The sequence below is a fragment of the Ictalurus furcatus genome, chromosome 21 (genome assembly GCF_023375685.1).
Source record: "Ictalurus furcatus strain D&B chromosome 21, Billie_1.0, whole genome shotgun sequence".
Taxonomy (NCBI): Eukaryota; Metazoa; Chordata; class Actinopteri; order Siluriformes; family Ictaluridae; genus Ictalurus; species Ictalurus furcatus.
In genome coordinates this window covers 2,711,664-2,849,014 of record NC_071275.1, presented here as the reverse complement: position 1 = coordinate 2,849,014, position 137,351 = coordinate 2,711,664, and the positions used below count along the sequence as shown (strand labels likewise).

The following is a 137,351-nucleotide window of genomic DNA, read 5'->3' as shown; positions in this document are numbered from 1 at the left end:
GAGTGGACGTGCTGAAGCATGAACGTGTGACCGAGCTGCAGCAGTCCTGGGGAAATTAAAGCTCAACAGATGCATTGATGTGCTCATAGGTATATAGGAGTCTTTGACACACCTTTACGAGCCATTATGCCTTGCATGAAGTACAGCTGAAATGAATCCATTCAAATAATTCACTGAAGAGGAGGCAAAGCACCGATGAAACCCAATGCTGTATGCACAGTTAGAAACTACAAACCCATATATACTAGGCATGTTGGATGTACAGGAATATTTAAAACAATATTTTTTTGTAATACTGTTTTGGTGGTCTTGCCTGGTGGCATCCACACCCTAGAGTCCATGACATCAGGGTGAAAGAGCTTAGCAAGGGAAATGACCCCACACTCCACAACATTACCCTTATCATCTCAGTCAGGATTAGGCTGCCTATTTAGGGGTCACTTTGGGGCTATGCTCCCAAAAGCCCAAGTTAGGGATGTCACGATACCAAAAATGTAGTCGCCGATACCGACACCACCAAAAGTACACGATACTCGATACCAAAGTCGATACCACAGTGTGGTTTAAAAAAAATAATAATAATAATTTTAAAGATAAAATTAAAAACTCCTGGAGAACATCCTCCTCTGGCTGATACCGGCAAAAAAAAAAAAAAAAAAAAAAGAGCGCGAAAGATTTTAGTTATCAAACACTAGCTGCGTTTACATGGACAACAATAATCCACTCTTAATCCGATTAAGACCGTACTCTAATTAAGAAACTAGCATGTAAACAGCAATTTTTACTTACCTTAATCTAATTAAGGTCATAATCGAAGTAAGCAATAATCTAATTAAGACAGGTGGAGTACTCCTGTTTTAGTCGCATTATGGACGTGTAGTCGTGACATGTAAACACCTTAATCACATTATGAGCGTCGTGTGTGAGTTTTCACCGCATTTTGCGACAGGACACGATCACACACGGCAGTTTTACGGCGAACAAGAGAGTTCGGCCGCGTCCCAAATCGCATACTTTCCTACTATAGGCCTGTAGTGGGGAAAAATACATGCATCTCGGCTACTATATAGATGGTAACTATGCGATTTGGGACACACCCACCGCTTCAAGCTGTTTGCACGTACAGCATGACAAATAATTAACTGCACTTAAAGCGTTCGTAAAAAATTAAATAAAAACACCCAAAACTGTAAACGGTACCATAACGAAGACGAACTGTATGTTGATACGTGAAATTCTGGAGGGACGTCGGACGGCGTGGCGCGGTGACGTAATGACGCGGGCTGTTAATCTAACTATGTTCTATAACATGTACAACGGGAACATGACAGGAGTATTCTAAAAGCGACTCATGTAAACACCTTCATCACATTATTATCTTACTCAGAGTAAGGTCAATAATTAGATTACTGCTGTCCATGTAAACGTAGTCACTGTCTGACAATGACTAATAACAAGTGCTAAGGTGCACTCCTAAGCGCGCACGCACGCACGCAAACACAGCTTATACTCTGAAAGCAAGCATTAGTTTAAATTCACTGATGTGGTGGCAGGACAGAATGATTTATTAAAAGCATGAACATGTGAATAATTATTAGTGACATTAGGCTACATTTAGCTGACAGGACACGGGCTGAACGGCGATGCATGCTGGAACATTAGGCGGTAGTTTAACACATCACAATATGTTAGCAGCGCTAACAAATAACAGGCTATCGCTAACATTACATGGAGCATAACGTTAGCTGGTTTCACGGCAACAATGCCAGCTGTCTCAAACAAACATAACATAGGACCGTCTTTCAGGCGCTTCGCCAAATTCCAGGTGTCTCCTCGCTTTGTTTGAAATGAACGATAGCATCCGCTGCACACCGGAAACCAACGCTACCTTTCCTCTCTTTTCCTCTCAACGAGTCGGGGCGGAGCTAAACTTGTTAAGCTAAGCTAATCTTCTGTAGTTTTCCCCCGTGTGCTTGTAGGCGTTCTCCTTCACCACTTGTGGACCGACTAAAACACTTGCGCTTTACTTGCTGCCCCCTTCAGTTCCGGAAGGATTACAACCTCGGTACTTAAGCTACTGCAGAAAAACAAGTACCGTCTCGTTTTAAGAATGTTGGTACCCAAGTATCGGTTCTCATGACATCCCTACCCAAGATATCTTCTACGGTTATTAATTTGTTTAATCATGTGCACCTTCTGAGAGAAAACAGTCCTATAATTCTTTTTCCCAGTGGAGCGTGAACGTGAATAGTTGAAAAACATGCGGCAGAACTACCACTGCAGTTATAATTACAACACGAGTTCATTTTATTACAATACTGGGATATTAAACTGTGATAAAGGCTATGTAATCATCACCATGCAATGTTGCAGACCTAGAAAGTGTGTAACACATACATACAGACTGCAAAATGCTAATAATAATAATAAAGTCCTCACCCAATAACCTCCAGAGAAACTACAGAATAGCCCGATTGAACAGGTGGTGTTACAGGACAGGAAACACACTCCCTTGGGTCAGAACATGGATAGTCCTCGGGATGTGGTGAGCTATGTGGTGTAGAAGCACTTAAACATATACAGTGGGGGAAATAATTATTGAACGCGTCAACATTTTTTTTTTTCCCAGTAAATATATATTTCCAATGAAGCTATGCACACACAATTTTCACCAGACTTCAGTACTGAGGATGGTCTAACCATCCAAATATCACCTGGTCATGTGGTAGGGCTGGGTATTATGAAGTTAGGATATCAATACTGTGAAATAGCATCGAGATAACTTTCATAATTATCAGGGGTCAGTGCTTTCAATAACTCTTGGACTTTCACCGTGACCGACACAGTGAGACGCCACACCTACTTCACTGGGACTAAACAGGGTCATAGGCCACGCCTCCTTCACCAGGAAGGACGCAGACCACACCTTCATACCACGTGGAAGATGCGGCCGCGCCGCTTTCACCTTCTTTCTGAAGCGCTAGTGGTGTCTGGTGTCCCGTGGTGTCCGTCCGTCACTCAGCAACCATGAGCTGCGCTCTCCATGACGATGAGGAAGTTGGCACAGGATGGGTTTTACGGCACCGCAATTCCCGTGCAGTAGCTCTGATATTAGATTCATTTATGGAGGAGAGGGAAGGGGAAACGAACAAAAACAAAAAACCCGCTTGAGTGCACCCCATCCTTCAAGCACGCAGAAAATATAGAGAATTTCACCGACTAATTTCATCAAGTGTTCTGCCTGAAGAATAGGCGCTTTACAAATCGTACAGCTATGATCAGCTGTTCCTCCTCGGCTGAGCTTTCAACGTCGTTTACGGAAAGGCTGACGCCGATTTGCTGGTTCTTGTCACATGACCTGCAGTGCACTTGCGGTATTCTGAAAAACTGGGCTTTGTCGGTCTCGAAAAACGAGCGCATCGCACCGCACGAGTGTCGCGATGGCGTCTCTCCCTATACGAGCACGCTTGCCGCGCGTCTACATTTAAAATAACAAACTTGAGCGTGCAGATCACCCAGATCCACTTAGATAACAACGTCCGATACACACCGTTCTAAATCAACGCAGCTGGAATAAAACTAACAGGAAGAAAGGAGAAACTTCTCTTCGGACTCCGATATCTGGACTCAAGTAAGCAACAAACATAAGAAGGAGCAAGTAATTTGTTTTACAAGTTACATGCTATAACCTAATACACAGCATTTACTATGCAGAAACCTTTGGCTTAGTTAAGGTCGGAACTCTTTGTATAACGACATCTAAAGAGTTATATATATGACTACATGAATACACACATACACCCAACCCACTGGTGGAACCTGTCCAGCTACACTCATGCAATTACTTAAATCATGTGGCAGCAGCACAATGCACAAAATTCAGTTAATGTTCACATCAAACACCAGAATAAGGGGGGGAAAAAATCATCTCTGTGACTTTGACCGAATCGTGGTTGTTGGTGTCAGATGCATTTCAGAAACTGCTGATCTCCTGGGATTTCCTAGAGCGTCTAGGGTCTACACCGAGTGGTGCGAGAAACAAAAAACATGCAGTAAGCAGCAGGTCTGCAGTGAGAGAAGAGCCCTAGCTTCATTAGACCACACTGTTCAGCCAGGGGGATAATGTCTGTCTATCGGGAGACACGGATCACAGTTTATTGACGTAGGGCTTGGGAACGGGCATCACACGGTGTTGCATTGTGGGACTGATCGACCATACTGGGGGCTCTTGTTCACATTATCTGTTCATTGTGTAGCCCATGTTTAACTGTGACAGATAAACCCTGCACGGCATCCTGAAGGAGAACTCCAAACAAAAGACTTTTATATTTGAATAAGATGTTTTAGGATGCAAAAGCATGACATTTTAAGAAAATCAGACAAATTAAAAAGATGCTACAAGCTTTCAAACAATGAGGGGCTAATGATGGAGGCACTACTCTAATATTTTATTGAACATACTGCATGAATTTGTTCCTTAAAGGATTTTTAAAAACTGCAAATTCATGTGGAATTCACAAAATGTACAAGTCGCAGGGTGCAGTTACCCGCGGACGGAAGGGCTTTTCCAACAAAGTCGCGTTAGCTGTGTGATGTAGATTTAGCTTGCAAGCTATTTACATTTGCCTCGGTCCATCCGAGACGCCATTAGACTCCGTTTTAGAAAGCAGCAAAGCATTGGATGGGAGAGAACAGTCCTTCAGACCTCGAGACATAACTCAAAGAAAACACAGCATATGGTTTTAACTTCTCCGTTAGAGCTTTCAGTGTGCTCTCGGGTGTGGACGTATAAATAACTACACACTTACTTCAACAGCAAGAGAGTGATGAAGCAAGAGAGCGCTACGGACGGCAACAATTATGCTAATTTTAACGAGCTCACTAAAGTAATTCGTTCATTTAAAGTAACTGACAAATGTGTTCAGTAAAAATTGTCTCGAATAAAACACGAGTATGCAGTTTGGGCCGGACCTTGCTAGTGGTGGGTGATATACTGGCGTAAATGACAGTTTCCCCAAATGAAATAATTAATATGGATTGATTTACATGGAACTTTTAATTGGATATTAAGAACATCAGCTCATTTGGCACAGCTGTTCTTAGGCACGAATGCAAGTGTTATATTGCTTTCATACTATGGAACAAGAATTTAATGTTATATAAACAAGAAGTGAATATTAAAGCGACATTTCAGACACAATACGGCCAAACGATGGGTTTATTTTCGCTCCGCTAGTGGAAACAGATCCCGAAGAAGCCACACTCCGCTAGCTAGCATGTACTGATTTGCAGATTTTCGATAGTGATATTCATGATACTCTTTTCTGAGATATAATGATATATTTTTGTCATCTTTAAAATCATCATAAACTGACTAGACGGCTGATTTGATGTTAATTTGTTATTGAAACTATGAAAGAATTTGACTGAATTTGCTCTTCTTCCTTTTCAAAATGTTCAATATTTATTTTGTACATTAGGAAAAGTTAATGCAAGGGTCACGGGGAAACCTGGAGCCAATCCCAGGGAGCATGGGGCACAAGGCGGGGTACACCCTGGACACGGTGACAATCCATCGCAGGGCACAATCACATACACACTCACACACCCATTCATACACTACGGACACTTTAGACACGCCAATCAGCCTACCATGCATGTCTTTGGACTGGGGGAGGAAACCGGAGTACCCGGAGGAAACCCCCGCAGCACGGGGAGAACATGCAAACTCCACACACACAGGGCCACGGTGGGAATCGAACCCCCGACCCTGGAGGTGTGAGGCGAACGTGCTAACCACCGTGTGCCCCTTTTGTAGGAATGTCTTCAAATAAAATCAAAGAAATTGTGGGAAACACTCGAATGTGTCTGGTCCTGCCGTTATGTCGCTCCCGCTCATAATAGTGCAATAACTCATTAGCACCATGGAGTAAGTCACATATGTCAAAGACAAACTTTGAATGACGGCGGCAAATATATAGCAGCCAAGCCAAGCAGTCCAAGACGAGACCTGAAAAGTCAAAACCGCAAGAAAAGTGACGCGACGTGCATATGCAAAGTGGATATGGTCTTGCATAACACCATATTTATTTGAGCCATACACTTAAAAGAGAAGAACCTGCGCTACAGCTCGTCTTCGTCTCCTGTGCGAGAACTGAATCGGACTAACCGGTTGACGGTGGTCTCGAATTAAAGAATTGCATTTTTCTTAGAAGCTGCTTGAAATGTTTGTGAAATAGAAGTCTTTAAGTGATCACGTACCTTAAAGTTACTCCTGAATGAAAAGCTGCAAAGTTCATTTACACTTCGAATACTGGCCAATGAGGAAGACACAAAAGGTGAAGATCATAAAACGTCATGGGTATCATTTCCACTGAATTCAGCTTTTGTGAAGACCCAATATGAAGTCATTCGTTCAAAACCGGTTTGGTTTCCCGATTTAGCCTCAAGCTGCTTTTACACTGCGCTTGAGTTTCAACTTACTGACTGAAGACCAGATATTCTCCTTTAGGATTTTCTTGTAGAGAGCAGAATTCATGTTTCCCTCAATTATTACAAGTTGCCCAGGCCCTGAAGCAGCAAAGCATCCCCACACCATCACACTTCCTCCACCATGCTTGACCGTAGCTATGATGTTCTTTTTGTGAAATTCTGTATTTGGTTTATGCCAAATGTAACCAGACCCCTGTCTTCCAAACGGTTCCACATTCAACTCACAGAACATTCTCCAAAAACGTTTGAGAATCAGTAAGGTGTGTTCTGGCAAAACGAGCCTTAATGTTCTTCTGGGTTATCAGTGGTTTTCTCCTCGCCACTCTTCCATGGATGGCGTTTTTGCCCAGTGTCTTTCTGATAGTGGAGTCATGAACAGTGACCTTTACTGATGCAAGAGAGGCCTGTAGTTAGTTTGATGTTGTCCTTGGCTCTTTTGTGACTTCTTGGATGAGTCGTCGCTGTGCTCTTGGAGGAATTTTGGAAGGTCGGACACTTCTGGGAAGGTTCACTACTGTGCAGAGTTTTTCCAGTTGGAGATAGCGGCTCTCACTGTGGTTCTTTGGAGTCCCAGCGCCTTTGAAATATCTTTGTAACCCTTCCCAGACTGATTTATTACAATCACCTTCTTCCTCATCATTTCTGGAATTTCTTTCAGCACTGGCATAGTGTGTTACTGAGTAAGATCTTTTAACCAACTTCATGCTGTTGAAAAAGTTCTATTTAAGTGTTGATGTGATTGAACAGGGTTTGCAGTGATCAGACCTGGTTGTGTCTAGTCCAGCTGAACCCCATTATGAATGCAGTTTCATAGATTTGGGGAATTAGTAACTTTCACACAGGCCCAGTTGGTATTGGATAACTTTTTTTTTTGCTTCAATAAATACCATTATCATTTAAAAACTGCATTGTGTGTTTATTTAGGTTGCCTTTACTTGTATCTTCGATTTTGTTTTAATTTCTGAAACAATTTAGTACGAGATAGCCACAAAAACAGACGAAATCAGGAAAACATTAGCAAATACTTTTTCACAGCACTGTAGTCGTGGTTTTGCCATTGCCGGTACTGTATCTATAGCGGTCTCATGAATTTGGTGTAATCCTACACCATGTTCCAGTTGGTGGCTTTTAAGCAAACGTCACATCAGCGATCATGTTCAGATTTTAATAAAAAAATACCTCAGACTGCCAGCATTTATTCTTCTACACTCTTTGTTCGCAAGGGCAAATTTATGCTTGAAATATAACAATTTTTAGATGATGGCATTTCTTTTTCCAAGAGAAAAGGAAAAAAAAAAAAAAAAAGTGTCTTTCCAACACTTACGGTATCTCCCATGCTATCTCCACTGCATTCGGCCAACTCAGTGCATGATGGCGCGGTATTTCCAGCACTTAGCCTAGTGGTCACACTCATGCACTGACAACGGTATGACCCATTTTAGCGCTGGACAAACTTATACTGACGTTTTCTTTTCAGGCAGAGCAAGCAATGTGAACTATTTTTCACTATTAAAACTTAGCGCGTGAAATTCTCAAGACACCCTCGACATCTTGTTTTGATGTCCTTCAGGAGGGGGATCAAGCCTTAATTAGAGGGTCAACCCCCCCAACCCAATTTGCACCCTGGTTTTAAAGCCACCGATCTCGACTCACGACCGAACGACCATCTTAAGACGACAGCAAAACCGAAACATAAATCATACCGTGTAAAACGCTGTATTAGTTCTGCTCTGGGATTAGGATGCTAACGTCAAACTCACGTTCACCTCAAAGTTATTCAGGTTCTCAGACAGACCGCTGATACGGCTTCTGACACTGTAATACACACTTATGTACGCTATAACAATGGATAATTTTAAAAAAATGACACCACAGAGCTGTAAACTTAACCGGGCTGTCATTTTACACCTGAAAACCCTTATATTTAAAATTATATATATAGTCCTAAAACTGCTGTTTCAATAAAGTAACATATTACTTAGCGGATCAAATCTCACATTTGATTGGGGAGAGCGTGTGCGCAATTTCAGCAACACAACAGTGTAGAACGAAAGGAGGATCTGGACAGGAAATACGCACGGGCTGACCGAGCACGTCGGAGATAAGCGGAAAATGTGTGCAAATTTGATTTATACACAAGCGGGTCCTTCATATCAACGTTTAAAGGATCGTTACTAAGTAAACGATCTAAAACTAAAAATGTCCAAGAGGATGACGGCGACATCTGCTTTCGACTACAAGTCCTCGTTGACCTCTCCTTCTTTCTCAGGCTAGGGCCGGACTGTCTACGTTTCTCCTACGATCCTCCAGTGAGGACCATCTGCTCCAAGCCAACTGCTGGAAGCTGCATGTGTGTGTGTGTGTGTGTAAGAGGGGAATGGGGGGGAAGGGGGTGTAATTGGAGATGCAATGTGACTTGACCACAAAACCCTGAATGATCTCTGTAGCACCAAAACAGGGGTATCCTGACACACATTTGGATGAACATGAATGACCGAGACGCCCACATCACGATGATATTACAACCATGGGTGAAGACTTGATGCCACATGGTTTAAGACTGGCCTTACTTTCGGCAAAATTATTTACACATGTCGAATCCCGTGAATGTCACGATTCATCTCAAACACAGCCGAGAGTGTAGGGAGACTGGTTAGAGAGTGAATTCTCGTATTTTGGTGTTGCAAAGACAAATAATATGAAAAGAACCATTATTAAATAAATAAATAAATAAATAAATAAATAAATAAAAACAGTCTTGCTGGCAACAACAGATGGATGACGTCATGAAAACCACTTGTATGAAGTCATGAGCTGCACTTTGGAGTAAAGTGTGTGTGTGTGTGTGTGTGTGTGTGTGTGTGTGTGTGTGTGTGTGTAGGGCTGAAAACCAAAGCGGGGCACTATAGAAAATAGCCAAATGACATTCATATGAATGGATGTAAACATATCGAAGCTCAGAAATATGACTAATCTAGATACCGGTTATATTTACTGTATGATTAAATCACACAGCTGTAACGCCATAGCATAACAATTAAACACAATAGGTTTTCAAAACACATGAGTTTTCAAAGCAAATATCTGTAAACATTAATTAGTTTCAAATAATCTATTTAAACATGGTAAAGTCTTTAGTATGAGGCCCAGAATTCATTTCAGAGACTTTAACGGCTGCAGCGTAAACTTACCGACGTGGAGCTCCTGTAATCGATAAACCAGAGGAGGAAGAGCCCGAAATGGAGTGCTAAAAGTCTTAAAACACCATTAAAACAGCACAAGGAGAGACCGAAGCGCTTTAAAAAGCAACATAGTTAGTTTTTAGTTTCTTCTCCACGTCTGCTGTGGGAAAAGTTTGACAGACTCGCACTCGGCGTCTCCACTCCGGGTTTGAAAGGATGCAGCGCCTCAGCTAAGCTAATCACAAACAGGGTTGCCAGATTGGACTTAACACCTACGGCCGCAAGAAATGTTTTGAATTTGACCCCAGAAGTGAGAAACATTACCAAAAATATCATATATGAAATATCGTCGGAAAATGGATTTGGGTAAGGCATCGTTTAGTTCAGGATATTTAAGTCACACACTAAAAAATTAAATATTTAAAAAATAAAATAAAAAACTCTTTTCAGGGGAAGGTAGCTAGCGTGCTTAAAAAGTCGCTAGAAATCACCACATGACGTCACGGCCTGGTTATTTGCTTATCAAAACATGTTACACAAGGGTTAAAGTGAGTTGGGACCATACAGGATGGTGTTCCGGCACCTTCTTTGGCATACCTGTGCCATGATGGACAGCAGAAACCAAACTTCTGGTCAAGTGTCACAGAAATAGTAAGACCTACTCATGTTTCACAGGGGAAAAGAAGAGCCAATCATGTTTCATCAGCTAATTTGCATATTCATTGGACTCGTCATGATCATTTGCATATCAGAATGAGGTACACTTGGGTTCAAGTGTCTTGGAACAGTCCAGAACAGAGTTCCGGAATCCTTGGTAAATTGGAAAGGGTGAAATTGTGATTTTTCCGCTTGTACCTGGGGCATGATGGACAGCAGGAACCAAACTTGGGTTTCACTGTGTCACAGAAACTGTAAGGTCCAAACATATTTTGCCGGGGGACAAAAGGACGAGCCGATCATGTTTCATCTTCAGACACCATTCAGTTTATTGACCATGGTGTAATCTGATGTGAGGTGTGCTAACACTGGCGGTGCTTATTATGCCTTCTGAATCAATTCATTCTGATTGCACAGTCAGAATAAACTGTTTATATGCATTCAACCCAAAGGTATGCGCCTAGAGACAATGAGGTTCAGTGTCAGAGTTAATACAGCAATATGGAGTGTATGAGTCTAGTCAGCGCATTCAGCTTTTAATCACTTCTTCTCCAAGACGCAGAGTTTGTAACCATAATAGATTTCAGCGTTTCATACTTACCCAAGATTCAGGAACAAGGATTCTCCGGTTGTTGAAAATAAGATCAAGTACACACATTATCCATAATGCCTTCACGTGTCTTTCTAATTTAACCAATATGAAAATCATCGTGAAATAATTTTCATTAATTATGAAAACCATGAAATAATCATAGCTTATGTATTAATTTGTTTTCTTTTACTAAATGCTATTGTAACTGTGCGAACAACCGTGTCCTATAGTGACATCAGCACAGCGCATAAATTCTCATGGGAAGAACAAAAATGGAATACTAACCATAATCACTAAGCACATCACATTTATTTCAATATAAACATATTTAATGCAAATAGCTAAATAGTGACTAAGTAATGATAATGTTAGCTAAGTTGTATGGTGGGTTGGATGATGGACATCTGTTTTTGGGTGTGGTATGTTCAAATGAACACAAATGAGTGCAGCCATGGTGTTAAGCTAGCCAGGTAAGCTTTCATGAAGGGGAGGGCTTTTCATTTTAATAACCAAATCTATGTAAATACCAGAGAAACAGACATGAGCAGCGAGAAAAGAGAGAGAGAGAGAGAGAGAGAGAGAGAGAGAGAGAGAGAGAGAGAGAGATCGTATGGCAGCACATGGTGAGCAGACTCATCATGTGATCATGCTTCTGGAAAGCTTTAAGCTAGACACTAGTGATGGCAAAAATGAGGTTTTCTAAAACAATGAAGATTTCCTTCTAAATTTCTCTTAAAAAAGGAGACATGGTGACTCAGTGGTTAAAGGGATATTTCACCCAAAAATGAAAATTCTGTCATCAGTTACTCAACCTCGTGTCGTTCCAAACCCATAAGACTTTCGTTCATCTTTGGAACACAAATGAAGGTATTTTTAATGAAAGAGTGCAGCGCTTCCGGGTCCGGTTGTATTGCGAGAACGCAAGGGCGACAAAAGAACATCCACAACACAACGCACATGCGCCACGGTTCTCTCATGAAAGCATGTCGGACATCTATGTGGAAGTGAAGATATTCCTCGTTTGAGGTTTTTTTTGCACACACAAAGCATTCGTATCGCTTCATAAGATTGGGATTAAACCACTGGAGTCACATGGATTACTTTTGGAGCTTGAACCTTTTAGTTACATGGACTGAAAACGGAGGGACAGAAATCTCCCAGGTGACATCAAAAATGTCTGTATTTGTGTTCCGAAGATGAACGAAAGACTTATGGGTTTGGAATGACACAAGGTTGAGTAACTGATGTAAATTCAAATCCCTGGAACAAACTACCAGCTGCGTCCTTACACAAGACACTTAACCCTCAGTTGTATCTTGTTTTAGTAAGTCGTTTTGGATAAATGCGTCAGCCACAGGATCAAATGTAAAAAGGTTTATTATTCAAAGCTTTCCAGCAGAGTGCACGCTAGTACCATCTGGTGGCCAAAATGATGAAATGCAAATTTACTGCATTCTAATGGATTCTGTTGCAGTGATTTAAAAACGCTTTACAAAAATAATAAAGGTACACTCAATGTCCAAAAGTTTGTGGACACATGACTATAACATCCATATGTGCTTTTTGAACATCCCATTCCAGAGTTAGTCCTCCTTTGCTGTGATAATATCCTCCAAGCTTCTGAGAAGGGTTTCCACTAGATTTTTTAGCGCGGCCGTGGGGATTTGTGCTTATTCAGCCACAAGAGCATTAGTGAGGTTGGGCACTGATGTTGGGTGAGGAGGCGTAGTGCACAGTCAGCACTCCAGTTCATCTCAAAGGTGTTTAGTGGGGTTGAGGTCAGAGCTCTGTGTGGGCCACTTGAGTTCTTCCACTCCAGCCTTGGAAAACCATTTCTTCATAGATCTCACTTTGTGCACAGGCACCTTTAGTTGCAGTGAAGGACATTTTAAATGCTACAGCATACAAAGACTATACAATAAGGCACACATATAGGTGTCCACAAATCTTTGGCCATATAGTGTAACTAGGAACAAAAAAACAAACAAACAAACAAAAAAAAACCCCACCCACAGGCTACTTCCACATTAGGCTGCATCTGTTTATAGCAAATGCATTGACTAATAATCTTATTCATTCACATTTAATCCAGCCTTAGTCCTTCACTTATTACTTTATAAGCACTGCTCGTTGCTATCTGAACTATAACTTAAGTGCCAGGGCATTCCTAAACTTCCGAATGCCATTATTATTATTATTATTATTATTATTATTATTATTATTATTATTTTCTTTTTCTATATCTACAAAAAAAATGTAAGTAATATTCTAAAGTCTCGAATCACATAGCTGAATCATATTATGAAAACTGTTAAACGTATATGCTATAGCAACAAACTATTCTTCATCGAACTTCCAGTTGAAAACCCCAGTGAGCAGACGGAGGTCAGGACGCTTACCCAAAACTCATCAGTGCAAAGTAAATACAGCCCAATGAGGAGGATATTCGCTCAATCAGGCAACAGTGACTAAGCTCAAAGAGAATTCTCCTCCCTCTCGAATCCCATCAACTTTCTCAAACCCTGCCTCTCCCCAATGTCTCAAAGGTAAACGTGTCAGAATGATGTAACCCATACACACTACATACTGTAAAAACTTTCAGCTCCAAGATCAAGTATAACCAAGCCTGTTTATCTTATCCACTTCTGTGACTGGTTTTTTTAGGAGTCTACAGATTGTTGATTTTGGAAAATAAACCTGAAACACGACTTGAACCTTTAGAAAAGCCAGATCAATGTATTAATTTAAATTTTTAAATAGATAGAGGGATAGATAGATAGATAGAGATAGAGAGAGAGAGACTTAGTTGGCAAACAATACACTTTTTGTCGACCTGATTTTGGAAAAGCCTCTGACTGGAGAGACTGAGAGTTAAACAGGATGCCAGACCAGCAGATGAAACAGAACATACGGACACAGATACAAACTTTAATAACAGACACATGTGCTTTCCCTATTTGAAAAACCACCAGCTGCCACTACTTTCCACAGCAGGCATCACAAAATATGAATCGCAAGGAGGCTGAGAATTTTGAAACCGGTGTTTTGTAGGGGACAAAACGTACAGCACTTCTTATTTTAGAATATCATTTAAATAAAGTGATATAATATCCCTGTGTGTTCGGATGTTCTGGATGGCACTGTATGTACATTGTTTTCAAAGTGCAAGTTTAGAGTTAATGCAGCGACATGTTCACAGCGTTACTCCAGAAAGCCAGGCGACAAAAATGAAATACTTCATTTTGTGCTATTCTATTTGACAGAATCAGACCTTCAAAAAGAGATGTAGCTTAACGATTTAAAGCAAGTGTGAAAATCTGAGCATGTATTTACAAAAAAAACAAACAAAACAAAACAGTTTGGATCATTTGTTATTTACAGTAGCCTGACAACACATCGAGCACACTTGGTGTACAGAGTAGTACAAAAAAAAAGCAGCGTACAAGTGCCAAGTTACTCAGATCTAGATGCGTCATGATTGTGGTATGTCTTCGAAAAGCCTCGGCGTCCTCAGTTTTTTCCTGTGCACGTAGCAACAGCCTAAACAACGCAGTGAAAGTAACTCCCAGCACTTGGGGCTCCCTCACAGTGCCACTCAGACATGTGTTTCACTCTCTGGCACTTCACACACCCACTCGTGGATGCTCCACGGCACAACTGTGGGATGAAAGTCTGACCGGATGCGTGTTTTCTAAGAAGTGCTTAACTGGATCCAGATGTGGAGAAGGAGACTCGGCCCACCACAGCTGTGGAGTCAGCAGGAGACCTTCGCCTTTGATTAGAAATAGAGCTCCCTTTTTTCCCCTCTCTGCTATTCTGCATTTGCACAATGCTTTGCTGTAGTGTGAACTTGAGAACAGGCCAAGGGCAAATGCGTCTGCTCACTTTCATCATTTTAACAATATGATGTATATCTTTGACTTTGTTTAAAACGTGTTAACCTTCGGAAGTATGAGAGGCCATGCGTCCTTCGCTGGAACTGATAGGTACAATTTTGTGGACGCCCTGAACCGTCTTATTGCGGGGTATTTTAATTATGAATTAAAAATAATAAGAATATTTTGAACTAGTAAGTCAAAATAAGTTGAAATACCTAGTTATGAAGTTAACAGTGTACGACCCCAATTCCGAAAAAGTTTGGGACCGTATGGAAAATGCTAATAAAAGAGGAGTGATTTGTAAATGTATTCTGACTTGTGTTTAAACAGAAAAACGTATAAAGACGAGGTATTCGATGCTTTACCTCATCAACTACATAGTTTTTTGAAGATAAACGTTTATTTTAAAATTGATGCATGCAATACGTTCCAAAAAAGCTGGGACAGGGGCAGTTTAGGACTAAAAGCGATGTGAGAAGTTGAAATAAGAAGGTGATGTGAAACAGGTGAGGTAATCGTCTAATCATAGTATATAAGGAGCCTACAAAAAAGGCCTAGTCCTTCAGGAGCAAGGATGGATCGAGGCTCGCCGATCTGCCAACACTTTGAGAACAACTTTCCACAAAGACAAATCAGGAGGATTTTGAGCATTCCACCTTCTACAGCGCACAATATAATTAAAAGATTCAAGGAATCCGGTCAAATCTCGGTGCGTAAAGGGCGAGGCCGAAAACCACTTCTGAATGCGCGTGATCTTCGATCCCTCAGACGTCACTGTCTTAAAAACTGTCATGAGTGTGTAATGGAGATCCTGACATGGGCTCAGGAATACTTTGATAAACAATGACAGTCAACACCATTCGCCGCTGCATCCACAGATACTAGTTAAGGCTTTACTATGCAAAGCAGAATACAATTCAATTCAGTTTAATTTGTATAGCGCTTTTAACAATGGGTATCGTCCCAAAGCAGCTTTACAGAAATATATAAATTCAGGATATAGATTTTAAATGTATGAATTTATCCCTAATGAGCAGGCCAGAGGTGATGGTGGCAAGGAAAAGCTCCGTCAGATGCTATGAGGAAGAAACCTGAAAAGGAACCAGACTCAAAAGGGTACCCATCTTCATCTGGGTGACAGCGGATAGCGTGATTAAAAATAAATCCCTTCTCTAAACGTGCTAATACTACATAGTCAAATAGTGCAACCGTGCAACCAGGAAAATTCATTACAGTTTACATGAAGTCTGTTTTGTTGAACTTCTCCACTGTTCACTGATGGAGGCTTGAGTGCAAAACGGTGGGTGCTAGCATGACCTGCCTGCAGTCCTGACCTGTCTCTGATTTAGAATGTGTGGCACATTATGAAGCGCAAAATAAGGCAATGAAGGCAGTACAGTTGTGCAGCTGAAGAAATACATAATGGATAAATGGGGGAAAATTCCTCTTGCTAAACTTAAACTCTGTCATTTTGTTTGTTGTTAAATGTGTGTGCTGTGGTGGATAGTAGTATAACTTTTTTTTCTGCATTATTTCTGCTAACTTAGCGAACTGTAAAGCGGTCAAGACCTGACTGGACCTCAGAACATCTGTCAGCCAATCCGAATCGAGAATTCAGCAGCGCTGTGGTGTAATATTTACTTAAATCAAACTTTATTCAATAGGTACAGACCTTAGCATAATCTATCCCCCAGTGACTGAACACAATCTGAAAACAAGTACTAAAGATAAGATCTCCAACACTATAACCATTTTTATAGCCAACACCAAACCAGGGACAGGTATCTATTGCATCACTGAATCTATCACTCAGAGTGAGAATTATTGAGGATGTGCAATCAAGCCAAGGATGTAGAATAAGTGCTATTTGGATGACATTCATGTATTAAATTTTAACGCTTATGGAAGTCCAGATAGGACATATGCATGTGTTAAGGCTAGAACGTGGAGCTCAAATGTGGGCCACAAACATTTCAAAATTCTGAAATTAAGACACCATCAAGAATCCTAAATTATTACAGTATTCTATATTCTAGAAACAATTTTAAATGTACAAAACCTGCACTTCCAAACAGCTTGCAGATATTCTCAGCAAAGCAAAAAAATCCGTATATCTGGATGTTTCCTTCAGACAACGCCTTCCTTTCAAGGAGCAGTATCTAAATCAGGTTTGTGTGAAGATAACCAAGCTGTTTACATCTGCAGCATCAGGACCACGGCTTTGCTTTACTCCAGACCTAATACCTGACTGTAGCTCACAAACAAAAGTTGTTTATGTGAAACAAAAAGTTGTTCAAATATATTTAAAAGTGGACTGTAATAGGAAATGGTAGAGTCATTGTGTTTGTTGGAGTTGGGGTGTGTGTCGGGGGATGGAGGTTAGGGGAGTGGTTGGTCCAAATTCGCAGCTTCTAGTCATCATCCTCATCATCACTCAGCACCCTGTGGCGCCTTCGCTTGGCAGGAGCAGAGCGAGTTTCCTCGTCCGAGTGATTGCCTCCCTCGGTTTCAACGTTCGTTCTAGAAGGAGAGGCCTCACCTACAAAACAACAAAAGAATAGCAGTTATATGACCAGGGCAACTTTCACAATTCAGGATGATTTCTTGCTTTTATGGCCAAAAGTATGTGCCCTCCCCTCCTAATTACTGAGTAAAGGTGCTTCAGCCACACCCATTGCTAACAGGTGCATAAAATCAAGCAGAGCTGGACCGCTGAGTGCCGAAACACCTAGCGCATAAAAATAGATTTTCCTCTGTTGCATCACTCACTACAGAGTTACAAACTGACCCTGGAAGCAGCATTAACAAAAGAAATGTATGTTGAGAGCTTCAAGAAACGTGTTCCATGGACAAGCAGCTGCACACAAGCCTAAGATTACTATCTGCAATGCCAAGCCTCAGCTGGAGTGGTGTAAAGCCCGCCACCACTGCACTCTGTAGCAGTGGAAATGTTCTCTGGAGTGATGAATCATGCTTCACTAGCTGGGTTTGACAGATACCAGGAGAACTCTACCTAGCGGAATGCACAGTGCCAACAGTAAAGGTTTGTGGAGGAGGGATAACGCTCTGGGGCTGTTTTGCAGGGTTTGGTCTAGGCCCCTTAGTTCCAGTGAAGGGTAAGGTTAATACTACAGAATACACAGACATTTTAGACTGTATGCTTCCAACCTTGTAGCAACAGTTTGGGGAAGGCCCTTTCCTGTTCCAGCATGACAATACCCATGTATACAAATCGAGGACCATAAAGACATGGTTTGATGAGTCTGGTTTGGAGGAACTCCAGTGGCGTGCACAGAACCCTGACCTCAACCCCAGCGAACATGTTCGGGATGATTCGAAATTCTATTGCAAATTAGGCCTTCATGCCAACAACAGTGTCTCAATTTATTATTCATTTATTGATCTTTTAATGCCATGCCAGCATCACTGGATATTTTCATGGCAAGATCAAGTTAGGTAAAGCAGAGCATTTGAGTAATTCTTACAAGAGTGTCTCAACGTCACAGCAGACATCACAAATGCTCTTTTGTTTGAATAGGCACAAATTCCCACAGCCACACTCCAAAATCTTGTAAAAACCCTTACCAGAAGAGTGGAGGCTGTGATAGCCACAAAGGGGGGTTGGGGGCAACTCCATATCAATCCACATGGTTTTGGAATGGGATGTTCAACAAACTCATATACAGCCACGGGGAAAAGAACTGTCACCCTGCTTCACTTCTGCTTTTATTTAACATATTTATCATAAAAATTGTGTGGTCCTCACCAATAGTGTTAATTTTGTTAACGAAAACTCTTTCCCCCCATGACTAAGACAAGACTGACTGGATGGCACCAGAGTCATTAAACACTAACTGTGACTATATCAACAGGCAATATCATTGACGGAAAAAGACGAGACTAAAATGTCGTTTAAAAAATAAAAGGAGATAAAATGATAGGTTTATTTTCTTCTAAATTGCAACCCAAATGTCCTGTTCAATGGATGGCATGAGCGGCTGTTTCCTTTCCTGTGCTGCGCATGGCATATCAGGACTAAGCAACACATTGGGGAGTACATTTCCAACTCGAGTTTGTATTGGCTAGACTCATGGCCTCAATTTCAAGGGGGGGACAACGTTCCAGTTTGAACTGGTTACACTATGTTCGGAAAATGAGAGTTTCTATCTTTTATCCACGCGAAAGCCTCCGAAAGAGAGTTTCCGCACATAAGCGCAGAAGGGATATTCTGTGTGTGGCTGAACAATGTTGACTTTCCTGATTAACCAAAATACCTACATACTGCATCCAATGGGAACACTTCTCCATCAGCTGTCATTGATGCAGATTCTCAAGCCACGATGGGCTTTTACTGTACCACTTTCATTTTTTTATTGCACTGACACAGGCTGCCACTTATTTTTGTTGAAAGTCAAAAAAAGGCAAGAAAGAGAGAGAAGAGTTTGAAGTGGAGAGTTGAAAAAAAAAAAAAAACTATATTAAATAACTTTGGACCAGCTGATTAAAAAAAGCCAGGAGCGAGAGGGCAGAGGGTCGTGATATGGAAGATAAGGGCAAATGAAGAGTGTTTATTTTGTGCCACGCATAATTCATGTGTTTGTTCATTGACCTTTCATGTGTGTCTTGATAATCAAGAAAGCCTTGTTTGGAGGAGAAATGAAACAAGTATAATGTTATTATATAGTATAGAGGTATTTCTATTTGTGTGTTTACATTTATACATATTTAGTATTTTGGACCAAAGTGGAGGTGACTGCTCATCACAGCACCATGTTTGGTGAAAACCTCATACCAACTGTGAAGCAAGGTGATGGAGTGGGGGTGATTTGGGCTTGTTTTACAGCCTCAGGAGCTGGGAAACATGCAGTCTATGACTACGTTTACATGGACAACAATAATCTAATCATTGAACTTATTCTGAATAAGACAATACTGTGATTAAGGTGTTTACACGAGTTACGTTTAGAATACTCCTTTCATGTTCCTGTTTAACGTTATAGAACATAGATCGATTAACAGCACGTCATTACATCACTGCGCCACGCCGTCCGACGTTCCCTCCAGAATTTCACGTATCGACATACAGTTCATCTTCGTTATGGTACCGTTTCATTTTTTATTTTACGAAAGCTTCAGGTGCGGTTAATTATTTGTCATGCTGTACCTGCAAATAGACGACTGAGATTTTTTGGTACAGCCAACTGCACTATGCATGCTCATATCATCATTTAGTGTCAGGGGTGGCTACCTGCTAAAGAACTGCCAGAAAACAATGTCATATTAAATCAAAATAATGCAAGTGCAAAAGTAAGAATTTGTCATGGTTTGAAAGCTAATGGAAAGACAGTATGTTGGATTTTGAAATATTTTAAAGTACCTCTCTCATCATCATCATCGTCATCACTGTCCAACACACGACTCCTCTTCCCTGAGGTTTTACCTTCAACAGCAGCACTAGGACACAGAAAGGGCTTGTTATCCAGACTGGATGCAAAAAATGATGCAAAAAGCAAAGTTAATGAATATATCACCGATTGTGGTGGTGGTACGAAATGAATGTTCTCTCCAAAATGAAGAGGAAAGGTCATATATCGTTCTTCTCCCCCCCCCCCCCCAAAAAAAAACACACACACACAAAAAAAAAACCCCAAAGACAATCATGGTGACTAGTAGGAAGAATGGTCAGTTGGAGAGACTGTTTTGAACAGCAAGGGCACAGTAGAGCAAGCAGAAACAGACAGGAATCCTGGGAGTGAGACTGAGGAAAATACAGAGTTTTGTGCCAAGACCCTCTAGTGTCATAAAGCGTACATAGTTGAGCCTTACATTGAGCCTTTTTTTGAGCTCTTCAAACTGTGCAAAGTAGCTGTTTCAGTTAGTACCGCTTCTTGTGAGTGGAGTTTTTCTGCACTAAAACCTGGACTCTCTCAGGTCCACTACGGCAGAGGCTATGCGCAATTCGGGTTTACTAAATAGTGTGTCCAGAAGGGCAAAATCATTGAACCTAGATGAATTTGTTGGTCTGTTTGTAAGTAAGCATAAAAACTTTAGCATACAGTTGATTTAACAGAAGCTCAGTCTAAATCTGGAAGAAGAAAAAAAAACCCCTGAATAAATAACAAGAAGTCTTGAATGGTGATGATTTGTTGATCTGTTTGTATAAAACATGAGAAAATTGTAGAGTACAGAATATAATGGAAGATGTAACTGAAAAACAAAACTGCTCAAATCTGATATTTTGACATATCTAATTTCAGGCCAGATGTTCTGCAGTCAGCAACATGAAACTGGACTTTCAAGTTTGTGGCTTCAAATCAGATTTCTGAACATGTTTTTTTCTCCCCTCCATTTACTGCAAAACCCTCCCTGATGTTAAATGCAGAAAAAACTAAAACAACATGGACCAGCACGACAGCAGTTCATCGAAGGATCCGGGTCTGGAACAATGAAGGACATGACCCATCTCCTTTATTTGTTAAAAAACTATTTTCTTTTTGATATTCTTGCCTGGTGAATATATTCAGAGCCATTAACAGAAAACAATTCATGGGGGAATTTTTTTTTTTTTTTTTTTTTAAATCAGCATATTGCTAGGAAACCAGCTGATATTTGTCATCTCTGCATTGTACTTGCTGTACAGATGTCTGGGTTGTTGCAGTGACAATATACGTGGATATGCCATGTGAGTGTAGCGCAAAGCAAATCAGATTTGGTCAATTTGCACTGCAATGCAAGATTGGTCCTGGTATGTGCAAAATAGGTACCGTCCTTAATAATGAACTTGAGAGTACAAACCGAGCGCATTATATGTGAACAGCTCGTCCTTTTCTTGATGGCAAAATATACCGTGCAATTTACACTCCCCGTCCAATTTATTATGAACACCTGCACATTCACACAGTTATCTAATCAGCCAATCGTGTGGCAGCAGTGCAATGCAAAAATCATGCAAATACAGGTCAAGAGCTCTACATAAAACACCAGAATTAAGTAAAAGTGTGATCTCTGTGTCTTTGATTGTGGCATGGTATGTTGGTTTGATTTCATAAACTACTGATCTGGGATTTTCACACACAGCAGTCTCTGACGTTTACACGGAATGGTGCGAAAAAAAACAAACCCATTACGTGAGCGACACTTCTGTGGGTGGAAATGCCTTGTTGATAAAAGAGGTCAGAGGAAAATGGCCCAATTGGCTTGAGCTGCCAGGAAGGATAAAGGAAGTATAACTCATAAGCATGCTTTACAACCGTGGTGAGCAGATAATCCTCTCAGCACGCACAAAACATCTAACCTAGAGGTGGATGGGCTACAACACCAGAACAACACATCAGGTTCCACTCCTAGCAGTCAAGAACAGGAATCTGACGCCATCATGGGCGCAGGTTCATCAAAACCGAACAGTTGAAGATTAGAAAAGAAAAAAAATTGAATCACCTGATCTTTTTCCAGTCTTCATCTGTATAGTGTTTGTGAGTCTGTGCCCATGATAGCTTCAGATTCTTGTTCTCCAGGTTCTTGAAACTCTACAGATTGTTGCATGTGAATTTCCCAGGAGATCTGCAGTTTATGAAATACTCAAACCAACCCTTCTGGTACAAAAATCCATGCCATGATCAAAGCCACAGATCACAGTTTTCCCCCCATTCTGATGTTTGAGGTGAACATTAACAGAAGCTCTTGACCTGTATCTGGAGGATTTTTTTTTTTTTTTGCAGATACTGCCACATTGCTGCTGAAACATGACTGGCTGATTAGATGATTGTATGAATGTGCAGGTGTACAGGTGTTCCTAATAAAGTAGATGGTCAGTGTAATTTCCTATTTCACATAACTCTGATTTTAGTAAACCATTCTGATTGTATACATTGCTTATTATACTTAATTACTTGCTTAAAGTGAAAACAGGCTTTTATGGAATCCTTTATTAAAACTGTGTGGAAAATTGGCGGCATATTATTAAGGGATATAAGAGGATCTACCTTTGTGTTCCGCTTTCAGAAGTGGCATCCACATCAGAAGAATCTTCTGAAAAAGGAGAGAAATACACAGTTAAATTAAACACTATAGACAAGATTCTATTAATATCAACGTTAAAGCTCAAAGTTACCACGACTTGCATGACTACAAAAGAAATAAATAAGCAAATAAATCATCTAAAAAGCCTACAATCATGAATTACTTTCTGTGTCTTCAGAGCAGCGTTTCCTCTGGCGAGCCAGCAGCAGGGCTCGGAGTGCCTGAGCTCTGAACTCCTGGGAGTCATGGCCTTCATCATCATTCTGCACCAATTCAGGGTTCACAGTCATCCCTACTTCAGTTTCCTCTTGAACTTTGACCTCGCTTTCCTCTGCCTGGTCGAGAGACGCCGCAAATGACCGTAGCTGATAGATGCTCACAGTTGCAGGAATCCTCCAGAAAGACTCCTGGTCATTGAAGTACACAAAGAACACACACACCATAATATCTGGACCAGGGAATTTCAGCATAGTTAATAACTACAGCTATAACTGTGTAAATGATCCAGGATCAAGTCAGTCTGATATAATACCATAAATGGAAAAAAGTATTCAGAACTGATTCAGTTTCAGATGTTTTCTTAAAGTCACACCATAAGCTTTCCTTACTAGGTTAGTGGCTATATTATCTTCATAGCTCCAGTGCAAAACTAACAAAGCAGACACACACATGCAAATGGAGCATGTGTGTGTACAAGACATGTTTCACGATTCAATTACAGTCCCCTCCAAAAGTACTGGGATTTCAATGTCAGTTCCTGTGTTTTTGTTATACATTAAAGACATTTGGGTTTGAGATCAAAAGATGGATACGAGACGATATCAGAATTTCAGCTGTCATTTCCCGATATTTCACATCCACCCCTCCTTGTTGCTATCATCATGAGTCAGATCATCAATAAAGATTATTGAGCCTGTTCCAGGAGCTATGCAAGCCCAAGCCATGACACTACCGCCAGAGTGCTTGATCAATAAGCTCGTATGTTTTGGATCATGACCAGATCCTTTCTTTTTCCATTTGGTAGGGGTTAATTTTTGTTCCAGAACTTTTGTGGCTCATCTTTGTATTTCTTTTTGTGAGTCTCCAAGGCTTCTTCAAACGGTGGATTGTGATAACTTCACATCTGCTGCTGTTTTCCTTGGACAACCTGTTCGATGTCTGGTTGTTAATACATCAGTGGTTTCTTTCTTTTTCAGGAAATTCCAAATTGTTGTACTGATTATGCCCGAGGGATGGGTGATATCTTATCATTTGAGATACACCGGTAGAAACTCTTCCCACAATAAGAATTTTCTTCCCGTGATAATAACGATAAAGCCTAGTTGATGACGTATTTGTATGCGACGGTCTGCGACCCATTCGCAGCTCACGTGCAGAGAGAAAACAAGTATAGCGGAAGGCGGACATGAAGCTGAGAAGGAGTTTATCGCTAAAAGAGGAGCGACCTCTACAATCTGGAACTGGTTTGGTTACAGAAAATCAGTTTTACTTTTAGATCAATGTTTGTAATTCTGAGGCTCTCAAGATCACAGCAATCCCTTGTAGCTACAAACAGTGGTGACTGGTTTATATTTTATATCGTCACTGATATCGTTATTGCAATAAATCAATAAATACCAGAAAATATAGTGATATAGATTTAAGTCCATATCGCCCATCACTACTAAGCCCAATGCTGGTGCAATGGCTCTGATTGATTTCCCCTCTTTTTCTCAGCTTCAAAATGGCTTGCTTTTCTCATATAGGCAGCTCTTTGGTCTTCATGTTGTTTTATCACTTTTAACAAAAAATGCTTCACAGGCAAAACCCAGAAATTAAAGCTATAAGACGTTGATGGTAAACAACAAATTTCCTCAAGTGTTTTGCACCTCAAACTAACAGTCAAATCCTAATTAAAATCTTGTTTAACCTGTTCATCAGCTGGCGCACGTATGCCAACTTTGCGAAGAAGCCTTTGAAATTTTTTGTCCTCCATTGCATCTTCGTTCTCCTCTGTCAGAGGAACCAGTGCCACAGGGTGAGAAACACCTGAGGAAAATTACAAGATCCACAAGCAAAATATCACACGTCTAGACACAACACAGACAAAAATGAAATCGAACATAATTTAAAAACAAATACCCATTTGCTTGATTACTCTCTCATTTTTTTCCATTTGTGATAATGAATTTTGGCTCTATAATTTTCTGCTTCTTTTGTCATGTGTTTTTGTGTTCTTAGAGGAAAGTAACAAAACACACACTTAAAATTTACTGACTGATGAACTGATGTATTATTTATATCTTAATTTATAATTACCGTCTTCTTCCCGATCATCTGCTGCTCTGTTCAGGCAGTTCTGAAGCCATAAGACCGCCCCTGCCATACCTGTTACCAGTGAAAAACACCAGAGTGTAAATCAAACTGTCATGATGACTAAATTTACTTATTAGAAACAGTTCCTTTTTTCTCATTATTGGTATTCACCTTCCCTCCGCAAGCTCTGAGCCACAGATCCCACACTGATGTTTTTTTCCACAATACTCTCTCGCCTATTGACTTTCCTTTCTCGGACAGGTCTAATCTCTTCTTTTTCTCCATCATCATCATCATCATCATCATCATCATCTTCCTCCAATTCATCTTCTTCCTCATCCCTGTGAATCATATCATCTCTGGGTTCTCCACTCAGGTCGGCAAAAAAGTCCTCCTCAGTCTGTCATAATGATAAGAACACATTAAACTTATATAGAAGCTTGTTAAGGTCAAGGATACTGGTGGACAAGGAGAAACATGGATCAATATAAAAAATTATTTAGTTTGGATTCTACCGTTCCCCGACTTTTCCCAGCAGTACTGCGGCGTCGTTTCTTATACAGATCTTTGCGCTCAGAAACCAGGCCCATGCTGATGATTTTATCCACGACTCGTGCTCTGGAGCGTTTAGCAGTCAGGTGCTTCAGTATATTTCCCAGCACATCTACAGAAATCACAGAGTAATTCAGAGAAAGTCACTTGTAAGCTACCAAAATTGTATAGTTGTGTCAACGTTGAAACGCGCACCTTTATTCCAATGGTTCCCCAATGGTTCACTTTATTCCAAAGCCATGCTAGGTGTTGGACTTTTCTTTAGTTTTTCATTGGAACTAATTTAGCTAATAATGCAATGGCATGTGTAAATCTTAACACTAGTCACAAATAAAGTTAAGTCATTTCAAACAGGCTAACAAAAGAAATTGATTCCAGATTCAATATTTAACTCCTTTTGACATTCTTTTGTGAAAGAATATTTCCGTTTTACAGACAGCAGTGTGTCACAGTGTCAGAAACCAGATAATCAAGTCTGAGAGATTGAATAACTTCAAAAAGAGGCTTGAGGGTGATTTAGCCATGCGGTTACCACAACGCTAAACTGGTACCTGAAAGCTCTCCTTATCTGTGAGCAACATTATCCTCGGACCACCAGTGCAAAACTAAATTACAATTAGACTCGGACGCTAATCTACTGGCTAATATGGGTTAACTGATTTAGCTTAGTGGAAACACTAAGAGTTCATAACTTGCCATCGGAGTCTTTGTATTCCTCAAAGAGCATCTGCAGCTCCTGTTCCTGCTCCTCAGTCCAGAGCACAATATGAGTACCTTTTCTTTAGAAAAGACAAGAGAGAAAGAGGTTCATCAAGGCCACCCAGGCACAGAGTCATCATTTTAATGAATTGTCTTCAGTGAAAACACAGCGTTTATGCAATCAACTCTATTTTGAAGAAGACTGACCGATCTTTTCGTTGAGTGCAATTAAATTTATGTACTGCACTTCATAACATGACATTCATAGAAGCAGCAATGAACTGAGAAAAAGTAAGGATAAAGTAAGTTGTCTACACATTAGGGGCGGCTGTGACTCAGGTGGTAGAGCGGATTGTCCACTAATCGTTGGTTTGGCGGTTCGATTCCCGGCCCACATGATACCGAAGTGACCTTGGGCAAGACACTGAACCCCAAGTTGCTCCTGAGTAAGTGACCTTCTGTGTTTTGTCAAACACAAGCATGCTCAGTAAAAATAGTACTATCAAATCAACCTCACTGCAATGTTGGAACTGAACCTGGTAGTAGATGCAGCCATGTGTACGGTCACATAATAATGCATCAGGTTGTCTGCGGTAGTTTGTTCAAAATTACACAGAGATTTTATTTTATTCTGTCAGAGTAAGCTAGTCAACGCCCAAATACCTGACTTTCTTCAGGTCTTTTACGCTGTCCACCAAACCCATAGCCACCATCTGGATCATAACCTGTCGTCTGGTGCGTTCTGTGCTGAGCAATGGCAGAAGGGTCTCCACAATGTCAGGAACTGATGTATAAACACAGAAACAAAAAAGACCCAATAGTAAAACAGTCATTGATGCGGATTTTAATGATCTACAAATTCTGAAAATGAATAGTGTTAGAAACAGTGTTAGTGACAGTCTTACTATGAAACACTTGTAAAAACAAGTCTTTTTAATAACCCTATAACTCTACATTAGACCCAGTCAATATAAATATCCGTTATAGTACTAAACTCGCAAACAGAAGTAAATTTAAAACAGTCTTTTCTCACAAAATTACTTTCTACAAGGGAACAGCACCCCCTAGCAGCCTACTGTATGTTTGCTTATATAAAATAGCATCACATTTATACAGTTACAATCAAAATTATTCAGCCCCCATTGCAAATCAGGGTTATTGTCAAAATGTACAGACTTTCAGCTGTTTGCAATGAACAAATTAAACAAAAGCAATTGAAATAGTTCAACACAACGAATGCTTCAAGTGGTTTCCGCAAATTCAACTGAAAATACAACTTATAATGATTTCTCCAGTCTCAAAATTATTCAACCCCTTCATGGCAAGCATCTTTAGTATTTAGTAGAGCGTCCTTTTACTGTTATGACCTTCTGCAAACGAGATGCATAGCCAGACACCAGCTTCCTGAGGAATCTTACACCGTTCCTCATGAGCAATGGCCTCCAGTTCAGTAATATTCAAGGGTTCTTCAAACCGCCTTCTTCAAATCCCACCTGAGATTTTCTATGAGGTTTAAGTCAGGTGACTGTGATGGCCCTGTAGAATCTTCCAGAACTTTCTGCAACCAAGCCTTGGTGGAATTTGAGGTATACTTGGGATCATCGTCCTGTTGGAAGGTCCAATGACGCCCAAGCTTCAGCTTCCTCACAGACGTCATGATGTTTTCTCCTACGATTTCCTGATACTTCAATGAATCCATCTCACCTTCCACATGCTACAGGTTTCCAGTGCCAGAGGATGGAAAGCAGCCCCAGAGCATCACTGAGCCACCACCATGCTCGACTGTGGACAGAGTGTTCTTTCTTCATCCTTCTTCCTCCAGACATACCGCTGATCCATCGTGCCGAAAAGTTCCACAGAACAGAATCCCAAAACTTCTGTGGTTTATTTATATGATTTTGAGCCGACTTTTCTGGTTCTTTTGGGTCAGTAGTGGTGCACGTCTTGGTGTTCTGGCATGGAAACCTTCTGCGTTTAGTACACGCCTTACTGCGCTCACTGAAACCTCAGGGTCACTGAAACCACCAAGTCTTGCTGCAGGTCTTTTGTAGTCACTCGAGGGATTTTCACAACCTGCTTTCTCAGAAATCTGCTTGCAGCCGTTGATAGCTTCCTTTTTCTGCCCCTTCCAGGTATTTCACATATTTTCTACCCCTAGCCAGTTCAGTTATTTCATGTGTTCCAGCTCAAGCACACCCGGTGCAACTAATGAAGCCCTTGATTGAGACAACACCTGTTTTGCATATTTGTGCTGTTGTGAGGGATTCCATTGAGGGGTTTTAATAATTTGAGACTGGAGAAATCATTATAAGTTGTATTTTCAGTTGAATTTTGGGGAAACCACTTCTAGCATTCGTTGTGTTGAACTATTTCAATTGCTTTTGTTCGATTTGTTCATTGCAAACAGCTGAAAGTCTGTCAAATTTGACAATAACCCTGATTTGCAATGGGGGTTGAGTAATTTTGATTGCAACTATAAATGCCATTTTAGATAAGCATTATTGGCATACACAAGCAAAAGCAGTCTCACCTCCAGAATCCTTGTATTCTTCATATACCCGTTGAAGCTCCTCTTCCTCCTCTGATGTCCATTTGGCATTTTTCTTAGCACCATTGCTGATATAAGAAGAAAACAAAACAGCTATATTTCTCACATTCAAGGAGAACACGCAGAAGGAGATAATTTAATACAACATTGCTTGAATTCTTACTTTACGAAGTAGTAAGATATATAAAGGAATACAAATGCCAAAAAAAGAGTCTGAATAAAGTTCAGACTACTTTTTGATAATTAGCATAAGCATTCAACAAAATGTTTGTGTGTCATAAAATAGCATTTGCAAACATTGTAAAAAGAAACTAGCTTTTTCAGGTGGCAATAACAGCTTGAGAGATCATTCGCAAAGACTCTTGACTTGACAAATTATGCTAAGAAACAAAGTTTGACTATTACAGGCAAAAATGACAGATAGTTGGTTTGGTCTATCTTTAAGCCTCCACAGAGTAAAGATTTATGAAGGTACAGTTTGTATACTGATGAGGACACGCGCATAAAAACACACACTCACTCATCTTCACTGTAGCCCTCAGTCATCTGTCTCACAGTGCCAACGTTCTTCCAGAAAAGTAGTTCGATGAAGGCTTTGCTGTTCTGGGCAGCGAGAGAGAAGAACCGGTTCACAACATACTTGGCAAAAGTAACCAGCTCCTGTCAGAATGAAGAGAAAACAGAGAAGAGAGACATTAAAAGACATTTCTTCTTATTATTATTACCATTTCACAAAGTATAATTCTGGATTCAGCAGCTCCCCATCAGCTGGCCCCATGATTTAAAATAATATTCAGACCTTTAAAGTATTTTACCATAATTTTAAGGACTACACGACAATTATTTGCCCTCTAGCAGGTACTGTGACTTATATTATACAAAATGATGTATACAGTTTATGCATTAGGCTAATTCTAATATACTCTTTTGTTGCCTTGTTGATAGGCCAGTTAGAGTAGGGTTAGCTTTGCGTTCACAATAATCCCACAGTGAAAACTAGTGTCAGTGTTTAGACATAATCACAACACAAACCTTATTAAATGAATGATAAGCTTCTAGTGTTAAACACTATTTCCAAAAACATTACTGCAGTTTATACAAGAAATCTGTATATTGACTGATTTTTGCTAGGCAGACCGAACTTCAGTGGTTAAGTGGTTACTAGGCTACTAATCAGGTACAGGGCTAGAAAGTCATAACTTCAAATCCTGGCACGACCAAAGCTGCTACTGTTAGGCCCTTGAGCAAGACCCTTAACACTTTGGATCCTGTCTAAATTGCAAGTTGCTTTGGATAAAGCCGAATAAGGTAAATGTAAACAATGTTATTGTAACGGTGTAAAATATGATCATGACTAGGCGTTTCGAGAGTGGATTTTGGTAAACCACCTTATAGGCTGAGGCAGCAGGGTCAGTGAAGATTTTATTGAAGAGGTGGAAGACAGAAAGCTGGAAAAGCAAAGCATCCATCTTCAGGTCCACAGCAACACGGTAAAGCATGCGGGCAATGCAGTGGTTGGTATGTGGTGTGTTTGTTGAGTACGAGCGCAGCAACACCAAATACGGCCGAACAATGTTTGGGTTTGCAAACCTGGTGAGGAAAAAAAAACAAAAGGCCTTTCTCAATTCACACTATTATTATTATTATGACAGTTATAAACAAGTTATGAGCAAGTGTAGAACTGCAGTTCCATTATGTAAGTGTTATACTGAATAAACTGCCTGAAAGTGAAATAATAACTTGACTATTGCTCTTCTAAAAGCCAAACAGTAATTCGCTTTGTATGGAAATGAATGTCATGGAATCAATAAGCACACCAAAAATTCACATCTGGTGCTTAAAAGCAGAGAGGAGTTTCCCGTTATGCATGGTCCTTTAGGAAAAAAAAAAGTCCAAAAAAAAGAGGAAAACTGGTGACTGAGAACATTAATTCTGAGTGCCTCTGCACTTACCGCCTGATAAAATCCAAAAAGTTGAACTCCGTTTCAGACACACGCACAGTCTCCAGTTCTTCTTCCTCGTCTAGTTCTTCCCCTTCCTCATCCTCGTCTACTGCAGGTTCTACCTGCGCTGGTCCTGAATAACAAAGGAACACACACACACACACATACTCAGCAGGCTTAATACAGAATACATTATAATTCTGAATAAAATTTTTTTTTTTTTCAACTTAGTAAGGTTAGAGCCGGTTACTGTTTATGTCCCAGATCAAATACATAATTAATTTCACAATCTGCATACTTTTCTATTCACACTTTTCAGGAACTTTTACTAGACCATTCTGTCTATTCTCACTGCACTGACTGATATGAAATGACGAAACAGGCGATTTAGAGATTAACTTACTAGGAAGTTCAGCGAAGAGAATCTGCTTCAGAAGATCAAGCTCTTCTTCAGGTTCCACCTCAAGAGAACCAAACACGTCTCCCTCTGGCCACACCTCGCTAAAAAAAGAGGAGTAAGGGGGTGACGGAGGTATTCAGAGGGCAATACACAAATAGAGAACTTGAGTATGGGAGAAATGTGACAATCAAGGAGTAGGTTTAAATGGACAATAAATGCATAAATTAGTCCAGTTTTTCTTTAGCCCCGAATAATTCTCCACTTGGAGTGGCTTTGTCACTATGTAACTGAGCGTCAATAAAAGAAGACGGCGGTGTTGTAATTTTATATCTTCATTGAACAGAGGCGAGACCAGGCTTACAGGAATATACGTGGAAATACTCGCGTCTTATTGGCTGGCGGGTCTCTATTCTGCCAAACGCTAGCTCACACAGTCAGACAAGTATGAGGGAAAAGTAGATATACATCGATTTTTTTTTACATTTTCTTTTCCAGTAAATGGGTTGAAACTGAAACACTAACCTCCCCTCATGCTGAGCAGGAAAACAAGGTGAGTAAATGTCTGAGTTCCAGTTACATGAACATGATATGAGCAGAGCTTAAGGACAGATAATGTAATTTGCATGGCTGTGCAGCAGCTAAACCCACACACTGATAGATTAGTTGTGCCTCCCCTTGACTAGCCTAATCTCGTATGAGATAGCCAAAAAGTTTTAAATTTTTTCAGTCTGGTAGTCCTGCAAACAGTGATAACACGCCGAGGTAATTTTAATGATAAATCCAACTTTTTGTCCAATTTTCACATTTTTAAGTAATTAGCAGTCACACGCAAGGAAAAAAACTGCATGGAAAAAGTCTATTTAGAAGCACATTTTTACAAAAGCTTTTTGATGGAGAAGGATCTGGGCTCAGCCCCGCATGGTTAACAGTCCAGATAACACCCCTGCTTAAATTAACCGAATTTAATTTAATAAAATTAAATATATTCATAAAATTAATAAAAGCCATAGCCTGTAACAGAATGTTATCCACAAATATCAATTATTATCTCTACTACTGTAATTGAGGCATTAATTCAAGCAATGTATTAAGTAAGTATACTACAGAGAGCAGGATTCGAGTGAACTTTGCTTTAACGGTGAGTGTGAGCGGTACACAGGAGTGCTGCGTTTGCTTGGACCGTGAGCGACTGAGCGGAGCACACACGGATAGAGAGGAATAACTGAGCGGAGTGTCAAACCGTTCCGCTCACATGCTCTTTTAATGTACAAAACTCTACAGTCTCTTTATACTGTGCTGATAAACTGACTGAAGAGGAAAGATAATGTGATGCAGAATTACATCTGACTTCTGCATTTTGAATATGGAGTCACTTTCGGTGCATGTGTTGACTTCGGAAAATCCAAAATTCACCATTTGTGAATATCGGGTAAATGGAACATTTTCTGTAATGATTTAATGATGTCATTTATATAGTGGCATGCTTTACCGTGCAGCTCGCAATAACCCAAGTGCTTCCGGACCAGTGCGGGCGAGCAAAGCGTCTTGAATACGGATCATGGCTTCGGTCCGCTGCTCACTAACAGGAACCTCAGAAGTAGCATCAAAGGGCACAGCACCCTCTCGCAGAGTTTCTGATAACTGCAACGGGATTATAGGTTCATTTTTAAATTGAATCCGTTATATAATTTAATATTTAGGCATGCAGAATTTACTCAGAAATTCATCCTGTGCTGATAGAAAGAAAATCATTTGAATGTGTGTGTGTGTGTGTGTGTGTGTGTGTATATTTTTCAAATAAGTCCTAGGAGTCATTGTAGTTGCAGTCAATTGTGTTATTGTCTAGAAGACCAAGTTGGAAATCAAGTCTGATGTCGCATGGCACTGCTTGTCATGGTCACAAAATCATTTCATGACCTCAGTATTATAGTTCTATCTGGGTGGAGAAATGATTTGAGATACTGACATTTCAGCTAGCAGAGCTCTATAATCCTGAAATGTATATTTACAGATCTACAAGGTTCACACTTTAAGGTTACTTCAAATTTACAAAATCGAAAGTGTGAAACATTTAGAAAGTGGATTTTTGAACACTGGACAAATACCATTAAAACCCTCACTATTCTGTAAGATCAAATACAGTTTGGTTTTATAAGGTTCTGTCTGACTGTTTCGTATTCTTATCTCTTTACTTCTAATAAATGGTATAGCTGAATAGAGAAAGATTCATGTCCTATTAAGACCACATTATAATCATATAGGCTTTTCAATAAGTTTTATTTTTCTCATTGTATTCTCTAAAATCTATCCCTTTTTAAAAGCTGAAGTTGTTCCTACACAAAATATTTTATGTTGAAATTTCATTTAACAACATTACAAATACAGCAGAACATACAATTCATGTTTCAATGCAAACACACACACAAAAAAAGTCTTAAAAGTCTGCTAACTGACCTTCAATCTGCTACACCTCCTTTTATTAAGCACATCACATATGAGTAATATTTAATGCTGATGTTATCCACAGCATTAGCTTTTTTCCTGTACCTAAGACATGCCAGAACATGTGTACATGATTGAGCACAGTAGACCTGTACGGTACACATGTTGTACACTTGCTGTTTCGCTCTTATGGAAAATATATTATATAAGGTAAAAGTTACCTTCTCCTCCAGCATGCCATAAAGAGGCTTTAAGTCTGTTCCTTTTCTGTCAGAGTGTAAATAGAACGTGGATACTGAACGGACAAGGCCACCTATGTTGTATTTCTCACATGTTCATCCTGCATGATCATTGGCTGGATAGAAGATAAGAACTTTATAAAACCAAGTTTGCCTGCAAATTTGGAGAATTTTTAATGAAACGAAATAAATCAATATCCCCCAATATCCACTTTTTCTTTTTTTACCAAAATGCCAGAAACCTAGAATACTGATGCCACTATTTCTCTGAAAACAGGTCAAGGTGAGAAGCCTCAACAGTATTCCAAGACGGTGGGCCATCTTGTAATTGCAACACTTGAAATTTCTAGCACATAAATTCATACAGGTTAACAGCCCTGATATGCGCATGAAATAGAAGAAACACAGAGAGGAATCAGCAAATCATGGCCTTTTATGACATTCATTTAAATACAAACCTGTACACTCTACTTCAACACTTAAAAAAAGAAGCAAAGCTTAAAAGACATACCTGAAAGCCAGAGGCCCTGAGCTCCTGAGACACGATTTGCCATGTTTCCTCCAATGCTTCTGGAGTATTCTGTACCTGCGCATTTGAATTCTTTTTCTTCTTTCTCCTTTTTGTCTTCTTTTTCTGAGAGTGAGAGAGAACAAACAGAATATGAGTAACTGCAACAAGTACGTTTTTACTAGGGGTAGTGATACATTTTTCACTATGCAAATTTTTTTTTTTTTTAAAAATCGGGGAAATGTGCAATTGACAGTTGAAATCAGCATTCTATTAATTATGCATACAATGCAGTTGCACCGTTTGAACACCGGACGTCCCAATCTGCACACGGAGTTTAAATATTTACAGAGCACACTGGTCACATGATTGTATTCTTTCGCAGAAAGCCTGTGAGATCTGCACTTGTGAAATCCATTAGCCCAACAGTTCCGGATGAAAATGACCAACACGCATTGTATATGTTATACAGTTTCACGACCACACTATAACGGTTAATAAGAGCACTTCAAACCAGAGGACATGGAAATCTGCCATTTTAGATGACGTTGCAGCTCCATTTCTGCTGTGTCTTTCAAGATATAGAAAATACATGAGTCAGCTATAATAAAGGATGGCAGCTGATCAGCTTATTCAAAGAGGTAATTAAATGAATACATTCATCACAGGTATTTGACAGCACAGAAACACACAAACAGAAGCTATAACCCAGTATTCCCAGTATCAAAGGTGTTTTAATAGCAGTTTATAATACAAGAGAGTACATGATAAGAGAATTCCCATCAGCGCTCATTGTTTCAGTCAATCATTTTCCTCTGGCCAGAGACCTTGTTTATTCAATCAAAATCCAAATTAATTAATCAATTGATTTATTTATAAGATAGGGTGAACCTGTAGTACCTGTGAATCTTTTGTTTACAATACTAAAACTCGGTTCATAGCTATTTTTATTTAGCTAATCGTATACAGACAGAAATGCACATTGTTTTGCGCTGTTTTGATTCAGAAATGAAAACGGACATAATTTTTCCTTCATTCATATTTTGTTCAAAATGTTCGGAGAATCAGATCAAAATCACGAAGCCAGTATCGTGAGTACACCCATAGTGTTTGCAAATCCATTCATATGCATTGATAAATGCATCTGAGACAGCATAATGCATCTGGTAAAACCAATAAAAGATACACTGAAAGCGATCAACAAAATACAGCCATGATTCAGTACTGTGAAAATAGTTTTAAACTAAAAAATAAATAAATAAGAAAATCGCAAAGTGGACCCTTTTTTACTAGGACTGCCAAGAACATGGGCCACACCTCTTTCACAAAGACTGAGACACCGAAGCACAAAGGAACTCATCTGGGAACATTTTAAAAGTGTTGTATATACTAATACATATTAGTATTAAATTCCTCATGTTAACTAATTTCCAGGAGAGTAAGCTGAAATAAATATTCGTGTCTCAACCCAGCCCCTTTGAAATAAACCACAAAAGGCAGGTAAATATCCTCACTGTAAAATTTCCTGAATTGTCAATAGGACAGGGAGTTTTCCTACTGAGTTTTCCCCTGAATTTACCACCATCGTTGTGCTCACCTGCACAAGCAGATTGTTTCGGCCCTTGCAGAAACGCTCGAGCATTCGTAAAAACAGATGCGTCGATTCTACCAAATCACGAAGAAACGAGCACGGCTGCATTCTCTCATCAAACTTCCGCAAGAGGGTGAGGAAGATCTCCCTGAACTCCATCATGTAGAAGATATTACCTGTAAGCAGTGAAGGCAAGATTATTGGACACTCCAAAATAATATACTTCAATAAAATGGACTTATTTTTCCAGACTCCTCTACCACGCCTGCTGATACAACATTAAACCCAGCAATATGTTGCAAACAGAAATCAGCAGGACACACAGCTCTGGAGAAGAAATGCTGTGTATACTGATACTTTTGATATAAATTATTCATATTATACTTGTTTATGATAAAACTTATATCACCGGATGCAACATCCCTCTCCCCACAGGAAAGCAGAAATGCAGCTGAATCGGCTGATTTCCTTTAAGCGAGCCGTCATATGCGCCAGAGCAGCCAAGAGATGTAAAATATGCCCTCAAAGGGCTTTTAAAAGTCCTTAAAATATTTGAATATGTGAGGTTTCTTACTCTTGATAACATTAGCACTCTGGCGGATGTTCTCATCTTTAGAGCGATCCATTTCATTTACAGTTATCAAGAGTTCTTGGTAGGCCTTCAAAGCCAAATGCATCCTAAAAGATAAAAGAGATATATATTAATTATAAAGAAAATTCACCTCATTTATTTATATGATAAAAAGTGATGGAGCAGCAACAGAGTGCTCATTCTGACCTGCGAGACCATGATGTAGCCTCTTTGCGGTCAGTTAGCATCATCTCATAGTAGTTGGTGATGTTCTTCTCTATGAAGTGGAAGGTACGGATGGAGAGGGTCTCGGAGACGAGCTCGGGCCTGCAGCCATTTCCACGGTTAAAGGCCATGAAGAAGCTCAGAGCCCACAGGTAATACATCTCATCATGCTGCTGGCCCTGTTCACGAATTAATGACTCCTGGAAAAAAAATAAAATAAAAGAGGTACAAATGAAAAAGAAAGAGGAGACAAACCAGGAGAAAACAGTCAGAATCAAAAGGTGTCATCGAGAAATGTCCTTCTTAGGACAGGAGTCAAACAAACCAAAGGATAATCAACAGTCAGATTTAACACCCCCCACCCACACCCATAACAACCCTCAATTCTGCTGAATAAAAAATAAAATAATACACATACAGGTATAATAAAAAAAAATATGGCTATTAATGATTACCATTAGTCCCAACTTATGTGGGCTGAGTTTCCTAAAACCATTACAGCACAAAGATATTTACTAAATGGTACAGTGAGATTCACATTATACACTCCCTACCAGGTTAGATAATCTAAGCTTTATCATGCTTTTGGGAAACTGGGCTCTGAAGTGTTTAGTGACATTTTCTCCAGTCTATCATGCTTCATTAATCATTTTTCGTAGCAATGTTCTACTCCATTTGTTTCACTTCCGTACTTCCCGTCAAAACCAAAAAGAATGCAATTTTATTTGGATTGAAATGATGGCCACCTTGACAAGGTACATGAGTCTATTGTAGCAGTGCTCCAGGAAGTCTATGCAGAATTCACGCAGGAAGATCCGCACGTTCAGGACAGAGCGACGCTGGGTCTCAGTGTCTCGGGCCCTCTGTTTACGCTTGGGCACACGCCTCACGGCCTTCCCAGAGTCATGAGAATAGTTCTTGAACTGAGAGAGGAAAAAGGAAAACACTAGAGAAAATAATACCTGGTGATCCCCCCCGCTCACATCCTACACTCATTTTTGTTTCTCTTACAACCAAGTTTGTTAGTTAAAGACCGCAACTTTTAGAAATGACACACACAAAAAAAAACCTCAAACATTTTTATTTTAAATTGGGTTTCGTGTGTGCTGCTCCTTGTAAGTGTTCACATCAAAATGACAAAAAGTGAAGATAATTTCGCTGTACTCTATTTGTATATGTGGAAATAAAAGCTGCTAGTCTTCCCTTCTTTACTTATTTTAGTAAAGCAGAAATAATTTAAATTTAATAAAAGAAAATGAAATATATTCCAAGAACAAAATTCTTCATAGTTCAAAACTGCTCATACCCCAAGTCTCCTCCATTACACCCTTTATTATACAGAAGCCCTATTACTATGGGGAGAACATAACTACACTAAAAAGTAGTTGCAATGTACAACATGGAAGTAATACGGCTTTGAGTTTCACCTAAAATCCACAAATCATAACTGCAATAAGTAAATAAACCAATCCTACATACACTAAATAAATACAATAATAATGTACAATTAAAGCAAGTGTGTAATGAAGACATGTTTACACAATGATAAACTGGTAGTTATTAGCTATGTCTTACATGTCTTGGCTAGTAAACTACAGTTGGGAGCAAGAGCAATATTGTTTAAATTACTCCTTTATTTTTTATGTGATTTACTCACGTTGTGGAGTCCTTGGTGGAAAATGACATCATTCTCACCAATAGACTTTAATCCCTGGACCACATATGAGCCTCGAAAACGTGAGTGCCTGAGACGGAGAGAACATGACTCTTCATGAGCTTCATAAAAAAAAAAAAATTTATCATCAACATCAACAGACCGATGCTGTCTTCGATTTAGCTCACACGACTGCTTCCCAGAAGTTATGCGAGTTTGCGTAAATCCCACGTTGCTTACAATTTGAACATATAGGGCACTACATTGTCTGGAGAATCCATTATTTCAGTGCCTACGTGATGCAAAATATGATTTCATTCAAAACATCCTAATTTACCTAGTTCCTCTCTGTAGCGTGCGGCTCCGTTTCTCTGCCATCTCCTTCTGTCTGAGGGCTTCCAGCTCTTGTGTGTCTTTCTGTTTCTCCTGTGTGGATCGGCTCTGTCCTGCACTCACCAGCACCTCAGGAGTCTGCAGAGTGCAAAGGAGACACACAGAGGACAAACACTCAACAGCATTAAAATGTGGAATAGAACATGCAGTAAAAACTAAATATATTTAGAAAAGTTTCAAACTTCCTAAAGCATACATTCTTTGGTTCAGTAAAACAAAACAATCTTGGAACAGGACACAAAGATGGCACACTAAATCAGTGGTCGGGAACCTAGGCTCGCGAGCCATATATGGCTTGTTCAGTGATTGACTATGGCTCAACAGCAGGGGGGAAAAAAGAATTCAGGAAAGCTAATGTGTCAAACTCTACACATTACATCATTTTAAAATATTACATAATTCATAACAGCTGCCGGTTTGTGGTGTATACACCAACCTGCAGCACAACAAGCTCAAAAAGAATGGTGATTTCCTGGTCTAATTCATAAATCGGTTGAAAACTACATAAAGAAATAAAAGACGACCAGTATCGTTCTTTCCAGTCCGAACAGACGGACGAATTCGCATATTTGGAAGTTGCATTAAAGTGCACCTATTATGGTTTTCAAAACGTGCCTAGTTTTGTTTTAAAGGTCTCATACTATAGATTTACATGCATCTGAGATCAAAAAACACTTTAACGTGCTCATAATTTAAACTGCAGCATTACCTCTTCCCCCCCCAGTGTCACAAACGACTCGTTAAATGATCCATTCTAAACTCATCCTTTAAGAGAACATACTCTGCTCTGATTGGTCAGATGTCCCAGTCTGTTGTGATTGGTCAACTGCTGTCAGTGTGTGTCGAAAAGGAAACGCCCACTACTGTAACGAGTTCCAGCTCCGTCTCTTCGCGAGCAGCCGATGAAGACCAGAGGCGAGGTTTTTTGTTATAAACCTACGTAGGTTTGAACAGGAAGTAAGTCTGGAATCACTAACGCCTCGTTTCAGCTGTTCAGAATTGATTCCTTCTTTTAGGAGTCAATAACTCCCGTTTGTCGTGTCGTGTTTTTACATTCACATACAGTTCTATAATACATTACATGAAAGGTAACATCTGAAAAACCATAATAGGTGCACTTTAATGGTAAGTAGTGTTCAGTTTATTCTTTACTTACATACTGCATCTTGTGTTGATTTACCATTTGATTAAACTATCTTAACTGGTTAAATGACGTCCAAGTGCCACCTACAGGCTAATTAGGCGAAATGCAGGCAGTTAGGTCAGGAACCCGCAAACTGTCAAATGGCCTTTATTACATTACCACTTTTTATAATTATGCAACAATAGTAAAGATAACTATAATAATAGGAAGACATATGAAAACATAAAAAATATGTAACTTTTCTCTGGCTCTTTAAAGAAAAAAAATCATAACTTTTTTGGCTTTTATGGCTCTGGCAGCTGAAAAGGTTCCCGACTTCTGCCCTAAATCATTGGACATACCTGATCTCTAAACATGAGCGAGATGATCTCCAGCACATGCATGCTCCACTGCTGCTCACTCTGAGCGCTGGCCAGGAACTTCACCAAGTCATCCATACCGCTCATGTGGATCGCCCACAGCAGCTTATCATGTACACTGGCATCATCATCCACATTCTGTAGAGAATTAAGAAACAATCATTTAATGTGTTATAACTGGGATAATAAATGGGAACTGACTGTAATTTAGCAGAGATATAGGCAAACATTAAAGGTTTAATGTCAACGCATTGAAATAACAACGAAAGCTGGAATATACACTACAATGCCAAAAAGATGTGGACACCTGATCACTGAACATCTCTTTCCAAAACTACGAGCATTAATATGGACTTGGTCCCCCCTTTGGTTCTGAGAAGGCTTTCCACTAAATTTTGGAGTGTGGCTGTGGGTATTTGTGCTCAGTCATAAGAACACAAATGGTTGGGCAACTGATGTCTGTCAAGAAGTCTTGGCACAAAATTGGTGTTCTAATCCAGCTCAAAAGAGTTCAGTGGGGGTCACAGCCCTGTGCAGGCCACTTGAGTTCATCCACCCCAGCCTTGGTAAACTACATCTTCATGGAGCTCGCTTTGTGCACAGGGGGATTGTCACGCTGACAGTGAAGTAATGCTACAGCATACAGAGACATTCTGGACGATTGTGTGTTTCTAACAGTTTGAGGGAACGTCCATATATGGTTGTTGTAGTCAGGTATCTACAGAATTTTGGTCATATAGCATATATGCAGCCATATATAAACACACAACAGTTTCAAGAACAGGCCAAAACACATTAACTCTAACCTTTTCCTCATTGGGGTCAGCAGGGATGTGCAGCACATTCCTGACAAGCAGCAAAATCCTCTCAATCAGCAAGTTATCCTCCTCCTGCCTTTGTTCCCAATCCTGATAAAGCATGAAACAAGAGGAAAAAAGATATGAGATGGAGCAAGACATGGGTCACTATGGCTGTTTTCTCTTGTGCATTCAAAACCAGAAACTGGTCTACATTTTTCCACCAACAAACCAAACTCTTTTGCATTCATTCTGTATAAATTATATTTGGTTGATGGGAAATTTCTGATGCCTTCGACCTAGATGATTCCAGCACTGACTGGACATATTGGGTTCCATTCAGCAACACTCACCAGTTGCAGAAGGTTGTACAGCGTCTCACTCAGGACTGTAAACACTTTCTCATTGGCAAACGCCTAGAAGAAGAATAGATTAATAAATATTCATATCTACAAATATAAAATCACACTCTAATTCAGAGCTCTTGACTGAAATTGGTTTTACCTCCTTATATCCTTGTAGATAAGTCACCAGTTGGAGGAAATGGTGTCGGAAAGTGGCATCATTTGGGATTTTTCCAAAGCAGAGAAGTGCAGGCTGGGTCAAGTTCACCATGAGCCTGCAACCAAATGCAAGCAGGATTACATAAAAACTTTCTCAATAGGATAATCTGGTGCCAAGCTTGATACAATATTTTCAATTTAATTCAAAAGAATAAGAACAAGATACATAGAGTATTTCCCACACATACCCAAGTATATGCTTTCCCATTGAAAAACACATTTTATTTATTAATCATTTCCATGAAATTAATAATACATTGGGGTCAGGGGGATGGAGGGATAGAAAGTGCAGAGTGCGCACCAAGTGAGAGAGAGAGAGAGAGAGAGAAAGAGCACTCAAATGTTTACCAAGTGAAAGACAGAGTATGACTGTAAATGAAGTAATTTGAACTTTCGGTCATATAAATCAGCTGTAAAAATATATACTAATCCTACTAGGACACACTTTTGCCCTTCTCGTTCAGTTCCCCAATCCCCAAGTACATGCCAGATCTTTGCAACGTTGCACAGGACATTTCAGATTCTGATCATTTCACCATCCCCTAATGTCAGCTTTGGCAAATATACCTGATGCAGGCATCAAACAGAGGCTTGTCCTGTCCATGCTGCATTATGATGGGTAAAAGGTCATTCTGGAGGATCTGGCCGGCTCCCAGCTGCTGTCTGACGTCCCTCGTCTCATCCTCATGCCTCAGGTAGCGAATCAGGTCTTTTACACTCTCTGAGAGGTCACACAGTTGGGAGACAAATAAAGCAGTGAAATATCAATAGCAATCGAATACCATGAAACACTCGACTGGTATTTAATTAGATTTCCTATTTGTTTTGTGATCTGACTTTTCTGCGTATTTTAACCCGTGATGTAGACTGACATGTCACAGAAACAAAATTATCTTCCATTTTCGAAGATTTGATATCAGGATTGTGTTGAACATTGAAAATGGGATCAGTGCCAACTTTGTGATTAAGTTCATCAGTACGGAGTGTTCCAGGGAAAATACATGATAAACATAGCTTTTAAGGAAGTTGCTACAGATTGTGATGGAGGTCATTATGTGAATTAACGATCTAAAACAGTGGGTCTCAACAGGTGGGGTGCATGGAGAGATCGGAAGGGGGGAGCAAATTGTTTTCAATTTAAAAAAACAAACAAACAAAAAAAAAACCACAGACAGGGCATCATTTGTGTACTCCGTGTATTTTGTTGCTTTTCAAATAGAATGTGCATAAATGAAAAACCCCGCGTTCCCTCTCCCTCTGTATTTTATTTTTGCTGGGGAGAGGCGGGGTTTAGCTGCCTTTTATCTAGCTGTCAGTGCAGACCAGTGCTGGCAACTTAGCAACTTTTCAGACCCCTTTAGCGGCTTTTTTTGTGTTGCAAAAAAAAGCACCTAACGACAAATCCCGCACCTCTCTCTGCATCTGCTCTGTTCAGTGAGTGTCTTGAGAGCCGGAGCAGCACATCCCGGTGATCACACGGCAGCTGACATAGATTACATTTACATGGACAGCAGTAATCTAATTATTGACCTTACTCTGAGTAAGATAATAACGTGATTAAGGTGTTCACGAGTTGCTTTTAGAATACTCCTTTCATTACTCATTTTACATGTTATAGAACATAGATGGATTAACGGCACACGTCATTACGTCACCGCGCCACGCCGTCCGACGTTCCCTCCAGAATTCCACGTATCAACATACAGTTCGTCTTCGTTATGGTGCCATATATATAGTTTTGGGTGTTTTTATTTTTAATTTTTACGAACGCTTCAAGTACGGTTAATTATTTGTCGTGCTATACGTGCTAATAGACGACTGCTTGAAGCCACGGGCTGTGTCCCAAACCGCGTACTTACCTATGATATAGTAGCCGAGACGCATGTATTTCGCCTGCTATAGGCCTGTAGTAGGCAAGTACTCGGTTTGGGACGCAACCGTGCTCTCTTATTTCCCATAAAACGGTTGAGCACTGCCGTGTGTGATCGTGTCCTGTCGCAAAATGCGGTGAAAACTCTCACACGACGTTAATAGTGTGATTAAGGTGTTTACATGTCTGTAATACAGCTTGATAATGCGACTAAAACAGGAGTACTCCACATGTCTTAATTCCAGTTGTGTTTACTTCGAGTATGACCTTAATCAGATTAAGGTAATAAAAAATTGCTGTTTACATGCCAGTTTCTTAATCCGAGTATCGTCTTAATCAGGTTAATAGTGGATTATTGTTGTCCATGTAAACGCACTGACTGTCACGGCTAACGAGACACGCCTTTGTCCCAATTTACATCATTCGTATGCGAATGTTTTTAGAACGCAAGACGAATGGAATGTTTTACATGTAGAACAGTCCACGTTATTACAACCTAGTTCTCTTGTTCAAAGTAGTTACAGTGATCAGAAACATTTTTGATCATTCATGTTCTATATAGCTTTATATCTATTGATCAAAACAGATTAAAGATTAGGTTATATATAGATAGATAGATATTATATAGAATATAGATACTCATTATACGTGGTCTCCTGCTATAGGGGAAAAGGGGGCGTTGGTTACAAAAGGTACAAGAAGCTCTGATGTAAAATGTGACTCACCTAAGCAGTCAGGCTCTTTGTGGTATTTATCTCCCTCCAGATACCCGAGAGCACAGCAAGTGGCCAACAGCTCACAGTTCATCATGCACAGATCCACACAACACTGCGAGGCAGGGCGAAACGAAGAGCAGAATAAAACACAGGATACACAACACAAACTACAGCGCATGCGTACAAACGCTAACTTAAACGAACCGAGTTAACAGAACAATTGCAGAAATGACTGTTATAAAAAACGACCGTTATTAGCACAGATGCTAGCTCAGAAGACTGCAGCCTCAGTGAATACACAGTTAGCATTCAGCTCGGAATTACAACTTACCCCAGACAACCGCGCAGGTCAAACCAACTAACTTTTAAAGACTATATATTTAAAGAACAGCCTTCTTTTATGTTTATAACTTTTATTTCAGCGGCACCGCGGAATTTTTAAGGACACTTGTTGATTATTTCTCGCACCATAAGTCCCCGGCGTTATCTGGCAAACAAGGCGCTTGCGCTTACAGAACATCTCGCGCGCAAAATTTTACATTTCACACGCACGCGCGCGCGTTCTACAGACCACCCGGAAGTTGAATTCAGAGCGAGTGACGCAGTTTTAAAGGGACCGCCATACATAAATATGTGAAACGTGTAATTGTACTGTAAGGTAAAGTAACCTACATATACAGTAGGTTCGAAGTGAATTCGAACTTGTAGTATTTGGGTTTACTATTCATGATAGAGAACTGAAAAATGATTATTATTATTTATTAGTTAGTCTGTATTGTAGCCTTCCCCAAGTGAATTAAAAAGACAGAAAACGATGGGTGATTTGTTTACTCTTCACATTGATGTCTATATGTACTATGATATCCTCATGTGGTTGATCTTTGCGTTATTATGATAAAAACACGTACGTTTTATATATATGTATGTGTCACACAAAAATACAGGTGCATCTCAAAAAATCGTAATATTGTGGAAAAGTATAATGATATACATCACAACATGTAATAATGGAAGTAATGAAAGAATGAAAGCGCTATTCATATTTATAAAAATAGTTTTACTACTTTCACCACTCTGACTGGAACGTGCTTTCTGTACAAAACAAAATGGCGCTTACGCGGTCTTTTAGAAATACATGGGTCTAAATACATGAGCTTCGATAATTTTTAATAAAAATTTAATTACATTACATGAATCACGTAAATTATACATTTTCAATTACAAAATAAGCCATTACTGTCGGTCGGTTAACATTTCTATCGTAAAAATATTAAATGTTTAGCTACTTATATCGCATTTTAACTGGTATATCTTGTTAACTAGTGTGTGTACCCTGACTAACCCCACTGAAATAGACACTGAACATGTCACAATGCTATCCTACCTCAGACGCTTCCTCCTAACCCCCTGAATCTTTTCAGATAATCATATTTTAACACAAGGTACCGATTCAGAAAGGTTACAGCTCGAATAAACATACATTAACCAGGTGTGTAACCTGGCCTGGCCATTCAGGGCTGTACCCTGTTTATATGCATTTTTTTTGCATGTAAGGGTTAATTGCTTTTTTTTTTAATGTTTAAATTGCACAAAAATTCGTATTTATCATAAAACTGGCCTCGGATGTTATCACTATTTATAGGACTACCAGACCGATAACATATCAAACTTTTCTAACTAGTTTGGTGTCACTAGCCAATTACAGGCACAGCTAAACTATCAGTGTATGGGTTTAGATGCTACAGAGCCAAGCAGAGTGCGTTATCTTTCCTTATGCTCTGCTCCTATCATGTAAACAGGAACTCAGATAGACATGTACACACCTTGTTTTCCTGTTCGTGTACACAGGCGGTGGACGCATGCGCATTACGACAACTACCGCCCCCAACGCAAAACGTCGGCAAAATAGTCTCAATCGTTTGTGCCGTAAAAATGTTCGTGTGTGCTGCTTCGGTTTTGGAGATATTAAAAGAATATTTATAGGTCATTCTGAGGTCACTCAGCCACCCACATGCTCCAAATTCACCCTAAATAGAATCAATCGTTTGTGCTGCTTCCGTTTTTAAAATATTAGACATTGATTTATGGTGCTATGACGTCACCAGACCAGGACTAATATTTGTGCGCGTACGTGAGTGCACGAGAGAGAGAGATTTGTCTGGAAACATCCATATTTATGTGTTAGTGTTATAGTACAAGCAATAATCAGTTTCTGGACAGTAGGAGATGATAAAAATTAAATAACTCGTAAGTCTGCCTTTATAAACATCTTAGAAAGAGGGGGTTTACATGATCCATCAGTCATAAATGGAAGTAATGCATCTACATAATGCACTTTTCAGCCTGGATTTTCGAATATTCTGGAATGTGTTCTGTGATTGTGACGTCATAGAAGAAGCTTCTGTCAAAGATTAGGAACAGAAACGCAGCGTTTCAGTGTTTACTTGAACTTTCTAATCGGCATGCTGTGTAGCTGAGTTCAGTGCAACAATGCGACATTTTGTGAGTTTAGAGCTTTCTCGGGTGGCAGAACTTCCACTGCGCCCCCTGCTGTATGCGGCCGCAGCTGCAGCTTCGGCCGCGGGAGTTTATTATTATCTCAATAATCATGGCGATGGCGTGAGGACAACGCTGGACCCCGCAGATACAACTCCCACCGAAGGTAGCACATTTCTTTCTTTCTTTCTTCTTTTCTTTCTTCCTTTCTCTTTATGTGTTTCTAAGTCCTCAGAGTTGAGTTCTCTCTATTTTTATACAAACTATATTTCGACCACATATTTCAAAAGTAGTTTTTTCATTTGACCAAAGCTTTTTTTTTCTCTTTCCAAAAATGAGCTACACCACGATCAGAACAACAAAATGCCTATCGTGTGAAATCTGATGTTTTTGTCTTTTTGTAATTAGACCCAGTGCAGATGGACTCTGCAGAGTCTGATTTGGTGGAGCCAGACTTGATGTGTGATGTGGATGAAGGCAGTGTGACACAGACTGACAGCACTGTGACACAGACTGACAGCACTGCCTCTGAGGTACTCACCAAACCACAATCACTTACACTGTACACTTTATACTTCTACATCTCAGGACTCTGAGTAAAACAGTTAGATATGGCCACTTTGGTGACTTTTTTTGACTTTAGTTTTTATTATTATAATGTTTTTTCTTACAGCACATCCTCTGGGGCAACCCCAAAAACGATATTAAATAAGAGTCAAATAATCTAATGCATTACTCAATACAATGGTTTTGACTATCCAACAAGCTGAGTTTGATAGCTCAGTACTACAATGTGGTCAGCAGGGGATATGTGTTATAGTTACATTATCTGAGCTGTTATCCTCCTGGATTATGGTGTGTACGTGTGTATGTATGTAACGAGACTTATGATCACTCAAACCATCCTGTTTTTTAATGGAAAATTAGTTTTCATTTGTATTTAAAATGTATACTTATGCAGCTCCTGGCTGCTGTATAAATTAGTAGGCTGTTAGGTAAAGATATGCTCCCAGCGTTCCCTGATTTAAAGGAGACCTATTATAACCCTTTTTACGAGATGTACTATAAGTCTCAGGTGTCCCTAGAATGTTTCTGTGAAGTTTCAGCTTACAATACCCCAATACCCCACTGTTATGAATTATACAGACAATAAATGACGACATAGCTCTGGTCTCTGTGAATACAATCAGAGACAATGGTAACTTCAGCCGCATAAGCCGTGGAATCTGCTAATGAGCACAAGGAAAGGCGATTTGCAAACATTCACAAAATATAAACTGCGATACTTACATCTTCTGGATATAAAGCTGGATCATGAACAGTTGGTACTGATTGATGCTTGAATCAACTTTTCAGAAAATCCAGCTTTATGTTGACCCTCGTTCACAAAGCAGTCTGGTGTAAAATGATTCTCACAAACATACACAAGTGTAGCTATTTTTTAGGGCACATTTCCTTCAAAAATAAAACTTCTCCACTGCGTCTTCAGTGGCTCTGATGCCGGGAGTACATGAAGATTCTTGTGTTCATTTTTACAGCCAACAATAGAATACTTACAGAGCTTATGAATCTGAGACATTCTTCTTATCACTGTAGCTGCTCCAGCGCGGAGAATATGGCAGACTGTGTGCTGCTCACTCAGGGGAGGATCTACGCTAATAGGGCGGAGTCCGTCACCAGTTGTGGGCGGGGCCTGTTCCAATGTGACATCACATTGTAGAGAAAATGAAAACGACTCATTTTGAGACACTGTTTGTGATTTATGGGGAATATAAAAATAGGAGTGGGTAGATTTTTACCATTGTAGGGTGGTTGTGTACACACACTGCCCACACACATTTATGTTCAAACACCATGTAAAAGTGAATTTTGCATAATAGGCCCCCCTAATAGGCAACTCTTTCACACAACATGGAGTCAAAAAATGCAAGTTTATTATGCTATTGTTAAATGTGAGTTTATTAGTTATAAGTTTATTATTCTATTATGAAGTGTGTGTGTGTGTGTGTGTGTGTGTGTGTGTGTGTTCATTCTGGTTTGGTCACGTTTTGGGGACAAATCTTTTTAAGGGGAGGGGGCGGGGTCTTTTTAGGGTCTTATAGTGAGTTATAAGTCAAAAGTGTATGAATGTGTGTGTAGAAATAAAGCCAACAAGCTTTGGTTTCTGAACTTCCAGGTAACTTTGTCTGAAGCTGAGGAGAAATATGAGCTGGAGTCTTGTGCTCGGCTGGAAAACGAGAAGCCCGAACTGCTGTCTGATGTGAATGCACTGCAAGACTCAGTGCAGGAATTGAAGAAAGAGCTCTCTGAAGCCCGGAAAAGGAATGATGAGCTAGAAATGGTGAGTGAGAAGATTATTGCAATAAACAATTACTTTACAAATAATGAATAGTTTTATGTATTGTACATGTGAATAAATATGTATTGTACATGTGGAAAAATGAACTCTTTTGCTCCTTGACGGTATTTTAGGAGTGTAATAAAAAAAGTCAGGAGTTGCAGTTGCTGCAGATCCAGCACAATGCGATTAAGACACATTTACGAAAGGTAAGCTTTACTTTATATGATCCCAATAAGCCCAAATCAGGTCTGAGTACTAATCAATAATAAGCAATACCTCCATTTATTAAACTCTATAACTGAGCCTTTGTTTTTTCCGCACGTCAGCGTAAATGCATTTCAGATAAGTCAGACGTGAGAGAAAACCCCTGGTTTTAAGTATTTTAAGTATAGAGTATGGTTCAGAGGTCTTCCCAAACTACTTGTTTTTTGTGTTCTGGGAAATTTTTGGAGTGGCTGTGTACAACTACCCCTGACAAGTCTCAATGTGGTGTTCTATGAGATTAGTGTGACCAGCCATGGGAGAAAACACATCAGAAACCGTTGCATCAGAACATCCTCTGCTGTCTTGGGCGGGGGATTGGTAGGGTAGGATAGGGTGGGGTGGTAGTCAGGGTGGGTGGAGTAAGAGGAGGATGTCTCCACAGGGGACTGATGTGGATTGAGCCACACTTTTTCAATTCTTTTTAAAGCCTTATACAAGGCATATATTGGATTTCAGTCTTGTTTTCGGGTTCCTATCTCCAATTTTCCTAGACAACATGTCTGGGGCTTGTGTGCACACAATAATTCAAATGGAGGCTTATGGGGCCTCTCTTTCTGCAAACAAAAGGGGTTTTGTGCCACGTATCCCAATTTTGAGCAGCCTCATTTTATTTATAACAACAGTTTTATTTCAAGTAATTGGACACAAAGTGTTACGTTGCCATTATTCTTCTATTTAATGATTATTAAATGGAGATTAATTGTCCTTGTTCAATCTGAGAGGAATTTCCTTCAGACTGGCCTCAATCAGTTTACTCTGTTCTGATTGAAGCAACATTTTGACCTTTCACACCTGACGCAGCTCATGAAGAGCTTGATAATTCAATTGAAAAAATCCACTTTATTGTTCAAAAAACATGAGATCCAATCAGTGTGACGTCCCAAAGTGATCTGAATCTGTGCACCGACTCAGTGCCTTATTTATACAGTCTTATCTTTTGGTTACGCCCAATTATCTCATTCTTTTGAAATCCCAATATGCTTTAATAATGTCTTTTTTTGAGTTCCCTTAAATCCTACCTTTCTCATTTTTAAATACTATTAGAACCAACTTTTCTCACTTTGGAATCCCCTTAAAACCCACTTTCAGCCATTGGATATCCCCTTACCTTCATTGTTTTCTTTCGGGTATTTAAAATTTTTCCAAGGCCCTTACTGGCATTCCCACTTCCCGTAACCGAGCTGTGCTCATCTCATTGCCCCGTTGTCCTGAACAATTTGGATATTTTATCACTTCTTCAATATGGGTGAGATATATTTTTATTATTGCTTAATGTTACACATATTTCTTCTCTAATCCTAAGTTTGTTTATACGTTTTTGGTGCTTCTTAAACATTCTGCGAGTATATGTGTGTGCTTTTCTTAAACATATTATGAGTGTGTGTTTTCAACTTTATGCTGTTTCCATGCTGTGTATTGATACCTGTTTCCTACATTCTTTGCATGTGCTTGTACATGTATATATGTGGATATATTTTAAGTGTTACCACTTACCACAGTGTTGCCCTCCTTCAGCTCTCTCTCAGCTGCTCAATCTCAATCTCCATATATACCTCATCAGCTGGCACATTTGGCAGTGGATATTACAGCTCTGCTGGAACGTCTCTGCTCTTCACCTGTACCCCCAGGGTTTCCTCATTCTCCCGCTTATCGTATCATTCCATCAGTGACCTATGCTCATGTTTCTACTCAAACTGAGGCTCAACTGTTTCCCATAACCTCTGTGGAGGGCCCTTTTATTCTTTCCTCTGATGATGATAGTAGCTTTTCTACAAACACACGACCATATTGCCTTTCACCTACAGGTTATTCTCCGACAAGTCTTGTTCCCTCCCCAATTTATGATGTGTATGATAGTGATTCTAATTAAATTACCACAGGGTCAAAATCATAAATGCTCTGTATAGTGAGTAGCTGATTTGACATGTTCTCTATGTTACATGCAAGTTCTGTAAAAGCATGCGCTGTTCAAATGCAAAGAAACCGGAAGTAAACTGAGTTGAAGTTAATTGAAGTAGCCTCGGTGTGGTGTTTTTTTATAAAATTGGTATAAGTTACATGACAGCACACTCTGTCTAACCCATATTTATTGGCACCGCTGGCTGAAAAAAATCGAAGCATAATTATCATAAAACCGAATATTTCAGGTGTAATTACATCAAATCATCTGTTTAATGCACATTTTCAAAAAAAGTGTAACTGGAGAAGCTTATTGTAGATGTAAATTCTTAATCTCTTCTGCTCCATCTCTGTGTTTTAGGAGTGTGAAGAAGAGCAGCAGGCTCACAGCGATCTGAAGTCTCAGTACAATCAGTCGATGAAAACTTTAACACAGACAGAGGTGAAGAAAACTTTAACACACACTTCTCATTCTTTCACAAACCCTTTTCGACTGTTCTGGTGAGTACTCAAAAGTGTTTGGTTTTATAATACATCTCTTGGACACATCATCAGTGATGTAACCTGAGGTCATCAGGTGTTACGGGTGTTTCAACATCAGACACTCTCACCCAGTCAACCTAGCCAGGGGTGATCAGGCCATGGCTTGTGTCCAAGTAGCTTATATTCTTCATATATTCTTATATTCTGATATTGATGGGTCATTCCATTTCTTGTATGGGGGTGAGAAAGGGCAGTTAAAAAAAAAAATTCCCTCACTTTCAGGTTGAATATTTCTGGTGGGGTACCAGATATGAACCTGAAATTTTCCCAGAAATAAGTCCTTTAGAGTGGCATTCTGCTGTAAAAATTGTGAGTTTGAGATTGGAGGTAAACAGTGGACAGTGGACATCGAGTTCCAGATTTGAAGAACCAGCCTAATCTATCATGTTGGTACAGGTTTACAGTTGGTATGCATGCATAGATTTCATCCTAATATGGAAGTACAGTGTGCAGTTGGGTGTTTTAGAAATGAACAGTGTCACAAACAGAGCTGTGGTGTTGTTTCTCCTGTGATAAAAGCAGTAAGTGACTACAGCTCTGAGGTTACAAACTGCTTTTATCACAGGAGAAAAAAAATGTCTTTGCAATTATTGGACCATTTGAGAGAGAATGACCCAGAATCATACAGGCTTCCCCCTTGATTAAGGCTATAGCAATCCCCACTGGCATGTTAATGCTAGCACAGTGCCATTGGTTCCATATGGATTCTTCACATTACACCTAGCACTACTCAAACACATCCACCTAACACAACCAGAGCCATTAATGCATAAGTCAGTGGATCCTAATGGATTGTATGCTACAAATATCTACCTATTGTTAGACTTAACACTACACAGACATGTCCACTAGAACCATACTGGCCTCCCCAGTGACTAAGTAGCATGTGTCCAAGAATTGTTCCTTTTGATCCACAGCCATCTAGAGGCCTTCTCTGCTGCCACTGTGGTGGTTCTGATGGTCTTCCTTCTGAACACCTGTGATGCCCTGCAGGCTGTAGGCCTTACACAGGGACTGAGCTGTAAAGCCTCTGCAGCCAACCTCTATGGGCTCGCACCTTGCTTGATGTTTCCAAATGCAGCACTATGTCTGGTCTGAGGGTGGACTCTGTGAAGTTTTCTGGGAATTGGAGCTGCTTCCCCAGGTCCACCCTGATTTGCCAAATCAAGTACTGTTTCAAAGAGATATGACTGCTGACTTTGGCTGATGCTGGGGCTTCTCTCCTGCTCTGACAAAGGCAATTGCCTACCATGCTGGTTGAAGGAGCACTGGTCTCTGGCACTGAAGATGGTGTCTGAACCTGGTCATGCCACCATTGGTAGCAACCTTCACTCAGTGCGTTTGGGCAGCAGCTGAGAATGTGCTCCAGTGTTCCTCTCCTGAGGGACAAATGACCTGCTGCTGATTCAACCTTTCTTCAGCTGAAGAGGTCAGATGGACTTGGTAGGAAGTCATTGACTGATTGGATTACGAACTTGAAGCAGAAAGGCTCAGCCTACCACAACTCAGACCAGGAGATCTTCTGATCTAATGCCTGTTCCCATCTAGTCCATGCACCTTGTTGATGCACACCCCCATCTGACTTACATGCAGATCCTCAACACCAGCTCTCATTTCCTCTTGGACCAGTTGGCACCTGTCCTTGCCCTGGGCTCAGTCGTAGTTGTTGTAAAGCTCCCATACAAAGCAATATTGCTCAGGCTTCATAGCAGGATGTATCCTCTTGAAGCTCTGCGTAGTTGATAAGGAGAACTTGTAGACTAGTAATGGCCACAAAATTGTGGGAAGGATGCTGTGTTGTAAGTCCAGGTTTTAAGTCTTCCTGGTAGCCTCAGAAGCTCCAGGTTGGGTTGTATCTTTTTGAGCTGACTGTTTCTCTCCAGCAGTCGCCACTCTATTAATGGTAGTCATTCAGTTTATTCCTGAATGTCACTAGCTTTGTCAGATAAAAGGTTTTAATATTAATCTTGTGATGCACTTGGACACGTCAGTAATGTTACCTGTGGTCATTGGGTTTATGAATGTATGTGTAGAAGTGAATAATGTCAATAAGCATTGGTTCTCAATCTTCCAGGTCTCTCTGGCTGAAGTTGAGGAAAAGAATGTTTGTGAAAGGTACTCAAATGATGAAATTGTAGATCATATGCTTGAACTGCGAGGAAAAATCTACCATGACCATAAGCGTGAACAAATGAGGCTGGTAAGTGAGAAAATCCTTGCATTACACAGTTACTTTACAAATAGTATGAGAAACCATGATGTTTCTGCTTCATGTGCATGTTCAGCGCCACCTACAGGTTACAAAATATCAAACAAGACGTCGCAAGGCTATATCTCTGCAGCTGTTTTTCGTAGCAATACAAAAACTTGGGCCAAATGCTGCCAACGCTCTAGCGCCACCATCAGGTCAAATTTGGGCCATATTTGGACCTTTATGGTCATAACTTTTCAACTGGGTGCCCATAATTTAAAATCCAGGAATCCCTGGATTTCCTGGGTCAAGCCGAGTTCAACGTATCCTATGACATCAATTTCAAAATATCAGATTTTCCGCCTTCTTGGATTTTATCAAAAGCGTTTTTTCCGCTACTCCTTCTACAACTTTTGTTGTTGTGAAAAACCGAGAATGGATATCTTTAGGTGTATGTAAACTTTTGTGCTTATACTGTGAATGCCCAGCCATAGGATTATGGTGAGCTACATGGACAGAAACAACAACTGGGTGCTTTCTTGCTCAGTTTGAGTTTTTCTGCTGGATAAAGGCACTCATTATTAATAGAGAAATATGGTTAGGATAGTGTGACCCCCGGCTATATTAACTGACAATCAATGAAAATGTATGTATACCACAGTGAACTTGTTTTCCACACAAATACGAAGAGAAAAAACATGCATTTCCAAATGTGAATTTTGTTACACCCTTGCAAAGCATCGTTTTCAAAAAGGGGAACGGAAGTGGCCCATTGTCAATGTGAACATTAAGTCTGAATCTTGTAATTTTCTTCATGCCTGTGTTTTAGGAATCTGAGCGAGAGATCTTGCAGTCACAGTACAAAGAGATATTCCAACAGTGTGATGAGTTACTAATGGTAAGCTTTTCCTCTCACTAAGCCATGAATGCTTTAGTACTGCTATGGTAATTTAGTCCTCAATTTCTACTCAACCAAAATTCCCTTTACTTTGAAGTCACACTCCTTTTTCACTGAAGTGAAGCACTCCTTGACCTCCTAAACCTCTTCTGCTCCATGGCTTTGTTTTAGGACTGTAAGCGAGAACGGGAGGCTCACAATATCCTGAAGTCACAGTATGATCATCTGCAGTGTTGGGTAAGCTACTCAAAAAAAGTAATCCACTACAGATTACTAATTACTGCTTTAAAATTGTCATCTGATTACATTACTGATTACTGCATGTAAAAAGTAAACAGATTACTAATTACTTTACTTTCACGTTGCTTTCAAATCCTATCTAACCTACAAAAATACACTACAAAATGAAACTCATAGTTTTTTCAGTAGTTTTAGTGTGTCAGTGTATGATATGATCAGAAAAGGTTGGATTTACCATAAAACTTGCCTCAGGTGTTGTCACTGTAGAACCCCCAGACCGATAAAATATAAAACTTATTTAACTAGGCTAGTTTGGTGTCGCTAGCCAAGGGGAAGCACAGCTAAGCTATCATGCTACTGCTAGCTGCTGCAGTGCCATGTAAAGTACATCATCTGTCCTTATGTTCTGCTCATATCATGTTCACGTAAACTGGAACTCAGACATTTACACACCTCGTTTTCCTGCTCAGCATCAGAGGATGTTACTGTTTCAGCCCCTTTACTGGTTTACGAAAAAAATTTGGTGTATATCCATTTTTCCTCACACTGACTGTGAGCTAGCGTTTGGCTGAATTGAGATCTGTCAGCCAATAAGACACGAGCGTCTCCACGTATTTTTCTGTAAACCCTGTCTGATTGGTCTGGTCTCTGTTCACTGAAGATATAAAATTACAGATGGTCTTCTTTGAGTGACATTCAGTTACGTAGTGACAAACCGCTCCAAGTGGAGAATTATTCGGGGCTAAAGGAGAAATCTTCGGGGCAAAACGTGATTTATTTTAAAAATACATTTTACTTGATATTGTTTTCTTAACAATAAATTTATTATGCAAGTAATGTCATTTTACCGACATCAGTAACTGTAATCAAATTACATACATTTAAAATGTAATGCGTTACATTACTACGTTATCAGAAAAAGTAATTAGAATACGGTAAACTCTGATCATACACCCAACTCTGATCATATGAAATAAACATTAACACACAACGAGGAGTTGTTAAAGGTATGTTTTATGACTCAGTCACTAGGTGGTGGAGGCATTATGTTTTGTGTTGTCAGACTTTACATTCGTCCATGCATCTGTCTGAGATTCACCTTAGTGTGATATCTCAAGAACGTGTGGTTGAATGTTTGTAGTATTTATATGGAATTATCTATACAACCAGCAGATGAACTGGTAGAATTTTGGAATCGATCCAAACAGAGTCCAGGTCACAAGAAGGCCAAAAGTATGAAACAGATCTCTTTGTTAGCTTCCTTCCTGTTTATCATACGGAACGAGTTCAACGCATCCTATGATGTCGATTTTCACCTAATCAGATTTTCCGCCATCTTGGATTTTGTCAAAAGTGTTTTTTCTGCTTCTCCTTCTACAACTTTTGTTGTCGTGAAAAACCGAGAATGGATATCTTTCGCCTAGGTGTATGTAAACTTTTGTGCTTATACTGTGAAGGTCCAGCCATAGGATTATGGTGAGCTACATGGACAGAAACAACAACTGGGTGCTTTCTTGCTCAGTTTGAGTTTTTCTGCTGGATAAAGGCACTCATTATTAATAGAGAAATGTGGTTAGGATAGTGTGACCCCCGGCTATATTAACTGACAATCAATGAAAATGTATGTATACCACAGTGAACTTGTTTTCCACACAAATACGAAGAGAAAAAAGAAACCTGCATTTCCAAATGTGAATTTTGTTACACCCTTGCAAAGCATCATTTTCAAAAAGGGGAACGGAAGTGGCCCATTGTCAATGTGAACATTAAGTCTGAATCTTGTAATTTTCTTCATGCCTGTGTTTTAGGAATCTGAGCGAGAGATCTTGCAGTCACAGTATAAAGAGATATTCCAACAGTGTGATGAGTTACTAATGGTAAGCTTTTCCTCTCACTAAAGCCATGAATGCTATAGTACTGCTATGGAAATTTAGTCCTCAATTTCTATTGAACCAAAATTCCCTTTACTTCGAAGTCACACTCCTTTTTCACTGAAGTGAAGCACTCCTTTTAGCACTAAATTCTAAACCTCTTCTGCTCCATGGCTTTGTTTTAGGAGTGTGTGCGAGAACGGGAGGCTCACAATATCCTGAAGTCACAGTACGATAATGTGATAGAAACGTTAACACACAACGAGGAGTTGTTAAAGGTATGTTTTTTTATGCCTCAGTCACTAGGTGGTGGAGGCATTATGTTTTGTGTTGTCAGACTTTACATTCGTCCCTGCATTTGTCTGAGATTCACCTTAGTGTGATATCTCAAGAACGTGTGGTTGAATGTTTGTAGTATTTATATGGAATTATCTATACAACCAGCAGATGAACTGGTAGAATTTTGGAATCGATCCAAACAGAGTCCAGGTCACAAGAAGGTCAAAAGTCTGAAACAGATCTCTTTGTTAGCTTCCTTGCTAGTTCTCATACAGAAATGTTACTTATACATTCATGTTCAGGAACACAAGGCCCATTTTAATGCTAAGATTCTGCAATCCGTCTGTGAGATTCTTCTTCAGTGACATTTTGGTGACATTTTCTCCTTTGTACACAAACTATTTTGAGCTGTTTAGATGATTGATGAATTAAGTCCTTAATTAACTGACTGAATGTGTGAGGAAGTAAATAAGTCCAACAAACTTTGGTTGTAGAACTTCCAGATCTCCTTGGATGAAGCTGAGGAAATATACTGGCCTGCAATGGAGTTCAGTACTCAGCTGGAGTCTAACCTCAGTCCAGCAGTAGGAGGAAGAGCTCTGGAAGACACACAAAGTGTGACGAGATAACAACAGTAAGTGAGAGTTCTTGCATTAAGTTTCTTTAGAAATAATGCAAGGAATTGTGATGTTCATGCTGCATGATGAGTTACACCACAGGCTATATTTACTTGAACAAAATAAAAATAGCATTTTTAATTTAAGATGTTAACCCATTTATGAGGGATTTCTGTTTTTTATTAAAAGAATGTGGCCCATCGCAGATGTGAAAATTAAGTACTCAAGTTTCTACCTCTTTTGCTTCATGGCTGTGTTTTAGGAGCAGAAGCAAGAATGGGAGGAGCACAGTATTCTGAAGTTGTAGTACAGAGAGATGATGGAAACTGTTAAACAGTGCTATAAGTTCTATGAACCCCCAAAAATGTATCAAGAGGAATATACTTCAAATATATTTTTCTCATATGAATTCATAAGGGTGCCAATAATTGTTGCACATATATTTAACAGATTTTTTTTATACACCTGTGTTGTGTTTGCAATTGTTTGATATCTATGAGAGCAGAGTATTTTTATGATTTTTTTAAAAACAAAATATCAAAAGGTTAGACAATAAAGTACATTTTTCAAAGCCTTCTTTGCTCATATTTACCAAGGGTGCCAATATTAGTGGAGGGCACTGTATATTCATTAACATTTAACAGTAATGGAGGAACACCACAGAATGTAATGAAATAAAAGTTGTTGATGACTTTAATCCCGAATGAGAGTGATTATGTGGATCATGATTGTTGCTAATACATGTACATGCATAGTTTAGACTTCACAGTTGTTCACATCTTGCAGAAAATTAATTGTATGTCATTTCACTTTCATTTTTAAGATAATTGAAAGCAAATTTTAGTAAAAGCTTTAAGATATTATTAAAGGTTTTATTTCTGAAATCAACAGTGACTTGTTTTCATGAATGCCGGGGAAGATTCCCCAATCGACCACCAGAGCTCTCACTCGCCTGAGTTTTAACACTGGACCACATTACTCAAGAGCCCACTGGACCACATTACTCAAGGGCCCACTGGACCACATAACCCAAGGGCCCAATGGACCACATAACCCAAGGGCCCACTGGACCACATTACCCAAGGGCCCACTGGACCACATTACCCAAGGGCCCACTGGACCATATTACCCAAGAGCCCACTGGACCACATTACTCAAGAGCCTGCATGCGTGTACTAATTAAAGCACACCTGTTCCTCATCACTCAGATTATCTAACCCTGTGTGTTTGTCTCGGCAGCGTTGTGATTTCCTATGTCAGTGTGAATGGGTGAATGAGAAACAGTGTGAATGGGTGAATGAGAAACAGTGTGAATGGGTGAATGAGAAACAGTGTGAAGTGCTTTGTAGAACCACTAAGGTTAAATATATATATTTACCTATAGGGGAATTTACAGTTCAAGACCCAGATGCGACCAGATATGATCAATGAAAACCAGGAGTCAAGAGATGCAATCAATTGAAGAAATTTTTACTGAAGAATAGTTTACAGTCTCGTTAGAAGCAACACTCAGCAAGGAGTTTGTAGGCCGTCCTGCATTCACACTCATTACAGCAACAATTATACTCTCACACAATCACTAAGCTAGTCATCACGTCAGGTTGAATGACTGATTGGGTAAGGCATAGAAAATTTCCACATATGGGCTGTGAGTCAGAAGAAGGTTCTCATGGATTATCTGGATGTCAGTCACATCCTGGTTTAGGCACACCGTGAACCACTGAGGCCATCAATCTGAGTTTTTAGGCTCCAGTTGTCTCATCAAATGATCAGTTCACCTCCAAACTTCCTGTGACAACAGGGTGCGCACACACACACACACACACACCCATACACAGCTTCCTCAAGGTTGGATTTGGTTGAGCTATAGCTCTGATAAGGAAGTTTTCCCAAAACATACTGATTAGATATATTTTCTCTCAGTAAGAAGTTCAGACAATATTCATCATTATTCTAAAGTGATAGAAGATGAAAAGTAAAGTAAATGCTTTAACTAAGAACAGTAAATCTCATAAGCGTGAAGAAGCCATTCAAATCATTTGATATCTTGAAAGATACACTTTGATTAATAACTCATTACAAATCAAAGGATACATATATATATATATATATATATATATATATATATATATATATATATATATATATATATATACACGTATGTGTGTGTGTGTGTGTGTGTGTGTGTATATATATTGAAGAGGCAGGGGATTCCAGAATCCACCCTTCATACCATTTAATTAAAGTAGATTTGATGAAAATGTCTGCAAAGTAAAAACCAAGCTGATTAAAATGAATAATAAATTCAATAATTTTAATAAAGTCAGCAATGATATAATTAAAACAGTACAGATTTCCTCAAATTTACCATGCATGTTTCTTTCTCACATTTACTTTTGTCAAAGAGTGTTAATTGCATCCACCCTTCATCCTGAGCACCTGCATCTTAGTGGTAGTTCTATTTCACCCATCCTAACCTCCAGAGGCAGTGTGATTAACACCTAGGTATTCTCTAGTATGTGTATGCCAAGACCTTTTCTTCAAATTCATATGACAACAATGATGTAGTACTTACTGTAAACATCACTGAAGTGCCTTTTTCATGCTCTCCTGCTGGATAACATCCATTGATCCACCCATTCAACCAGTTCTAGCAGACTGAAACTCTCCTCACACAACCGATGCTAACAGAGCTACTAGACCAGAAGGTACACCCTCCATTGTCTAACAGCAGCTCAGACACCACTACAAAGCCTCCCTGATAGCCAGAGGTATGAGCCCCCATGCTGGTGCTCGATTGAGAAGAATGATGACGGCATTTCCATCACTACCTCCAGAATTATTTTAAACCAGAAAACATGCCATCAGCCGAGCCACACTTCTCATTGTTGGTTCTGGCAGCGTATTGTAAGGGTTCAGCATCAAGCAGCTCACATATGCAACGAGTAAGCATTAAAGCAGCCATAACAGGAGCTCCATGGTAAGATCCTTGGCTAATATGTCAAATATTGATGGGTTTTGGTCTGTGGACCCCTGTATTATATCACTTGTGTTTTCACCAAATGTAACATCACGCAGGAGGCCAGTCCACCCTCCTCCACTCACTTTGGGAAAGCTGCACAGAGCCCACCAGTGATAACACTGACTTTGTGGTATAGGACTTGGAATATGCACACATGTATTGGAGAATATCCAGATGTTAATCACCACCCCTGGCAGGTGTCTGGAGTTCATAGAACTCATAGCACTGTTTAACAGTTTCCATCATCTCTCTGTGCTGCAACTTCAGAATACTGTGCTCCTCCCATTCTTGCTTCTGCTCCTAAAACACAGCCATGAAGCAAAAGAGGTAGAAACTTGAGTACTTAATTTTCACATCTGCGATGGGCCACATTCTTTTAATAAAAAAAAGAAATCCCTCATAAATGGGTTAACATCTTAAATTAAAAATGCTATTTTTATTTTGTTCAAGTAAATATAGCCTGTGGTGTAACTCATCATGCAGCATGAACATCACAATTCCTTGCATTATTTCTAAAGAAACTTAATGCAAGAACTCTCACTTACTGTTGTTATCTCGTCACACTTTGTGTGTCTCCCAGAGCTCTTCCTCCTACTGCTGGACTGAGGTTAGACTCCAGCTGAGTACTGAACTCCATTGCAGGCCAGTATATTTCCTCAGCTTCATCCAAGGAGATCTGGAAGTTCTACAACCAAAGTTTGTTGGACTTATTTACTTCCTCACACATTCAGTCAGTTAATTAAGGACTTAATTCATCAATCATCTAAAGAGCTCAAAATAGTTTGTGTACAAAGGAGAAAATGTCACCAAAATGTCACTAAAGAAGAATCTCACAGACGGATTGCAGAATCTTAGCATTAAAATGGGCCTTGTGTTCCTGAACATGAATGTATAAGTAACATTTCTGTATGAGAACTAGCAAGGAAGCTAACAAAGAGATCTGTTTCAGACTTTTGACCTTCTTGTGACCTGGACTCTGTTTGGATCGATTCCAAAATTCTACCAGTTCATCTGCTGGTTGTATAGATAATTCCATATAAATACTACAAACATTCAACCACACGTTCTTGAGATATCACACTAAGGTGAATCTCAGACAAATGCAGGGACGAATGTAAAGTCTGACAACACAAAACATAATGCCTCCACCACCTAGTGACTGAGGCATAAAAAAACATACCTTTAACAACTCCTCGTTGTGTGTTAACGTTTCTATCACATTATCGTACTGTGACTTCAGGATATTGTGAGCCTCCCGTTCTCGCACACACTCCTAAAACAAAGCCATGGAGCAGAAGAGGTTTAGAATTTAGTGCTAAAAGGAGTGCTTCACTTCAGTGAAAAAGGAGTGTGACTTTGAAGTAAAGGGAATTTTGGTTCAATAGAAATTGAGGACTTGGAACCACATGGACTTCTGTTGTACCTCAAATATAAATTACCATAGCAGTGCTAAAGTATTCATGGCTTAGTGAGAGGAAAAGCTTACCATTAGTAACTCATTGCGCTGTTGTAATATCTCTTTATACTGTGACTGCAAGATCAGTCGCACAGATTCCTAAAACACAGGCATGAAGAAAATTACAAGATTCAGACTTAATGTTCACATTGACAATGGGCCACTTCCGTTCCCCTTTTTGAAAATGATGCTTTGCAAGGGTGTAACAAAATTCACATTTGGAAATACATGTTTTTTCTCTTCGTATTTGTGTGGAAAACAAGTTCACTGTGGTATACATACATTTTCATTGATTGTCAGTTAATATAGCCGGGGGTCACACTATCCTAACCACATTTCTCTATTAATAATGAGTGCCTTTATCCAGCAGAAAAACTCAAACTGAGCAAGAAAGCACCCAGTTGTTGTTTCTGTCCATGTAGCTCACTATAATCCTATGGCTGGACCTTCACAGTATAAGCACAAAAGTTTACATACACCTAGGTTTTGTAGAAGGAGTAGCAAAAAAAACAGTTCAACAAAATCCAGCATGGCAGAAAATCTGATTAGGTGAAAATCGACGTCATAGGATGCGTTGTTCCGTATGACAAACAAGAAGGAAGCTAACAAAGAGATCTGTTTCAGACTTTTGGCCTTCTTGTGACCTGGACTCTGTTTGGATAAGATTCCAAAATTCTACCAGTTCATCTGCTGGTTGTATAGATAATTCCATATAAATACTACAAACATTCAACCACACGTTCTTGAGATATCACACTAAGGTGAATCTCAGACAAATGCATGGACGAATATAAAGTCTGACAACACTGACAAGAACTTTCCCTCTGCCCAGAGAAGGATTAGTTACGCCTGCCTGAACAGGGGGCGTGAACGCAACCCTCCCTGGTGCTTGATATATGAGACCACCGCTGTGTTGTCTGACACAACTAGCACATGGTGACCTCTCAACTGAGGAAGAAAGAATTTCAGTGCTAGGAATACGGCCCGTATCTCTAGGCGATTGATATGCCACTCCAGACGAGGGCTGCTCCAAAGACCGTGAGCTGGACAGCCATTTAAGACTGCACCCCAGCCCGTGAGGGACGCATCTGTCATTACCATCTTGCGATAAGGAGACGCCCCTAGAGTGTGACCCAAGGCTAGAAATTGCGGACACCTCCAAATACTCAGAGCACGTAGGCATCGCCGAGTGACACTGATTACTCTCAGAGGTTTCAGCCTCGGATGAAACCCCTGACTTTTCAGCCACCACTGAAACGGTGCAATAGGCCTAATGGTATGACGTTGGCTGCTGCTGCCATAAGGCCCAGCAGTCTCTCGTAGAGACTGGAGGGGATGCCCAGACCTAGCTTTATCTTGCTCAAAGTTGATAGGTTTGATCCTATGCGTGTTGGGGAACGCCCTCATCGTAGTAGAATCCCATATAACCCCTAGAAAAGTTGTCCTCTTCACTGGAGAAAGCATACTTTTCTTGAGGTTCGACCTGAGCCCCAAGCTCCTCATGTGGGCAAGAACAACATCTCGATGTTGAACCGCCTGTTCCCTGGATCGTGCTAGAATTAACCAGTCGTCCAGGTAGTTTAGTACACGGATGCCCTGGAGTCGCAAGGGAGCCAGAGCAGCATCCTTGCACTTTTTGAAGGTGCAAGGGGATAAAGCTAGCCCGAAGGGAAGAACCCGAAATTGGTATGTGTTGTCTCCATACGCAAACCTCAGGAACTTCCTGCGACTGCGTGATATTCCTATGTGGAAATATGCATCTTACAGATCTATCGTCACAAACCAGTCCTCGAAGTGAATCTGTGGCACGATAAGTTTGAGCGTCAGCATCTTGAACCTGTATGTCCGAAGAGTACGGTTCAGATGATGCAGATCTAAAATTGGCCACATACTCCCATCGTTTTTGCGGACCAGGAAATAACGGCTGTAAAAACCTCCCTCCCTTAGGGAACGGGGTACATGTTCTATGGCCCCTTTGTCCAAAAGGGAACTTACTTCCTGCGCTAACATTGGGCTCTGCTCTGTGCTGACAACTGTGGTGAGCACACCTCTGAACCGGGGGTGTCGAGCACTGAACTGGACCCGGTAACCATTTTCTATGGTAGACAGAACCCATGGAGACAGATTTGGCAGTAGTTTCCACGCTGCCAAATGGTCTTTCAGTGATGTTAGCTTTTCTACATTCCGTTGGAGGGAAAGCATCAGATTTCCGTCGCCCTGTGACAGCTCGCTGACCAGAGAAGGCTGAAAATGTGGGATGGCCTTGGCCAGGGCAGGCCCTACAGTAGCACTGGGGGCTATCTGCCCTAGCAACCTCACATCCCCTGATACATCCCTCCGTGGCCCATCAGGACCGTTCCTTCCTTGCCTGCTTTGCTTTTATGATCATTCTTATATCAGGCCTCTTAGCAGGCTGTGGCTGTGGCCATCCGGTCCCCCTGGTTCTCTGTGGGGGGTGGCGGGCCGCCACACTTGCCTTCTGCGCCTCCCTCGCACTAGCGCTGGCCCGGGCTCCACTCATGGATGCCCGGGCGAACTCGACACGACGGGGAAGGAACTGGCTAAACGCCGCCGTTTGCTGTTTTGCCTCACGAAACCTGTCGGCGATGACATTAACTGCGCTGCCAAACAGGCCGGAAGGTTTAACAGGGGGGTTCAATAAGGAGACCTTATCTTTGTCCCCCATCCCTAAGAGGTTGAGCCATAGGTGCCTCTCCGCCACAACCAGGCTACCCATTGAACGGCCGATATGGCGGGCCGTTTGGTCGCCCGGAGAGATAAATCTGTGGCGCGGCGCAGCTCTGCCACTGCCTCGGGCCCAATTCCCTCCCCAGTATCGAGCTCACTCAGCAGGTCTGCTTGGTAGGCCTGCAACACTGCCATTATATGCAGTGACCCACAAGCAAGACCCGCTGCCACATAGGCTTTACCCACCACGCCGAGGTGGCCTTACATGGCTTAGAAGGTAAAGTTGGCCTCCCTAAATTACCTGCCGTTGATGCAGAGAGGTGGCTCGCAAGTGCCTCCTCCACCTTCGGCATCGCTAAATAGCCGTGCTGCTCACTCCTCATGACGGCTGAGTAATCAGACGTCGCGGGGTTATAAACACGGCTAGTGTATGGTTTTCTCCAGAAGCGTGATATCTCATCATGCACTTCTGGAAAAAAGGGGAGTTTTCTGCAGTGTGAGGGAGCTTTACATTTATTTTCACTGGAGAGGAAGTGCTCATCCAGCCTGCTACGAGCCACTTCCTCTTCCCCGGACCAGTCTATATTCAACTTTTCAACTGCCCTAGTAATCACCTCAAGCAGCTCTTTATATACTTGAGAGCTGCTGTTGGTTTTTGGTGCAATGGCACCCTCTACCGACTCCTCGGAGTAAGCGAGGGTGTTTTGGCTTTCCATAGGGGAAGGAGGAGTCGCGACGCGAGCTCCAAAGTCAGGTGGCGTAACACACTTTCTGAATTCTTTCTCGCTCATTCTGTCCCTCTCTTTTCTTTTTTTCTTTAAAAAAGGGATAGAAAAGTTTAGAGATTTTGAGAAAATATAGAGTAGAAATTAAGCATTTTTTGTCACACAAACAACAGACATGCAGTCTCGCTGAAGATAATAAGGCTGGCGGTGTGGTTCACAGCTACCATATATATATATATCATTTGACGCGCTTAATTGCCACGTCACCTGATCATGGCAGGCCTATAAGTAGAGGCATGATTTTACACAAGCTTCAGATACCGGTCACGCGCGCAAGGGCGCTTCCCATACTGTTATGCTAAATGCAACGTCGAAGTTCCCTTTGAAAGGGAACATAATGCCTCCACCACCTAGTGACTGAGGCATAAAAAAAACTTTAACAACTCCTCGTTGTGTGTTAATGTTTATTTCATATGATCAGAGTTGGGTGTATGATCAGAGTTTACTGTATTCTAATTACTTTTTCTGATAACGTAGTAATGTAACGTATTACATTTTAAATGTATGTAATTCGATTACAGTTACTGATGTCAGTAAAATGACATTACTTGCATAATAAATTTATTGTTAAGAAAACAATATTAAGTAAAATGTATTTTTAAAATAAATCACGTTTTGCCCCGAAGATTTTTCCTTTAGCCCCGAATAATTCTCCACTTGGAACGGTTTGTCACTACGTAACTGAAGGTCAGTCAAAGAAGATCATCTGTAATTTTATATCTTCAGTGAACAGAGACCAGACCAATCAGACAGGGTTTACAGGAAAATACATGGAAACACTCGTGTCTTATTGGCTGACAGATCTCAATTCAGCCAAATGCTAGCTCATAGTCAGTGTGAGGGAAAATGGATATACAGCAATTTAAAAAAAAAAAAACAGGCTGAAACTGAAACAGTAACATCCTCTGATGCTGAGCAGGAAAACGAGGTGTGTAAATGTCTGAGTTCCAGTTTACGTGAACATGATATGAGCAGAACATAAGGACAGATGATGTACTTTGCATGGCACTGCAGCAGCTAGCAGTGGCATGATAGCTTAGCTGTGCTTCCCCTTGGCTAGCGAGACCAAACTAGCCTAGTTAAATAAGTTTTATATTTTATCGGTCTGGGGGTTCTACAGTGACAACACCTGAGGCAAGTTTTATGGTAAATCCAACCTTTTCTATTCATATCATACATTGGCGCACTAAAACTACTGAAAAAACTATGAGTTTCATTTTGTAGTGTATTTTTGTAGGTTAGATAGGATTTGAAAGCAACGTGAAAGTAAAGTAATTAGTAATCTGTTTTCTTTTTACATGCAGTAATCAGTAATGTAATCAGATGACAATTTTAAAGCAGTAATTAGTAATCTGTAGTGGATTACTTTTTTTGAGTAGCTTACCCAACATTGCAGATGATCATACTGTGACTTCAGGATATTGTGAGCCTCCCGTTCTCGCTTACAGTCCTAAAACAAAGCCATGGAGCAGAAGAGGTTTAGGAGGTCAAGGAGTGCTTCACTTCAGTGAAAAAGGAGTGTGACTTCAAAGTAAAGGGAATTTTGGTTAAGTAGAAATTGAGGACTTGGAACCACGTGGACTCAAGTGACTTTTGTTGTAGTTCAAATAAAAATTACCATAAAGCATTCATGGCTTAGTGAGAGGAAAAGCTTACCATTAGTAACTCATCGCGCTGTTGTAATATCTCTTTGTACTGTGACTGCATGAACTCTCGCTCAGATTCCTAAAACACAGGCATGAAGAAAATTACAAGATTCAGACTTAATGTTCACATTGACAATGGGCCACTTCCGTTCCCCTTTTTGAAAATGATGCTTTGCAAGGGTGTAACAAAATTCACATTTGGAAATGCAGGTTTCTTTTTTTCTCTTCATATTTGTATGGAAAACAAGTTCACTGTGGTATACATACATTTTCATTGATTGTCAGTTAATATAGCCAGGGGTCACACTAATAGTCAAAGCAAAAAAACAGTTTTCAATGAATTTCAAAACAGCCGACAGGACATACCCCTTTTTTTAATGTTGGTGTGTGTTCACGTGGGCCTATTCCAGTTAATCATAGGAAAGTAGAACTGTGGATTTAGCACAAATTCTTCAAATGATAAAGAAAAACATAAAGGCTACTACAGCACTTCACCACTAGGTGGCACTGGAGCAAAACTTCTTGGGTACATTCAGGGTTTGGTCCTGAATATACATAGCAAGTTTGATATGTAATATCTAATATGTAATGTCTGATATGTAATTGTATTTCAGAGATATTACTTAGGAACCTGTATTTTGCCTTTTTCAAGCATTTATGTCATTGTACTCATGAAATTTGTTGCGTAGCCTCATGCCATAGTACCTAGTTTCATGACGATACATAAAGCTGTTGAGACCCTATGAATTCATGATTGGCGACTTCATCTGCAGATTTGTTGGCTTGTTACAAGCCAACGTTTTCGAAAACCAAAATTTAGTTAAATAACTTTCGTGCGGATTGGTCTGAAGATGTTAAAAGTCAAATTTGGTCAAATTTGGACAAAATTTTAGGAGGATTAGCGACAAAACAAAAAATTCCAGGATGGACAAAAATCTTATTAGGTGGAAACTGACATCACTGAATGCCGCGTGATCCAAGGAATCTAGGGACACTGAAACTTTGACCACACAGTTATGGGCATAAACATACTGTGAAATTTGGCTTAAACTTTGACCTGTTGGTGGTGCTAGAGCTTTGGGAGCTTGGGGCCCAGATCTGGTGTATTGGTAACTGAATGTGTCCTGAAGCTGTGTGCCAAATTTCACAACTTTACCACATGGTTCTTTGGGCTGCCATAGACACCCTAACCAGAATAATAATAATCAGCAGAATCTGTAGAAAAACAATAGGTGCCTGGCCCTTAAATAATAATAATAATAACAATAGGATCTTCAGTGCTTGGCCCCTTAATAATAACTGATCAGTAACTCCACATCCACATACAGCAGGAAGATCATGATTTCTCACATTATTTATAAAGAAATTGTGTAATGCAAGGATTTTCTCACTTACCAGCCTCATTTGTTCACACTTATGGTCATGGTAGAGTTTTCTTAGCAGTCCGTTAACTTCTTGTACATTTTCGTCATTATAGTGCATTGCAATTAGAAATCCTTCCTCAGCCTTAGTCAGAGAGACCTATAAAATTAAGAAACAATGCTTGTTGACATTATACATACACATACATTCACACACCCAATGACCACAGGTTACATTACTGATGTGTCCAAGTGCATCACAAGATAATTATAAAACCTTTTATCTGACAAAGCTAGTGACATTCAGGAATAAACTGAATGACTACCATGAATAGAGTGGCGACTGCTGGAGAGAAACAGTCAGCTCAAAAAGATACAACCCAACCTGGAGCTTCTGAGGCTACCAGGAAGACTTAAAACCTGGACTTACAACACAGCATCCTTCCCACAATTTTGTGGCCATTACTAGTCTACAAGTTCTCCTTATCAACTACGCAGAGCTTCAAGAGGATCCATCATAAACTCCCTAGGTGGCTGGTCGTGCTTTGAAGCCTTAGCGATATTGCTCTGTATGGGAGCTTTAAAACAACTACAACTGAGCCCAGAGCAAGGACAAGTACCAACTGGTCCAAGAGGAGATGAGAGCTGGGGTTGAGGATCTGCATGCAAGTCAGATGGTGGTGTGCATCAACAAGGTGCATGGACTAGATGGGAACAGGCATTAGATCGGAAGATCTCCTGGTCTGAGTTGTGACAGGCTGTGCCTGTCCTTGGGATGAGAGGATGAAAGGAATGATAATGAAAGGAAAGAGAGCCAAGTAGGCACACTTGGTAGAAGAGTGTCACAGACAGGGGTGTAGAGCAAGCTGCAAGCCCACAGAGGTTAGCTGCAGAGGCTCTGCAGCTCACTCCCTGTGTAAGACCTACAGCCTCCAGGGCATCACATGTGTTCGGAAGAAGAAGGCCATCAAACCCACCACAGTGGCAGCAGAGAAGGCCTCTAGATGGCTGTGGATCAAAAGGAACAATCCTTGGACACATGCTAGTTAGATAGGGGTGAGATGTGTATTGGTGTCATGTGTTAAAGCATAGATGGTTCTGGTAGTGTTAGGTAGATATTTGTAGCATACAATCCATTAGGATCCACTGACTTATGCATTAATGGCTCTGGTTGTGTTAGGTGGATGTGTTTGAGTAGTGCTAGGTGTAATGTGAAGAATCCATATGGAACCAATGGCACTGTGCTAGCATTAACATGCCAGTGGGGATTGCTATAGCCTTAATCACTGGGGAGGCCTGTATGATTCTGGGTCATTCCCTCTCAAGTGGTTCAATAATTGCAAAAACAGAGCTATGGTGTTTTTTCTCCTGTGATAAAAGCAGTTTGTAACTTCAGAGCTGTAGTCACTTACTGCTTTTATCACAGAAACATTTCTGCAGCACTGAAGGTCCCAATGAGCACAGTGGCCTCCATCATCCGTAAATGGAAGGCGATTGGAACCACCAGGACTCTTCCTAGAGCTGGCCGCCCGGCCAAACTGAGCGATCGGGGGAGAAGGCCCTTACTCAGGGAGGTGATCAAAAACACGATGGTCACTCTGACAGTGCTCCAGTGTGTCTCTGTGGAGAGAGGAGAACCTTCCAGAAGAACAACCATCTCTGCAGCACTCCACCAATCAGGCCTGTATGGTAGAGTGGCCAGACGGAAGCCAGTCCTCAGTAAAAGGCACATGACAGCCCACCTTTTGCCAAAAGGCACCTGAAGGACTCTCAGACCATGAGAAACAAAATTCTCTGGTCTGATGAAACAAAGATTGAACTCTTTGGCCTAATGGCAAGCATCATGTCTTGAGGAAACCAGGCAGCACTCATCACCTGGCCAATACCATCCCTACAGTGAAGCATGGTGGTGGCAGCATCATGCTGTGGGGGTGTTTTTCAGTGGCAGGAACTGGGAGACTAGTCAGGATCGAGGGAAAGATAAATGCAGCAATGTACAGAGACATCCTTGATGAAAACCTGCTCCAGAGCGCTCTGGACCTCAGACTGGGGCGAAGGTTCATCTTCCAACAGGACAACGACCATAAGCACACAGCCAAGATAACAAAGCAATGGCTACAGGACAACTCTGTGAATGTCCTTGAGTGGCCCAGCCAGAGCCCAGACTTGAACCCGATTGAACATCTCTGGAGAGATCTGAAAATGGCTGTGCACCGACACTCCCCATCCAACCTGATGGAGCTTGAGAGGTCCTGCAAAGAAGAATGGGAGAAACTGCCCAAAAATAGGTGCGCCAAGCTTGTAGCATCATTCTCAAAAAGACTTGTGGCTGTAATTGGTGCCAAAGGTGCTCCAACAAAGTATTGAGCAAAGGCTGTGAATACTTATGTACATGTGCTTTTTTTGTTTTTTATTTTTAATAAATTTCAAAGATTTCAAACAAACTTCTTTCATGTTGTCATTATGGGGTATTGTTTGTAGAATTTTGAGGAAAATTATGAATTTAATCCATTTTGGAATAAGGCTGTAACATAACAAAATGTGGAAAAAGTGAAGCGCTGTGAATACTTTCCGGATGCACTGTAGTTCTGTAGGCTGGTTCTTCAAATCTGGACCTCGATGTCCACTGTCCACCTCCAATCTCAAACTCACAATTTTTACAGCAGAATGCCACTCTAGAGGACTTATTTCTTGGAAAATTTCAGGTTCGTATCTGGTACCCCACCAGAAATATTCAACCTGAAAGTGAGGGAAATTTTAAAAAAATTGCACTCTCACCACCATACAAAAAATGGAATGACCCATCTTTATAAAAATATATAAGAATATAAAAATATATGGAATATATATGAAGAATATAAGCTACTTGGACACAAGCCATGGCCTGATCACCCCTGGCTGGGTTGCCTGGGTGAGAGTGTCTGATGTTGAAACACCCGTGACACCTGATGACCCCAGGTTACATCACTGATGATGTGTCCAGGAGATGTATTATAAAACCAAACACTTTTGAGTACTCACCAGAACAGTCGAAAAGGGTTTGAGAAAGAATGAGAAGCGTGTGTTTTCTTCACCTGTGTCTGTGTTAAAGTTTTCATCAACTGACTATACTGGGGCTTCAGATCGCTGTGAGCCTGCCGCTCTTCTTCATACTTCTAAAACACAGAGATGGAGCAGAAGAGATTAAGAATTTACATCTACAATAAGCTTTTATTTTAGTGACGCAGAATTTTAATGTTGGCTATGTTAGTACTTTAGCATCAACTAATTATCAAGCTCTTCATGAGCTGCGTCAGGTGTGAAAGGTCAAAATGTTGCTTCAATCAGAATAGAGTAAACTGATTGAGGCCAGTCTGAAGGAAATTCCTCTCAGATTGAACAAGGACAATTAATGTCCATTTAATAATCATTAAATAGAAGAATAATGGCAACGTAACACTTTGTGTCCAATTATTTGAAATAAAACTGTTGTTATAAATAAAATGAGGCTGCTCAAAATTGGGATACGTGGCACAAAACCCCTTTTGTTTGCAGAAAGAGAGGTCCCATAAGCCTCCATTTGAATTATTGTGTGCACACAAGCCCCAGACATGTTGTCTAGGAAAATTGGAAATAGGAACCCGAAAACAAGACTGAAATCCAATATATGCCTTGTATAAGGCTTTAAAAAGAATTGAAAAAGTGTGGCTCAATCCACATCAGTCCCCTGTGGAGACACCCCCCTCTTACTCCACCCACCCTGACTACCACCCCACCCCACCCTACCCTACCAATCCCCCGCCCAAGACAGCAGAGGATGTTCTGATGCAACAGTTTCTGATGTGTTTTCTCCCATGGCTGGTCACACTAATCTCATAGAACACCACATTGAGACTTGTCAGGGGTAGTTGTACACAGCCACTCCAAAAATTTCCCAGAACACAAAAAACAAGTAGTTTGGGAAGACCTCTGAACCATACTCTATACTTAAAATACTTAAAACCAGGGGTTTTCTCTCACGTCTGACTTATCTGAAATGCATTTACGCTGACGTGCGGAAAAAACAAAGGCTCAGTTATAGAGTTTAATAAATGGAGGTATTGCTTATTATTGATTAGTACTCAGACCTGATTTGGGCTTATTGGGATCATATAAAGTAAAGCTTACCTTTCGTAAATGTGTCTTAATCGCATTGTGCTGGATCTGCAGCAACTGCAACTCCTGACTTTTTTTATTACACTCCTAAAATACCGTCAAGGAGCAAAAGAGTTCATTTTTCCACATGTACAATACATATTTATTCACATGTACAATACATAAAACTATTCATTATTTGTAAAGTAATTGTTTATTGCAATAATCTTCTCACTCACCATTTCTAGCTCATCATTCCTTTTCCGGGCTTCAGAGAGCTCTTTCTTCAATTCCTGCACTGAGTCTTGCAGTGCATTCACATCAGACAGCAGTTCGGGCTTCTCGTTTTCCAGCCGAGCACAAGACTCCAGCTCATATTTCTCCTCAGCTTCAGACAAAGATACCTGGAAGTTCAGAAACCAAAGCTTGTTGGCTTTATTTCTACACACACATTCATACACTTTTGACTTATAACTCACTATAAGACCCTAAAAAGACCCCGCCCCCTCCCCTTAAAAAGATTTGTCCCCAAAACGTGACGAAACCAGAATGAACACACACACACACACACACACACATTTCATAATAGAATAATAAACTTATAACTAATAAACTCACATTTAACAATAGCATAATAAACTTGCATTTTTTGACTCCATGTTGTGTGAAAGAGTTGCCTATTAGGGGGGTCTATTATGCAAAATTCACTTTTACATGGTGTTTGAACATAAATGTGTGTGGGCAGTGTGTGTACACAACCACCCTACAATGGTAAAAATCTACCCACTCCTATTTTTATATTCCCCATAAATCACAAACAGTGTCTCAAAATGAGTCGTTTTCATTTTCTCTACAATGTGATGTCACATTGGAACAGGCCCCGCCCACAACTGGTGACGGACTCCGCCCTATTAGCGTAGATCCTCCCCTGAGTGAGCAGCACACAGTCCGCCATGTTCTCCACGCTGGAGCAGCTACAGTGATAAGAAGAATGTCTCAGATTCATAAGCTTTGTAAGTGTTCTGTTGTTGGCTGTAAAAATGAACACAAGAGTCTTCATGTACTCCCGACATCAGAGCCACTGAAGATGCAGTGGAGAAGTTTTATTTTTGAAGGAAATGTGCCCTAAAAAATAGCTACACTTGTGTATGTTTCTGAGCATCATTTTACACCAGACTGCTTTGTGAGCGAGGGTCAATATAAAGCTGGATTTTCTGAAAAGTTGATTCAAGCATGAATCAGTACCAACTGTTCATGATCCAGCTTTATATCCAGAAGATGTAAGTATCGCAGTTTATATTTTGTGAACGTTTGCAAATCGCCTTTCCTTGTGCTCATTAGCAGATTCCACGGCTAATGCGGCTGAAGTTACCATTGTCTCTGATTGTATTCACAGAGACCAGAGCTATGTCGTCGTTTATCGTCTGTATAATTCATAACCGCACCTTTATTATGCACAATACAGTAAGGAGATTATCTTTTTGAAAACTGTGTACGTTTTGTGCGAATCATTTTACACCAGACTGCTTTGTGAATGAGGAACCATTCAGAAACGTCCCGGTTCAATCTCACAGTTGTTACTTCTGCCGGAGTCTCTCCTTCATCAGTGTCTGACTCTGGTTCAGACATATAGGGTTGAACACCGGTATTTATGGTGTCAGTCATATTGGTTCTCCTGATTTGTTGTTGCTGTAGTATTTGAAGCACGAGCTGTAAAGGCAAAGCCCTCTTCCGGAAAGGGGTGGAGATCATCAGCTCATGTGTATTTAAAAAGACACACACAAAACAACGTGCTTTTCCTTCCACCCAAAAAGGGGCATTTATAGCATGGTATAATAAATTATCAGTGGGGTATTGGGGTATTGTAAGCTGAAACTTCACAGAAACATTCTAGGGACACCTGAGACTTATAGTACATCTCGTAAAAAGGGTCATAATAGGTCTCCTTTAAATCAGGGAACGCTGGGAGCATATCTTTACCTAACAGCCTACTAATTTATACAGCAGCCAGGAGCTGCTTAAGTATACATTTTAAATACAAATGAAAACTAATTTTCCATTAAAAAACGGGATGGTTTGAGTGATCATAAGTCTCGTTACATACATACACACGTACACACCATAATCCAGGAGGATAACAGCTCAGATAATGTAACTATAATACATATCCCCTGCTGACCACATTGTAGTACTGAGCTATCAAACTCAGCTTGTTGGATAGTCAAAACCATTGTATTGAGTAATGCATTAGATTATTTGACTCTTATTTAATATCGTTTTTTGGGGTTGCCCCAGAGGATGTGCTGTAAGAAAAAAAATTATAATAATAAAAACTAAAGTCAAAAAAAGTCACCAAAGTGGCGATATCTAACTGTTTTACTCAGAGTCCTGAGATGTAGAAGTATAAAGTGTACAGTGTAAGTGATTGTGGTTTGGTGAGTACCTCAGAGGCAGTGCTGTCAGTCTGTGTCACAGTGCTGTCAGTCTGTGTCACACTGCCTTCATCCACATCACACATCAAGTCTGGCTCCACCAAATCAGACTCTGCAGAGTCCATCTGCACTGGGTCTAATTACAAAAAGACAAAAACATCAGATTTCACACGATAGGCATTTTGTTGTTCTGATCGTGGTGTAGCTCATTTTTGGAAAGAGAAAAAAAAAAGCTTTTGTCAAATGAAAAAACTACTTTTGAAATATGTGGTCGAAATATGGTTTGTATAAAAATAGAGAGAACTCAACTTTGAGGACTTAGAAACACATAAAGAGAAAGGAAGAAAGAAAAGAAGAAAGAAAGAAAGAAATGTGCTACCTTCGGTGGGAGTTGTATCTGCGGGGTCCAGCGTTGTCCTCACGCCATCGCCATGATTATTGAGATAATAATAAACTCCCGCGGCCGAAGCTGCAGCTGCGGCCGCATACAGCAGGGGGCGCAGTGGAAGTTCTGCCACCCGAGAAAGCTCTAAACTCACAAAATGTCGCATTGTTGCACTGAACTCAGCTACACAGCATGCCGATTAGAAAGTTCAAGTAAACACTGAAACGCTGCGTTTCTGTTCCTAATCTTTGACAGAAGCTTCTTCTATGACGTCACAATCACAGAACACATTCCAGAATATTCGCAAATCCAGGCTGAAAAGTGCATTATGTAGATGCATTACTTCCATTTATGACTGATGGATCATGTAAATCTCCTCTTTCTAAGATGTTTATAAAGGCAGACTTACGAGTTATTTAATTTTTCTCATCTCCTACTGTCCAGAAACTGATTATTGCTTGTACTATAACACTAACACATAAATATGGACGTTTCTAGACAAATCTCTCTCTCTCTCTCTCTCTCTCTCTCTCTCACACACACACACACACACACACACACACACACACAAATAAATAAATTCTAATATAGCCTATCGATTGGAATGAAAAATTTCAGCCACGATAGTCCTTTATCCGGATAAGACTGGACCAAGCTCATCCACACTGTACTGATGTTAATGAGACTGCAAACCTGTCCCAAATTACCTTATCCTCCAGTCTAGTCTAAACAGCTCAAGCAAACCTACAAAACTGTAAACAATCACTAGGACATCTAATATATAAATAGTACCATACATTTTAAAGACAGGAAAAATAGGCATTGTTATAAAACCACTAAATGCATATAAAATGATTCATTTATTGGCTTACTGTAACAGTATTAGTATGGAGTACATTTTATATCATTGTTGCAATAAATAAATCACAATAAGAATGTTTATTTTTCCATAATAAAGTACAGCTTAAACAGATCCTAACAAATTTAAATATATAACTGAGTACAAAGGTGTCTTTGCTGTGAATATCAGAGAGTGCAGTGAAAAAAGTATTTAATTTCTTCTGTTTTTGTTTATATCTCATAATAAATAGTTTTAGGTCTTCAAATGAAATACAACATAAAACAAAGGCAACTTGAATAAACGCACAATACAGTTTGGATGTTATTATTGTATTGTATTTTACTGAAGCAAAAAAAGTTATCTAATACCTAGCACCCATGTGAAAAACTAATTGCCCTCTGAAAATTACAATCTGGTTGTGCCACCTTTAGCAGCAATAACTGCAACCAACGCTTCCAATAACTGGAGATCAGTCTTTCATTTACTTTTAGGACTATGATTTACACCTAAATTTGAACATTGCTTGAGTTTCAACTTATGGACTGAAGACCGGACATTCTCCTTTAGGAGTTTCTGGTAGAAAGCAGAATTCATGTTTCCCTCAATTATTGCAAGTTGCCCAGGCCCTGAAGCAGCAAAGCATCCCCACACCATCACACTGCCACCACCATGCTTGACCGTAGCTATGATGTTCTTTTTGTGAAATTCGGTATTTGGTTTATGCCAGATATAACAGGACCCCTGTCTTCCAAATGGTTCCACATTCAACTCTCAGAGCATTTTCTCAAAATGTTTGAGGATCATCAAGGTGTGTTTTGGCAAAATTCAAACAAGCCTCAATGTTCTTCTGGGTTAGCAGTGGTTTTCACCTCGCCACTCTTCCATGGATGGCATTTTTGCCCAGTGTCTTTCTGATAGTGGAGCTATGAAAAGTGACCTTTATTGATGCAAGAGAGGCCTGTAGTTAGTTTGATGTTGTTCTTGGCTCTTTTGTGACTTCTTGGATGAGTAGTTGCTGTGCTTTTGGAGGAATTTTGGAAGGTCGGTCACTTCTGGGAAGGTTCACTACTGTGCCGAGTTTTTCCAGTTGGAGATAACGGCTCTCACTGTGGTTCTTTGGAGTCCCAGAGACTTTGAAATAGCTTTGTAACCGTTCCCAGACTGATGTACAACCCCAATTCCAGAAAAGTTGGGACACTGTGTAAAACGTAAATAAATGTAAATAAAAACGTCTGAATTACGCATGTAACCCTGTTCCTTGAGAAGGGAACGAGACGTTGCGTTAATCATAACACTATGGGAGTGCCTCTCGCGTGCGACCAGCATCTGAAGCTTGTGTAAAATCATGCCTATTTATAAGCCTGCCATGATCAGGTGACGTGGCAATTAAGCACGTCGCGTGATATAAATATGGCATCTGTGAACCGCACCATCAGCCTCTATTATCTGAAGTGAAGACGCAATTCACAGGTCTGCCCTGGTATGACAAAGCTACGCAAAGTCTCATTCCCTTCTCAGGGAACAGGGTTACATGCGTAACCCAGACGTTCCCTTTCAAAGGGAACTTCAATGTTGCATTAAGCATAACACTATGGGAACGAGAATACCCACTCAGTCATACCGAGGGTACGGCCTGTTCAAAAAGACCCAAGCCCAAGGGTCACTGCAAGACACTCGAGCCTGGGGTGGAATGAATATCCAGGCTGTAATAACGAATGAATGTGTGTGGCGTAGACCACCCTGCAGCAGCACATCCTGTAAGGATACCACTTTGGACAAAGCCTTTGCGGAGGTGACCGCCCTAGTGGAATGAGCCCTTATGCCCAGAGGTGTAGCAAGACCGCGCGCCTCATAAGCAATAGAGATTGCTTCCACTATCCAATTAGAGATGTGCTGCTTTGACACAGCATCACCTCTACTGTCGCCACCAAAGCAGACTAGCAGCTGCTCCGACTTACGCCACTGGCTGGAGCGGTGGATGTAAGTACAGAGAGCCCTTACTGGACACAGCAGGTGCATTCTCTCTTGTTCCGGTGTGGGAATGGAGGAGGGCAGAAAGCCTGCAAAACCACAGGGTGGGCAGCCGATGTAGGCACCTTAGGAATATAATCCGGCATAGGATACAGGAAGGCCTTGGCTAATCCAGGGGCAAAGTCAAGGCAGGAAAGGGCAACAGAGAGAGCTGGTAAATCTCCTACTCACTTGAGAGATGTCAGGGCCAGCAGAAGAGCTACCTTTAGAGTCAGAAGCTTCTCAGAGGCTGACTCTAAGGGCTCAAATGGGGCCCCTGACAGACCTTCCAGGACCACAGAAAGGTCCCAGGAAGGTATGTGTGGCCTGCAGATGGGCCTCAGCTGCCTGACACCACGCATGAACCTCGAAGTTAGAGTATGTTGCCCCACACTCCATCAACAGGGGCGTGGCTGGCCGAAATGGCGGCCACGTAAACCCTGTCTGTAGGAGGAGCCAGTCCTGCTGAAAAACGTTCTTGTAAGAACTCCAGGACTGTAGCTATTGCGCAGTTCACTGGGTCTACAGTGGATCCCTGTGGATGGGAATCTCCCAAGGATTGCCATCTAGCAGGGATATTATCTCTGAGAACCATATTCGAGCTGGCCAATAAGGTGCTACTAGCAGCAGACATAGACTGTCTTGGCGAACTCTCGCTAGAACTTGTTGGAGCAGAGCGATTGGGGGAAAAGCGTACAGATGTGACCTTGGCCACATGTGCACCATGGCGTCCAGCCCTAATTGTGTGGGAGGACTGAGGGCGAACCACAGCGGGCCGTGTGTTGTCTCCTCGGAAGTGAACACCTGCAGTCCCGCTTGGCCAAACCTCGCTTTATGGACTCCACCACTTTTGGATGGAGTCACCAATTCCCTGGCCTCGACCCCTGCCTCAACAGGGTGTCTGCCCCCATATTCCCAGAATGTACATTGCACTCACTGACAAAATTTCCTTCTGCCCAGAGAAGAATTAGTTGCGCCTGCCTGAACAGGGGGCGTGGACATAATCCTCCCTGGTGGTCAATATATGAGACCACCGGTGTGTTGTCTGTAAACACATGGTGACCTCTCAATTGAGGAAGAAGGAATTTTCAGTGTTAGAAATATGGCCCACATTTCTAGGCAATTTATATGCCGCTCCAGATGAGGGCCGCTCCAGAGACCGTGAGCTGGACAGATGCCTAAGACGGCGCTCCAGCCCATGAGGGAGGTGTCTGTCATTACTGTCTTGCGCTAAGGAGACACCCCTAGAGTGTGACCCAAGGCTAGAAACCAGGGACACTCAAATTCTCAGAGCACGTAGGCATCGCAACGTGACACTGATTATTCTCAGAGGTTTCATCCTTGGACGAAACCCCCAACTTCTCAGCCACCACTGAACGGTCTCCTCTGCAATAGGCCCATAAGCTCCAATAGTCTCTCAAGATCCAACTTTCCCTTGGTCAGTGTTGATAGGATTGACCCTACGCATGTTGGGGAACGCCCTCATCGTAGTAGAATCCTTATAACCCCTAGAAAAATTGTCCACTGCACTGGGGAAAGCATACTTTTCTGAGGTTCAACCTGAGCCCCAAGCTCTTCATGTGGGCGAGAACAACATCTCGATGTTGAACCGCCAGTTCCCTGGATCGTGCTAGAATTAACCAGTCATCCAGGTAGTTTAGTACACGGATACCCTGGAGTCACAGTGGAGTCAGAGTGACATCCATGCACTTTGTGAAGGTGCGAGTGGATAAAGCTAACGATATTTCTATGTGGAAATATGCACCTTTTAGATCTATCATCACAAACCAGTCCTCAAACTGTATCTGTGGAATGATAAGTTTGGGTGTCAGCATCTTGAACCTGTATGTCCGAAGAGTACGGTTCAGATGACGCAGATCTAAAACTGGCTACATAATCCTCTATTTTTTGCGAACCAGGAAATAACGGCTGTAAAAACCTCCCTCCCTCAGGGTACGGGGTACATGTTCTATGGCCCCTTTGTCCGAGAGGGATCTTACTCCTGCGCTAACGTCGGGCTCTGGTCTGTGCTGACTACTGTGGTGAGCACACCTCTGAACCGGGGGGGTCGAGCTCTAAACTGGACCCGGTAACCCTTTTCTACAGTAGACAGAACCCATGGAGACAGATTTGGTAGTAGTTTCCACGCTGCCAGAAGGTCTTTTAGTGACGTCAACTATTCTACATTCTGACGTTGCGTAGCTTTGTCATACCAGGGCAGACCTGTGAATTGCGTCTTCGCTTCAGATAATAGAGGCTGATGGCGCGGTCCACAGGTGCCATATTTATATCACGCGACGCGCTTAATTGCCACGTCACCTGATCATGGCAGGCCTATAAATAGGCATGATTTTACACACGCTTTAGATACTGGTCGCACGTGAAGGCGCTCCGATAGTGTTATGCTAAACGCAACGTCGAAGGTCTCTTTGAAAAGGAACAGAAAGCAAGGATTTGCAAATCTCATAAACCCATATGTTATTCACAATGGAACATAGGAAACATATAAATTGTTTAAACTGAGTAAATGTACTATTTTAAGAAAAAAAAATAAGGTAATTTTGAATTTGATGGCCACAACACGTCTCAAAAAAGTTGGGACAGGGGCAACAAAAGACTGGAAAGTGTTAGTAAAAAGAAACAGCTGGGGGTTAATTGGCAACAGGTCAGTAACATGATTGGGTATAAAAAGAGTATCTTAGAGAGACAGAGTCTTTCAGAAGTAAAGATGGGCAGAGGTTCACCAATCTGTAAAACTGCGTCTACAATTTGTGGAACAATTTCAGAATAATGATCCTTAACATAAAATTGTGAAGACTATGAATATCTCATCATCTACAGTACATAATATCATCAAAAGATTCTGAGAATCTGGAGAAATCTCTGTGTGCAAGGGACAAGGGTGAAAATTAGTCTTGCATGCCCGTGATCTTCAGGCCCTCAGGCGGCACTGCGTTAAAAATAGGCGTGATTCTGTAATGGAAATCACTGCATGGGCTCAGAAACACCTCCAGAACTCACTGTCTGTGAACACAGTTTGCCGTGTCATCCAAAAAATGCCGGTTCAAGCTCTATCATGCAAAGAAGAAGCCATGTGTGAACATGATCCAGAAAAGCTGCAGTCTTTTTTTTTTTGGCAGAAGCTCTTTTAAAATAGACTGAGGCAAAGTGGAAAATTGTTCTATAGTACAGACAAATCGAAATTTGAAATTCTTTTTGGAAACCATGGACGCCACGTCCTCTAAACTAAAGAGGACTAAAGAGGAGACGGACCATCCGGCTTTTTATCAGCACTCAGTTCAAAAGCTTATATCTCTGATGGTATGGGGTGCATTAGTGCCTATGTAATGGGCTAATAATATAACCTAATGGTTACATTAGAGAACACACAAAAACATTATTTATCTTTGGCCTACAACTGTCAAGATAATTATGATTGATGATGACCTTTGGCCTAGACCTGTAAAAATAAGGTTTTACAAAACATGCAAACCATTTCTCTCTCTGATGTTCACATCCCTTCTGAGTGTGTAGCAATTAAACACAGAATTAAATAGCTATTATTTAAGGCTTAGGGCATTTTAATGACTTGTTTATTCAAGTTGTCCCCCCAGTGGTGTAGAGGGTGTGTCAATACTCCAGATTGAGGTAGTCTTGGAGACGTCTTTCTAAAGGGAGGTCCCTGATGGCATCTGGAAGTCCTCCAGTGATCAGCAGTCTCTTCCTCAAAGCCACTCGGCACAAGTGTACAAGTTCACACGGTTCGCGATATCGGCATGCTGGGATACGAGACCTCCAATCCAGAAGAAGGGGGGTGTGGTTTCTGCGAATGAACCGCTGAGGGTAACAGCAAAGAGATTTCCAAATAAATTGACAGACAAATAGATTCACAGACAGGCAGACAGCTAGAGAGAGACAGGCAGGCAGACCAATATACAGGCAGACAGACAGATATCAGACATTCTCACAGCTCTTTACCTGTATGTGAGTGATATTGATGTATGTGATCACACGCAGACATAGCACCATACACTCCTGTGCACAGATGATGATGGTATCAAAAGGTGTGTCATTGGGGATGGGGGTGAACAGGATCCAGGTGATGATAGAGGCGGGGTTTGGGAAGTGCTCCAGCATGCCATACTGTAAAAACACCTTCAGTATCTCACACTGACGGCTGCGCACCACTGGCAGCACACAAGCAATAGACTTGGGAAAATCAGATTTGTGAATATGACGTGGAAGCCACAACCTGCAAATACAATATGTACTGTCACCTGTCTGACTGACTGTCAGTCTCTCTGAAACTGAAGGTTCAGTTTATACTATAACTTTATGTTCTTTGCACTCTTACAATAAAGGGTACTAAACTGTACCATTCTTGAACCACAGCCAAGTGCAAGGGTACTAATGTATCTTTAGTGCACCTCTCACCTGAAAAGGTGCACATGCTCTACCGTACTGTCCTCTAAAAGCTATTAAAAGTACAAGAGTTGTCCAGATATGTTCTTTTTAGTCAATTTAACATGCTTCCATCTGGGTAGCCATGTAGTGCACCTATAGCTATAATGAATATGTATAGCTATGTAATTGCAGTGTAAATGTTTTTACCTGTGCTGACGGTAGCTTTGACTCTCACACTCCATAGTTATCTGCAGCAGAACCCTGATCAGATCTGTCCTCCTGTGCTGCAATACATACTGTGTGATCATCACAGCATACTGTTCCCTGCTAACACGGGTAAAGTCCATGCCATAGAAATAAGACCCCGGATACGAGGGCACAGCATTAATAAAAGAATTAAACTGTTCTGGTGTGGCATTGGGGACAACATCATGGATCAGTGCATAAAATGCTGGATCCGCTGGGTCTAAATACAAAAAGACAAAAACATCACATAAACTCACTGTCATCACTGTGATCCTGGTGTAGCTCATTATTAGAAGGCTTATTAGGGGAAAAAAAAAAAAAACTTTGGTCAAATGCACTCTGACCATTAAGGGCTAAAAAATCTACTTTTGAAATTTGGGTTTGGAATATTCTTTGTATAAAAAATGGAAAGAACTAAACTCTGAAGACTGAGAAACATGCAAAAAGAAATTTGCTATCTTCAGTGAGAGTTGTGTCTGTGGTAAGTGTTGTCCTCTCACCAGAACCACGATTCCTAATATAATAATAAAAAACTCCTGTGGCAATAGCTGCAGCTCCAGCTGCATACAGCAATGGGCAAAGATCTGCTGCCTGAAAGAAAGCTAAACTCATAAAATGTCCCATAGTAACACTGAACTGAATCTTTTCAAGTTGTCATAGAAAAAGGTGAAGAACAGTAAAAAAAAAAACAGGCTGTTGGTTTACTTTCTAATAGACTGCCTGTTTACAGTTAAACAGCCTGTCTTTTAGAAAGTAAACAAACAGCCTATTTACAGTTAAACAGCCTGTTTACAGTTAAACAGCCTGTCTATTAGAAAGTAAACAAACAGCCTATTTACAGTTAAACAGCCTGTCTATTAGAAGGTAAACAAACAGCCTGTTTACAGTTAAACAGCCTGTCTATTAGAAAGTAAACAAACAGCCTATTTACAGTTAAACAGCCTATTTACAGTTAAACAGCCTGTTTACAGTTAAACAGCCTGTCTATTAGAAGGTAAACAAACAGCCTGTTTACAGTTAAACAGCCTGTCTATTAGAAGGTAAACAAACAGCCTGTTTACAGTTAAACAGCCTGTCTATTAGAAAGTAAACAAACAGCCTATTTACAGTTAAACAGCCTATTTACAGTTAAACAGCCTGTTTACAGTTAAACAGCCTGTCTATTAGAAGGTAAACAAACAGCCTGTTTACAGTTAAACAGCCTGTCTATTAGAAGGTAAACAAACAGCCTGTTTACAGTTAAACAGCCTGTCTATTAGAAAGTAAACAAACAGCCTATTTACAGTTAAACAGCCTATTTACAGTTAAACAGCCTGTTTACAGTTAAACAGCCTGTCTATTAGAAGGTAAACAAACAGCCTGTTTACAGTTAAACAGCCTGTCTATTAGAAGGTAAACAAACAGCCTGTTTACAGTTAAACAGCCTGTCTATTAGAAAGTAAACAAACAGCCTATTTACAGTTAAACAGCCTGTCTATTAGAAGGTAAACAAACAGCCTGTTTACAGTTAAACAGCCTGTCTATTAGAAAGTAAACAAACAGCCTATTTACAGTTAAACAGCCTGTCTATTAGAAAGTAAACAAACAGCCTGTTTTTTTTTTACTGTTCTTTACCTTTTTCTATGACAACTTGAAAAGTCTCAGAATCAGAATTTCAGAATCAGCTTTATTTCTAAGTGTGCTTATACACATACAAGGAATTTGCCTTGGTGACAGTACTTCCAGTGCACAACAGTACAAAACATAGACAAAAAATAAATAAAAATGAAAACTAAAAATAATACTAATAATTGAATAGAAAATAATGCACCGATATTAAATTGACTAAATAAACAGCTCAAGCAAACCTGCAAAATTGTAAACAATCACTAAGACATCTAATATTTAATTGGTTTAAAAAAATTTAAGACAGGGAAAATAAGCATTGTTATAAAACCACTAAATAATAAATATAAAATGATTCATTTATTGACTTACTGTAACAGTATTAGTATGGAGTACATTTTATATTATAGTTGCAATAAATAAATCACAATAAGAACATGTTTATTTTTCCATAATAAAGTACAGCTTAAACAGATCCTAACAAATTTAAATACATAACTGAGTACATAGGTGTCTTTGCTGTGAATATCATACAGTTCAGTGAAAAAAGTATTTAATTTCTTCTGTTTTTGCTTATATCTCATAATAAATAGTTTTAGATCTTCAAATGAAATACAAAATAAAAGAAAGGCAACCTGAATAAACACACAATACAGTTTGCTTTTTTTTTTTTTTTACTGAAGCAAAAAAATTAAATAAAAATTGCTGTTTATATACAGATACAATATCATGCACATACAGCATCAACATTAAGTGCAAAAGGTCTAATAAGCAGTAAAAAGCAGGCCTCATCCACAGCCCTATCTATTAAAAAAAAAAAATCATAGTTTGAACACGGGGTGTTGCTATCACATAAAAATAAAATTTTATCCAACATTAAGTTAGTCAAATGTGCTTTTTTGTTTTTTATTTTTAATAAATTTGCAAAGATTTCAAACAAACTTCTTTCACATTGTCATTATGGGGTATTGTTTGTAGAATTTTGAGGAAAATAATGAATGTAATCCATTTTGGAATAAGGCTGTAACATAACAAAACGTGGAAAAAGTGAAGCGCTGTGAATACTTTCCGGATGCACTGTATCTTTGTTAAATATAGGTGTGCAACAATTACTGGCACCCTTTAAGTCAATACTTTGTGCTACTTCCTTTTGCCAAGATAACAGCTCTGAGTCTTCTCCTATATGGTTGGAGAATACATGTCAAATGATCTGAGACCATTCCTCCATACAGAATCTCTCCAGATCCTTGAAAGGCTGGTGGACTCTCCTTTTCAGTTCACCCAACAGGTATCAATGGGTTTCAATTCAGGGGACTGGGATGGTCATGGCAGGACCTTGATTTTGTGGTCAGTAAACCATTTTTGTGTTGATTTTGATGTATGTTTTGGATCATTGTCCTTCTGGAAGATCTAACCACAGTCCATTTGAATCTTTCTGGCAGAGGCAGTCAGGTTTTCATTTAATATCTGTTGATATTTGATAGACTCCATGATGCCATGTATCCTAACAAAATGTCCAGGTCCTCTGGCAGAAAAACAGCTCCAAAACATTAAAGAGCCGCCACCATATTTAACCGTGGGCATGAGGTACTTTTCCGTACTTTTTCATCTGATCATAGAACCTGATCCAATTTGAAGTTCCAGTAGAGTCTGGCAAACTGAAGACACTCGAGTTTGTTTTTGGATGAGAGTAGAGGCTTTTTTTTTAAACCCTTCCAAAAAACTTGTGGTGATGGAGGTGACTTCAGATTGTAGTTTTGGAGACTTTCTGACCCCAAGACACAACTAACTTCTACAATTCTCCAGCTGTGATCCTTGGAGATTTTTGGCCACTCAAACCATCCTCTTCACAGTGTGATGAGACAATAAAGACACGCGTCCGCTTCCAGGTTGATTCATAACATTTCCCGCTGATTGGATCGTAATAATTATTATGATGGTGGAAATGGACATTTTAAATGCTTTTGCTATTTTCTTATAGCCACTTCCCATTTTGTGAAGCTCAACAGCCTTTTGCCGCACATCACAACTGTATTTATTGGTCTTACCCATTGTTATGAATAACTAAGGGAATTTGACCTATGTGTTACCTCATATTTATACCCCTGTGAAACAGGAAGTCATGGTTGAACAATTTCCTATTCCTAGTCACCCAGGTGTACAATTTTTATTTTTTTTTAAATATCAATGGGAATATACTTCAAATAGATTTTTTTTCTGCTGTGTTGCTCATTTTGATGTGTAAGCTAACTCATTGTACTGATATTAAAACTAGCAAACCAATGTGAGTGAACAATGTAGCGGCATAAACCAAGGAAGTTAACACTAGCTGAATTTTAAAAAATAATTTATGGACTGTATGACCTTAGTGATCACTTGAAATATCTTGGTAAGTTTAGCCAGTCACTGGATGAACTGCACTAACAGAACAAGCACTGACAGAACATCTCCATTCTAGATAAAAAAATAGATTAAAATGATGGATCATTTCAGCTAGCTGGCAAATTGTGGCTCAGTCAGAAATGACTCAAAAGCTCTAAAATCTTTTCCTGACAACAGTAAAATCAATATGCATGTGAAAATTAAACTACAGTTTTCTAATTAACATATTAATTAATAATGCTGTATTTTCCACTCTGAGTTAGCAGATGCACTGTTTTAAGTTACACTTTTTGTAATTCAATGTGGACACACGCATACACCTGTCCGGTGTATCTACTACACATGAATTGGTTCTAAGGTCTCTACTGTGCAGACTGGATCAAATTTTTACAAAATGCTGACTGCCATTTTGACCCAAAAAAAAGCACAGTGGGAGTGAATGGTGCCATGTTGTCCACTCATATACAGTTTCCAAACCGCACTGTCCTAAAACCACTTTACTAAAACTTTAAAACCATGAAGATGGCTTTGGACCTCAATTCATATGAACATTTATGCTATGATGTGAACAGGGGATAAGTTCAACAAAACTGCACTACTGCATTATTTGACCATGTAGTATTAGCACATTTATAGAAAGGGGTTTATTAATAATCATGTTGTCTGGCGTCACCCACATGAGGATGGGTCACATACCAAATGTGTTCGGTTTGGGTGAATTCTACCATACTAACATTGGCAACCCATGTCTTCATGGAGCTCACTTTGTGCACAGGGGCACTGTCATGCTGGAACAGGTTTGGGCCCCTTAGTTCCAGTGAAGGGAATTTATAATGCTACAGCATATAAAGACACTATAAAATATGTCATTCTATATTACATATACAATCCGCAGTGAAATCTAAATGTATGTAAAAAATGTATTATTTAGGTTTAACCATAATGAAAGAGAACTGAAAATTGCATATACACACACACCCCATGTTTATGGTCACGTTCACAGTCACCTAGTTACTGACTGCACACACCTGGACACGATCACGTTTTTGGTTTAGCAAATGTGCTATGTTCTATAATATTAACTCTTCAGAAACCTTTCTCAATTAGCTACTGAGGCTTACTGATGTGCCCCGTTCTGAGTATCAGCTAGTACTAGCTGTAAATGCTGGATCAGTGTAAAATGTGAATTTTCACATATTTTCTGATCCAATCCAATGGCATTTTATGCCATTAATGGTCAATTCAATTCCATTTTATAAAGTTTATATAGTGCTTTTAACAATGGACATCTTTATAGAAATTCGGATATAAAATGTTAATAAAATTTTTAATTTAAGCAAGGCAGAAGCGATGGTGGCAAAGACAAACTCCTTGAGATGACACAATGAAGAAACCTTGAGAGGAAACAGACTCAAAAGGGAACCCATCCTCTTCTGGGTGTCAAAGGACTGTGCAATAATAAAAGAAGTTCTCTTCTATATACTATATATTCTATATATTCTGTATACTAACTAATTGTTTTAATGGGAACTTGAATATTAACATCATTAGCGTTTTAACTTTAAGGCTATCATATAAAACTGAGTTATTAACTGTTCAGTGATGGAGATGTGCGTGTATGTGAAATAAACAAGACTTTTTTGTTTCACTTGGCTTTATTTTCCCCCAACATTTGCTTTCATTCTCAGTAAGGCTGCAGTAATCACATTCAATTGCTCAGACTGAAATGAATGGGGTGAGACTGGATTTTGAGTCCTAAATCACATTCTATTTGGCCTGGTGAGGACAAAGTGCTTGCATTACAGGAATAATACTACCAAATTATGACTACTCATAATGTTACGCTATAGCAGTGAATAAGCAGGAGATTAAATGTAGAGAAAGCAGATTAAATGGATATCTCTCGCCTTGCTACGGGTGTAATTTTCACATGCATGAAAGATGTAGAAGAGTTTTGCTGTAAATAAAGGCCACCATTGGTGTTTAAAAGGTGACTGGTTGACTTCATTTGGTTTAAAACCATGATTTTCCCATGTTTTTTTTGTTTTTTTATCAGTATATGATGAGTATTGGCTGGTTATATATTGAATTGTGTTAATGGAGATGATATATAAAGCAACTGTGACAGTTTGCCTACATGTTTTTTAAGGCTACGTTGTTAGCACCATTGCGCAGTGATAGTATGCACCCCATTCAGAATCACAGCATTGAGTCAAAATGAATGCCAATATTTTCTTAACATTATTTTTTTTTCCATCAGTAATGAATAGCAGATTAAAAGCTTAAACAATTTTAAAATGTTATTCTTTATATTTTGTTTATGTCTCGCTCCAGCCTGCATGTTCTTGGATCCTCAATTCTCAAACAACTCAGTTAGATTCCTTGGAATCTCGTGGGGTGTCCTTCTCCTTCCTGGACTCCTTCACCACCTGAATAGGAAACAGGATGATGCTACTAGTACTGAACAAATCTATCATAACAATGAGTAAATTTTGGTCCCACATTTCATAAGCTGAAAAAAAAAAGCCCTAAGTTTTTCCTCTTAAATTTTTTGCCACACGGAATTGTCATTATATCAGGTCATCTAATCAACCGTCCATATTGGTCATCTTGCACTTTGTTTGTCTCCCTCTACCGTGCCCATCAATGGAAAGGGACCACCAAAGGACAACCTTATTCTCTCTCACTCTCTGTTTATCTCTCTGTCACACCCTCTTGGTCTGTCTCTCTAAATATTTGAGAGAAAATGAATGAATAGGGTTTCTATCTTTTATCCACTCGAAATCCTACAAAAGTGAGTTCAAACATAAAAGAGAGTTCTGCACATAAGCGTAACAACAGGGATATTCTGCATGTGCTTGCCCAATGGAGACTTTCATGATTGGCCACAATACCTACAGGCTGCAGCCAATGGGAATGCTTCTCTATCAGTGAGTGTCCTCACAGGACCGATCAGATCGCCTCAGGTAAGTTAAAAGAGTCTTAACGGAGCCAAATTTTTTAAATGGAAATAATTACTTTAACAGAAGCGATAGTACAAACTTTGATATGGATAAAGCGGCGTGCACGTACCTGAAATGATCCAGGTTTAATCTATTTTGAACGACCTTATTCATCTTATTTATTTATTTTCACTATTATAGCTTGCTAAATATTATATCCACAGTCATGTTAGCCAACATGTTAATTACAAATAGAAACTTAGTCAATACTTACAAAGAGAGATATGAAAGGTTTGTAAAGTGTTTTAGCTGTCATTTATGCAGATTCTCAAGCCACTATGGGCTTTTACTGTACTACTTTCATTTTTTATTTCACTGATAGGCTGTCACTCTTTTTTTGATGATAGTCAAAAAAGAGAGAGAGAGAGAGAGAAAAAGAGGAGTCAGTGGAGCAGGAGAAAAAAAAACAATATTAAATTACTTTGGTCCACCCGGTAAAAAAGTTAGGAGTAAGAGGGCAGAGGATCATGATATGGAAGGTAAGGATGAATGAATTGTGTTTGTTTTGTGCCACATTCACAGTCACATGTCGTTCATTCAAGAAAGCATATCGTTTGGAGGAGACGTGAAATAAGTGTAATGTTATTATATATTATAGAGGTATTTATATTTACAATACTTCAATATTTCCATTACAATACATAACCTCTCTGAAAGTGATTAAGAATCCACAACAAGATGTCTCACCTCTCCATCACGGGTCTCAACAGTTTTGATCACAACTTTTTTGCCATGTACAACATCAGTGGGTAGGTCATAATCTAACCAATCAGAAACAGAGTCATGGGGTTCAGCTAGAAGAATAAAACATGCAATTTAAATCTGCATTTAAATAATACATTTGCATGAGTGGTATTTTAGAAAGACAATAGGCCGACTTACCGCCACTGCGCATACTCATTGACGTTATGTTCATGACAGGAATAGTAATTCTGAAAGAACACAATAATCCTCAAGCACAAATATAACAAAAATATAGCATGTTTGCTGAATGACAAGTAAGAGGAGCATTTCTGTCATGTGGCACATCCCAAGCGTACAGTCGTGTGAAAAAATAAGTGTTCCTTTTGCTATGAGGTGTGTGGTGTCATCATGCCAAGATCTAGCCTATGAGTCTGGCAAGGGATTTAAAAAGATCTCCACATTATTTGAAAGACATCATTCCACTGTAAAGAAAATAATCTACAAATGTAAATATTTCACATGACTGCCAATTTGTCCAGGTCTGGCCGTCCCTGCAAATTCAGCCCAAGAGCAGACTGTCTAATGCAAAAAGAAGTCTTCAAGAAGCCCAAAATTTCTTCAAAGGATCTGCTGGTAAGTTTAGCAACTGTTGGTGTCAAAGTGCATCCTTCTACAGTCAGAAAGAGATTGCACAAATATGACCTGCATGGGAAGCATGCCAGTTTGCTAATGAGGATATAGGCAAAGACCAGGCCTTTTTGAATAATGCGCTCTGGACAAAGTTGTTTGGCCACAGTAACAGCAGAAATGTTTGGTGCAATCCAAAGACAGTTTTTCAGAAGAAGCACCTCATACCGACTGTGAAGCACGGTGGTGGAAATGTTATGGTTTGGGGTTGCTTTGCTGCCTCAGGGACTGGACAGCTTGTATTCATTGATTCAACTATGAATTCTGCATCATATCAAAGAGTGATTGAAGATAATGTGAGGCCATCTGTCCAAAATTTGAAGGTGAACCGAAAGTGGACCTTTCAACAGGATGATGAATGGAATGGCTCAAAAAATAAGAAATGGAGGGTTATGGAATGGCCGAGTCAATTTGAATCCCATTGAGATATTGTGGGGGGATTTGAAATGGGCAGTACATGCAAGAAAACCCTCAAACATCTTGCAGCTGAAAGAATATTGCAGGGAAGAGTGGGCAAAGTTTCCAACAAGCCTGGTGGATAATTATGCAAAACAGTTACAAGAAGTTATTTCTGCTAAAGGGGGCAACACTAGCTTCTGAGGCCAAGGGTGTACTTGCTTTTTCCCCATAGACGAATATCACATCTATTGATATTTCTGTTGAATAAATGATTGAAAAAGCTAATTTTCCTTATCGTTTTGTTAAAGTATATCAACTTCATTAAAAAGGCAAAAAGATGATGTTTCAAAGATGATCAAATGTTTGTTTGTCCAAATATGTCAGAAAGCCAACAATATCCATGGAGTGTACTTATTTTTTCACATGACTGTAAGTGTTCAAGAGAGGGGTTCTAATAAAATTCTATATAACATGTCACTGTTTGAGGAATCTGGTGGTTTGGAATGTAGTATGTAACACGATAAGAGCTCTAATAAAAGACACAAATGAAATATAACCTCTAGTGATATGTTATCAAGGTATTTGTAAGCTCTAAATCTGTATTATTTGTCCTTTTGGACACATGCTTTTTTATTGAGAAGAACAAGCAGTTATGTACAACCAATGTAGTAACATAATGAAAAACTGTAACCATAATTCCTTTGTACTATATTGGTCTAGTATATATATATATATATATATATATATATATATATATATATATATATATATATATATATATATATATAAAATATGTAATGTATATATATACATATACATATATATATAATGTAATAGTATATATAATCCAAATTATATTTGGATAAAATGCCATAAAAACACCTTGGATAAGATGTTCTGTCAGGTCCACATAATTCATCCTTTTTCACCTTTTTTTTCGACGAAATTTCAAGTTCAATTTGGATTACATAATCTTGAATGTTAAAAAATCTATTGAAGAAATTCAACAACTGCACTGGACTTCCATCATGGATTTTCCATTTTATCTTATCAATCTTATTAATCGTTCATACTCTACAGATGCAGTAAAGGACAACAGGTTGAAAAAAAAAGCATTCTTTTAAAACTGGCCTATACTTGCAGTGTATTATGGGAATTCCTTGGTTGCCAAGACCAAACCTGACCAAACATGAAAACTTGAAAATTAAGAATTAAGAATTAAGGAAGCTTGTTAGAGCAGATTTTGTTCATGGTCTTTTCTACTGTGTTGGTGATGCTGGTCAAGATTTCTAACCAAGATCTCTCTTGTAATTATATAAAGTTTATTCAGTTCATTCAAATCAATTACCTGCTTTCCTCTCCTTCTAGTAACTTCCTGTAAGTGGCAATCTCAATGTCCAGGGCCATCTTTACATTAAGCAGGTCCTGATATTCCCTCAGGTGACGGGACATTTCATCCTTCAGGTGGTGGATCTCTTCCTCCAGACGGTTGATGTTGTCTTGGTAATTTCCAGCCTCCACTCCAAACTGGTCCTCCATTTCCCTCATCTGCCTCAGCAGAGCCTCATTCTGTCACAAAAGTGAAAAATTTGTTGTGAAATAGTATATAAAATTTACAGTACAATATCTGATTACAGGACAATATTAAATGCCAATTGATCTAGCTATTTTTTTTTGTGTATATATGTGTATATATATATATATATATATATATATATATATATATATATATATATATATATATATATATATATATATATTTTTTTTTTCTTTCCCAGAAATGAGCTCTGTTGCCAGCCAGAACAGTGATGCACAGCTATTTGCCTTGCAATGATCTCTAAAGAATTACAAACTACTCCTTTAAAAAAGTAGCCAACACTGTTTTCTTTCATATTTTCTGTCATATTTCATGCAATCTATCTAGAAATAATGTTTTATTTTTGTGATGTCATTACATCTATTGTTATAGCACATTAATAATATACATAATCCAGGCTTCCTTATAACATTATACCATCATACCAGTGCACTGTCCCACCTCTAGGCAGAATCTTTTAACATTCTGAATAATTATGTAGAAACCAAAATGCAAAATGATAATATCCCCACCCTTATCAAAAAAATATATATTAAATGAACAAAAACTTCTGACAAAAAAAAAAATCTAACAAAAAATGTAATCATACAATCTCCCTTTACAACAAATGTAGTCTATTGTTTATTTGTATACATCTGTATACATCATGCAACATACATACAACATGCAAGCTGTTTGAAAGTTCAGCCTCAACTTAAAACCTGTGTCCCCCTGCAGTGTTTATGTGGACAATTACACATGGGACTTCCAGATGAACTCCATGAAATAAAGGTTATCTGAGCTCACCGTGCTCTTAAGGGCATCAATCTCACAGCTGAGGCTCTGAATCTGCCTCCTGAACTCGTTGGCCTCCTGCTTGGCCTGTCTCGTGGCATCAGCATTGCGCTTGGCTGAGTCGGTCAGGTCAGTAAACTGCAGTGCAAGAACAGAGAGCGTTAGTTTGCTGCTCCAGCGTGTATAAGATGCTGATTATGTACAGGTGCATCTCAAAAAAAATTTATATTGTGGAAAAGTTCGTTTTTTCCCCCATAATTTAATTAAAAAAGTGGATCTTTCATATAATCTTGATTAATTACACATAAATTTAAATATTTCAAGTCTTTTTTTTTTGTTTTGTTTTAATCTTGATGATTACGGCTTATATTTATGTAATTGTATAATGCTCTCATAAACATCCAAAATGCTCCCATACTGATTCAGAGTATTTTACCTGAACTGGATAAGTTTGAAATATGAAACAATTGTATGTGAATAGTTATGAGCATGTGAGAACCTTTTCTGTGTAGAGTGTGTCATTGGTAAGACTGAACAGTGTGAGGGCATAGTGTGTATGTGTGTGTAAGTGACAGTATGTGAGACCTTTTTACATTTGTCCATCCATCCATCTTCTATACCGTTTATCCTTTTCAGGGTCACGGGGAAACCTGGAGCCTATCCCAGGGAGCATCGGGCACTAGGCGGGGTACACCCTGGACAGGGTGCCAATCCATCGCAGGACACAATCACATACACACTCACATACACATTCATACACTACGGACACTTTAGACACGCCAATCAGCCTACCATGTATGTCTTTGGACTGGGGGAGGAAACCGGAGTACCCGGAGGAAACCCCCGCAGCACGGGCTTTTTACATATGTGTGTGAGGTAAAAAAAAAAAAAAAAGGTAAATGAATGAGTACTCTGTGTGTATGCTCTATGGGTATAAACATTGAACAACTTCTTAAGCGATGCCTAAAAAGAGTTTGTGTACTGCCTGCCATGGTGTGTGTTGGCCTTCTTTCCTCTCACCTTGGATTTGTACCACTCCTCAGACTCCTGCATGTTCTTCGTTGCAATACTTTCATATTGAGCCCTGATGTCTCTCAGAGCCGCAGTCAGGTCAGGACGGACTGTGGCCTCCACCTCCATCTTCATCTGCTGGGTTTCATAGCTCACTTGCACATCCTGGATTTCCTATGGGTATAGGATACACAAAAACATTCTTCATTCTTCTTCTACACAATATACTTATACAACATAAAAGACTCACATAATAAATGATTATTTTTGCCTTGATTATCATTTGTTTAGGCTGAAATTGTAGGTATTTTCTTCTGTCCTCCACCTTTACATGAACTTTCCAGTTACCTTTTATTCAGTTCGATTTAACTCAAACTGTACCTCATCATGCATCTTCTTGAGAAATTCAATCTCATCCATCAGAGACTCGATTTTCCGCTCCAGCTCCAAACGGGCCAAAGTGGCATCATCCACATCCTGCAAGTACACACAAATATGATGACATAAAAGCAACACAAAAAATATTTACCTAATGATAAAGCCTCCGAGACACTCCATTATAGGGATAATAATATTAAATAAATAGTACAGCCCAAAATTAATTTTTCACAATTCATTTAGCACACCCCCAAGTTGTTTTTTTTAGGGGATGGTTGCAGGGGGTTTGGGGGAGGGGGTGTGGGGGTGTGGGTGTGGGGGTAGTGGGCAGTGGGCTGGGCTGTGGGTTGTGGCACCTGGGAATTGTCTTGGTGGGGGGGGGTTGACCATATGTCCCCACAAGTATAGGAATATCTGACAGTTTTGTCCTTTTGCTTTCTGAGGTAGATTTAAGGTTAAATTTAGGTGTCGCATATAATTAATTACAAAAACAATTATAGTGGATAGTCCTCACAAATATAGTACAATGTGTGTGTGTGTGGGGGGGGGGGGTGTATGTGTGTGTCCGCGAGGGGTCATCATCACCTTACGGAACAGGACCAGTTGGTTCTCAGCATCTTGTCTTTTCTGAGTCTCCTCATCCAACCTGCAACACACAAAGGAAGTAAATCAATATATTTTCTTTATCTGTATACAGTTATCAGTTGTATATGCATGCCTTAGATTATTTATAGGTGGCCATAAACGTGTATTAGTAGTTATTGTTTGTGAGACACCAATTACACCATCATTTGTCACGTCACAGCAAACCAGTGACTACATTTCCCATGCTGCACGGTGGCCTACAAACATGGCCGCCATGGACTGCAATTCCCAGAACACTCACACACACACACACACACACACACACACACACACATAACCCATTGATCTGCCTGCCTCTCTAAATAAAAGCTCTAACTCTGCACTTGCGTGTATCCTAACGTCCATCACGTTGATTACATGACATCATTGAAGTTGTCACCATAAATTGTTCTTTTTCCTAAAGTCTTATAGTCCGTTTTTTAATAGTTAATATAGATAGCTACTACATTAATTTGAAACAATGCTCACAATAATCTGGCCATGTATTTACTGGAAAGATTTTCCATTGCGAATATATATGATTCATCAATACAGTGGAACAAAAAATATTTCATGTATAATCAGCTACATTAGTGGTAAGGGGAACATTGTGTAAATTAAATTACCACTGAAATATTCCTTTAAATAATTACATCCAAACTTTTGGTTAGCATAATATCTGAAAATGTCAAAGCAACAACAGTATGAACATAAACCAGTAGTAATAATTAGAGCCAGTTCCATTTATTTTTGATCCTTTAAAATAAAATCATTGTCATTATTATGACGTGAGACTCTTTATAATTGTGCCCTGCGATGGATTGGCACCCTGTCCAGGGTGTACCCCGCCTTGTGCCCCATGCTCCCTGGGATAGGCTCCAGGTTTCCCCGTGACCCTGAAGGATGGATAAGCGGTATAGAAGATGGATGGATGGAGACACTTTATAATCACAAAAATATTAATAACTAAACAGGAGCTTAAAATATTGTGCATGTTGAATATTGTACATGTTGAATAGCACAGTCTATGCCACAGTGCTGTTGACTTGTCATTTGATCAGAGGTGTTGATTAGTTTTCTATAACAGCACGGCTTAGATATTAATTATGCCTGCATGGCAAATCACAGGTTTATATTAATGCACTTGTTCTAACACATTATCGTTTCTATAGTAACAGCGTACACAGGGATTTTTTTTCAGACACTCCACATCCACAAATTTTTAAAAAAATTGTGTAATAGTTGAAATGTTGATGTTTTCTTTCAGAAGATGTTTGTTTAGCATTTATGGAAGGAATCTCCAGTGTCAGTGCATTGTCACAGTCAGAGGTAAGACTGTTCCTTTGTCCATTTCCTGACATAGGAGAAGTCTTCAGGACAGAGAGCATTTTCTTGGTAACATGACAAGCTGTGTTTTGTCTTATGACTGTATGGATGGACATGATAACACGGATTCAAAAGTGAAGCCAAAATGTCTCTGAGGCCCTCTAGTGGTTGGCTGCAGTTCGGTTTGTAACCCCACATATTCCCATGTTAATGAATGGGAAAGGATACAGGATGCCATTTGATCTCAACAAATTATTTTCAGGAATGCAATTATATAAGATATGTGTGTTTTATAGGAGCTGTTTGATCATAAATAAAAGGGCATGGTCGATAAGGTGACTGACAGTCTCATGAATGGTCACGCACTTTCCAACACGCACCTGAAACTCTTGACAGTTCTGTAGCAATGCTATGTCTTTCCCAGTATGTTACTCATTTTGATGTCTTACAGTAGCTCGTTGTATGATATTATAACTAGCAAACCAATATGAGTGAACAAAGTGATGGCATACACCAAGGCAGCCAACACCAGCTACATTTCATAACAGCGGAGAGTAAAGAGAACACTTCTCCATTCAGATGGGTAACATACTGCAGGTGTCAGAGTTAGATGAACATCACGGAGAGCAGGTTGTATTGAGGGTAAATATTGACTACTTTTTACCAGTTTATTTTCAGTTGATTCCTTACATTAACAATATACTTACATTATTTTGATATAATGATAGATAATGTCAGATAGCTAGCAAATGGTAGCTCAGTTAGTCATGACTCAAAGCTCTAAAATCTTTTCCAGACAACAGTAAAGTCAATATCTTTTCAAAAATGATCTCTTGGGGGCATGAAGCATGAAGACAGGTTATCCCAGACCCTGGCAGAGGCCAAGGGGTTCACTGATAGAACAGAATATTCTGCTATTCTGGGATATGACAAAACTGCACAAAATCCCCACTTACCCTCCTTTCTGTTAATAAATTCATGGTTGGTTGTATTTCAGGCTTTAATAGGACTGTCATATCACATCTGCCCTGCTGTCTCATGTCCCTGTCCTGAATAAATGAGGTCCCAGCAGGCCGAGTGCCAGAGGATCAATTAGCTAATGCAGCAGCCGCTAAAAGGATGAGAAAATGGGGGTCAAGGCACCCACCAGCTGAGCACATTCACTAAATCAGTAACGCTGTGGAGGTGACACTTGTAAAAGTGAATTTAGCAATTTAATCAAGGTGAGTTAACTACACCTAAAAGCCTGGCTAAAAGGCACTGGACAAATCACACAGGAAATAAGATTAGCTATGACATGTCTATTATTTCTGTCATTAAACACTTCTGATATACAGTTATAGGATTTCTTTCTGTGTTTTAAGTTGAACACATGACTGTATTCGTATTCTTCTTCTTCTTCTTCTTCCTCTTCTTCTTCTTCTTCTTCTTCTTCTTCTTCTCATTAATATTTATACTGTGAGCTGTCTGTGTTCCTGCTGTTTTTAGCTCAAGCCAAGTCATCCTGTGAAACCTGAGATGGAGACGGGTGTGGCCTGTGTGTGTGTGTGTGTGTGTGTGTGTGTGTGTGTGTGTGTGTCAAACCACATTGATTTTTCCTTTCCTTTGGTTCCTTTTTTCTCTGTCTCCATAATTCTCTCTCTCTCTCTCTTTCCACGCCCTAAATGACCTCACCGACCCCTGTTGGTACCCATTACTTTAAGTCAGAGAACTATTAGTTTTTTTTTCTGAAATAAAACATTAGTTAATGTCAATGGTTTATTACTTATAGTGTCCCTAAAATCTGTCATAGTGTTATTGAGAATGTTAAGAAGCTAAGCTTTGTGGGTGTTTTTTTAATCAGGACTTGTTGTAATCATATTTGTTTAACCTGGCTGAATTGTAGTTGTTCTCAGTTTTAGCATGTGTTAAGATTTTTCTTGTATTTCTTATATTGTAATATATTTTATTTTATGTAATATATTTAAAAAATATACAATTCTACTTATATTTTGAAACATTGTGACAATATAGCGCAGCATATTGCGCAATGCTGTGTTCAGTTTAGTGCTTAATAGAAACTAAAATAGGACCTTAAAATGGTATATAAGATTAAAATCTTATCTTGGATTACTGCTGGGACAGGATATTAGTGTACCAAAAAGCAAGCATATTTAAATGCACATTCATAAGATACATCTTTTAGCACCACTGACTCGTAAAAGCCAGCCACACTCCCAAAGTGGCCATAACATGAAACTGATCCATATTATAGCCTCCCATTGTCTCATCACCGTTCCTACCCAGTGCCACGCCCGCCCCATGGTCTGATCTGAGACACAGCCTGAATGATTAGACTAATGAGAAATATGATGCCCCCAAAGGTTTGGTTGTATGTCTGTATACATCTGTGTGTGTGAGCATCAGAAGAGGGGATGGGAGCATATCAGTGATCTGACTTGCAGACCAGAACCATCGAGAATTCCCACGACCACGCCCAGACAGTTTTAAAAAACATTTCTGCATCTGCTTTCCTGCCGGAAACTGCCTTGTGTTCATTGTCGAATCTACATCTATATGCCTCAGATCAGTTTTGTGTGCTTATTTTTTTTTTTTTTAGCTTTTAGAGCATCCAGAATTCAATGTGTATTTGATGAGCAAAAATCACATATAAGTTGCCCAGAGTATAATTATGTATGGCCTCAAAATATGGAACACTGGATTGTTTTACATGTTAATATTATTCCACATCTGTCCAGAAGTTTACGTTAAGACAGATTTCTGGTTTACTATCTATAAGTTTGATCATACTTTGGATGGCTTATACATACTTTTATACATGAAAGTGGCTGAAAGAAGATTATTATTTAACTCTATTTTTTGATTATTTAAGTATTTGACATATTTTAAGCTCTATTGATCATGAGGCATGTTCAGCCATTCAGCAGTGCTATTCCCAATGACTTCCCTAAAGCTTTCGATCTCTCTCACCTCTGCTTGAGCAAGGCCAGATCTTCAGCCATGTTGTCTCTGTCCACCTGGATCTGATCTCGCTCCTTCCCAATGAGATCAACCTGTCTACGCAGCTCCCTCATCTCCTGCTGGCAGAGTTGGCTGGCGCGGTTTGACTGGCCCTGCTGCTGTTTGCCCTTGTACTGGTTGAGCTCATGGGTGAGCGTGGCATTCTGCTGCTCCAGGTAGCGCACTTTCTCGATGAAGCTCGCGAAGCGGTCGTTCAACTCCTGCAGCTCCTGCTTCTCATTGCTGCGTGTGCTACGGAACTCTTGGTTGATGCTATCAGCCAGGGCGAAGTCCACTTTGTCATAGGAGACGTGAGGAACCGACGGAGCACTGGAGCGGACGCGGAAAGTCCGCGTGGACACAGCAGCTGGAGCCGGGCTCATGTAACGGGACGAGTACGAGGTGTAGGCGGGCATGGAGGACATGGGGGTAGGTCCACCAAAAGTGCGGCGGTAGGAAGTGCGGGTGGTCAAGTGACTCATGATGGCTTTTTTTTTTTTTTTAAATAACACTTCTTGTTCACCTTCTCAAGGATCTTTCTGCTTCTCTGCAGGGATGTCTGGCAGTGGATGAAGCTAGGCAGCAGGAGCAATGCAACATCTGAGTGAGGAACACACAGGCTTTTATACCTCTGAGTGAGTCATCTCTCCTCCCCCGACCTTCCAATCCTCACAATCTCTCCATCCATTGTCTATCCTTCTTTCATCCACATGGCCTCAGCCACTCCCTCCCTATAACCCTTCTTTTCTTCATCTCTCTTTCCTCACTGCTCTCCTCCTCACCTCCTCTCTCTCTCTCTCTCTCTCTCTCTCTCTCTCTCCTTCCTTTCCCCTCCATCAAACCCCTCCCTTTTGTCCTGCGCTACTGGCACGAGTCCTAAACATCTTCTAGACTAAGACATCATATCTGAACCCATTGCCCCACCCTGCTATCTTTAACAGCATCTGCAACCACAGATTCAACACAAAACACTTCTCCTCTAATTGTGTTCTCTTTTAATGTCTAATAATATACATATTTCACAATTTAGTAATAATGGTGATGTTCACCCCAGACCAAACAATTACTGAAATACATTCTTTATAGCACCTGTTTTTCAGTTGGTATTAAATATATTCGTGAAACAACTGTGGAACATCAGCTCTTTTTGTCCTTCCTTTTCCTTTCTGTGAAAGTAAAAAATATTGATGTTCTCAGAGCACAGCATAAGGCATGACTCTGCAATCCTACTCCTGAGCACCAGATTGCAAAGTGCTGTATCACATTTCTTTTCTGGTCTCATCCTTGTCACAAAAACTGAAAAAGCAGCTGTACCCATAACGAACACAAGCAAATAATGAAAATTAAGATCCCCATTTAGGACGCACGGTGGCTTAGTGGTTAGCACGTTCGCATCACGCCTCCAGGGTTGGGGATTCGATTCCTGCCACGGCCCTGTTTGTGCGCAGATTCCTCCCTTAGTCCAGGGTGTACCCCTACCTTGTGCTCCCTGGGATAGGCTCCAGGTTCCTCACGACCCTGTAGGATAAGCAGTATAGAAAATGGATGGCAGATACCCACTTTATGACACTGAATGCAAGATTAAACACCAGCTTACTATTTTACCAATCCAAAAAGATTATTAACAATACATGGTGTATTGCAATGGTATATATATACACTGTACTGTATATTTATTTAATCCTTATATACTTTGTTACTTTAATATTTGCTTTAATATGATGTGTCAGGGTACAAGTGTTTTTTTGGATTTTTTTTGGCAGAAGTAAATGCACGTTATCAGCCTTGATGTTTTGAAGTTTTTGTAGTAGAGACTTAATATTTGGCTATGCGGTTGTGCTTAATTAGTACATGCACTGCCTGACTTATTTTACTTATCGTTCTGGTTTATTTTTCCTTTTTTTTTTTTTTTTTTTGTATTTCGTAATACAGGATTTTGAGACACCTATTCTTCTGTTTGTTGGCCCAGCTATAAAATAGCATCCATCCTGATACTGTATATCATATTGTACGTCATATGCATATTGTTTCAACTGGTTTGTACAGAGAACATGATCCAATTAAATGTCTGACAATGGAACAGCAGTATATGAGTTGCAATACAAATCTATCCTCATTACAAGAAAAAAATGATGCTACCAAGAGAAAAGAACAATGCAGTTCATGTTGTCTTATTTTTTTAATAGCTGAAACAAAGAGCAGGAAACATATTAGCTACTGCTAATAAGTCTTTTAAAAAAGATTGACAAAAGGTGCTTTTGCATATATTGTCTTCGTTTGATTTGTACAACTGGAAAGATAAATTGGTTACGGGATGAAAGTGGTCACTTTTGATTTAAGGATGTCTTTAACTCTGTATTCATATTACAGTAAACATCCTGGTCTTTATTAAGTGACTCAGAGCTTTTAATAGAAACATCTGGAAATAGACAGGATGTCTACCATCACTGCTGTTAATGTATTGTTTGTACCTTTACATCATCACTGTTGTCATGTTGGCATGACTGTGCTGAGGATTACACTGCTGGCTGACATGCTGACTTCACTACTACAGTATGTGTGCTGTTAAGATTGATATATTTATATATTTACTTAGAAACTTCATACACACAGAGATGTGTACATACATTGTCCTTATATCTTTACATCTGTCTTTCTTACACATTTCTGTACATAAGCATCAGATGCAAACCTAATTTCTTTGTACTTATACAGTACCTGTAAACATGTTTGTGGTGCCCCAGATAATCCATATATATTTCATTTCATTCACTCTAAAAAAAAAACACTGGGTTAAAAACAACCCAAATTGGGATATTTTTTGTAACCCAACAGCTGGGTAAATATAGGACAGAACACATTTTGGGTTAAATTAACCCATCAAGTTAGGTTGTTAATTTTAACCCAGAAAATGTGTTGTTTTCCAACCCAAAGGGTAGTTTCATTTGTACAAAAATGCTGGGTTAATTCTATATCATAAACAGGTTGATATTTTCACCCTTTGAAAATGCCAAATATACACCACATTATAAACAAATATGTCAGTATGCTATCTGCTTTATTTATACACAAGAAGGTGATGTATTGCAAGAGCTGCTAAAGTTGTGTTTATATATAGATTTTGAAGTAAATGATTCAAATAAGGCATATATATATATATATATATATATATATATATATATATATATATATATATATATATATATATATGACGAAAACATTAGATTTTGATCGAAGGAGACGTTTAAAACATCAAAAAAACTGAGTAACCAACTTACGGTCCAATGGGCATTACAAACAAGTTAGCCAAAGCTAACAAAGATAGCTGTGCATTTAAGTTCATGTACACTTGATTGTTATTGCACATTTTTTCTTTTTCTAGTGTACTGTAATGGTTTTATGGATAAATATATTGATATGAACCTTCACTCAATCATGTGCTATTTTTAACACACGCATGTCTAGTTAAGGTCAACACATTTTGTGCTGCTTTTAACACAATCCATGTGTTAGTACATTTAACACATGCTGTGTGTTCGTACATTTCCACACAAAGATGTGTTAAAAAAAAATAACACAAAATTAACACAGGTGTGTTGTTTATACTTTTTCCCCTACAATTATCCTAAAAGGTAATTTGTTTGTATGCTAAAATTCTACTGAAATGCTCACAAAATAAACGAACACTTGCATGAAATTCAGGTGAGATTTATTAAAATCATTTAAACATTTGTCAGATGTAAGAGTTGGAGTCGATGCATCTTCTTAAAAATCTTCCTGCCATCTGCGAAGACAAGAGTCCCACTGCCTTGCATTTGAAAATCTGTAAAAGAACAAAAAGAGTGTTGGTTGGTTGTTAGCTACAAAATATGCCTTAACAAATACCTCTTTGGGCTTTAACTGAGAAACTGTGTTACAGAATCCCAAATTGTGTAATTTTGGAAATGTGAGCTCCACTCTCCTAATGAACAAAATGGCGCTGTAGACTAACCAGGAAAATCTAGCTGACTTGCTAATATTTATTTTCCTGCCTTTAGCACCACACTGCCAATTCTTTTTGCACAACCTAATTAAATCAACCAACATTACAGAGATAGTATAAATAGTTGTAAAGCCCCTCCTCCTTTTTCTCACGTTAACTTTGTGAAGAACTTTTGGCCTCGACATTACTGAGCTAGCTAAGTTCCGTTAGCCACTGACTGTCTGCACCTGTTACCCAGCATTAACATTCACCCAATACATGAAGAAACACGCGTCTATCCAATCCTCCTAATGCTAATTACTACAGCTTGCCTTGTCCAAAACACTTGCTGAATGTAGTTAACGTTAACCCACTCTCTGTATTACATCATGGTAAACAGCTGTAATGCTACGTTATCGTTAACTCTCAAAAAGGTCATGGGAATGTCTAACATTACCGCGAGCTGTATGCTAAAGTAATGTTATCATCTCAAGTGAGAGTCTAGGTTAGCATCGCTCATCCCTACTGTGATTGGTGACAGCATCCAGCTAGCTAACCTTAACTCAGAGCCTCAGAGAAGATGCAGACCCAGAGAATTATAGAATAACCTCAGTCCATATTTCACAGCCAATATAAACAACATGACACTGGTAGTGTAACGCCATCACTGAGGAAGCAGTAATGATGCAGTAATGAAGCAGGATGATGACGTCAGCAGCGCAGCTCACAACATGATTGGACAATAATTTAACACACGTTGTGTTGGTCACTCGTGTGAAATAGTTTTCTTTTTAAACACATTTATTGGATAATTTAACACAGTGTGTTGAAATAGTAATAACACAAAAAGTGTGTAGGATATTAACACATCCTTTCTGAGAGTGTTTCTCCAAATAACAGTGAAAACCGTCTGTCCGTGTGAAAACTGCTACCTCCTCCTGGCGAGAATTCGAGAATTCGAGTTGATTCGACCACTGAGGGGTGCATTGATGAGGGGTGCAAAGCCTTTATTTACAAAGGTGCACAGATATGAAATGCATAAACATTGCAAAAACAGTTGCGTTTTGCACTATTGAAAATGGGTGGGGGAAAAAAATCATATAAATGTTTTAGGATCATATTTGGACAAACCTTTAGTGCTTTAATAAATGTGTTCATGAAATGGTTGATTGTAACAATCACTATAAAATGTGAAAAGACATGAAAAGTGCCAACCAACTGCAGTGGCTGTAAAAATATATTGTGTATGTCTTACAAAAGAAAGTAATTTTAGCTGTAATAATGGCACCAATGTTGAACAAAACCAACTATCGTTCTTTCTCTTCTTCCTTTTTCTATTACACGTCTCATGTTACTATATATATAAGCTCATTCTTCTTTTTGCTGTCTACCCTTATAGCAAATGAATAATGGCCTAATGTGGATCCACACTTCCCTAGTTCATCTGGCTCACATATAGCCATGGAATGATGATGATTAACTGAATGTGCCAGAATGCAACCATAACTCCAGCTTCATAAGAATGTATGCATAAAACTGGGCTACATTTGTACACGTAAATGTGTCTGCTTACTGTTGGCTGACTTTTAGACAATAGAACACTTGACACTGCTAAAACTGGCACTCATGCGCCTAAGCTCAACCATATTAGACCTAGAATCTTCTGCGGTTTGGTTTCAGTTACACATTGACTCTGTCTGTCCATTCTTTCACTTTGGTTATATTACTTTCTGTCCATTTAGAGCTGTGCTATTCCAGTTGCTGACCATGTTATGCTGTGTAGTATAATTGATTTCCTGGGTTCAGCCTTGTGCTATAATCTAATCAACCTGCTCTACCGAAAATGAGCTTCTTCTGCTCCATCGCTCTTCCTTTCTACTCATTTCCTGTGAGACTGTGACTCGCCATTTCCTCAAACACCAATTCCTCTGCCTTCTTCCACTATATATATATATATATATGTTCTTTAAAAATCTAAATAAAACTGGAATATAAATAAAACAATTAATGAAATCTTTTTACAAAATCTTTTCACCCAGATCTTCGTCGCATTTTTCATATCACAAATCACATCTTGCACAAATAAGGATAGCATCTATTTACAAATCTACAAATCTAGGTCCAAAGTTAAACTATTATCATGCTCATATTGTACAACTTTCCAATAAAACCTCCCCTTTAAAATGGGGATGTGGGGCCTAGGTGGTGGATTGTACACACTATACTAAGGAAAAGGTTTCTCTTGTCCAAGATGGATGCCCCATAACATTACAGTGTTTAGCTATAAGGTCAATATTTGTACATTTTTACAGGTTTATAGGTAAAGACTATCAAAGGGATGGATTTTGAATACTTTTCCATTACTAAATCCAGTAAACGGTAGACACAAAACAAGTCTTGGCTGATTTGCATTAAAATTATGTACATTTTAGCCAAAAAAATTAAAAACATATTTAGCCAAATCATTTCCATAAACCAGTTAAAGTTGTACAATAACAAAAACTGACACACTTGTCTTATGTTTTCATCACATTCTACCTGCATTGTTTCAAATGAGGAGAAAAATGGCAAAATACAACTAAAAATTGATCCCAGTTAAATACACATTGAGCTTTCATGTGTGTGTGTGTGTGTGTGTGTGTGTGTGTGTGTGTGTGTGTGTGTGTGTGTGTGTGTTAAACCCACACCATTTTTCACTTGAAACTCTTCCCTTCTCTCCAAGTTAATTTGTGGACACTGAAAAGTGATGGATGCTGGTGAGGTTATCATGGTGCATTTCATTTAGCATGAATATAAAGTGCATTCATGGCATACATGTTGCAAACTTTCACTGCAGGACAAAGAGACTATTAATTGGCTGAAGGCTTACAGTTCTAACAGTAAAGTGCAGCATGCTCACCAGTTACGGCTTTCCACATCAATAATTCAAGCAGGGGGTCCTGTTTCTTCCTGTGCAGTCAACGATCAATATAGTAATCACGTTGATTTAGATGGTAATGTTACTATCTCATACATTCATGTATTTTATATCATATAGAGTATGCTCCCAGACAATAAAATTATCCATCTCCAAATTATTCCTGAGTGTCCATTCATTTAATTGTCTAGGGTAATGTGCTTAATGCAGATTGTGATATTCATCCTCATTTCCTGATTAATGCCTATTCTTTTAGGAGGTTATACCACAATACTGTCATGCTATTTTAGAAAAAAAAAAAAAAATCAACTAAACATACCTACATAGTTCCTCTGGATGGCCTTTCAGTTAAAAGACCTTGGTGTGATTATTGACTCCAGTCTTTCATTTGAAGCTCATATCGATAATATTACTAGGATAGCCTTCTTTCATCTCAGAAATATCGCAAAGATAAGAAATATAAATGTCACTACATGAGGCAGAAAAACTAGTTCATGATTTTGTCACCTCTAGGTTGGACTATTGTAATGCCTTGTTATCTGGATGTTCCTGTATGTGCATAAACAAACTCCAGTTAGTCCAGAGTCCATCAGTCTTACTCGAGTTACTAGGACTTACTAGAATCAGAAGATATGACCACATCACCCCTATCTTATCCACACTGCATTGGCTTCCAGTCAAATTTCACACTGATTATAAAATACTCCTATTGACCTGTAGAGCACTGAATGGTCTCGTGCCGCAGTACCTGAGCAAACGTCTTGTCTTTTACGATCCGCCACGCCTACTTTGATCAAAAGGCGCAGTCTAATTTGTTGGTACGGTGAATAATAAAGGCTGTAGTAGGAGACAGAGCTTTTCATTACAAAACCCCACAGTTATGGAACAGCCTTCCAATTAGTGTTCGGGATCCAGACACAGTCTCAGTGTTGAAGTCTATACTGAAAACATTTGTTTAGTCAAGTCTTTTGTTAATTATTTTTTTTAGGTAAATGCACAGATCTAGAGCGTTCATTGGCATACAGTAGATTGTTTTGTTAAACTGGGATTCAATCTCACTCAGGTTTGTTGAACAGAAGACTGTTCTTATATGTCAGGATGTCCTCATATCTGTGTTATCTTCTGGCTCTCCCTTTTATTTCTGATGTCAAAGCTGATGCCCTACTTCTGTTTGGAATTTCAATCACCTGAAAAGCTAGCAATTAATCCATCATTAGAGATTATGGCAGCTCTCATTCAGGATTACTATTAGCACCCTCTATAATCAAAAACACTCAGTAGCTTTTTAAAAAGGGTAATCATTTAATTTAAATAATTATATTTAAAAAAGCTTCACTGTCAAATGTTGGCAAAATGTTAGTTAACTTTATGTTTCACCAACAAATTATGGTATTAGCTTCAAAATAAGGAGGCACTCATGCTGTTTTCTCAATGGGGCAGAGTTTATGTAAGGAGTACAAACACTGCCCAACTATTCTGCCCATCTAGTCGACTAACTCCCAAATGGAACACAGGGGTAATAATAATAATAATAATAATAATAATAATGTAGTACTGGTATAGGTAGTTGTTAGTATGATAATATAATATTTTATATATATATATATGTATATATATATATATATATATATATATATATATGTGTGTGTGTGTGTGTGTGTGTGTGTGTGTATGTGTGTATATATATATATATATATATATGGTGCACAAATTGAGATGGAGACATTGTCTAGTTATTGAAGTATATTAAAGATGGACTAAAGCTTTATTGAATGGTGTTCAATTTTACCAGCCATCAAAACAGAGCCTAATATGTCACACTACAGAGCATTGATCCTTCAGGTCATAAATCTATTTGAATTGTTCCTACACTTTGATTAATTAAGTAATGAATATGGAGATACTAACAAAATACGGAATCATAATGAGAGGTCTGGTTTAACTAGATAGCATTAAAAAGAACATAAATACAAAAGAAGGGCTTTTTTTTCCTCCTACTTATATATGTGCAAATTATAGAACATACGTGGCTGCTGCAAATATGAATACTTATATTTGGGTGAAGATACTGAATGTGAAATATGTTTTGCTGCATTTATGCATATTGATGTATGTTGTTTATGCTTTGCATGCTCCTTTAGTATCTATTTCTTTCATTATGTGAGAGTCAAAGTATCTACCCTTTTACTTCTAACATGAAACTTCTACAGCATTTAAGGACTGAAATGAGTTTGGCTGGATTTAATCTAATAAAACACCAGTTAACAAATATAAAAACAATGTTTAATACAATACCTTGGAATTTGTTTATAAAGATATATTTTACTTTCGGAATTAGGAAAAATGATTTTTAGCTGGAAACAAACTTCTTTTTAAAAAAAATCTAACTTGCTAGTTTGGCAGTTACCTAGTAGACCAATGAGTTTTCTGAATAAAATAAAACTTAAAAGTTATGTATTTTCATATTAAGTATTATTTCAGTCCTATTAACATTCATAAACACACTCTTTCACTACTGTTTAAAAAAGAAACTGAAAAGAAATCGCAAAAGGTCTCATTCATTCTGGGTATATTCTCCCTCCAAGTCTACAATCACAATCTCTTAAGCATCTAAGACTAACAACCAAGGGGAAATGGGAAGGGAAAGTATTAGAACTGGGCCCAATTGTAGAACATGAAGAGGGAAACAGTATTAACGCTCCACCTAATTTTGGCCTTCCCTTTAAGATTAGCATATAATTTACATATGTAATTGAACCTGACTTTACTAAGAAAGTAAAGACTGTGGTGCAATAAAGCAGTCAGATATGCTCCTTTGCATAATACATAAAAAAATTAAAAGCTTAAGAGATATTTCTTCCTGACACAGGGTAAAAAAACAGGTATGATTAATAAAATTTAGACAAAGATCACAAGAGGTTTTCATTCCATAGGCCACAATAAGATTATAAAAATCATCTTCATGAAACTAAAAAGGAACTGGGACAATAAGAACAGTACAAATTTAGAATAATGCAATGTACGATTAATTTTTTTTTAAAAGGTTTATTGGGTTTTCACAGTAAACACTGATTACACAAAGGCAGAATAACAATAATGACCTTCATTGTCATACAGTATAGGATTTCTGGGCTACAGAGAAACAAACACCAGCTGTAGTGTTAATACTTGTTCTGGTATCACATCATACTGCTAGCAAAAGACGGTCTGAGGGATATTTGACAGTTCTAACATGAAAAGACATACTGTAGCAACACTTGGAACTCTAATACTCTTCTCCCTCCTCCTCTCCTTCTCCCTCAATGGAATCAACACCAACTTCCTCGTAATCCTTCTCCAGGGCAGCCATGTCCTCTCTGGCCTCAGAGAACTCTCCCTCCTCCATACCCTCTCCTACATACCAGTGCACAAATGCACGCTTGGCATACATCAGGTCGAACTTGTGGTCGAGCCTGGCCCAAGCCTCTGCAATAGCTGTGGTGTTGCTAAGCATGCACACAGCTCTCTGGACCTTGGCAAGGTCTCCACCGGGCACCACAGTGGGTGGCTGGTAATTGATACCAACTTTGAAGCCAGTTGGGCACCAGTCCACAAACTGGATGGTACGCTTGGTCTTAATGGTGGCAATGGCAGCGTTGACATCTTTAGGTACAACGTCACCACGGTACAGCAAGCAGCAGGCCATGTACTTGCCATGACGTGGGTCACATTTGACCATCTGATTGGCTGGCTCAAAGCAAGCATTAGTGATCTCAGCCACTGAAAGCTGCTCGTGGTAAGCTTTCTCAGCTGAGATAACTGGAGCGTATGTGGCCAGAGGGAAGTGGATGCGAGGGTAGGGCACCAAGTTGGTCTGGAACTCGGTCAGATCAACATTCAGGGCACCATCAAATCGGAGGGAGGCTGTGATGGAAGACACAATCTGCCCGATTAACCTGTTAAGGTTGGTGTAGGTAGGACGCTCAATGTCTAGGTTTCTACGGCAGATGTCATAGATGGCCTCGTTATCGACCATGAAAGCACAGTCGGAGTGCTCGAGAGTGGTGTGAGTGGTCAGGATGGAGTTGTAGGGCTCTACCACAGCGGTGGAGACCTGTGGAGCTGGGTAGATGGAGAACTCCAGCTTAGACTTCTTGCCATAGTCAACAGAGAGACGCTCCATCAGCAAGGAGGTGAAACCAGATCCAGTTCCACCCCCAAAGCTGTGGAAGACCAGGAAGCCCTGGAGACCAGTGCACTGGTCAGCCTGTGGAGAAGAGACAATGAAAAATGATGGTTAAAATAAATAGCATAATGTATGATTTAAAAAAAAAAAAAAAAAGGTTCCAGCTTCTCACCAGTTTGCGGATTCTGTCAAGCACCAGGTCGATGATCTCTTTGCCGATGGTGTAATGTCCACGAGCGTAGTTGTTGGCTGCATCCTCCTTTCCAGTGATCAGCTGCTCAGGGTGGAAGAGCTGGCGGTAAGTGCCTGTGCGAACCTCATCTGAGGAACAATATAAAGATGATTATGATGAATCAACAATTTACAACTGCGGTTATCAACTGAAGGATTAAGAAAGAATGGAGTCACAATCCTTTGCTTACCGATCACAGTGGGCTCCAGATCCACAAACACTGCCCTGGGGACGTGCTTGCCAGCTCCAGTCTCACTGAAGAAGGTGTTGAAGGAATCATCACCTCCACCGATGGTCTTGTCACTAGGCATCTGTCCATCAGGCTGAATACCGTGCTCAAGGCAGTACAGCTCCCAGCAGGCATTTCCAATCTGGACACCAGCCTGGCCGACGTGGATGGAGATACACTCACGCTGTGTAGAGAAAGCAACCGATTTAAATATATACGACACAATAGGGATGCATGCAATATTTAATAATGAATGTTTGTTGCAATGCAGTGAAAAACTGAAAAACACACGGCGTCATTCATATAAGAAATAAATGTCTATCATATCAGCTATTATATGCAGATACTATTAATATTACTGTTATGATCATATTTAAATTCTGATAAACCAGTGCCAATATATGCACATGCTAAGGCTAGCTGCAATCTTTCTGATATTAGGACATGATCAATATTTTATATGACCATAAATAAATCACATTCACTTTTGAATCCACGTTGAAATGTAGAGAGCCTATTTTACTGTTATATCCTGACATGCTAATTATAACCCTGAACTCCTTTGTCTGTAAGAACAATAACGGTTTTTTCCATCCTTCCCCCGCCCTGCTGCCCGGTCGAATCAATTATTCTTTTATTTCTCTCCATCCTTATTTATAAATGCACATCTCTGTAGGTTAAAACCAACAAAAAGCAGTGTTTACATATACAGAAAATCGCTTCAAGAAAGAAAGGAGGAGACTTGCCATTTTGTTCTCGTTCTGCAGATGCTGTCGGCGCTGAAGAGTGACGGACACTGTACTCGCCTCCGCTGGACAAGGGCGTGCAGCGCCAATTGTCACAGTCCTTAATGCGCATGCGTGGAAATGCGGGGTCGGGCGGCGGAACGCTGCTGGAGTAGAAGGAGACGCGCATGCGCAGAGAGAGGCAGGAGGAGACGGCTATGTTGCGCTTCAACGCAGTGAAGTAAACGCGCCTTTATTCCACACGTTTATTTAAATTATTCGTGATTGAATCGTTAATGTTCCTGAATTTATGAAGTAATAAAACACGAGGAAAATGTCACGCTAGCTAAGAATAAAACTTTATACATTTTCTCCACCTTATTTACATAATTGAATGTTATATAGGGTAATGTTGAAGATATGTTGTTTATCGAGCATCCCTAGATAGACAGACAGATAGATAGATAGATAGATAGATAGATAGACATTCTTATGCAGTTTATATCTATTTCTTTGTGCATTGTAGACTCCTATATGAATATGTTATACAATAGGCCTATTTCTGATATATTGTTTATTTATTTTTTATTTTTATTAAATCACCTATAACCAATTAAAGTATCTGTTTAACCTGCTAGAGAAATGAATAAATCACTAATCAACATCTTGTGTGTGTGTGACCTTTATGAGTGATTCACCAACCTGACATTGTTTAAATACAGTACTAGCTTATAAAGCCTTACAATTGCAAGCTGCCACTGTATTTAAAATATGCATTCTTTTAAACAAAACCTCTTTAAGATAAAGATCAGGTGTGAGTTGCTTTGAAGCATGTCCTGTCGCTCAGGTCTGATCGCCACCGCCCTTCTTTGTCTGAGTTTACTGCAGCGCTGACGTCACCAAACTGCAGTGCGTCACGTGACCGGCTCTTCTCCGCAGTTCCTGATGAACACGCCTGAGCCTTTTTTTTTATCCAATAATGCAATAATATTTAATCGTCCGTCGAATTCAATGAAAACCTGATGGGCTTTCCCAAAAGGATAGCACACCTTAAAATAACCCCAATTATTAAAATATAGCATTACACTGACTGTCCTATTTAATTATGAACCTTTTCAAAGAGAAATAATAAAGTGTAATAACAGACTGCAGGGCTTGTATGATATAAAAATAAGCATTTTGCCTTGGTCTGACTATAATACTTCATATATGTATGAGTGTGAGAGAGTGATAAAGGGAATGATTTTGATCGAATGATTGATTTCTGCATATTTATTCATTCAGTCGTCGTAGTCATTTTCAGTGCAGTAGGGTTTAAGACAGAAAAAAAAACGTTTTTAACAATTAAGCTGATGATTTCACAGCATAATAACCGTGCTGCTCTGCAAGAAATTGATCACAGGGTTGCCAGATTGTGGGAATCACTATTAAGCGGTCTGTTAGGAAATTGACTTATGGTAGTTACAGTTTGAGTTAGTTTATACTGAATGCTCTGTTTACATTGTGTGATATCAGAAGGTCTTATTACTTGTCACACTGCACAAGATGACAAAATCCCAACAAAATGTTGGCTGAATTCTATAACAAACTGTGTAATAACCTTCTATCCATGCCAGTTTATATAAACATCCCTTAAGATCTAAAATAAACAAACAAACCAATAAATAAATAAATAACAGAGATCCAGGCTCATACAGAAAAAAGACTTATATAAACAGAAGGATATTTTTAAAAACACTACTGTATTTGGACTTGATCGTAGCAGATGTCAAACTCTCACACTTCCAGATTTTTTTTCCTGGTTTGTGTTTGTGCACTAAATCAGTCGCTGGTGATCAGGTCACATGATGTATTCTAAGACACGGATCTTAACTCACAACCAAGGAATTATTTCACGACGTGCGATTTTTGTCTGCGACAGGAAAATCAGGCCGAAAATCGTAGAGTGTAAACCCGACAAAGTGTAGACAAAGACAGGGCTCTTTATCAATCTGGCAACCTGCACATAAAGCCAGGACTGGTTATTTATTCATGAGACCGCCCCCTTCAGCACCGCGGGCCTTTATAAAGAGGGGCGCCACGGGGCCAGTAACGCAGTTACTACATCGACTCTTAACTGTCGGACAAGGTAACGAATTTCACCGGCGAGTGAAACCCACAGAACTCTTCTTCCTCCGAGCCGGTTTCTTTTTATACGTATCAAAATGGTAAGTGATATTTAGAACAAAACCGTAAATAATTTATTTTCGGTTGTTGCTTATTTTAAATACGCCCGCGTGTGAATAGCGGTCAAAAAAGCTTTGGTATTGGTCATAAAAATGAAATCTCGTAAAAAGTGACTAATGCGTTGAAGTCTGCGCATTATTTACGCAGTAATCGTTTTATTATTGCAATGAAATGAAACAGCGTATAGACTGCGCAGATTGTGCTGTGGCTGATGCTCCTCGTGCTTGGCGGGCGCGGGAAACCAGTTAGCTAATGGTTAGCGGTTTGAAACGAGCAAATATCAGACAAAAGACCAGAAAAGCATCCAGAACTTCTAATAGCAGACATACGACATGTTGACTTAACATTAACATCAGCCTAAACGATTAACCGAATGGTTTAATCGGATTTACGGCCATTTTCTTTTCTGTCAAGACTGAGGGAGCTGACGTAGGCGAAATGCCGTTCTTGTATCGGCGCGCGCTTCCCGCCTTTGTCTCTGTCTGCTGTAGCTAGCTATAAAAGCCACGACGGACGTCGTGTTAAGATTACGTTTTTCGCTGCAAAAGATCATAAATATTGAACATTGAAACGAGTTTTTCTGAGCGAAATAACAAGATTTAGAATTGAAACGTGTCTATTCGGCTGTGACATGGACAGCCTGCCATTTTAAAAAAAAAATTCATTCTGACCTAGATTTTAGCAGCACTTGCTGAGTTTCTGTAGGGTTCGTGTGGAGAACACTGACCATTGTACTGTAAACGACTTTCCTGGTTCCGTTATCAGGATATTCATATGTAAATCTGATTAGATATGTGCTAGTTCCTTACAGAGGAACGGAGGGGGTGATGGCCCTCCACCCTGCTGTGCCCTTGGAGCTATATTGGCTGTAACAAAAGGAGAAATCCCCCAAATGTGCCATTTGTCATTGAACAGATGGGAGGATGGGTGTCTGTATTATAAATCTATGTATTGTGTCCTATCTGCAAAAGCATTTTATAATACAGCACCCATGGACAATTCTGTATAAACGTTGACTATTCAGACATAGACAATGCTAGTTTTCACAGTCCATTTGAATCTGAAGTCCTGTTGCCAGGCAACGGCACGACTCAGGCAGGAAATGTGCAAATCCCACAGCGACAGCAGGGTGGAGTCAAAGATGGAGCGAATGGGGGAGGAGGAGAAGGAAGGAGACAGCAGATTGTGGAAAAAGAGGCAGGGAGGTGGGGGGATAAGTGGCGTGATCTAGGCTAGACCAGCCCTCTGCGGAACATTCAGGAATACACGCCTTGCCTTCTCAAGCTTAGACCTACTTCTCTTATAACAGCACCACACACTGGTCCTGATTTAATGGATAAGTTTAAGATTGTATGATACATTTGTGTAAAAAAAAATAAATAAAAAAAATAAAAAAAAAAAGGTGGGGGGGGGGGTGCTTTGGGATCTGTGAGTCATTGTGCAAGGTCAGGATGTCTGTCTCGGGCTATGTACTAAACAACCTGACCTCATTACATATTAAAATTAAATATTAAACACTATTAAATATTAACACACGCCTGGTTTCATCATTTCTAGAACACTTAGTATATTAGGACATTCATTAACAGGCTCTTGTTTCTGAAATGGTGCTTACAAAAGTACAAACAAGGGTGTGGTTTTTGTGGGCATGCATGGCCCTTTTCACCAGCGCATTTGCCAGTTTCAAAAGGTGTGTCAGGTGTAAAGAGCCTTGCTGATGTTGACTCTGAGTTCTAAATATGCGGTTTGATGTAATTAACTACTAATAATACTCTTAACACTCCTTGCTTTTTTTCTTTACCCACAGCGTGAGTGTATCTCCATCCACGTCGGCCAGGCTGGTGTCCAGATTGGAAATGCCTGCTGGGAGCTGTACTGCCTTGAGCACGGTATTCAGCCTGATGGACAGATGCCTAGTGACAAGACCATCGGTGGAGGTGATGATTCCTTCAACACCTTCTTCAGTGAGACTGGAGCTGGCAAGCACGTCCCCAGGGCAGTGTTTGTGGATCTGGAGCCCACTGTGATCGGTAAGCAAAGGATTGTGACTCCATTCTTTCTTAATCCTTCAGTTGATAACCGCAGTTGTAAATTGTTGATTCATCATAATCATCTTTATATTGTTCCTCAGATGAGGTTCGCACAGGCACTTACCGCCAGCTCTTCCACCCTGAGCAGCTGATCACTGGAAAGGAGGATGCAGCCAACAACTACGCTCGTGGACATTACACCATCGGCAAAGAGATCATCGACCTGGTGCTTGACAGAATCCGCAAACTGGTGAGAAGCTGGAACCTTTTTATTTATTTTTTTTTAAATCATACATTATGCTATTTATTTTAACCATCATTTTTCATTGTCTCTTCTCCACAGGCTGACCAGTGCACTGGTCTCCAGGGCTTCCTGGTCTTCCACAGCTTTGGGGGTGGAACTGGATCTGGTTTCACCTCCTTGCTGATGGAGCGTCTCTCTGTTGACTATGGCAAGAAGTCTAAGCTGGAGTTCTCCATCTACCCAGCTCCACAGGTCTCCACCGCTGTGGTAGAGCCCTACAACTCCATCCTGACCACTCACACCACTCTCGAGCACTCCGACTGTGCTTTCATGGTCGATAACGAGGCCATCTATGACATCTGCCGTAGAAACCTAGACATTGAGCGCCCTACCTACACCAACCTTAACCGGCTGATCAGTCAGATTGTGTCCTCCATCACAGCCTCCCTCCGATTTGATGGTGCCCTGAATGTTGATCTGACCGAGTTCCAGACCAACTTGGTGCCCTACCCTCGCATCCACTTCCCTCTGGCCACATACGCTCCAGTTATCTCAGCTGAGAAAGCTTACCACGAGCAGCTTTCAGTGGCTGAGATCACTAATGCTTGCTTTGAGCCAGCCAATCAGATGGTCAAATGTGACCCACGTCATGGCAAGTACATGGCCTGCTGCTTGCTGTACCGTGGTGACGTTGTACCTAAAGATGTCAACGCTGCCATTGCCACCATTAAGACCAAGCGTACCATCCAGTTTGTGGACTGGTGCCCAACTGGCTTCAAAGTTGGTATCAACTACCAGCCACCCACTGTGGTGCCCGGTGGAGACCTTGCCAAGGTCCAGAGAGCTGTGTGCATGCTTAGCAACACCACAGCTATTGCAGAGGCTTGGGCCAGGCTCGACCACAAGTTCGACCTGATGTATGCCAAGCGTGCATTTGTGCACTGGTATGTAGGAGAGGGTATGGAGGAGGGAGAGTTCTCTGAGGCCAGAGAGGACATGGCTGCCCTGGAGAAGGATTACGAGGAAGTTGGTGTTGATTCCATTGAGGGAGAAGGAGAGGAGGAGGGAGAAGAATATTAAGAGTATTTCTCCCAGTTGAATCGCCAGTATGCTCGTCACGTCAAAGATTTAGCATTCTCACTAGCATAGAGATTGTTCTTACATTACGGGCACCATCTTGCTTTCTTATGTTTATGTTTGCTTTGTCTGTTGAAGTCTGGCAGTGTCTTGAGAACATGGTGCCATACTTAATGGTACGGTCCTGTACTCTTATGAACCACACATTCCATGTGATTGTGATGCGCAATAAATTATTGAGTCAAAATTCAGGTGTGTACTGTCTGTTTTTTCCCGTTACTCAAAGTCAAAATCATTATGGGTGGTATTTAAGAATATTTTCCAACACTTGCAGCAAGTGCAAAAGAAAATTTATTAAGTATATTAATTTAACTGAGATGAATGAATAAATCTCAACAAGGCAGGATGTAAATTTAACACTAAATTATCCCATCATTAATCATTCCATCAAATAATTACCTGGTGTGAATAATAAATATACAGTGTAATAATGTGACTAAACTTTCCAAAAGAAAGAAAATGAGGTTTTTAATAATAATGCATTTTTTTAGTCTTATAATCTATACATTTAAAAGTATTATGTGATTATATAACATTTTGTTTTAATTAAACAGTCTTCTAACAATATTAAACTATGTAAAAAGTTGTGCATGTTCTCCCTGGATTTTATTCCGGGTTCTCTGCAATCCAGACCAGTATAAAGCGCTTACTAAAAGATGAATAAATGATTGAACAATATTAAGTATAAGAAGTTGGAATCATAAACAAATAAATTACTTTGCAATCTTAATCTATACATTTTGTATTAAACAGGTTATAGAATTACAATGTTATTAATCCCACAAGGGGCAATTAACAATAGGGCTTAATACAACACAACCAACATATTAAATAACGTCTAAACATATAAACACATGCTAAAACATAAAACGTACATAAAGTATCATGCAGCATGCTTCAATATAAATTCAGTTACTCAAATACCTAATAAATAGCAAATTAAGAATCACTTGAAAATTTCAAGTTGAAGTATTATAAAGTGTTATAATGTTTTGGGTTTTTTTTTTTTTTTTTTTTTTTTTTTTTTTTTAAAGTATTTTATTTGCAGGATATTAAACATAATACTTTATACTGGAACCTTTATGAAATTGATGCATGGGCAATGTTTCCAACAATCAGCTTAATGGCCTTAACATCTTCTAGGCCAACTGGGTAAGAGAATCAAAATGTTTTGTTCAGGATTTGACCCTATAAGCAGGCATAAAAGCTTGTCTAAACAAATCAAACTCTCCAAAACGAGGTTGGAGATCCATGCTCCATGTGGTCCATAAAAGCATAATTCCATTTTGTCTGATATATGATGTGTAAGAAATAAAATATGACAGGACATGCTGTTATGGGAAAATAATCCATGATCGGGTGGTATGATACTGCATAACATGAAGTGGTTTATTTTCCTATAACAGTACGGCCAAAAGTGTTTTTATTCCTCTTATAACAGCAATTTGCAAGAACAACTCTATCACACTTTATAACCATTTATAGTTACATTTAATTTTGCAGAAGAAACAGTTCCTAGTTACATTATACTAACAATAATCATAAATAGTCTTTGTAAACAGTCGTTCCCTCACCAGCCTTGAAGCTGAAGATAATGAGATAATAATTAAAAAAAAATGCAGTTAGTCATTTTATCCAGAAACCAGAAAGTGTAAACTCCTGTGCCCAGACATTGCTCCTGTATCATAAAACTTACTGACTGTTACTCAAGACTCTTTCCATAAATGTTAAATAAATGCCTCCTTATATAAAATTACACCAAATCAATATTTTTAATTTTTATTAAATAACATTTTTAAAATCATTAATTTATTAGACATAAAATTCCCTTTGAATGAGTTGTTACTATAGAAGTGATTGATTCTATATGATTCGAATCACAGGTGGAATCACAGCTGGAACTACTGTAAGAGCTGCTGTTATACAAAATTAATCAAAATCTTCTGACCAATCGGATTAGAGAATTCAACGACACTGCGGTATACTGTGAATGCGCTGCATAAATGCAGCTTTCCACATGCTTCTATAGGCACACTTACTGTATTCTGTTTAAACATACAATGGATATAAAAAGTCTACACACACCTGTTAAAATGGCAGGTTTTTGTCATGTCAAAAATAAAATAAAGAAAAAATAAACCAAGGTAAATCATGCCAGAATTTTTTTTCCGCCCTCAATGTGAAATTACAACATCTAAAAAATTTTTATGAAAAACAAAAAACATTTTAAGGGGAAAATAGGAAAGAAAACAAAAACAAAAGACCCAACAACTTAAAATAACCTAATTGCATAAGTGTGTATACCCTTTTATAATTGGGGGTGTGGCTGTGTTCAGAATGAACCAATCATGTTCAAAAGTAATTATCATACAGCTGTCATCAATGAAATGATTTATTTCCATGGACTTAAGTGACTTTACTTAGATTAAAAAAAAAAAAAAGGCACTTTCAGAAAGTGAGACAGTGAAGAGATATTGTGAGCCAAATATTCAGATGAAATGTAAATAGGTATCCCCATTGTGGACAGCTAACACAACAAATCCTGTTGAGTTAGCTCTGTTTTGATTCAAAACACGTAAAGCTGTTATCGTAATGCTAGCTGTAATCTCAACCCTAACAAACTCACCCCTTTTGCTTCCTAAACAGATAGTACTTCTGCTGATTATGTGTATACAGTATGTATATACAGTGATGTGCAAGTCTTAGGCACACCAATCTGTTTTAATACTAATTTTGTAAATTGTTTATTTTATGACTTTATGACTGCATTATTGAGTCAGTAAAAACATTGTTTTCCAAACATTACTTTTCCAACCAAAATTAAATGTTACAGAAAAGAAGAAAAAAAAAAGTATGCCAGTAAAGAAGGTAGCATATAGCATAATAGACCACTTTCAGACTAAATAAAATGCAGGCTATAAGGGATTACCTGCAAAAACAGGAGGAAGTGTGACAGTCAAAGACCCCAGAAGACCTGCCAAGGTTCTCCAAGATGATAAGAAAAATTTACCAGCCAATTTCCTGTAAAACTACACAAACTATAGATGAGACAAAAGACACGAGGTTGTCACACCAAATAGTGACTTTTAGTTTAGTTCTCTTTACTGTGCTTTATAGAAGTGTGTAGAAAGCGTTAATGTAGTAAAAAATTTTTTTAAATATTTACTTTAGAGCATTTCTTCATGCTAAGATTTTGCACAGTACTGTCTATTGTATAGTAAATCACAGCACCTAATGAGAACATAAATTAGCTGGAAGAAGTGGTGCATGGCTTTAAACAGGGATGTACAGCGTGACTGCTTTGCTTGCATTAATGATTAAAAATAATCTGATTTAAGATAAATATTACTTCACTTGCACACACGTGAACATTCACATTTGGATCACTGAGGTGTCCTAAATCAGCAAAAGAAACAAATGACAAGCATCACCTACATGCTAGTCGGAGTACCTTAACACTGGTGCGGTGTAAATTGTGAATGGAATGAAATCGTGTGCTTGTTTCTCTAGCTAGGGTAAACGAGATAGGGAAAATTAACTATAAATGAAAGTTTTTCAGTACTAAATGTTACCTTGACACGCCATCATCTTGGAACCTCATCCCCCAAGGAGAAAAGACCCTGTTTATAGGATGATGAGTCACTTTCAGCATCTAATGTTTTAACAGTTACGGCAAGTGTTCGTGCAGCTGACACAAAAATCTAACTCCAATTGGTTAAAAATTTCACTTGGGTTTTTATGACCAAGTCAACAATGTTACACTATATGACCAAAAGTTGGTGGACACCCGACCATCACACCCATGTTCCTGTTGAACATCCCATTCCAGATTTAGTCCCCCCGTTCCCCGTCCCACCCTACTGCTGTTATAATAACCTCCACTCTTCTGGGAAGGCTTTCCAATAGATTCTGGATCGTGGTTGTAGGGATTTGCCCATTAAGCCACAAGAGCATTAGTGAGGTCAGGCACTGATGTTGGGCGAGGAGGCCTGCGGCACAATCGGCATTAACAGTTCATCCCAAAGGTGATCAGTGTGGTTGAGGTCAGGTTGAGGTTCTTCCACTCTATGCTTGGCAAACCACGTCTTTATGGACCTCGATTTTTGTCCACAGGGGGACTGTTATGCTGGAACATGTATTGGATCCTTAGTTCCAGTGAAGGGAAATTGTAATGCTACAACATGCAAATACATTCTAGACAACAGACTCTATGCACGGCATGCAGCCTATATATTTCCGGTCGAATCTCAGGAAGCTTACGGTCCTTATTCAGCCATAGCGGTCATCTTTCAATGATTAATACAGAATAATATTAATACGTTTTTCTTGTTATAAAATCAAATATTAAATACATCACACTAATATAACACAAAACTTATTTAGTAATGAGTTCGAGTCAGTTAAAACACCTCAGACGTGAGGGTGGTTCTTCCCGGCATTGCTGAATCCCATCTTGTGAGGCTTCCCAAAGGTTTAACTCTGCGCTGAGCTTTCACACTTTCAGAGAACATAAAACCTTGGCAGTGAGCGTCATACACCAAAAGCAGCAAGTATAAAATGTCATCTTTTCCTCAGGTATTTTGACAGCTCAAGGTAATGATCAATGGCTTCCGGCACAGCACTGGATGTAAATGCACTCCGTGAGAAAAACGTGGACGTGACCATGCATCGAGTTCACTGTACGCTTCCAACTTTGTGGCAAGGGTTTGGAGAAGGCCCACATATGGATGTGATGATCAGATGCCCACACTCTTGGCCATGTAGTGCATGTTTTCTATGGAAGATGCCCTATTTTACGATATCTGTAAAATGTCTGAAGAGAGAAGATCCATATTCTTTGCAGTTCCTAAATAACTGACTTTTAAACCACCAGGCACTTTAGACATGTGCTAAACAACATCTACTGCCCCATTCTAAAAAGAAAGCCAATTTCACCGACATTACATTTTTATTTGAGAGACACATTAGGTGATTTAGAAGTGAGGCTGAATGCCATTTAACCACAATTGAGAAGGATTTTGTTCAATGGCCCAGCAGTAACTATTTGGCAGTGCTGAAACATGAATTCAAAACCTTCCTGTCACCAGCAGAGGACCGTAACTGTTTCAACACATTATTCTTTCTAAGCCAATCCTGCGTGCACTGAATGAAATATCTATAACAATGAAAATGATATCTTGCCACATTTTTATGAGTACAGTTGTGTGTGAGTGTATGGATACTACAGTTATGTACCGAAGTCCCAAATGTACGGATGCATATGAATAAGAATTGGCAAAGATAAACTGAAAAACGAGGTAAGAAGTGACGCAAATAGGATTTCCCATTGTGCATAGTCAACACAAAATATGTAAAGTTGTGATTGTAATGTTGGTTGTGGAACTCAAAACCTCAAGCTCATCCAGCTTTGTGGCCTGTTCATTGAAATGATGCTAAAACTGTAGCCTAAATCAACATTTCAAGCTGTCATAGTGGAACACCTAAACACTTGGAGCCATATAAAGTATGACAAATTTGTTTCCCTGAGTAAAGTTTCACTACTTTGGGTTTTCATCCAAATCCTCATTTCACTTTCACCCTGATTCGATGCCAAGCGTTGCTAAGAACACCTCTCAAGTTCCAAATAGGTGGCATAGAGTCTGGTTGGGTATTGTAACTACTGTCGACTGCTTTGCAAACAACCTCCAGCTCCTGAGCTCCTTCTGGTAATGGAATTGTTATTTCCCAAAATTTCCAGGCCCAAGCTCGACCAGGTGGAGGAGAAGGTGCAGAAATTTCTCTCTCCTCGCTATTCTGTAGTTTGGCCACGTGCCACGTCTTCCCTCCATCCAATGAGATGTCGACCCTCACAACCTCCCTTCCTCCACCGCTCCAGGTATAACCTTTAACAGTCACGTTCTCCATGTCTCGGTCTACCGAGGAACCATCTGTCAGATTTGTAATGGCTGACTGAATAGGAAGCTCCTGGATGGAAGGGGCTGATTTAAAGTCCACTGTGTCCCAATCAGTGCCTGGTGAAAAGCCTTTGTAATCATTCTGCTGCCAGTGACTCTGACTTTCCTCTTCGCTAATGACTATCTTGCCGAGCCATTTGACATTTCGGGCTCCAACAACTCCAGGAACAATGACCCGGACGGGGAAGCCATGATCCGCAGGGAGATCCTCTCCATTCATTTCGTATGCTAACAGGACATCTCCCTCTTCACTCATGGCCTTGTTTAACGGGATCGATGCTCCATATGCTGTACCAGTCACATCCGCGTCTAAACCTTCAAACTGCACATGCCGTGCTTTAGCTGCCACCTCTGGACCAAAGCCGTAATGGTACAGTACATCTCTTAGATAAGCACCCGACCATGTAGCATTACTGATCGCTGCAATTCCCCAGTTTAGACCTTTGACCTGCTTCACTTTGTTCATCTCAGAACGACGGTTCCCAGCACACTGGAGGGTGGCCATTATTGTATGTTTAGGAAAATGAGACTTAAGATCATCCAAAGTCAGAGACACAGTACCGCCAGGCAGGCCCTCAATTTTCAGCCTGTACGTTTTAGGATCCACACGGGGAACAGGAAGGTGGTTTCGCTTGAAAAAGATGGCAGAAGGGGTGATGTAACTATCAGTAAGTATGGCAGGCGGTGGTTCAGCATTGAAGGGTTTTAAACTGTTCACAATGAGAGCAGGATGACGAGCAGGGTCAGTAGAATAAGGATCTGCTGTTTCAATGTCCTCCTTCTTGTTGTCCTCTGCTCGAAGAATGCCAATTTTATACTCAGACAGAATTTCCAGAATATGCTCTTGACCGTGCACAGCATAAAGTGCCCAAAAGGGTTCTAAAGCCTTACCCGCGGCTAGAAGGATTTTGTCACCGCCCGGATGGATGGCCACAAAGTCAGTGATATCATAGACGCCTCCTTTGTAAGTGACCCATACGCCCTTTTCAATGGAGCAATGTTTTATAACTTCTTCCTGGCTGTAAACTGGTAGGGAGTTTGTCCGAGTCACCGGAATCGTCGCCTGCTCTGCCTAGAGAATGAATTGAGAACAAAGACGAAATGAGAAATGATTTGACGACATGGAGGCACTGCTTTGACAGAAAGTACACATGACTCAGTAGTTTGCCTTTTTCATTAGTTATGCGTTTATTGCAGTACAGTATTGTATAGCGCACAAAGTTTTTTATGTAATTATATTCTACAAGGTCTCATGCAACGTCTCAATCTGTGATCCATTCATTTTGAATAGCAATATGATTGGAGGAAGGATCGGAGGAAAGTTGGACTTTGTGTGGCTCCCTCTCATTTGTCATCTTTTTTTCTAATTTGAAGGCAGTAGCATAATGACACACCAAAGGTTCTGCTTTGACAGGAGGACATTCACTGCATTTTTTTCCTCACAAATTTAAACACCCAGATGCCCTTTAGACTCTAAGCTTTTATTCTATCTAATCTTTCTATCTATCTAATCAACTCTATAACAATTGGCTCTCTATGTATCATTCAGACTTGCTTTCTCAAGCCAACATCAAAGTCTGTTATGACGAACTTTACCTAACTAGTTAGTTATTGCAATAAACCTATTCAGACAGAAACATTTTCTGCTTAAATTATGCAAAGTCTCAATAGCCAGTCTAAAGTCAGAAAACACGAGTTTATTACCACAAACCACAATGCCTCTGGTGTCAGAGACATAAAAACAAAATGCACTATACACTTCGACTAACCATGGAACCGTGACACTATAACTGCCATGACAGTATTTCTTCCAGCCACCACACCCTTCCATACTTCAGGCTCAATTATCTTGGTGGGTGTATCCACATCAGATGCTTACACGTTAGAAAAAACAGAACCATTTCCTTTAGGTTAAATAATAACACTGGAATAAGAACCAGCAGCACAGTCAGACAAACAATAGCCATTTCTGAATAAAACCAGCTACTGAGGCTTCAGTCTTTGAGTGCACAAAAACCTTCACTTCCGCTAACCTGCTAGATGTTGAGTTTGAATCCCAGGACTACTCGGTTATCTTCCTAGACTGGATTCTGAATTAGCTACAAGCAGATTTGGTTGAGAAAAAACATCTCAGATGAGAAATAAGGTTCCACTGCCTTTCTCACATGTTTGGGAAGCTCCTGCTAAGGCCTTCTTCTTATTACCAGTAAAACTGTAATAAGAATATTCTATATGTGCAGACACTATATTTTCAGAAGCATTACAGCTCAGACAAAAGAACCAAGGGTGGACAAATGATGCATTCATTAACTAGTCCACTTGCCCTGTGGATGCACCTATGTGCTTGCTCATTGTTATGTTTTGGTTGCCTGGATTTATTTATTGTTATTTTAATGCCATGTCAGCATCATTTTCATGGCAAGAGCGAAACAGTGCAGTTTTGATCTAGCCAACATAAAACAGCTGGATCAACCTTGGATATTTTTCCTCTTGCTTTCAGCACCATTTCCTTCATTATAATGTTGTACCAGTATAATGAAGCATCTGCCAGACCATACACACTTTTCCATAAATGTTCCTTCACAGGTAGCCTCAAGAGGAGGCCTGATGTATAGATCATGTGACAGTTCTATTCCCTGTAGAAATGCAGATTTTATATCCATGGAATGAAGTGTCCACTGTCTTTGACAAAAACAAGCAGTCGAAGAGACTCTGAAGCAAATGTGGGTGAATCCTTTTGCAGCTCTAACACCTCTAACTCCTCAAAACCCTTGGCCACTAACCATGCTTTCGGTACCAGTCCAGAGAGTGTTTCCTTGAGGGTGTCTCCAACTCTTTCCCTTGTTTGGCTAGGTCAAAGGATAGATCTTTTGTTACCCATACATCCTCAATCACATTTGTGGGATTAACATCAGTAAGAGTGGGTTCTATCTGAAGACTCTCTAAACTTGATCGGTCAACTGAATCTTTATTGCCTACAACATACGGCCTATGGCCCAATGAGCAGCAGTTAATACCAGGAGCTTTGCATGCACGCCCTAGTACATCGCTGTGTGCAAAGCCCCAGTGTCTCCGTATTTCAGAACTTACCCTGTTTTTAGACGAACATCACTTCCCTGCGCTGTATCAATACGTGTACCTATGTCATCACTTGTGTGCTGCGCTGCTTCATTCTACCCCTGTGTGCATCGAACTCTGCTGCATCTCGTTAGTTTCTGTTCCCTCCATGTTGCTGACAGCAGCTCCTGTCATATCCTGTCTTTGCACAGTGTTTGTGTCATTTTTGGCATAATCCTTTATGACATGTTGATCTCCGCTCTCTGTATTTACTTTTCTTAGTCTGAGGTAGTGTACTCTAATGCAGGTTCCTCAATGTCTGACAAACACCACTGCAACATCCTGGCCAATGCCAACTACTGGTCCTTTCCACTCTGGACGATCAACTCTCTTGCAGTACACTTCGTCACCCATTTCATATCTCATATCTGTCTGACGCAGTTGTTTACACAGTGCTGTCCGTATGCTTTCTGAACATTCTGCTTCTGTGAAAGCCTTTCTTGATGCATGTAAAGCAGAGATGTGCTTTGCCACCCACTCACTTTTTGTGGTGCCCTCTAAAGATATAGGGGCTGGTCTGTTAACATAGAGGGCAGGTTGGGATTCTGTCCAAGCACCAACTGATGAGGACATTTTGCATGGTGTTGCATGGCCATGAGAGCCCAGTCACAGCCATTCCTTGTCTTCTCCATCATTATGATTTCTGTAAGTATTCGGTTGTGTCGCTTCGTAAGTCCATTGCTCCACATGCTGTATGCGGCTGCTCTCTTTATTTCTATGTAGAAGTTTTCTGCCATGTCTCTCACCTCATCGTTGTTAAACTCTCACACGCTATCACTGAACAGTTTCTGAGGTGGACCATGCACACTTATCCAGATATGGACAGAGTGTTTCACTACTTCAGAGGACTTCTTCGTGGTCAGGATGCTGCCTGCACCAAAACCTTGTGAACTGGTCAATAACGTGGAACCACACCTCGTTCAAGTTCATGCAGATCTACTGCAACAGTTTTATTATACCGAGATGCCAGTGGTAGACCGACAGCAGGCTTCGGTTTTGGTCTTACTGTATCTCGGACACGTTTCACATTCACTCACAATTTTGTCCAGAATGACACTACATTCAGTATCTTTACTGCCTGAGATTCAGGAGCCTCTGCAGTCTGTCAGCAGAGGCAGGACCAAATTGTCTGTGAAGCTTCATCAGAATTTTGTGGTTTTCTGCTGAGCTATTTTTTTTTCTGAGATTGTCAGTATTTCCTCATCACACTGACTTTGTACATCCTCATTCTTTTGTTCCTTTAGAGTGACATCATCAGCAGCTATCAAGACAGTCATCATCTTGATTGTTTTTTTTTTTGTTATTGTGCATAATGTTTACACAGTGTATTGTGCTAGCATACATGCACAGAGCAAAGAGTTTTGCCACTGCATGTAGGTTAAGGACAAAAGAAAATCTAAATCCAAAATGTAAAGAAGTCAGCGTGTATTCCACACGGATTTCTGCATTTTGAGGTTTCATTTTCTTCGTCCTTCCTTCAATCCCTCAGCTTCACAATAACTCTCTCTCTCTCACTAATCAAACATCGTTAATGTGTTCCAAAGCTACTGAACGATTAGCCAGTCTCCTCTTGGTTTCCTTGATGTACAGGGGAAAAGTTCTTGCAGTATTTCATGAATTAAGAGTGAATTATGAATAGCCCTTTACTGTCTGTGATTTTAGTGACTGTGTTAATAAACTTGCAAGTTGAACATCTTCAGCGGTTGCATGCAAGAGTGTTGTATATTCTATCAGACAGATCCTTTAATTCACTCGTGTTAAGCAGGATTATTTTGTCCTACCAGCTGGTTCCTTAAAAAGGGAAGCAGTCTCAGAATTGTCCTGGTGGACATTTTTTTTTAGTAAATTTTAAGTATAACCAATAAGAGCCAATGTTTTATTAGTGGAATGATAACCGAGTACCAAAGTAGTTCTCTATGTCTTAGTCTGTGCATCTGGTCTCTCAATAGTGCCATGACATCATCTATGACCTTCTTAGGAAATTCACAGTCACACATATGGTTTCAAGAGTATTTCCCTTTTGTCAGAAGCAGCCTGTTTCTTTGGAAAATGTTGTGTAATATATGGCAATTTTACTATCTTTCAGCATCCATTCATGTATTTCAATATGGCGGTCAATTCTGCTTCACCTTATTGTGATGAAGTCCATAAGCCAGTACAGCTCCAGTTCCAGCTACCAGGCCAGTTATTGCATATCTGAACCTCAATCCTCTGAATCTGGAGTACTGCTGATCTTGGTTACTTCTCCCTGAATGCAGGGCGAGAAATCCTGACCGCACAGATACTGCAGGGACGCGGCTCTTCAGCTGCCTGCAGAAACACAAGGAAGTGTGTGGCCTTTCAGTAAAACAAAGAGTGTTCACTGAACGCTTTAGAATACATCTTGGATTCTGCATGACATTCAAGAACCTTGTCATTTTTATTGTACAAACTTAGAATAGCAATAAATAACAGTAGAGTCTTCTGAAAAGCTAGACAATCATAACGCCAAGTAACTAAGCCATACGCTGACGTTTTAATGACAATACATAGCCGTAGGCATACCTCGGAGCGATGGGAAATGAAACATGGACAAAACTTTTGCAGTGTCTGAGGTGCTGCATTGCACTGGTGAGCTGTAAAAAAAAGAGAAAAAATGTTTTTTAAAAAAAAGAAGAAAAAAAAAAGTCCCTAGTCAACAGATTTTTAAATGATTTTAAATTATTTCTGTATTTAAACAACACATTGTGGAGACATCCAGGGTTGGTGTACTGCATAGTCTGGAGTACCTAGTCATAAGTTCCTGTGTATGTTGTCATTAAAGGACACCAATGTAGTAGACTAAGTTTATGAATGATTATAAAATACGTGACACGCCTCGTAGGAACAACTTCCAGAGCTGCTGTTAAAGAAAACAAACAAATAATAATAATTCTGACCAATCAGAATGAGATGTGAAAAGCACTGAGGGATAAAAACATATATAAAACTTCACAATGTTCCTGAATGTGCCAGGTATCACTAAGGACAACCAGAATCACTTTTCAGGTACATGTTGTTGTTTTTTTTTTGTGCAAAAGTTGTTCTTTAATTTTGCTGCCCAGTGTGATAGGTACAGGTAAAACATGTAATAATAGATTACAATAATCTCCTACATCCTGCTAAAATGCTCATCAATCACTGTGATGTGAAAAATGTAGCACATGCCCACTTTAAGAATATATACATTATAAAAAGAGCTGCAGAACTGTTAAACCATTTGACTCATGTTACATTTGGCTGGTCTGACACAGCAAGCCTTATCAGTGCATACCAGCCTACTGCTCGCTAAAACTCACAAAGTGGGAGGTGAAATAAAAAATGTATGTAATCCAAAGCAACGCAAGACTCGGTGGACTGAATATAAGCTGAGCACAAACAACGCCTGGTGTTCGCAGAAGCAGTAAACAAGTGTTATTGAGTGTGCAACAATCTTAAATACTAGTATTACACAACTAACTTGGAGAAAATATAAAACTACAAAATGTCAAAGGAATCTGCTGGTGTTCCTAAATGCAAATGAGTGAAAGGTATTTTAAGGTGAAACATACGTGTTTTTCTTGTTTTTTTTACACAGTCACGGTAAAAAAAAAAAAATATGTTTGAACATGATAATGCAGAAAAGCTCCTTCAACACACTTTCGAGACACGAGGCAGAAAAGGCACTTTCGTACGTCTCCACAGAAACGTACATTTCAGAAAGCACCGAGTCTTCAAAACAAACAGAGCAGAAGATAACAAGAGAACACCCTTGCCAGAATGTTCTGGAAATCTGCAAGCACACAAAGTTCATTTTCTCTGGACTGAAATGTAAAAACTAGGCTGTTTTTCCACCTCCAACTCCAAGATTTCTCTTGGTATATTATATTATATTATATTTATACAACTTAATTTTCCCCAGTCTGATCTTCGATGTGAACATTAACTGAAGCTCTTGACCAGTATGTGCATGATTTTATGCATCGTGCTTCTGCCACATGATTGGATGAATGGATAACTGCATGAGGTTATGTTAAAGTGGATGGTGAGTGTATCTATATACACACAGTGTTGTAGTACACGACTCAAGGACACTTTGCAAATTTGGTTTAGTGTTGTAATGCTACAGGGTTTAAAGCAGTGAATTCCTGCATTCAAAGTCCAAATCCTGTCCAAGCTGCCTGATGTACTACATGGTATGCCAAAACTGAATTGCATGTACCAGGTTTTATTGTTTTGAAAAGGAAAAATAAAGATTTAATGCGCATTTGTGCGTAATGTCTAAAGAACTCCTTTATTGTAGAAGCCACGTATTTCACGACATAGGGAGAAACTAAACAAGAGTGAATTACGCCTACATGTACTTATATACTAGATAGTATACACTTAGGTTTTGCGCACCCTTACATTTAATACCTTAATATATACATTAACCTGAAGGACAAAGCAATGTCATTTATAGATAACTACATAGAAACAAAATATACTGAACAACCTTGAAAGAGGGAAAGGGTTGTTGTTGTTATGGAAACGAACCTATGCGTCGTCGTGTATTGTTTACTACACATACTCTTTAGCAGGCTAGTGTGCAGTTTGGACATGCGTACTATCTGAGCATACTATACAGTACGGTAAGGAAAATATACATAACGACAGCTGCATAAAGACATCACAGTTTAACTGCTAGTTTCGAAAAATTTAGAAATAAGACAAGGATTAAATACTGACATCGTTTTAGACGGAAATAAAGTGAAACAACAAACACACACACACACAAAATTCGCACTAAAGTGATTGACAGCTTGCGGTGTAGCTAGCATGGTACTGCTCATAACCGACCTTTCAAGTTTACACGAGGATGATGGAGATGAAACGAAAATATTAAAGAAATAAACTGAATGTAAGAACATCACTTACCCGTGATGTAACTGCTTCAAGCTGTTCAAAACGTGAGTGAGCGAGCGAGCGAGCGCGCGCACAGGCTTTAGGCTCCTTGATTTTAGCTACTGAACACCGAGCGCGTGGACCAGCAGCCAGTCCTCCAATCAGCACCAAACCATATGATGACGTAGAGATTCGCCTTTCCAGCTGCGCCACGCCCCTCCACGCCGCTGCGTTGGGATTGGTCCAGAAGCCGCTATAGTGACAAAAAATGTCAAGCTTAGCTGTAAGGAAGATGTTTAGATAAATCCATTTATCTATTTATTTATTTAAAACACTTTTTTTTTTAAACGAATTTTTAAGAAATCGGAACTCTTAAGAATCGAAAGCGACGAAAGTAAACGCTTGTAGATTTGCAAGGAAAGACATTTAATAATAATAATAATAATAAAAATAATAATAAATAAATAAATTCCTGAAAAATCTGTTTCATTAAGAGCCACACATCTTGTTTTGGACTGGAATGAAAATGAACCTTTAAGTTTTTGTTTATAATTTTTGTGTGTGTGTGTGTGTGTGTGTGTGTGAAAAAGATCTCTCAGTACATTATTAATCAAGTAATAAAATACACAATGAAAAACAAAGAATGAAAAGTTAGATTAAATAAGCAGTGAAAACTACTGATAAAGTATTAAATTTTCATATAATCTCATTTTAGATAGGAAATGGAAAGCTTATTAGAAGAAATCACTGTGGTTGCATGAGTGACTCTGACTATGACATGATTTGCAAATGCTGTAACACTATAATGATGTCTAATATAAATATAATATAAATATAAAAAGTCTAATAGCAGGTGCAGTGGCTAACGGAAACAATTTAGTTTTAAACAATTTAGAACATGGCAACTTTTGCTTAAACACACCCATTCTTCAAGTGATCAAAACATTGGAACATGTGACTAACAAGTGTTTCTTATTGCCCTGGTGTGCCCGGTTAGGTTAACTGTTTAAACAAATAATAACTCTGAATGTCTACTGGTTTGTTTGAGCCCTGCGTTTCACCTGTGCATTTGTTGTTAAAAAGGATAAGCCAGCATGAAGACCAGAGTGCTGTCTAAGGGAGAAATGCAAGCCATTTTGAAGCTGAGAAAAAAAAAGGGGAAAATCAATTAAAGCCATTGCTCAAGCATTGGGTATAACCAATACAACAATTTGGAATGTCCAGAAAAAGAAAAGAAACCACTTGTGTACTAAAAACCAGACAGGTCAGTCAAAACAGATAATAGTATGAAAACTGAAACAGCCATTCTTTATGTAGTGCAGCTGCGCATTGGCAAGACCTGATTGCCGTTGGTGCCCCTGTATCTGAGATAAGTCTTATTTATGAGCCACTAAATAATATATGGCCATCCCTAATTCACTGTTTGCTTATGATAAAGTGGAAACCGTCAATGATAAACGCATAATTACTGATAACTATTACATATGGCCTTATGAATATAAATGCAGTAATTTTAATAAATGTAAGAAATGTGAACAATTCCGGTGGATCTTTTCATTTTATTTTAAACCCTTTGTAATATTCAGGCAGCCAAAGTCCATCCAAAAGAATGCTATAAGTAATTTAAGTAGTTTCTGTTTAGAGATAACACAGTCCCACTGTCTGTCAGAAACCACACAGTCCCACTGTCTGTCAGAAACCACACAGATCTATTCATGTTTACTTTACAACCTGTCTGTCAGCAGTTACACTTCTGATAACAACTGGAAGGTTGTAATTGTAAATCCCCGATGTTTCAGAAAGCCACTTCTCAGGTCTGCTCTAGGACAGGATTCTGCTTTACTCCCCCTTAGAAAAGAGCACCTACTAAATTCATGTAACACAAAGGTGTTTAGCATGCAGTTTGTATTCATAGCAAGGTTAGAACAGTAACTTCAGCACAAAAATAAAGTCAAACTGGAGATACATGCAGATGGATCAGAGTCCAATCCAAAATGCAGAAGCTCTTTTATATTCTTAGCTTTGTGCATGTAGACCCTTTTCAGGCAGCCAGGTTTTTGGCAGAAATAAGAGCTGAAATCAGTAGCAGAATTCATGACGCTATCAATATGCACAAGAACCTTTGAACCACGACCCACAAAACATCAGTGATCCACCACCACTACATCTAGAGACCGGCAGAATTATTGAGGACAGTAAGCGAGAGGAAAAGAGCCCAAAGTTCACAGTTTTAGAATTGTACAGTTTAGTTGATTCTTGTGGTTGTCACGTTTCAAAATCAACTGTTGAACTATTAATGAAAGGCATTCCTGAGAGCTTCTTAACAAAATGCTAAGTCTTTCAGCAAGCGTCAGTAGAACTGCAATTGGCAGCATGAGTTGTGGTCATTGGAGACCAAAATCAAACATTTGGTCATGCACACCTTCAGCATGTTTGGTGGCAAAAGCACCTGATAACCAAAGTAAAATCTGGAGGTTTATCATTGATGCTTTGGGGACTGGTGGTTCAGTGGATCTGATTACGAACAAGCATATTTCAGCCCAAAACCTGGTTACCTTTGCCAGGAGGTAAAGACATGGCCATAGATAAGAGAGTTCAGCAAGATGACAAGCCAAACATGCTTCCAAATCAACACAGAAATGTTTAAAGAAAATTTTCACCCAGTTAAAGATGTTTACCCACGTGAACTGTAGAGCCTGCTGTGTGAATGAGATTATTGTGACGCTGAAAGCTACTTTTATCTCCTCTTGTCTGCAATTAATCTGCCACTGTTCAGTTTTTATGGTCTCGCCTGGAGGAATGACCTGACCTCGGTAAGATGATAAGCTACTTCTTTAGGTTTAAGGCCTTCAGAATGAGTAACCTCACCCTGATCTGTACAGCTGTGACTACTGTTCTACTGTAATGTAAATAATATAAATTGAAAGTCTGAACAGGCTGGATAAATCTTTATAATCTAAACTGTTTTGGCAGTTAGGCTGGAGCAGTTATACTGAAAATTGCTTTCTCTTGGACATTTCAGGGAACATACTGCACCTGAAACAACTTGTACAATTATTTCAGTTTCCCTCATCACAGTCTACCTTAGCTCACCTTCAACTACTGGATAGAGTTGCATAAGATTCACTGCAGTTTGCTTACCAGTTTTCCTACTCCTACTTGGACACATCAGACAGCACTGTAAGGATTATGGTTTTTTTTTTCTAGTGTTATTAACACCATACAGCTTGAACTGTTAAGGGAGAAACTCAGGTTGATGCAGGTGGATGAACCCCTCATCTCATTGATAAGTGGCAAAGCACAGTTTGTACTGTGTGCAGTATGGCTGCAACAGGTTCCACTCCTGTCCACTAAGAACAGGAATCTGAGGCTATCATGGGCACAGGCTCACCCAAACTGGACAGTTAAAGATTATAAAAAATCACCTGGTCTCTTTCCATTCTTCAACTGTCCGGTTTCGGGGAGTCTGGGCCCATGATATACACACATCAAACACTTTATTAGGAACACTATACTAATGCTGGGTAGGGCCTCCCTTTGCTCTCAAAACAGCCTCTTCATGGCATGGATTCCACAAAAGGTCTGGTCCATGTTGACATGAATGCATCAAGCAATTCCTGCAGATTTTCCAGGTGCACTTTCATGCTGCGAATCTCCCGTTCTACCACATCCCAAAGGTGTTCTATTGGATTCAGATGCGGTGACTGGGAAGGCCACTGAAGAACACTGAACTCATTGTCATGTTCATGAAACCAGTTTGTGACATGGTGCTTTATCATGCTGGAAATATCCATTAGAAGATGGGTAAATCATGGCCATGAAGGGATGCACATGGTCAGCAACAATACTCAATTAGGCTGTGGCATTCATGTGATAATTGATTGATATTAACGAGCCCAAAGTGTGCCAAGAAAACATTCCCCACACCATTACACCACCTCCACCAGCCTGGACTGTCAACACATGGTAGGTTGGGTCCATGCTGTTGGCACCAAATTCTGACCCTACCATCTGTGTGCCTGATATTCATTAGACCAGGCTACGTTTTTACAGTCTTCAACTGTCCAGTTTGGGTGAGTCCGTGCCCTCTGCATCCTCATCTTTCTGTTCTTGGCTGACAGAAGTGGAACCAATTGTACAGAGCGGTTATCTGAGTTACTGTAACCTTTCTGTCAGCTTGAACCAGTCTGGCCCTTCTCCGCTGAACTCTCTCATCTTCAAGGCTTTTCTGTCAGCAGAACTTCTGCTCACTGGATGTTTTTTCTTTATTGCGTCATTCTGAGTAAACTATTGTATGTGAAAATCCCAGAAGATTAGCAGTTACAGAAATACTCAAACTAACCATCAAGCCACAGTCAAAATTTCTAACCATTCTGATGATTGATGTGAGCATTACCAGAAGCTGCTGGCTCATATCTGCAAGGCCCCTCCACAAGAGATTTTTGACTAGATTATTGGGGGTTTTTTGCACTGTGATTTTTACTGTATTTATGTTATCTCTAAACGATCTTCTTAACACTAGTGTAATGCCGCAATTTCCCTTGGGATTAATAAACTATCCATCCATCCTATGATATGCCACAGTTAACAATGGGCCTGCATTGACTTGACCCAATTTTATATATAACGTTTAATCATGTCAATGCCATGATTAATAAAAACAAGCATAGAAAGTCTGGAAACTCCCTAGTCAGTCATGGTTTGTTA

The 137,351-nt window shown here is 39.7% G+C and overlaps 9 protein-coding genes across 17 annotated transcripts in view; 2 read left to right on the top strand and 7 right to left on the bottom strand.

Annotated features, from left to right (window-relative positions):
- LOC128624900 (transmembrane protein 198-like) overlaps positions 1–10,265 on the bottom strand; it is a 37,841-nt gene extending 27,576 nt beyond the window's left edge. The window contains exon 1 of one of the 2 annotated variants that reach the window (XM_053652749.1): positions 9,684–10,265. The gene's annotated coding sequence lies outside the window, so the exon portion shown is untranslated. The remainder of the gene's footprint in view (positions 1–9,683) is intronic. The other variant, XM_053652748.1, reaches the window with a different exon arrangement.
- Positions 10,266–16,022: 5,757 nt separating this feature from the next.
- timeless (timeless circadian clock) lies at positions 16,023–46,350 on the bottom strand. Of its 2 annotated transcripts, none has more exons than XM_053653062.1 (30): positions 46,153–46,350; positions 44,339–44,441; positions 42,311–42,464; positions 41,685–41,799; positions 41,534–41,596; positions 41,190–41,291; positions 40,366–40,521; positions 38,825–38,958; positions 38,491–38,578; positions 37,580–37,756; positions 36,816–37,033; positions 36,612–36,715; positions 36,044–36,213; positions 34,450–34,572; positions 32,747–32,898; positions 31,261–31,358; positions 30,867–30,990; positions 30,303–30,504; positions 29,435–29,574; positions 28,897–28,982; positions 27,030–27,150; positions 26,364–26,446; positions 25,631–25,779; positions 25,287–25,515; positions 25,119–25,187; positions 24,730–24,848; positions 22,984–23,227; positions 22,784–22,829; positions 20,179–20,255; positions 16,023–17,340 (listed from the first exon to the last, which is right to left on the bottom strand). In XM_053653062.1, exons 1-30 carry the CDS (start codon positions 46,315–46,317, stop codon positions 17,213–17,215), a joined length of 3,939 nt encoding a protein of 1,312 aa, XP_053509037.1. In that variant the 5' UTR covers positions 46,318–46,350; the 3' UTR covers positions 16,023–17,212. The 2 variants fall into 2 exon arrangements, with proteins under 2 accessions (XP_053509037.1, XP_053509038.1); XM_053653063.1 differs by lacking the exon at positions 46,153–46,350 and adding an exon at positions 44,661–44,853.
- Positions 46,351–46,599: 249 nt separating this feature from the next.
- LOC128625043 (protein Hook homolog 3-like) lies at positions 46,600–59,148 on the top strand. 4 transcript variants are annotated; one of them, XM_053653065.1, is made up of 12 exons: positions 46,600–46,991; positions 47,234–47,358; positions 49,002–49,166; positions 49,298–49,372; positions 51,691–51,771; positions 53,947–54,072; positions 54,893–54,961; positions 55,133–55,198; positions 57,010–57,078; positions 57,258–57,350; positions 57,846–57,985; positions 58,860–59,148. In XM_053653065.1, the coding sequence occupies exons 1-11, from the start codon at positions 46,820–46,822 to the stop codon at positions 57,978–57,980; spliced, it is 1,176 nt and encodes a 391-aa protein (XP_053509040.1). In that variant the 5' UTR covers positions 46,600–46,819; the 3' UTR covers positions 57,981–57,985; positions 58,860–59,148. The 4 variants fall into 4 exon arrangements, with proteins under 4 accessions (XP_053509040.1, XP_053509039.1, XP_053509042.1 ...); XM_053653064.1 differs by lacking the exon at positions 58,860–59,148 and adding an exon at positions 58,231–58,803; XM_053653067.1 differs by lacking the exons at positions 57,846–57,985; positions 58,860–59,148 and adding exons at positions 57,517–57,572; positions 57,654–57,670.
- A 309-nt stretch (positions 59,149–59,457) lies between these two features.
- LOC128625345 (coiled-coil domain-containing protein 18-like) lies at positions 59,458–76,122 on the bottom strand. 3 transcript variants are annotated; one of them, XR_008388910.1, is made up of 14 exons: positions 75,851–76,122; positions 75,483–75,607; positions 73,279–73,443; positions 73,073–73,147; positions 72,001–72,081; positions 68,961–69,086; positions 67,576–67,644; positions 67,304–67,369; positions 62,477–62,545; positions 62,171–62,263; positions 61,536–61,675; positions 60,337–61,290; positions 60,202–60,232; positions 59,458–59,840 (listed from the first exon to the last, which is right to left on the bottom strand). XR_008388910.1 is itself a non-coding variant. In XM_053653576.1 (12 exons), the coding sequence occupies exons 1-11, from the start codon at positions 76,020–76,022 to the stop codon at positions 61,541–61,543; spliced, it is 1,176 nt and encodes a 391-aa protein (XP_053509551.1). In that variant the 5' UTR covers positions 76,023–76,122; the 3' UTR covers positions 60,180–61,290; positions 61,536–61,540. The 3 variants fall into 3 exon arrangements, 1 of the variants encoding a protein (XP_053509551.1); XR_008388911.1 differs by having other exon boundaries at positions 59,458–59,753; XM_053653576.1 differs by lacking the exon at positions 59,458–59,840 and having other exon boundaries at positions 60,180–61,290.
- Positions 76,123–81,883: 5,761 nt separating this feature from the next.
- LOC128625270 (ankyrin repeat and SOCS box protein 17-like) lies at positions 81,884–84,722 on the bottom strand. 2 transcript variants are annotated; one of them, XM_053653468.1, is made up of 4 exons: positions 83,858–84,722; positions 83,319–83,577; positions 82,686–82,959; positions 81,884–82,544 (listed from the first exon to the last, which is right to left on the bottom strand). In XM_053653468.1, exons 1-4 carry the CDS (start codon positions 83,979–83,981, stop codon positions 82,338–82,340), a joined length of 864 nt encoding a protein of 287 aa, XP_053509443.1. In that variant the 5' UTR covers positions 83,982–84,722; the 3' UTR covers positions 81,884–82,337. The 2 variants fall into 2 exon arrangements, with proteins under 2 accessions (XP_053509443.1, XP_053509442.1); XM_053653467.1 differs by having other exon boundaries at positions 83,319–83,990.
- Positions 84,723–89,598: 4,876 nt separating this feature from the next.
- Positions 89,599–101,902, bottom strand: prph (peripherin). Its single transcript, XM_053653420.1, has 9 exons — positions 100,797–101,902; positions 96,462–96,522; positions 95,880–95,975; positions 95,508–95,672; positions 94,500–94,625; positions 93,465–93,685; positions 91,229–91,278; positions 91,034–91,107; positions 89,599–89,773 (listed from the first exon to the last, which is right to left on the bottom strand). The coding sequence occupies exons 1-9, from the start codon at positions 101,306–101,308 to the stop codon at positions 89,714–89,716; spliced, it is 1,365 nt and encodes a 454-aa protein (XP_053509395.1). The 5' UTR covers positions 101,309–101,902; the 3' UTR covers positions 89,599–89,713.
- Positions 101,903–110,720: 8,818 nt separating this feature from the next.
- On the bottom strand, positions 110,721–112,514 carry LOC128624795 (tubulin alpha-1A chain-like). Its single transcript, XM_053652524.1, has 3 exons — positions 112,292–112,514; positions 112,042–112,190; positions 110,721–111,950 (listed from the first exon to the last, which is right to left on the bottom strand). Exons 1-3 carry the CDS (start codon positions 112,410–112,412, stop codon positions 110,970–110,972), a joined length of 1,251 nt encoding a protein of 416 aa, XP_053508499.1. The 5' UTR covers positions 112,413–112,514; the 3' UTR covers positions 110,721–110,969.
- Positions 112,515–115,110: 2,596 nt separating this feature from the next.
- LOC128624794 (tubulin alpha-1B chain) lies at positions 115,111–118,883 on the top strand. Its single transcript, XM_053652523.1, has 4 exons — positions 115,111–115,262; positions 117,089–117,311; positions 117,413–117,561; positions 117,655–118,883. Exons 1-4 carry the CDS (start codon positions 115,260–115,262, stop codon positions 118,633–118,635), a joined length of 1,356 nt encoding a protein of 451 aa, XP_053508498.1. The 5' UTR covers positions 115,111–115,259; the 3' UTR covers positions 118,636–118,883.
- Positions 118,884–119,682: 799 nt separating this feature from the next.
- On the bottom strand, positions 119,683–132,909 carry suox (sulfite oxidase). Its single transcript, XM_053652522.1, has 4 exons — positions 132,678–132,909; positions 130,308–130,378; positions 129,893–130,073; positions 119,683–125,718 (listed from the first exon to the last, which is right to left on the bottom strand). The coding sequence occupies exons 2-4, from the start codon at positions 130,364–130,366 to the stop codon at positions 124,255–124,257; spliced, it is 1,704 nt and encodes a 567-aa protein (XP_053508497.1). The 5' UTR covers positions 130,367–130,378; positions 132,678–132,909; the 3' UTR covers positions 119,683–124,254.
- Between the last annotated feature and the right edge of the window lie 4,442 nt (positions 132,910–137,351).

Excerpts from the sequence above, each read along its gene's own strand:
- timeless (XM_053653062.1), bottom strand. The coding sequence starts at position 46,317 with ATGACCTATAAATATTCTTTTAATATCTCCAAAACCGAAGCAGCACAC. Across the intron at positions 26,447-27,029 it reads AAAGACCTGAAGAAAGTCAG|AAAAGGTACTCATATTGTGC; the intron begins GTATTTGGGCGT and ends TCTTTTCTAAAG. Across the intron at positions 25,188-25,286 it reads TCAGAGCTTGCGGAGGGAAG|GTATGGCAGGGGCGGTCTTA; the intron begins GTGAATACCAAT and ends CACTGGTAACAG.
- LOC128625043 (XM_053653065.1), top strand. The coding sequence starts at position 46,820 with ATGCGACATTTTGTGAGTTTAGAGCTTTCTCGGGTGGCAGAACTTCCA. Across the intron at positions 49,167-49,297 it reads GGAATGATGAGCTAGAAATG|GAGTGTAATAAAAAAAGTCA; the intron begins GTGAGTGAGAAG and ends ACGGTATTTTAG. Across the intron at positions 57,079-57,257 it reads AGTGTGATGAGTTACTAATG|GAGTGTGTGCGAGAACGGGA; the intron begins GTAAGCTTTTCC and ends GCTTTGTTTTAG.
- LOC128625345 (XM_053653576.1), bottom strand. The coding sequence starts at position 76,022 with ATGCGACATTTTGTGAGTTTAGAGCTTTCTCGGGTGGCAGAACTTCCA. Across the intron at positions 73,148-73,278 it reads GGAATGATGAGCTAGAAATG|GAGTGTAATAAAAAAAGTCA; the intron begins GTGAGTGAGAAG and ends ACGGTATTTTAG. Across the intron at positions 67,370-67,575 it reads AGCGCGATGAGTTACTAATG|GACTGTAAGCGAGAACGGGA; the intron begins GTAAGCTTTTCC and ends GCTTTGTTTTAG.
- LOC128625270 (XM_053653467.1), bottom strand. The coding sequence starts at position 83,704 with ATGGTCAGAGTGCATTTGACCAAAGTTTTTTTTTTTTTTCCCCTAATA. Across the intron at positions 82,960-83,318 it reads CAAAGCTACCGTCAGCACAG|GTTGTGGCTTCCACGTCATA; the intron begins GTAAAAACATTT and ends TTGTATTTGCAG. Across the intron at positions 82,545-82,685 it reads TCAATATCACTCACATACAG|CGGTTCATTCGCAGAAACCA; the intron begins GTAAAGAGCTGT and ends TGTTACCCTCAG.
- prph (XM_053653420.1), bottom strand. The coding sequence starts at position 101,308 with ATGAGTCACTTGACCACCCGCACTTCCTACCGCCGCACTTTTGGTGGA. Across the intron at positions 95,673-95,879 it reads TCAAGAAGATGCATGATGAG|GAAATCCAGGATGTGCAAGT; the intron begins GTACAGTTTGAG and ends CTATACCCATAG. Across the intron at positions 93,686-94,499 it reads TTGATGCCCTTAAGAGCACG|AATGAGGCTCTGCTGAGGCA; the intron begins GTGAGCTCAGAT and ends CTTTTGTGACAG.
- LOC128624795 (XM_053652524.1), bottom strand. The coding sequence starts at position 112,412 with ATGCCTAGTGACAAGACCATCGGTGGAGGTGATGATTCCTTCAACACC. Across the intron at positions 112,191-112,291 it reads TCTGGAGCCCACTGTGATCG|ATGAGGTTCGCACAGGCACT; the intron begins GTAAGCAAAGGA and ends ATTGTTCCTCAG. Across the intron at positions 111,951-112,041 it reads TTGACAGAATCCGCAAACTG|GCTGACCAGTGCACTGGTCT; the intron begins GTGAGAAGCTGG and ends TCTTCTCCACAG.
- LOC128624794 (XM_053652523.1), top strand. Across the intron at positions 117,312-117,412 it reads TCTGGAGCCCACTGTGATCG|ATGAGGTTCGCACAGGCACT; the intron begins GTAAGCAAAGGA and ends ATTGTTCCTCAG. Across the intron at positions 117,562-117,654 it reads TTGACAGAATCCGCAAACTG|GCTGACCAGTGCACTGGTCT; the intron begins GTGAGAAGCTGG and ends TCTTCTCCACAG.
- suox (XM_053652522.1), bottom strand. The coding sequence starts at position 130,366 with ATGCAGCACCTCAGACACTGCAAAAGTTTTGTCCATGTTTCATTTCCC. Across the intron at positions 130,074-130,307 it reads TCATTTCCCATCGCTCCGAG|GCAGCTGAAGAGCCGCGTCC; the intron begins GTATGCCTACGG and ends GTGTTTCTGCAG. Across the intron at positions 125,719-129,892 it reads ATGGACTTCATCACAATAAG|GCAGAGCAGGCGACGATTCC; the intron begins GTGAAGCAGAAT and ends TTCATTCTCTAG.